The sequence below is a fragment of the Bos indicus genome, chromosome 15, assembly GCF_029378745.1.
Source record: "Bos indicus isolate NIAB-ARS_2022 breed Sahiwal x Tharparkar chromosome 15, NIAB-ARS_B.indTharparkar_mat_pri_1.0, whole genome shotgun sequence".
Lineage (NCBI taxonomy): Eukaryota > Metazoa > Chordata > Mammalia > Artiodactyla > Bovidae > Bos > Bos indicus.
The window spans coordinates 54,910,157-55,052,185 of record NC_091774.1 but is presented as its reverse complement, the minus strand read 5'-3'; the positions used below and the strand labels follow the sequence as shown (position 1 = coordinate 55,052,185).

Genomic DNA, 142,029 nt, shown 5'->3' with positions numbered 1-142,029 from the left:
CACAGCTGCCTTGGAAAGTTTGGTATCCTGAGGAATGTTGGTTGTGGGCCCCCAAATCCCAGCAATTCCACTGCTGAGTTATACAGCCAGAGTGCTGATCTTCATTTTTTTGTGCTCACATTCTCTCTACAGGAGTTTGAGGGATGCAGTTTTCCTTTCTCCATTCTAAGTTAAGCAGAACTTTTCATCCTAAGTATAGGTAGAACTTTTCATCCTAAGTATAAACAAATTCAGAAAGATTATAATTTCCAGTATCATCATAATGTCAACTCTTAAAAATAAAGCAGTTAGTCATTCTTTTAAATATATCCACAGGAATATAAATGCCACAGTGATTCGAACTCACAATTATCCATTTTAAAGATAGACAAGTTTTTCTTGAACAGATGCATTTACATATTGTTTCATTTTCTCCTTGATCTTATATATATTTCCATTCTGCACAACCCTGGAAAATCCAGAGTTCCCTGTGGAGTGGATCCACAACCTCATCCCCTTCCATTCTTCTTGCCCTGGTTGGCTGACTTAACTCGGCTCTGACTCAGATGAGTGATTTTCCAGGAAGATCCCAAACCAGCCAGGTGTTTTTCTAGTTCAGTGACCTGTTGAAACTTATAGTTCTTTTCCATTACCCCTGTTTGCTCATCAGGAAGGGTCTGAACCAGGATCTTAGCATGCAGGGGCTCAAGTGCTTCTAACCACAACACTCTTCAAAGACTGCTGCTTATGTAAACAACAAGGAATTTCACACACTAATAATTACATGTATCAAGAGCTTATAATGTACCAGGCACCATCCTAAGTACTTTATAGGCCATTATTGCCCAATAATCCTTACCATGCAGGCTAACCTATTTACCACACTATTAATTCATTTTACCAACAAAGCAAAGTGTCTTCTAATGCCGAAACCTTATCCCGCTAAATAAAATTACTTATTAATATACAGGAATTTAAAGAATTAGGCGATATCACTTTCCAGACATTACTGATAATTTTCCACCATTAAGAAGCCACAACTGGGGAAATTAAGAGAAGCTGAGGATGCCTCCATTTTAGTCACACTGAGACCTGTTGTGTGTGCTGTGCTTAGACAGTCTTTGTGACCCTATGGACTGTAGCCCGCCAGGCTCCTCTGTCCGTGGGGATTCTCCAGGCAAGAATACTGGAGTGGGTTGCCATGCCCTCCTCCAGGAGATCTTCCCAACCCAGGGATCGAACCCAGGTCTCCCGCATTGTGGGCAAATTCTTTACTGTCTGAGCCACCAGGGAAGCCCTAGACCTATTGAGAAGACAGTAACTACGGACCAGAATGGGCTTTCCTGGTGGCTCAGTCGGTATCTGCCTGCCAATGGGGTTCATGGGGTCACAAAGAATCGGACAAAACTGAGCAACTAAACAACAAGGGATCAGAATAGTTCTTAAATTACTTCTGTGAAAAGACTTTGATTAGCTAAAATCAAAACAGGATGGTAGGTGAGTGAAATAAATGTTTTGGGACCACAAAGTATTTCGGGATACCAAATCCGGCACAGTATATCGAAGGGATGGCGCTGAAGAGCAGAACAGCTTGGAAAGGAGCCGCTAGAGGGCGGCAGGGCACAGTGAGCCCGGCCGGTCACGGGAAACCCGGCGGCTGCCCAGAAGTGGACGCAGAGACGCTTAATCCCTCAGTCTTGTGCTACCATCTGCAGCCCCATGGACTGTAGCCCGCCAGGCTCCTCTGTCCATGGAATTTTCCAGGCAAGAATCCTGGAGCGAGTTGCCATTTCCTCTTCCAGGGGAATCTTCCGGACGCAGGGATAGAACCCGTGTCTCCTGTGGTCTCCTGCATTGCAGGCGGATCTTTAACCCTAAGGATTCTTTACATAGGAGAGTCCCAGATGTGGGGAAAATCCCAATGAAAAAGCCCAGTGGGCAGGCCGAGCACATTAACCAGCCAGCTGTCACCACCCTCACCACTGACCCCACAGCTTCTTCTGAAGGGGAAGGGAGGCAGGGGCCTAAAGGAAGGTTATGGACCAGCACTGTCCAATAGAAACCCAACATGCGAGTTTTCCAGTAGCCACTTTACACAAGAAAAAAAGGAACAAGTGACGTTAATTTTAACATTTTAAAATTTACCCTCATGTATCCAAAATGTTATCATTTCAACATATGATTAATATAAAAATTATAGATATCTTAATTAAAAAATTTTTGCTATACAGCAGAAACCAACACAGCACTGTAAAGCAATAATTAAAAAAATTTTTGTATTAAATTTTTGAAATTCGATGTGTATTTTCTATTTATTATAGCACTTCTCCTTTTGGACTAGCCACATTTCAAGGGTTCAATAGCCACTCATGACTACTGGTATTTAATTTCTCCCAGGTAAGTATCTCATGCAGGATGAGGGCCTTCTGAGTATTCCAGTAGTGTCTCAGGGTGAAGATCAAACCAAGGATCCCTCCTGGTCCAGTCTACAGCCTTGACCAACAGCCCCCTCCTCCTTCCCCGAAAGCATCTCCCATACAGGTTTCTGCCTGGTGCTCTTTCCTCTGTAAAGCCCGTTCCCCTAGCCCAGCCCCACTCCTTAGCCTGTGTTCCCAGAAGTGTTTGGGTCATATCTCTAGTCACCTGTCACGTGACATCACGAGTTATGCTGGAATCTAGTTCCTCATACCAGGGCGTCAGCCTCCTGCCTGGTGACAAGGCCCAGGCCCACGGTAGGGAGTTGGACAAGTTTGATTTCCGGCTCTGCTGCCTACTTAGCTGGTGCTGTGCTCGCGCTTAGTCACTCAGTCATGTCCAACTCTTTGCGACCCCATGGACTGTAGCCCACCACGCTCCTCTGCCCATGGGGATTCCCCAGGCAAGAATACTGGAGTGGCTTGCCATGCCCTCAGTACCCTAAACAAAAATCTTAAATTCGCTTACTTCAGAGGATTCATGAGTGCTTTTATCAAAAAGGGTTCCTGATATATAGTGGATGTTTTCTGAATGCTGGTTTCTTATCATCAAAGACAATGACTGTGCTATATGTTTCTCTGAATTAAAACACAAGTTAGTTTCCTTACAACCATAAAATGGCATAACAGTAAATTGATATTGAAGGCAACTTGGTTACAACCTGAAACTCATCAAATACACTGCCCTTTGACCTAGCAATTCCACTTTTAAGGAATTATATACCAGATTGGTGCGAAAGTAATTGTGGTTTCAGGTAGTGAATTTTAAATCATTACAACTAGGTTCAAGCACATCTCTATTAATCAAAATAAGAACCATTACAATCAACACATTTTTGACAATGAGAAATGTTTGTTTACTCCTATAGGTTAAAAACCCAAGCTTTGGGATTCAACAAACTCTTGGAAAGAATTTTCTGCTTCCTCCTGGTTGTGATAGCCTTTTCTCTGCAAAAGGTTGTCGAGATCCTCAAGTGCTAGTCAGTTGGCTAGAGGTCAGGTGAATATGCCAGATGAGGCAAAACTTTGTAGCCCAATTCGTTCAACTTTTGAGGCATTGATTGTGTAACGTACAGTCAGGTGTTGTCCTGGAGAAAAATTGGCCCCTTGCTATTGACCAGTGCGGCTCGAGGCATTGCAGCTTTCAGTGCATCTCATTGATTTGCTGAGCATACATCTCAGATGTAATGGTTTTGCTGGGATTCACAAAGCTATAGTGGATCAGACTGGCAGCAGACCACAAAACAGTGACCATGACTCTTTTTGGTGCAAGTTTGGCTTTGGGAAGCATTTTGGAGCTTCTTCTCAGTCCAACCACTGAGGTGGTCATGGCCGATTGTGGTATAAAATCCACTTTTTGTCACATATCACAACTCGATCAAGAAATGGTTCATCGCTGCTGCAAAGAATAAGATGCCTTTCAAAATGATGATTTTTTTGATTTGCAATCAGCTCATGAGGCACTCTAGGCTTCCCTAGTGGCTCAGTTGGTAAAGAATCCACCTGCAATGCAGGAGACCTGGGTTTGATCCCTGGGTCAGGAAAATCCCCTGGAGAAGGGAAAGACTACCTACTCCAGTATTCTGGGCTGGAGAATTCCATGGACTGTATGTATAGTCCATGGGGTTGCAAAGAGTCGGACACTACTGAGTGACTTTCTTCTTCATGAGGCACTCACTTATCAAGCTTTTTCACCTTTGCAATTTGCTTCAAATGCTGAACGACCATAGAATGGTTGATGTTGAGTTCTTTGGCAACTTCTTGTGTAGTTGTAAGAGAATCAGCTTCGATTATTGCTTTCAACTGGTCATTGTCAATTTCTGATGGCCAGCCACTGCACTTCTCATCTTCAAGGCTCTCAACTCCTTTGCAAAATTTCTTGAACCACCACTGCCCTGTAGGTTCGTTAGCAGTTACTGGGCCAAATGTGTTGCTGATGTTGTGAGTTGTAACTCAAATAAGAAAATAGCTCAAATTTGCTTTTTGTATAAAATCATTTCTGTAGTCCAAAATAAATGTAAAATAAACAGCAAATAATAAATCTTCAGCAAAAAAACAAAAAGCAAGAAATGCACATTAAAATGATGTATAACATAACCACATTTATTTAAGAATGTATTTCAATGTCAAACAGCAAATTTCAACAATGCAAAAACAGCAATTACATTTGTACCAACCTACAAATCCGGCAAATTAATTTCTCCAATATGTGAGAAATTATATATGCACAAGAAAGTCATTGTAGGAAAAGGTTGGGAGCTACCTAATTGTCAAACACTAGCAAGCTGTTTAAACAAACTGTAATATATCAGAGAGGATATAATGCAGTCATGAACAAGAATGACATGGCTCTACGTACAGCTGGAGGAACCACTTTCCAAAAAAAGAGAGAGAGAGAAGTGCAGAAGAATTTGGAAAATGTTCAGAGTGCAGAATGCAAAAACTAAAAGGAAAGGTTTATGTGTGAATGCTTATATGTGAAATGAATATCTCTGGGAGGAATTCCAGAAAATAAGCCTGCAGAGCTGGGCTTCAGACATGGGAAGGAGGCTGGCTTCTCAGACTACTCCTTTTTGAATGCTATATGATGTGCATGTATATCAACTAAAATTTTCACTAAAAATAAAAGCTAACACCTGAAGATATTCAGTCTTGGTGTTAATATTTCTCTAAAAATGATATACAAATGGCAAATAGATCAATGAAAAGATGTTCAACATCACTAATCATCAGGGAAATGCAAATCAAAACCACAATGAGATATCACCTCACACCTGTCAAAATGGCTATCACCAAAAAGACAATAAATAATGAGTGTTAGAGAGGATGTGGAAAAAGGGAACTTTTGTGCAAAGCTGGTGGGAATGTAAATTGGTACAGTCATTCTGGAAAACAGTATGGAGGTTCCTCAAATACTTAAAAATAGAACTACCATATGATTCAGCAATCCACTTTTGGGGATAAATCTGAAGGAGATGAAAACACTCTCTCAAAGAAATATCTGTAAGCCCATGTTCATTGCAGCCTTATTAACAACAGCTAAGACAAGGAAATAACCCAAGTGTCTATCGATGGATGAATAAAGAAGATATGCATATATGTATACGTATATTTCAGTCATAAAAAGAAGAAAAGTCTGCCATTTGTGACAAAATAAATGAACTTTGCATGCACTATGCTAAGTGAAATAAGCCAAACAGAGAAAGACCAATACTGTGTGATCTTACTTATGTGTGTGTGTTTAGTTGCTCAGTCATGTTGGACTCTTTGAGACCCCGTAGACTGTAGCCCACCAGGCTCCTCTGCCCATGGGGATTCTCCAGGCAAGAATACTGGAGTGAGTTGCCATGCCCTTCCCCAGGGGGATCTTACTTATATGTGAAATCTAAAAAACAAAAAGTCCAAACTCACAGAAAGGTGGTTGCCAGAAGCTAGGGGGATGGGGGAATCGAGGAGAGGTTGGTCAGAGGGTACAAACTTCTGGTCAGAAGATAAAAAAGTGCTGGGGATGTAATGTACAGCGTGATAACTATAGTTAACAATTCTATATCACATACTTGAAAGTTGCTGAGAGAGTAGGTCCTAGAAGTTCACACACACACACACAAGGTAACTATTCGACTGATCTTACTATGGTAATCATTTTGCAATATCAGTTGCAATACAGTTCCCACATCATCACCTTCCTTACACAGTGTCATATTTCAGCTGCATCTCAGTAAAACTGGAAAAAACCCTTAAAAAAGGGAAATGCAAATTAAAACAAGGCAATGATACTTTTCACCCATCTTCAGTTCAGTTCAGTTCAGTTGCTCAGTTGTGTCCGACTCTGCGACCCCATGAATCGCAGCCCGCCAGGCCTCCCTGTCCATCACTAACTCCCAGAGTTTACCCAAACTCATGTCCACTGAGTCAGTGATGTCATCCAGCCATCTCATCCTCTGTCATCCCCTTCTCCTCCTGCCCCCAATCCCTCCCATCATCAGAGTCTTTTCCAATGAGTCAAATCTTCGCATGAGGTGGCCGAAGTACTGGAGTTTCAGCTTTAGCATCAGTCCTTCCAATGAACACCCAGGACTCACCTCCTTTAGGATGGACTGGTTGGATCTCCTTGCAGTCCAAGGGACTCTCAAGAGTCTTCTCCACAACCACAGTTCAAAAGCATCAATTCTTCGGTGCTCAGCTTTCTTCACAGTCTAACTCTCACATCCATACATGACCACTGGAAAAACCATAGCCTTGACTAGATGGACCTTTGTTGGCAAAGTAATGTCTGAGCTTTTTAATATGCTATCTAGGTTGGTCAAAACTTTCCTTCCAAGGAGTAAGCGTCTTTTAATTTCATGGCTGCAATCACCATCTGCAGTGATTTTGGAGCCCCCCAAAATAAAGTCTGACACTGTTTCTACTGTTTCCCCTTTTATTTGCCATGGGACCAGATGTGATGGGACCAGATGCCATGATCTTCGTTTTCTGAATGTTGAGCTTTAAGCCAACTTTTTCACTCTCCTTTTTCACTTTCATCAAGAGGCTTTTTAGTTCCTCTTCACTTTCTGCCATAAGGGTGGTGTCATCTGCATATCTGAGGTTATTGATATTTCTGCCAGCAATCTTGATTCTGGAAGAATCTTGTGCTTCTTCCAGCCCCGCATTTCTCATGATGTACTCTGCATAGAAGTTAAATAAGCAGGGTGACAATATACAGCCTTGATGTACTCCTTTTCCTATTTGGAACCAGGCTTATTGGCAAGCATTTTCAAGTGTGGTCTCAAGTGCTGGCTCATACCAGTCCTGTCACACCTTGTTGGTGGCTGAGTAAAATGAAACAGCCAACTTTAAAACAACTTGGCCGTGTCTATTATTTGCCCTATAAGGGCACCATCCTATTATCCAGGGTCAGTTCAAAGCCAAAGGTGGAGCTGTGTCTCTACCTGAGCTCAACATCAGCCCCGTGTAGCAGTTACCTCTGCAGGGTGCTGGGGTCAGACTGCTGGTCAGAGGAGACTGGCCTCACTGTACTATGTCCAATTTCTTTTCAATCCAAAGAGAATGTATTCATGCCTTACTTGTATAATTACATAAAAGGTTTAAAAGTTTAAAATGTTTTGGGAATCTCCTGGTGGTCCAGTGGTTAGGACTCTGTGCTTTTACTGCTGAGGACACAGATTCAGTCCCTGGTTGGGGAATTAAGATTCTGCAAGCTGTGTGGCGCAGACAAAAAAAAAAAAGTTAAAAATATTTTACAGACATGGTTCTCAGGAAATGAGGGGGAAAAGAGAAAAGAAACAGAGGGGAAGAAACAGCTCTGTTGCCTAAGGTAAACCTCCTGAACATGTTAGACATTTTCCCTCAACTGTGTGTTTTTTTCTCCATAGTTCACCTCTGATCTATGTTGAGAAGTTACGCAATTTTGTATTCTATTTTCCCCATAACTTTGTAACTTGGCATTGGTTAACATCTGTGGCAAGACCGTGAGTCCCCCTCCACATCACTTAATGGTCTGAGGGAAGGAAGGCAAGGGGTATGGGTGGGGCTGGGGTGGGGAGTTCTGTGTGCTCTGGGACCCAGAGGCCAGTTTCTCAGCCTCAACACTGTTGACATTTTGGTCTGGATAATTTTTGGTTGTGGGGAGCTGTCCTGTGCACGATGCAATATGGAGCAGCACCCCACAACACCCCCACCCCTCTGCAGTTGTGACAACCCACAATGTCTCCTGGACATGGCCAAATGTCACCTGGGGGTCAGGCTGTTAGATTTAGCTAATAAAAATAGAGGACCACCAGTTAAGTTTGAATTTGCATTTCAAATAAACAACAAATATATTTTTTAATATAAGTGCGTCCTAGAGGACATAATGAACAGGGACACACTTACACTGAAAAATTATTGTCTATCAGAACCCAGATTTACCTGGGCAGCATGCATTTTATCTGGCAACCTAGGTGTGGGGTGAAGGGATGGTTCTCTGTTGAGCCCCTGCCATAGGGTGTCAGACATGAAGGAGCTTGCTCCATGGAGCTTAAAATCTCATCTCGGATCTCACCGCTGGATGCAGTGCTCATAGGTACCACTAAGGCTCCTCGGGTGCTAGCTGGGTCCTTCAGCTCCTGATTCTGCTTCTCCCTCCTCCTCTGACTCAAACGGTGCCCCCCACCCCCAAGAGTCACCACAGCCTATTCACTCTGCCCCCCAAAAAGCAGAAGTCACTGAGATCCAGAAAACAACACTGAACCTCCAGCAGGCAGGTGTCAAGGGCCTCTTGGGGTTCAAAACTGCTGAGGAGGCACAGCTGGGTCTGCGGTCACTTTGAGGGCAGATTCACAGGGCCTCCTCCACTCTGGGTTTGGATACTCTGGGGGTGGGCCCACTGGGCCTGGCAGGGGTCACTGAGAGAGGGTGCAGATTCAGAACCTGGAAGCAGTGGATAAGACTGTCCTGTTATTTGATGAAGTTCATTTATTGAGCGTTCACTTGTGCTGGGTAAGTGTCAGCCATCAGGCTGAACTGGTCTCTGCCCAGGTGGGACCAGGTGCAGATATGGATGGTGCAGGCAGGGGGTGTAGTCAGTGCAGTCAGGAGAGGGCACCCAGAGGACCAGCCTAACTGGTCTGGGAGGGTGTGGGGTGATCAGCGGGTGGTGAATCCAGGTCTGGACATAGGCAGAGTCCAAGATGCTGGAGACATTTGGGGTAGAAGTTTAAGAAGCAGAAGTCATGGGTCTGGGCTGGGGTGAGAAATGCAAGCAGAAGCCCTGGTGGGGTGTGGTGTGGCAAGAGTCGTAAGAGAGAGAGTAGGGTGAGGACAGAGCCTGGGAGTCTCCGTGTTTAGGGGCAGCAAGGGAGGCTTAGAAGAAATGGTCAGAGAGGTAGGTAGGAGTCGACATCATCTGGAGGGCCAGGGGTAAAGAGTGTTTCCAAGAAGGAGTGGTCAGTACCAAGCAACACAGTACCAAGCAACACAGCCGAGGGGGCCAGTGAGCTGGAGACAAAGATGGGGGGCATTGAGGACACTTGCCAGCACAGTCATGGGCATCATAGTTTATGACGAACGTTCACCAGCAGACAAGATCCACGGAGTCAGCATGAGAAAGGCGTCTTCCAGCTCGAGAGTCCCCCACAGACACAATCCCTCAGACTGAGAGCACCTGGAGTGGCAATGCTGGTTCACCCTCTGCCCCTGGATCACTCTGCTCAACCCAGCTGGGCTCCTTGCTGTTCCTTGAATGCCAGACAGGTTCAACCTCAGGGCCTTTGCATCTGCTGTTGCCTCTGCCTGGAACACTTTCTCAATACATCCTCATCTCCTTTAAGTTGTTACTCCAATGTTATCTTCTCTGTTAAGCCTTCCCTGACAATCAATTAAAACAGCCACAGCCCTTCCAGCATTATCTAGTCCCTTCCCTACTTAATTTTTCTCCATAACACATCTGTCGTCATCTCATAAAGCCTATATTGAATTTCTAAAATATTTTGGTTTGAATGGATAATATATTCATATGGTTCAAGATTCAGAGTTGTGTCCAGTCTTTTGCTATTACAAAATATCAGTGTGATGAATAAACTTGTGCCTGCATCATTTCATTGTATAGATGAAGCTCTAGGCTAAAGTCTCAAAAGTGGGATTGCTGGATCAAGGGTTAAATGCATTTACAGCTCACTTTTTTTTTTTTTGCTCTCATGTCTAGAATAAGCTCCATAACAGAGCAGATATTTTTAAACTTTTGTTCACTGCTATATCCTCAGTGCTTGAAATAAGGCTTGGCACCTAGTAAGTGCTCAATTAATACGTTCTGAGCAAATGAATGAACCCATTTTTGGAAGCCATTCTAGAGTATGCCTCTTCCCCACACTCAGGGTTGGAGATTCTTGGAGACCCTTGGATACAGCACATTGTTCCTGCCGGTCCCACACCCCCTCCAGAAAGGGAAAGTCTCTCCCTCAGCAAATACAGAGAGATGCTATACTAAGGTTGGTTGTTCTCTCCTCTGCTTCCTCTGCTTCACCCAGGAAAGCTTTTAAAAGAATATCTACTAAGTAGCATGCATCATTTCACCTCTAAATTCCCTTCCCTGACTACAGTTTTCTTTTCTTTTTCTTTTTTTTTTTTTTTGGCCCTGCAGGGTTTGTGTGATCTTAGTTCTCTGACCAGGGATCGAACCTGGCAGTGGAAACATGGCATCCTAACCACTGGACCTCCAGAGAATTTCCAGTTTTCTTTGCTAATAATATACACAATTAGTTTCCAATAATATACACAAACACTTGAAGAGTTATCAAGTGGCAGACAGTTGGCTAATTTTCAAAAGTGAAGTTCATTCATGGAGTGAGTATGTATTTTTAAAGATTGTTTATCTTTGGTTGCACTGGGTCTCTGTTTCTGCACTCGGGGCCTCCTCTAGCTGTGGCAGGTGGGAGCTACTCTCTAGTTGCAGTGCACAGGCTGCTCACTGAGGTGGCTTCTCTTGTCGTGGAGCACAGACTCCAGGTGCACAGGTTCAGTAGCTGCAGCACCCAGGGTTAGTAGCTCCGAGGCACATGGAATCTTCCTGGACCAGGGGTCAAACCCCTGTACCCTACACTGGCAAAGTGAAGTCTCTCAGTCATGTCCAACTCTTTGCGACTCCATGGATTGTAGCCTACCAGGCTCCTCTGTCCATGGGATTTTTCCAGGCAGTAGCACTGGAGTCGGGTGCCATTTCCCTCTCCAGGGGATTTTCCCGACCCAGGGATCGAATCCGGGTCTCCCACATTGTAGACAGACGCTTTACTGTCTCAGCCACCAGGAAAGTCCTCCTACATTGGCAGGCAGATTCCAATTCATGGTACCACCAGGGAAGTCCGTGAGTATGTCTTTGGTACCTGGCTCTGTGCTGGCCATAAGAATAGATGATGAGAACATGGTGAAAATTGTGGCTGCTGGCAGGTCTCATCATTCCTAGGGAGAGAGCAGTGACTCAGCAAGTCTCCTTGCAGGCAGGGACTCAGCTTCTGGCATGTTCAAGATAGCCACTTCCCGTGCCCGCCTCCCCCCAAACTAGCAGGTTAATATTTGAGCCCGCAGGCCTCTGTGGCAACGGTGAAGAGGTTGACTTGAAAAATTCCCTGATTTCCCTCATCTGTTAAAAAGACCACTTTTGTTAGTTGGTTTCACATTTCTAGGTGTGTCTGTTGATATTAGCCTAAGCTAACTTTAACTGCAGGAAACTTGGCCATTCTGATTCCCTTTGGGCCTGTGGGGAAGCTCCAGGTCCCACGAGGACTTCTCCTATTGGCTTCCAGTTTCCATAGGAATGGGGAGGAAGAAGGGGTTAAAATATGAAACCAGACTGACCTGGGTTCACACTCTGGCCTGACAACTTAGTAGCCGTGAGGGCTTGGGCACCTAAGTTCAAAGCGCCTCCATCTCATGTCCCAGCCCCGCCTATTCTTCCAGCCCCTTCTATGCCCAACCACCCCAATAAAGAGGAGGGAAGGGGTAAACTCCAGAACCCATGACCCAGGGTTGGGCCAGAGACAGAAGATTCCATAATGCGAATCTGTGTGCCCCAGGACAAGCCCCGCCTTCATCTTCATGGTCAAGTGGGCTGCTTGTAACAAAATCTGGGATCCAAGACAGCAGCTCCAAATACCTTTTGTCTTTGAACCTGAACTTTCTGGATTTTCTGAGGAGTTCACTTATAAATTAGAGCATTGTTTGGATATCTTTAATCACATCTGGCACTCGAGTATTCACAGTATGTGTAACCAGGGGCGTTCCTAATAAACTTTGGTAAACAGAAAAGTCCAGAAGATTTCGAGGCTAGACACCTGCCTCAGTGTTTATGCTGGAATTGGGGAGCTCAGATTTCTATATGGACAGGACCACCAAGCAAAGGTCCTTTACAGTCGAAAGAAATGTGAGATTCTTTTGACTTTAAAGAAACTGATGACTTGAGAGAGCTTGAAGTAGCCTGAACTTGAAGACTTCCCAGTGACTATTTCATGAGATAATAGTGATTAAAACAAGAAATTTGGCCTTAAAGCAGGAATAAAACAATCCCTGCACACTTGAGGTGGTTACTGGATCGTTAGAGAACCAAGTGTCACTTCAAGTCCCTGAATTATTGTCCTAAGTGGAGGGTCCCCTGGAGCCTGGGAGAGATTCAGGAGACACAGAAACTAGACGCAACAAGTAGTCTGGATGCTGATTCAAGCAAGGCAATTGTAAAAAAGAAAAGTTACAAGACATTAGGGCTTCCCGGGTGGCACTAGTGGTAAAGAACTCGCCTCTCCAACGCAGGAGCTGCAGGAGACACAGGTTCGATCCCTGGGTTGGGAAGGTCCCCTGGAGGAGGACATGGCAACCCACTCCAGTATTCTTTTTTGGAAAATCCCATGGAAAGAGGAGCCTGGTGGGCCTCAGGGTCCCAAAGAGTTGGATATGACTCAAGTGACTTAGCATGTACTTAGTATGAGACATTTAGGGAAGTTTGAAAACTGACTGAATATTTGAGATGAAGCAGATCTTGATCATTGTTGACACTGAGTGATGGGTACATGTTCCTTTTTGCTATTTTTTCCTTGCTTTTGCATGTGTTAGAATTATTCCATAATAAAGGTAAAATAAGGCCTCCAAGTAGACTATTTTGTATCTTAAGTTCAAATACTTCCCTTTCCTTATACATCATCAATTGCTTAAAATCATGCTACATTTTTGTTTCCTTCACATTTGAATCACAATTTTCTGGTACACTTTTATGTTTTTCCTGGAGTTTCTTGGCACCTTTCCTGTTCCTTTAGGAGAGAAGAGACATGTGCCTTCTTTATCATGTGACTCAGAGCTTGTAACTTCTTAATAGTACTATCTGTTGACAGGAATTCACTTCATTCTTGAAGACCTTTTGAAGACATTTTCCAAACCTTCTGTTTTCCTGTTCTAATTTTAAGCAAGTACTTCTAGGCAAACAGTTATCATTCTGGGATTTCTTTTCAGTGTGTGTCTGGATTAGTTTTGTTGTCTCTTGGATACTGAGTGTGTTAGGTCAGGCTCCCCAAAAGCAGAGCCTAAGACAAGAATTCTGGTGAAACTGAGACCATTCTCTCAGGTAACCACCATCTCCAGCATAGAGGAAGGGAAGAGAGCTAAGCAAGGAAGTATTCTTGGCTGGAGATGCTGGAGTTCATTCTCCCTTGAGACAAGGAGGCCTTTGTGTAGCAACTCACAGCAAAGGCAATGGGTGTACCAGGCCAGTAGAGGGGATTTGAGACGACCGTCCACCACTCCAGTGGTTCTCAATCTTGAGCATGGGCCAGAATCCCCCAGAAGGACTTGTTAAATACAGATCACTGGGACCTCCCCAGAATTTCTGATTCAATAGGTCAGGGGTGGGGTCCTGAGAATTTGCATATCTGACATACTGCCAGAAGCTGCTTCTGGAACTATACTTTGAGAATCAAAGCAGTAAATCATATCTTCCTTTTTCGTTTTTCTGAACTACAAACTCAAGTAACTTTTTTCAGCATGAATGCATAGGATGTGAAAGTCTATTTTGCCACTATTGTTGACTTAAATTTTTTTTTAAATTTAATTTGGTTGCACCGGGTCTTCACTGCTGTATGGGCTTTTCTCTAGTTGTAGGGAACAGGGGCTACTCTCTAGCTGGTGGTGCTCAGGCTTCTCATTGCGGTGGCTTCTCTTGTTGCGGAGCACAGGCTCTAGGGCATATGGGCTTCAGTAGTTGTGGTTCCTGGGCTCTGGAGCACGGGCTTAGTTTCTCCTCAGCATATGGGATCTTCCCAGACCAGGGATCAAACTTGTGTCTCCTGCTTTGGCAGGTGGATTCTTTACTACTGAGCCACCAAGGAAGCCCTCTCCGACTGTCTTTTAATTAAGCTAGTTCAAACACATTCCCCTCAGAACTTTACAGGTCATTTCATAGTTTCTAGCTTCAGAGAAGCCCAATGCCAGCTTGATCTCTACTGCCTTACATAAAACCTGCTTGTTTGTTTTTATATTTCAGAAGGTATTAGGCTTTCTGAAAACTTATGAGCCCAAAGCTGTGTGTGTTTTTTTCCCTTTGATTCTGTTCAGCATTCAAATTTTTTTTTTTGGCTGCACAGCATGACTTATAGAATCTTAGTTCCCTGACCAAGGATTGAAGACAGGCCCTGTCAGTGAAAGCACCTAACCAGAGTCTTAACCACTGGACTATCAGAGAATTCCCATCAACAGGCACTTTTAATCTAAAGGTGGTTTGGGTTTTTTTGTTTTTGTCACTTTGAGAATTTCCCTTCTATTATCTTTCTGATTGTTTTCTTGCTTCTGGCTTCTCTTTTCTCTGTTTTTCCCATTAGAAAAATATCAGGCTTCCTGAAATGATCTATGATTCGATTTTCCCCCCTTAGTTAAAAAAAATTCTTTTTTGTGTTTATATTCTTAGAGAACTCCATGGCTTTTGCTTCTAAGCATTTTTAAAATAAACTTTTTACTTTGGAGTAATTTTAGATTCATATAGAAGTCGCAAAGATAATACAGAGAGTTCCCATTACCCTTCACCCAGCTTCCTCTAAAATTAGCATCTTCCAGCAACTAAGACACAGCACAGTCAAATAAATAAATATTAAAAAATAAAATTAGCATCTTACATTACCATAGTATATCAAAATAAACATATTAACATTCATTCATTACTATTACCTAAACTTCAGGTTTTTTTAAAGAATATATCAAGATTAATTCATTTTCATTAACTGAAATAAAATGCAATTCCAGTTGCAAATCAAGTTTCTGACACCATAAATATGTCATTTGATTAATTTACATAGAAAGAAAACTCTCAAATGATCATTAAAAACAAGAACATTCCAAGATTTCCAGGTGGCAGGAAAGAAGCATCTTTTGCCTTTGATACCTTTGATAGTCTAAGATACTATGGGCTAAACAGTTGGAATAAACCTGAAAAAAAGATAAAATAATCCTTAGTAAAAACAAATAGAAATACAAAACCTATGGCCATGATATTATCTTCTGCTTTAATTTTTTTTCCTTCTGTTTTACTGAAATATAATTGACATGTAACATTATACAAGTTTAAGACATTCAGCATAAAGATTTAACTTACATATATCATGAAGACGTTCAGCATAATGATTTAACTTATATTGCCACAGTAAGTTTAGTGAACTTCTATCATCTCATACAGAGGCAAGATTAAAGAAGTAGAAAATAATTTTTTCCTTGTGATGAAAACTCTTAGGATTTGCTCTCTTAACAACTTTCATATGAAACATACAGCAGTGTTAACTATACATATTATGTTTTACATTATATCCCTAGTAATTATTTATAACTGGAAGTTTGGACCTTTTGATTACCTTCATCTAATTCTCCCTCCTCTAACCCTCCACCTCTGGTAACCACAAACCTGATCTCTTTTATTTATTTAATAATCTGTTTATAGCTGTGCTGTGTCTTCTTTGCTATATGCGGGCTTTCTCTAGTTGCGGAGAGCAGGGGCTACTCTCCAGTCGCGGTACACAGACTTAATCTTGTGGCTTCACTTGTTGTAGAGCATGGGCTGTAGGGCGCACAGGCTTCAGGAGTTGCTGCATGTGGGCTCAATAGTTGTGGTGCCCTGGCTTAACTGCCCAGACCAGACCAGGGATCGCACCTGTGTTCCTCGAATTGGCAGGTGGATTCTTAACCACTGTACCACGAGGGAAGTCTTGGTCTCTTTTTATATGTTTGTTTTTGAAGTACAACTGACCTACAACTCTATGTTAGTTCTTGTTATGCAACATAGTGATTCAGTATTTCTATACGTCTTGAAATGTTCAACATAATAAGTCTAGCTACTGTCTGTCGTCATACAAAGATATTACATAATTCTTGACTTATTTTGCAAGTAGAAGTTTGTGGCCCTTAATCTCCCTCACCTGTTTCTCTTCTTCTACCACTCTCCTCCCTTCTGGCAACAATCCATTTGTTCTCTGTAACTACAACTCTGTTTCTGTTTAGTTATGTTTGCTCATTTGCTTTGCTTTTTAGATTCCACATATAAGTGAAATCGTACAGTATTTGCCTTTGTCTGTCTGACTGATTTCACTTAGCATAATACCCTCCAGCTCCATTCATGTCATCCTCGATGGCAAGATTTCATTCATTTTTATGGCTGAGTTTCCATTCTATGTGTGTGACATCTTCTTTATCCATCATCTATCGATGGACACTTGGATTGCATCCATATCTTGGTTATTATAAATACAGAGGCAACGAACACAAGAGTGTGTATATTTTTTCAAATTAGTACTTCCATTTTATTTGGATAAACACCCAGGAGTGGAATTGCTGGATCAAATGGTAATTCTATTTTTAATTTGGGGGGGAATCGCCATACTGTTTTGCATAGCGGCTGCACCAATTTACATTCCCACCAACAGTGCACAGAGGAGTCTCTTTTCTCCACGTCCTCGAAAAATCTGTTATTTGTTGTCTTTCTGATAATGCCCATTCTGATAGGTGTGAGATGATATTTCATTGCAGTTTTGATTTGCATTTCCATGATTAGTGACAATCATCTTTTCATGTATTTGTTGGCCATCTGTATGTCTTCTTTGGAAAAACATCTGTTCAGATCCTCTGCTCATTTTCAGTTGGGTTGCTTGTTTTTTTGATGTTGAGTTCTAGGCGTTTGTGTATTTTGGATATTAACACCTTATCGAATATACCATTTGCAAATGTATTCTCCCATCTGGCAGTCTGTTCTTTTGTTTTGTTGATAGCTGCTTTCTCTGTGCAAAAGCCTTTTAGTTCATGTAGCTCCATTTATTTATTTTTGTTCCTGTTTCTCCAAATCTTTGTTAGATCTTACTAGAATTTCAACAGCTTTCCACTATTCTTTCTCTGTTCTAGGACTCAATCCAGCATACCTCTGTATTTAGTTATCCTGTCTCCTGAGTCTCCTCTGGGATACTTTCTCAGTCTTTCCTCGCTTTTCGTCTCCGTTTGTTTTGTTGTTGTGTTACTTTGAAAGTATTAAAGAGTATTTGTCAGATATTTTGTAGAATGTCCCTCAATTTGGATTTTTTTTTCTCATGATTAGACTGGAATGAGTTGCCCCTCTCACCACATGCAATCAGCTGGTGATGGTACCCATGATCACTTGATTAGTTTGTCAGATTTGTCCAGTGTGAACTTATTATTTTTTCCTTTTCCACGCTTTCTTCTTTGGCAGTGAGTCACTAAGTCCAGCACACATTCACAGGCAGAGAGCCAATTAAGCTCTGTCTGGAGGGGAGGGTCCACATACATTATTTGGAATTTTTCCTTAAGAAAGATTTGTCCCTTCTCTCCACTTATTTATTTATTTAATCACTTATTTAGATCAGCATGGGCTCTGTGTATTTATGTTATACTCTGGATTACACTTTAGTACTCCACTATTTTGTTGCTCAAATTATCCCAGCTCTGGCTATTGAGAGCTCTTTCAAGCTGGTTCCTATGTCCCTTTGACACACCCCATCCTATTTATTTAAGCACTTCCTTACTTTCCGGCACTAGTTTCTAGATTTCTAAATCATCTTTTTTATCTTGGCAATCATATATTTCATTTCCCAGAACTCTTTCCTGTTTTCTGATTCTTTTTACTAACAGCCTTTTCTTGTTTGATAGATCCAATATAATGTCAAATTGGAGTTTCTTTCTTTTGGCCATGACACAGAGCTTGTGGGATCTTAGTTCCCTGACCAGACTGAACCCAGGCCCTTGGCAGTGAAAATGCTGAATCTTAACCACCAGACTGCCAGAGAATTCCCTAGAATGTATTTCTAAACATAAGGTTGTAAATGCTGTTTATTGGATTTAAATGATCAGAATTACTCTCTAGGTAAAGCACAAAAGAGTTAATTATGGTTAAATATGGTTGTTTTAACTCTTGGGAATGTAATAGTACAGCTATAGTCAGAATCAGAAGCTGGGGGTTGAGGAGAGGTGGAGCAGAATACAGGGCCTAATTTCTTCATTTTACATAGTAGAAATCATAGGATATAGCTAAAGTAGATGAAAGTGGAAATAAAGACTCATTGAACTTAAAGCAGTAATGAACAGAATAAACTAGCATGATAATTAACACAACATGGAAGAAATTAGAAGATGAGCAGTAGTGTGAGTGAGCAAATGTCTTCATTTTTTTTTTTTTCATGAGGGGTCAATGAATATTAATCCAGTTGATAAATCAAGAAATAGAAGTATATGCACATTAATTAGATTTGATGAATTCGATGATGGTAAAGCCACCACATCTCAAATCAAAAAAAGCTTGCTGGTTTCATTTTTATTTTTTAGTTTTATTTTTTGGCCACACGGCCATGGCAATGAGAGCACAGAGTCCTAACCACTGGACCTGCCAGGGAATTCCCACTGGTTTCCTTTAAAGAGGGGGCCTACAGCTGGGTGGGATGGGGTGGAGTAAGACTAAGCTTTTCCTTAGTAACATTCTGTATTAAAGTATTAAAAATATATGTTGCTTTTATAAAACACTGCTTCATAAACATAATTTAAATGTATGTAAATGTTGAACACTGGTTCAAAAGCTGGGTCTCTGATGGAATGTGTAGGATGGGAAGGGAAATAATAGGTCTGGATGAGGCTTGTCCTGTGCAAACTATGGCTGCAGAACACAGCCCCGCTTGGGTAGACGTGTTCCCAGAGGCAGGGTCCCTCTCCTCTGCTCCTCTAGCAGGTTCGTCCATTCAACAGCTTACCTAGCACTTGCTGAGCTTCAGGCTCTGCTTTGGAGCTGGAGACATGAAGCCATATTTGTTCTTGAAATGTAAATCGATCCTTCCAGTAGACTGCTGACCCTAGAGGGGTACCCCCCACCATGGGAAGGGTACAGTCCATGTGACTTCCCTTTTCAGGATGAAGAAGGTTGAGGCAGGAATCCTGGGAGGTATGGTGACCAACTCTTCTTGTTTGCCCACCAGTATTCTGGACTATGAAGACCCCAAATGACCCCAATGCTGGGAGAGATTGAAGGCAGGAGGAGAAAGGGATGACAGAAAATGAGATGGTTGTATGGCATCACTGACTCAATGGACATGAGTTTGAGCAAGCTCCAGGAGATGGTGAAGGACAGGGAAGCCTGGTGTGCTGCAGTCCATGGGATTGTAAAGAGTTGGACACCACTGAGTGATTGAACAACAACAAAATCTTGGACTACAAACAAGGCAAAGTGCCAAAGTGATGCTTTTAAACTGTTGTGCTGGAGAAGACTCTTGAGAGTCCTTTGGAAAGCAAAGAGTTCAAATCAGTCAATCTTTTTTTTTTTTTTAATCAGTCAATCTTAAAGGAAATCAACACTGAATACTCTTTGAAAGGACTGATGCTGAAGCTGAAGGTCCAATACGTTGGCCATCTAATGTGAACAGTCGACTCATTGGAAAAGACTCCAATGCTGGGAAAGACTGAAGGAGGAAGGAGAAGAGGGAAACAGATGATGAGATGGTTGGATGGCATCACTGATTCATTGAAGATGAACTCGGGCAAACTCTGGGAGATGGTGAAGGACACAGAAGCCTGGTGTGCTGCAGTCAATGGGGTCGCATGAGTTGGACATTGCTTGGCGACTGAACAACAACACATCCTGGTTTTAATAGTGCTAAAGAACCCACCTGCCAATGCAGGAAACATAAGAGATGTGGGTTCAATCCCTGGGTCAGAAAGATCCCCTGAAGGAGGGCATGGCAACCCATTCCAGGGTTCCTGCCTGGAGAGTCCCATGGACAGAGGAGCCTGGAGGCCAACAGTCCACGGGGTCGCAAAGAATCACACATGACTGAAGCAACTTAGCATACACGCAGGCAAATCCTGGTTTTAAAATGGAAAGTCCTTTGTCTCAGGAAAACTCTCTGTCCTGGGTAAACCTAGGCATTTGGTCACCCTTTCTAAGGGGGTGATTTCTAGCTCCACCTGTCACTTCTTCTGAGTCTGTGTTCTACTGGAGGAGACCAAGGAGTCCAGGACTTGTGGGTGTCACCTCTAGAGCTGACAGCATGATCTGCTTCCTGAACTTTGGAGGGTCTGCAGTAGTAGGGTAGGCAGGGTGGAGCTCCAGGAGCTGGTGATTCTGATTTCTGGATGGCTAAGGTGAAGAAAGAAAATTCCATTCTCCAAGGAATGGAGCTAGGAGAGGTGGTATGGGGTAGATTAAAGTACAGTAGTTTCTTTGCCTCCAAAACTGCATGTCTGAAGGAGAATAGTTTGACCTTGGTAGGAGACCAGATTGTTACTCCCACTTCATTCCCTAAAATGCACTTATTTAATTATTTATTGGGCATCTACTATGTACTACATTCTGACTGTTGTTACATTACACTCATTAACTCTGCCCTATTTAGACTCTGAAGACAAATCAAGGGACCAAACAAATTCAGATACAAATATGAAGTTTACAATCCATAAGGGGATGTCTTTGACTGTGTGGATCACAATAAACTGTGGAAAATTCTGAAAGAGATGGGAATACCAGACCACCTGATCTGCCTTTTGAGAAATCTATATGCAGGTCAGGATGCAACAGCTAGAACTGGACATAGAACAACAGGCTGGTTCCAAATAGGAAAAGGAGTACGTCAAGGCTGTATACTGTCACCCTGCTTATTTAACTTATATGCAGAGTACATCATGAGAAACGCTGGACGGGAAGAAACACAAGCTGGAATCAAGATTTCTGGGAGAAATATCAATAACCTCAGATACACAGATGACACCACGCTTATGGCAGAAAGTGAAGAGGAACTCAAAAGCCTCTTGATGAAAGTTAAAGTGGAGAGTGAAAAAGTTGGCTTAAAGCTCAACATTCAGAAAACGAAGATCATGGCATCTGGTCCCATCACTTCATGGGAAATAGATGGGGAAACAGTGGAAACAGTGTCAGACTTTATTTTTTGGGGGCTCCAAAATCACTGCAGATGGTGACTGCAGTCACAAAATTAAAAGACACTTACTCCTTGGAAGGAAAGTTATGACCAACCTAGATAGCATATTGAAAAGCAGAGACATTACTTTGCCAACAAAGGTTCGTCTAGTCAAGGCTATGGTTTTTCCTGTGGTCATGTATGGATGTGAGAGTTGGACTGTGAAGAAAGCTGAGCGCCGAAGAATTGATGCTTTTGAACTGTGGTGTTGGAGAAGACTCTTGAGAGTCCCTTGGACTGCAAAGAGATCCAACCAGTCCATTCTGAAGGAGATCAGCCCTGGGATTTCTTTGGAAGGAATGATGCTAAATCTGAAACTCCAGTACTTTGGCCACCTCATGCGAAGAGTTGACTCATTGGAAAAGACTCTGATGATGGGAGGGATTGGGGGCAGGAGGAGAAGGGGATGACAGAGGATGAGATGGCTGGATGGCATCACTGACTCGATGGACGTGGGTTTGGGTGAACTCTGGGAGTTGGTGATGGACAGGGAGGCCTGGCATGCTGCGATTCATGGGGTCTAAAGGAGTCGGACACGACTAGCGACTGAACTGAACTGACTGAAGGGGATGTCGACAATTGATTTGTGGCCTTATTTCCCTTCCCTTAATTTATTTGTCTGTCCTTGTACCAGGACTGTTACATCTTCATGATTATAGCTTAATATTAGGTTTTGAAGTCATGGGTGTGGGTCTCCAACTTTGTCTCTTTTTTTTCCCAAGATGGATTTAGTTTTTTCCATATAAATTTCTCACATTAAGGCCTATTAAAAAAATAAAAGCTTATTGGGATTTTGATTTGGATTATATGGAATTATAGATTGATTTTTTGGGGGGACAGTAACACCCTAGTAATGTCTTCTAAGCCATCAATTTGGTATGTCTCTTCCTTTATTTCAGTTCAGTTCAGTTCAGTTCAGTTGTTCAGTGATGTCTGACTGAGAGTAAGTCCTAGAAGTTCACACACACACACAAGGTAACTATGCGACTGATCTTACTATGGTAATCATTTTGCAATATATACAGTTGCCACGTCATCACCTTCCTTACACAGTGTCATATTTCAGCTGCATCTCAGTATAACTGGGAAAAAATCCTTAAAAAAAGGAAATGCAAATTAAAACAAGGCAATGATACTTTTGATCCATCTTCAGTTCAGTTCAGTTCAGTTCAGTTGCTCAGTTGTGTCCTACTCTTTGCAACCCCATGAATCGCAGCACGCCAGGCCTCCCTGTCCATCATCAACTCCCGGAGTTTACCCAAACCCATGTCCATTGAGTCAGTGATGTCATCCAGTCATCTCATCCTCTGTCATCCCCTTCTCCTCCTGCCCCCAATCCCTCCCATCATCAGAGTCTTTTCCAATAAGTCAACTCTTCGCATGAGGTGGCCAAAGTACTGGAGTTTCAGCTTCAGCATCAGTCCTTCCAATGAACACCCAGGACTGATCTCCTTCAGAATGGACTGGTTGGATCTCCTTGCAGTCCAAGGGACTCTCAAGAGTCTTCTCCAACACCACAGTTCAAAAGCATCAATTCTTCAGCTCTAGACATTTCTTTGCCAACAAAGGTCCGTCTAGTCCAGGCTATGGTTTTTCCAGTGGTCATGTATGGATGTGAGAGTTGGACTGTGAAGAAAGCTGAGCACCGAAGAATATCTTCTAATTCTATTAGGTCTATACCATTTCTGCCTTTTATCGAGCCCATCTTTACATAAAATGTTCCCTTGGTATCTCTAATTTTCTTGAAGAGATCTCTATTCTTTCCCATTCTGTTGTTTTCCTCTATTTCTTTGTATGATCACTTAGAAAGGCTTTCTTATCTCTCCTTGCTATTCTTTGGAACTCTGCATTCCGATGCTTATATCGTTCCTTTTCTCCTTTGCTTTTCACTTCTCTTCTTTTCACAGCTATTTGTAAGGCCTCCCCAGACAGCCATTTTGCTTTTTTTTGCATTACTTTTTCTTGGGGATGGTCTTGATCCCTGTCTCCTATACAATGTCACGAACCTCCATCCATAGTTCATATAGGCACTCTGTCTATCATATCTAGTCCTTTAAATCTATTTCTTACTTCCACTGTATAATTATAAGGGATTTGATTTAGGTCATAGCTGAATGGTCTAGTGGTTTTCCCTACTTTCTTCAATTTAAGTCTGAATTTGGCAATAAGGAGTTCATGATCTGAGCCACAGTCAGTCTTGTTTTTGCTGACTGTATAGAGCTTCTCCATCTTTGGCTGCAAAGAATGTAATCAATCTGAGTTCGGTGTTGACCATCTGGTGATGTCCATGTGTAGAGTCTTCTCTTGTGTTGTTGGAAGAGGGTGTTTGCTATGACCAGTGCATTCTCTTCACAAAACTCTATTAGCCTTTGCCCTGCTTCATTCCATACTCCAAGGCCAAATTTGCCTGTTACTCCAGGTGTTTCCTGACTTCCTACTTCTGCATTCCAGTCCCCTATAATGAAAAGGGCATCTTTTTTGGGTGTTAGTTCTAAAAGGTCTTATAGGTCTTTATAGAACCATTCAACTTCAGCTTCTTCAGCGTTACTGGTTGGGGCACAGACTTGGATTACTGTGATATTGAATGGTTTGCCTTGGAAATGAACAGAGATCATTCTGTCGTTTTTGAGATTGCATCCAAGTACTGCATTTTGGCCTCTTTTGTTGACCATGATGGCTACTCCATTTCTTCTAAGGGATTCTTGCCCACAGTAGTAGATACAATGATCATCTGAGTTAAATTCACCCATTCCAGTCCATTTGAATTCGCTGATTCCCAGAATGTTGACTTTCACTCTTACCATCTCCTGTTTGACCACTTCCAATTTGCCTAGATTCATGGACCTAACATTCCAAGTTCCTATATAATATTGCTCTTTACAGCATCGGACCTTGCTTCTATCACCAGTCACATCCACAACTGGGTATTGTTTTTGCTTTGGCCCCATCCCTTCATTCTTTCTGGAGTTATTTCTCCACTGATCTCCAGGAGCATATTGGGCACCTACTGACCTGGGGAGTTCCTCTTTCAGAATCCTATCATTTTGCCTTTTTATACTGTTCATGGGGTTCTCAAGGCAAGAATACTGAAGTGGTTTGCCATTCCCTTCTCCAGTGGACCACATTCTGTCAGATTTCTGCACCATGACCCGCCCGTCTTGGGTTGCCCCATGGGCATGGCTTAGTTTCATTGAGTTAGACAAGGCTGTGGTCCTAGTGTGATTAGATTGACTAGTTTTCTGTGAGTATGGTTTCAGTGTGTCTGCCCTCTGATGCCCTCTTGCATCACCTACTGTCTTACCTGGGTTTCTCTTACCTTGGTCGTGGGGTATCTCTTCACGGCTGCTCCAGCAAAGCGCAGCCGCTGCTCCTTACCTTGGATGAGGGGTATCTTCTCAGGGCCGCCCCTTCTGACCTTGAACGTGGAGTAGCTCCTCTCGACCCTCCTGCGCCCGCACAGCCACCGCTCCTTGGACATTTGGGTGTGTGGTAGCTCGTCTCGGCCGCCGCCCCTGATTATTTAGATCTCTTTTAATTTCTCTAGACAATGTTTTATGCTTTTCAGTGAAAGGTAAAGATCTAGAATGTCTTTTGTTAAATTTATGCAGAAGGATTTTATGTTTTTCGATACTCTTGTAAACAGAATTCTTATTTTCATTTCCAGTTCTTTCTGGCTAGTATATAGAAACACAACTGATTTTTATATATTGACTTCATTTATTAATTCCAGTAGTTGTTTGTACATTCCTTAGTATTTTTATGCTAACAACCATATCATCTGCAAATATAGACAGCTCCACTTCCAATCTTTGTGGCTTTTATTTCTTTTTATTCCTATTGTGATAGATAGGCTGTCTTGTATCGAATTTAATAGAAGTGAGGACTGAAAGCCTTGCCTTATTCCTAATCTTACAGGGAAAACATTCAGTAAGTATTTCAACTTTAGTGTCATGTTAATTGTAAGCTCTTCAAAGTTTTTCTTTATTAAGTTGAGGAAGTTCCTTCTACTGTATTTCACAGTAAAGCAGATATTTTTTGCTACTCAGCTTCGAAACTCCTTACTCCTGTTTGGGGAATCCTCCCCTTTTTGGGTACTGGAGTAAGTGAAATCCTGCCTTGCAGTATGGAATCACAAATGCCAACTACACAGTTTCTCAGTGTCCTTATAGCAAGGGTAGGATCACATGACTTAGGGCAAGGGCACATGACTAGGCTCAGCCAATCAGATGCATGGGGGACTTTGACTCAAAGAAGCAGAGCCAGATAAGAATCCATTCTAGTGACAGAGGTGGCAGTGGCCATATTTTTTTTCTAAGGCAGCAAGAGGGCTAGATTTGGTTCTGGCAATAGTGGGGATATAAGTTGTGGAATCCATCATTCAGCAGTAGTAGCTACATGACTGTTTGGCCAATAAGCTCATTGTATAAGTAAGTCAATCAGAATTGGTTTCTATGATCATAAGTAGGAACCTTGAGGACTTGCATGGTGGTCTAGTGGTTGAAAATCTGCCTGCCAGTGCAGGAGACACAGGTCCTATCTCTGTTCCAGGAAGACTCCACATGCCAAGAGGGCAACTATGCTTGTGTACCGCAACTACTGAGCCAGCGCCCTACAGCCTATGCTCTGAAACAAGAGAAGCCACTGCACTGAGAAGCCCTAGCACCAGAACTAGAGAGCAGCCCCCCATTGCTGCCACTAGAGAAAGCCCGTGCACAGCAATGAAGACCCAGAGCAGCCAAAAATAAAATATTTTTAAGCTAAAAAAAAAAAGGAACTTTGAATTGTCCTCCGTCATAATCTCACCACAAAGCAATCTTGTTGGACAATCTGCAGCTCTTGTTAGACAAATGTAACAGCCCCTGCTGTTTTACTAGGGGAGCTGACCCATCTGTAAGCCTGCTTCCTCAGGATATGGCCCCCATCCTCCTTTGCAGCTCCTCCTCTCCCTTCTCTGTGTTTTGGCCGGAGATTCATCTGAATCCTTCCAGTGTCATGCCCTTTTCTTCCTCTCTCCTGGCTTTGCAGCTGTTGAGTGTTCTTTCCCTGGAATGCAGTTATCATTCCTCCCTAAATGGCTGACATTGCCTCCTAATTGATCTCCCCCTCCACATCGCCCTGGCCCATGTCCAATCCACATTTCATACAGCACCCAGAGCCATCTCCTCAAAACACATGTCTGAGCATGTCACTGCTCTGTTTAAAATGTTTCAAAGCTTCTTTATTGATCTTTGGATAAAGACCAAATTCCTTAACACAACCCTCCAGGATCAGCATGGTCTTGCTCCTGCCTACATCTCAGGCTTACTGGGAGACACTTAGGAGGTAGAAGTAGAGGATTAGCTTGACATGGATTGAGGGGGGGAAATAGAAATGTCAAAGATGACATGCAGATTTCTGCTTGGGGAAGAGGTAGGGAAGCTCCTTAGGTGAAAAGTTTATTCACCTTTAAGACCTCAAAGGTGGGTACCAGTCAGCCTCACAACCTTTGTTGGGGAGGGAGCTGAAAACTCATCCACCCACCCACCCGCCCACCGACGCACTCACACTTCAGTCTGACCTTCATCTACCTGACCAGCTAAGCAGAGGTTTTAGGTGTGACTGCAGCTCTTTTATTTGTTATGTCCTTGGCTTAGACGCTTTTCCTCCCAGAGCATTTGTTTTCTCATCTATAAACCAAGAATAGCTCTTTCCCCTCTTCTCTTCCCTTCCCTTCTCTCCCTCCTTCCATCTCTCCCTCCCTCTCTCCTTGATTAAAAAAAAAAAAATTATTGTGAGTAATAAATTTCAGGGATGTGACTGGCCCAAGTTGGGACATACCTGGAGATGACCACCTCAGTTACAGAATCTATCTACCCTTTAGAAAACTCACTCTGGTTTTCAAGCAGAGGATATATTACAAATAAACTGAAAGAGGAAGGAAGGGGGCCTCCAGTCTTCTCAAGCATCGGTGCCCTTGGAGAAATGTGTGGGGAGGTGGGCTGCATGGAGGGTGGAACAAGCAGACCCGCTTCAAATCTCAGCGCATTCCTGGACCATCCACTGTCCACAGTACATCCCTCAGCAGGAGCTGTTGACTCTACCTCCAAACATAGATGAATCCCTTTACTTCTCTTCATTTCTGCTGCGTCACCTTAGGCCAACCAGCAGTTCTCTCTGACCTGCTCCAATAATGGGATGCCCCGCCTCTGCTCCTGTCTGGCTCCAAAACATCTCCATCCAACAGCCAGTGACCTTTAAGAATGTAAATCAGGCACAGTTATTCATCTCCTAAGTCCTCCACTGGCTCCGCAGACTCCTCAGCCTCAGCAACAAGCCCTGCACAATCCCCACCACTCTTCCCTGTTCACAGAAACCCAGGTACCCTGTCCTTGCTCCCGTGCTTCAGGAAAGCCCAGCTTCTGTACTTGCTGCTCCCTCTGCTTGGGTGGCTCTTCTCCTGGCTCTCCCCATACGATACGCATTGCTGGGTCCTCATCTACAGATCTCCTTCCAGAGGTCCTCTCCTTGAGGAACCTTTTTCTTAGGACAGTTGCCTTCATCACTCTTTGTCTTATCACTTTTGCTTCCTTTATAACACCTATCACTGCCTGAAATTAGACTTTTTATATTTATAGAGGTCTCCTCCACATCACTACTTCTACATTTTTTATTAATTTTAATTCTACTAGGAATAACTATATTATCCAAAGGTCCTGACAAGTCAACTCTCCTCTCAGTAGGAACCCTCACTGAAATGAGTTGCATTTGTCTTACTGACCATGATTTGTAGGTTCCTAGAACCATGCATGGCACATTCAATAAACAGTTACTGAATCAAGAGTGAATCAAGGGCCAGATTCTGACTCTACCAATGTAAGTTTCACTTTAGGGAGGGCCAGGAGCGGAGGGCTTCCCAGGTGGTGCTAGTGGTAAAGGACTCACCTGAAAACGCAGGAGACAAGGGTTCAATCCCTGGTTCGGGAAGATCCCCTGGAGGAGGCCACAGCAGCCCACTCCAGTATTCTTGCTGGAAAATCCCATGGACAGAGGAGCCTGGTGGCTACAGTCCACAGGGTCGCAAAGAGGCGGACACGACTGAAGTGACTGAAGATGCACTCACACAGTGGGGAGGAGCAATCAGAGGCCAAGGTTCAGAGGAGGCAAAGGATTTGGGCAACATACTTAGTTTTTCCAAGTGTCAGTTTGCTCATATCATTTTTTTTAAAAAGGAAAAGAATGTCCATCTCATAGAATTGTGAGCATCAAGTAGTCCCAGGTACCCATACACCCCCCTCATGATGTTTATAGGTTAGTGGAGAGGGGGATGTACTTGAAACCCTGTAATGTTCAATGTCCCTAGAATGTTAGAGCCACGTTTTCCATACTGAGCTCAGAAGAGCTATGTGGGAGCAGGAGTTACCTGAAACCATCTGATACATCTTTCTGGACTGTTTTACTTGGAAGTAATTTAGAACATTATCTTTTTAAATGTATATACATATTTATTTATTTTTGGCTGTGCTTAGTCTTTATTGCTGGGCATGGGCTGTCTCTAGTTGCAGAGAGTAGTGGCTACTCTCTAGTTGTGGTGCACGGGCTTCCCATTGCAATGGCTTCCCTTGTTGCGGAGCATGGGCTCTAGGTGCACAGGCTTCAGAAGTTGTGGTGCAAGGGCTTAGTTACCCTGTGGCAAGTGGGATCATCCCAAACCAGGCAGCAAATCGGTGTCCCCTGCATTGCAAGGTGGATTCTTAAACACTGGCCCACCAGAGAAGCCCCATATAACATTATGTTTTATAGTTAACTAAACACAAAGACTTATTGAGTCAAATGCAGAATTCGGCTGAATTTTAAAATCCAGGTGCCTTAGGCATCATCATTAGGAGAGGCCCTGGAAATCATTTGGTAGGGTTGAACCAATGTTTTCTAGGTGGGGAAATGGATGCAGAGAATGGGCGGACCTGGACCGTCCAAAATGGTTCAAGTCCTCTCTGGCTCACTCGATGAGCCTCCTGTCATCATGCTGGACTCTGGCATGCTTCTCTCAAGTCCCCAACCTCAACAGAAACAGCAGGTGGCTTCCTCTCCTTCCCTTGTGGGAGTGAGGGCGAAGCCCAGAGGCCAAGGCCAGGAGGGAGGTTCTGGGCCTTAATCCAACTCTCCCAATTCCTAACATTGCCCAGACCCTGGACCACGCTGTCTGCCCATCAACAGGGCCCCTCCACAACCATCCGCCCATCTGAACACAATTATAGTGATTGTACTGGGATATCCTTTCCCAATTATGTATAAGCAGCATAGGTAACTGCTTCTGAGCATAATTACAGGAGATGTTTACAGACCCACAATCACATCAGAGTAAATGATAGCTTCCTTTCCTCCCATTAATATACCAATATTAGGGCTCTATCAAGGCCAATTAGCCAAATCCCAGCAGTGAGGGGGTGGGAAAGACCTCACACGCTCCCACCGCCTGCAAAGGGGGAATGGATCTCAGACAAAGCAGGGTCCCAGGCAGGATTTTGCAGAACACCAGAGAAGCCTGCAAAAGGACATGCTTACATTCACTGGATACCTACTGTGCATCAGGCACTCAGGGTAGTCTAGCGAACATCTAGGGACGGTTCTGCAAGCTGGTGTTAATATCCCACTTCACATGTTTGTAGACTGGCTCTGAGAGGGCTGGGGTCCAGGGTCACCCACAACAGACCATGAAGCTAGGTAGGGACTCTTCCCTTATGCAACTCAGCCAGGTCAGACTCCCAGGCCACAGCCGGCCAGCTTTAGGCCCCCTTCCTTATCTCCTCTTTTCACCACGCTTCCTCTTCCGGGGCAGTCACCACAGCCACCTCGGGTCCCCCTCCCACCCCCATCAGTTCCCCACCGCTGACACTGCCTGCTCCAGCCCCCTCCGCCCCTTCTTCCTGTCCCTGTGGTGTGGTAGGGTGTTCTCACTCCAGAAGGGCGGGGAGGTGTGGTGCGGGTAGGGTGGGGCGTAGGGCGAACGCCACCGCAGGCACCCTGTTTCCCACCGACCCCCCACCCTACCCGGCGAGCCGCCCGGAGCTCCGCCCTGGGGTTGCAGGCGCACCTTCGGCGTCCACGCCCCCGCACACGCAAAGGCTGCCCCCCACCCGCCCCCGGCGTGCGCAGGGAAGCGCGCCTGTACACACGCACACTGCACAAAGACGAGCACCCCACTCCAGCCAGGCAAACGCACCTCACTCGGCAGCGCACACAGCGGTGCACACGCACCCGCACCCTCGCGTTCACACACGCGCACGTATACCCGTCCAGCGTGCGCCCTCACGTACACACACACACACACGCGGGGCAGCACCCGTGTGGACCTTGAATGCCGACCTCCGGGCCCTGACGCGCCTGAGCCCTGCCCAGCGGCTGGCTGGGCGGCGCGCACACACGCGCACACCGGCCCCGCGGGCCCTCCCCGCTCGGGTGCTGGGCTCCCCGGCTCCCCGGCTCCCCGCCCCGGCCGCGGCGGGTGCTGTGCGGCGCGGCGGGACCGGGCGGGGGCGGCGGCCCGGAGCGCGGAGGAGGCGGAGCAGGAGCCGGGAACCGGCTGGCCCGCGCCCCTCCTGTCGGCCGGGGATTTTCCAGCCTGGGCGCTGACGCCGCGGACCTCCCCGCGGCCGCCTCGGACCATGGGCGACAAAGGGACGCGGTGAGTGCGGGCGGCGGCCGGTCTGGCGGGCGTGGGGGCGAGCCGGGCGAGGGCGGGGGTCCTAGTCCGTGTCCCGGCTGTGCGTGCGCAGCCACCCCGCCACCTCTGGCTCCGCGGCTCTCGGCTCTGCTCCACCCGAGGTCTCCCGTGTGGTCGCCGGCAGGGCTGGGGGCGCGGGGACCTGGCCGCGGAGACACACGCACACGCATTCATTCGCTGACACCCAGCACCGGCTACCCGGGCTCAGGGACGCAGGGGGCAGGCTGACACACAATGGCACACGCTCATGTGGATACACAGGCACACTCATCTATGAGCGCTCTGTTTTGGCACACACTGACATTCATTGCCACATGTCAGCACATCCAGTGACACTGTCACACACTCGCTGGTACACACTCATCAATACGTTCTTGCTGACACGTTCTTGTGTGTGGGGGGACACACAGGTCACACTCCAACACATACCAGTACTAACACACCTTCATGCTCATGTACACATGTTGACCTATCCTGATACATACACTTACACAAATGCTAACACTCTCACTGAGACACCCAACAGGAACACTTATGTTGGCATGTCTGTCACCAACAAAGTGTTCAAAAGACCACACTAGTGCTGACCCCCACAGACACACATCAGACTAATGCCCAGACAGACACCCCGGATCGCATGCCAACAGCCCATTGGGCCTCTGACACACTCCAGTCCCCACAAGTGAAGTGGAAACGCACACACCACACCGGGTGGGAGGCCCCCTGGAGCCTGGGAAAAATGCTTCCCTTCCAGGGCTTCCTTTCCCTCTGACCTCCCCAAGGGCTGCAGATCTCCTCCAGCAAGGGGGTGGGGAGAGGGGGCTGGGGTCTCCCTAGGAGCCTGCCCTGACGCAGAAAGGGAGAGGTCTGCCTCTGAAATGGGAAAGTGGGACAGAAAAGGGAGGGGGCTGGGGCCCAGGACAAGCCCCTGTCAGGCAGGCATCTTTGGCACCCTCGATCTGCCCTTTCGCTCCACCAGTTCCCTTCAGTTCAGATAGAAGCTTCTCCCGTATCTCCTCTTACGCTTTCGGCATGAGCCCTCTTATTCATTCTTTTCCTCCTTTACCCTCTTCTGTCTTTGTTCCTCACTTCTCCCCAGTCTCTTCTTCGTCTATGCCCTGCCTTACTCTCTCCTGACTTCCAATAACTATTTACAGAACACCTGGTGTGTGTGAGGCATAATGTGGGGCCAAAGGTGTGCAAGACCCACTCCTTCCCCACGGAGCTCGTAGACCAGAGAGGAAAGGCCCCCGTGGCCATCATGTTTCGGGACCACTGACAAAGCAGTGTAACACTCACTGCCATCTGACACTCACTCTCAACAACCTGAGAAAAGTCGTGCAGAGATTAGCTCCATTTTCCAGAAGAAGAAACCGGGGCTCAGAGATAACTTGTGCTCTGAAGGTTTAAAAACTGCCTCCTGCTGGCTCTGCGAGGAGGTTAACTTTGCTCTTCCTGTTTTCCCGAGGGGGAACCAGAGCTTAGAGAGGTTACCCTGACTTGCTTAAGGTCAAGAGGGGCCAGAGGCTGGAGTCTGCTTGATCCGTTTCTCTGGAGCTCACTGTTGGGCACTGTCAGGCCCCTCATGGACCCTGGTTTGAGGTCTGGGGGGGATGAATGGCTCTGTGGGTGGAGGCCCAGCTGGTGGTGGAGGCTGCAGAAGATGCCGAGGCATCTGCATTCACCTTGATGGCTAGCTCCCGTTGCAATCGGCTGACCCGGGACCCAGGTCTGTGTCCTCAGAGGAGCATGTGTGAGTCTCTTCCACCATGTCCAGGTACCCCAGTGACAGGATCTTCCTGATCATGGAGGTGGGACTTTTCTCCCTGCAGGGAGCCAGAAGCCCTTCCCCCTCCCCGTCGTCCCTCTTGTGCTGCTTCGCCATCAGGGTGACTCAGCCCCTCCTGGGCCTTGGTTAGCCTCACTGTGACTGGGGGGAAGTGTCGTTGCTCTCCTGCTGGCATAGGTTGTCAGCAGGATGGGCACCTGTTGGAGACCCTATCTCTGGAGCTAGGTATTTTCCATGACTTCCCTGCTGTGTCTCTAAGTCACTGGGAGCTTGAGGACCTTAGCTTTCCCACCTGTAAATCATAGCTATCCATACCTAACATTTTCAGGACCCTCCCTGTGTTTTCTGAATACACCTGGCAGGGGAGGAAGTGCTGCTGGAAGCCTGGTGCCTAGACCTGGCTGTAGTCCATGGGATGGTGGCCCCATTCTCTCTCCCGGGCTCCTCTGTAATCCCAGGAGGCCTCCCTCTCCCTTCCAGACAGATTTCCTGAGTAATTTGGAAGCGAAAGACACAATCAATAATAGGCCATGCCTTGCCTTTTCTGTAAAGCATGGGATTCTACTTTATCTCTGACTTAGACGAGGAGATGGCAAATGTCTAATACCCTAAGGATCAGGAGTCGTGCGGCCATCCTGCATCTGGATTTGCCACCCCCATATGAAAGTGACAACGGGAATGAGTCAGAAACAGTCACTGGGCCTGAGGAAGTTCCAGGGTCAGGGGGGAAAGAGGGTAGGAGAGAATATCTGGATAAGATAAATTACAGGTAGTGTGATGACTCTTCTAACAAGGGCTCACGGAGCGATCAGACAGCCATTCTGCAAATGTTGACTGAGTGCTGGGGCTGGTGGTTCAGGGATGAATGGCTCTACTCGGTTTCCAAAAGACTGAGAGCAGAGCGAGGGATTATCCTGCAGGGTGACATGTGCTGAGGCCAAAGGAGGAGTCCCCAACACAGTTTTGGCAGGGGGCATGGTGAGGGATGCTTTCCTGAGAAGGAGATGGCATTGGAGCAAGAAGGTGGGGCTGGGGACGTCATTCCTGACGTGGGGTGAGGAATGTGACAAGGTTTAGAGACATGAGGCAACACGTGCCGCCTACGGGTTGGGCTGGGGTGACGAGAGTGAGCACAGGCTGGTTATCAACAGCCTGGGATGTCAAGCTAAGGAGAGGTTTTCTCCTGAAGTCCCCAGTGACTCAGAGAGGAGTGTGGGGAGGGCGGGGATGGGAGCAGATTTGTGTTGCAGAAGGATGCCTTTGGCAGTGGCAAGGTGCCTTTGGCCACCTGATGTGAAGAACTGACTTATTGGAAAAGACCCTGATTCTGGGAAAGATTGAAGGGAGGAGAAGGGATGACAGAGGGCGAGATGGTTGGATGGCATCACTGACTCAATGGACATGAGTTTGAGCAAGCCCTGGGAGTTGGTGATGGACAGGGAAGCCTGGTGTGCTGTAGTCCATGGGGTCGCAGAGTCAGACACGACTGAACGACTGAACTGAACTGAAAGTGGGGCAGGCCTGGATGCAGGGAGCCCAGTGCGGAGGCTGAGGAGGAGCCTGGGAGAAAGTGAGATTTGAATTAAGGCTGTGGCAAGAATGGAACTGAGACAGATGAACAAGGAGGTAGAGTCTATTAGCCCTACTCATCCGGTGCCAGACATGTGCCAGATTTACATGCATGATCTCATGGTCCTCCCTCTGATTCTATTAGTGCGAGGACTGTTTCCATTTTCTACACCAGGAAACAGACTAGGAGAGATTAAGTAATTTGTGCACTGCCATTCATTCAATGAGCTTTTGAACCCAGGCCTATCTGCCGTGCTGCTCTATGCTTTCACCCAGAAGGAGGGGATTGTCTGACTCACAGGTGACCTCCCCTACCTTGCTGGCAGCCCCATTCTCAAGTCGAGCATCCCTTCTGTTTCTTCCTATTCCTACCAACTCAACTGACAATGTAAAGGATCAAAGTTAGACAATAAGAAGGACTTCCCGAGAGACAATGGAATGGAGCGACATTTCCTTTTCTACAGATGTTTATGAACTCTTCTTTTTTGGCAAGGAAGGAGGGTGGGTGTGATGGGGACACGTAATCACCAGCTCTCTGTGAAACTTGGCTGTGGTCTCGGTGGTTAAGCTCTGTGTGACCCATCTTGGCTGGAACATGGGGGAAGTCCTGTGGCTTTGGCCAGGGTCACTTATGGGACTGCCGGGAGTGGAAGCATTGAGCCTGACCCATCGTCTCTGATCCCTGGCTCTAGGCTGGCCTCTGGGCTTCAGACCTCTCCACAGCTGTGTTCCTTCTGAGCTTGGGCCTCCTTCCCCAGGGTTGAAGCCTCCCATTGGCATGCGTTCAGGGGTCCTGAGTTGTGGGTGTGCCATACACTGGGGATTCAGCAATGGAAGAATAACAGGCCAGGAGTCAGCACACCCTGAGTGGCCTCTGGCCTCTGCCAGGCCATCCTCCGCAGTGACCATGCTGGCCATCTAATGAGACCTGCAATGGGTGGCAGCTTGACGGGGAGCCAGGCTGGAAGTTGAGGAAGATATCGGGGGTCTTCTGCGTAGATGGGTCCAGATCTCAGGGTAGGGATGGACATGGGAGGCAAGCATTATGAGAGTCTTCAGTTTAGAGATGGTATTTGACTTGGCGATTATGGATGACATGGCACAGGGAGAAGGATATAGAGTTTGAAGAGATGGTGGCTGGGGGCATTTGAGGCTTTGGAGAGCACGTGTGCATAAGGGTGGAGGGAGGAGAAGGGAAAGAACAGGGGAGGCGGTGTCCTGGGAGCCACAGGGCAGGGAAGGACCAGCAGAGGATGGAACTGGGAAAGACCCCTGGCATTTAGGCAGAAGGCAGTGGCTGGTACCTTGTTGAGAGGGGTTTTGATGGAGCCATGAGGGCAGAGCTGGGCCACAATGGGCAGAGGAGAGTAGGGAAGGACCTTGTTTTTCTCTGCCTGGAGCTGGTAGGGAGCCTCTTGGAAGAAGGGTGTGAGGCCCTGGGCCAGGGGCACTGGGGGCTCTGGGTGTGGGGACCTGGGGGGTGAGGCTCAGCTGAGGACTGGGAGGGATGCTGCAGAGGTGTGAGATGGTCACAGCGAGGAATGTCTGTGCTGGCTCCTGAGAGAGGGGCCGCGCTGAGTTGGGCAAAGGGTCTTGAGAAAGACTTCCTGGGAGAAGGTGCCCCCTGAACTGGGTCCTGGGGCATGTGGAAGGCTTAGGTATTCTGGACAAAAGGAAGCGCCTAGGTCCACGTGAGGAGTGAGGCAGCGGCCATGGCGAGTGGGCTCTGGGTGCTGAAGTGAGTAGGTTTCAAGGCACTTTCTACTCAGGTTTTCATACCTCACATGTCTTTGTTACCCAGTTGGTGAGCTCCTTGTGATTTGGGGCTATTTCTGTTTCCTGTTGGCTCATCCATTGTCCAGCTCTGGATCTGGTTCATAGGAGATGCCTGGCAGGGATGTGTTGGCTGGACTGAATTACTTCCTCCCTTCTTGCCTCTACTGTCAGCCCAGGGGCTCCCTAGGTCTTTCCCATTAGGGAATGCTGAAGATGGAAGCCGTATTTCCCAGATGAGACCTGGTGCTGGGGGATCGCCTCCATCAGATTGAGAAGTCCTGAAGGAGAAGAGTACCACTCCTATCAGAATGGGCTTCCTGCAAGTGAAGCCTGGTTCTCCCACATTGGACAGGCTTCTGCAGGTGGGAGCCCTGACTCCAACATCAGGCAGTGGACTTCTGGGGGTGGGACATGTCTTCAGGATGAGCCCTGCTGGGGTTAGAACAGGGACCCTGATGGGTCCTGAGCATCGTCCGTCCCTCCTATGTGCAGGATGGGTCCTACCCTGGGGGTGGCTTGAGTACTAGTAGGGGGATACAGAACAGAGGGGGTGGGACAAGACAGGGCGGCTGCTTTAGAGAGGGGAACAAAGGACACTGTTGTCCCAGCCCCCTCCCCCCTCCCTCCCAAGGGGCCCTGGCAGGGCCATCTCTCTGGAGACGCACCCCCCCTTCCTGGGCCTGGCCCCGTCTTTAGTCCCACTTAAGAGGAACTGCTTGTTCCTTCCCAAGAGACCCAGTGCCAGATGAGGCCCCCGGGAGGCCCGGCCCCAGGGATCAGACCAGACAGGTCCTGGATTTCTGTGTGATTGAATTCACCACAGCCCGGGAGTCGCTTTTCCTCTGCCTGGGGCTGGGTCTGGCCTGGCTGAGACCATAGCCAGTGGGTCCTCATGTAACTGGAGAGGGATCTGGAGCGGGGGTGGGGGTGGGGGTGTTGGGATCCGTGTCAGGGCAGCAGGAGGCAGGACTCCTTACTCAAGGTCTGAGTGCTTCGGTGGCCATGCTGGCTCCAGCCTTTCTCCAGGTGCGCTCAGAGGCCCAGAAGGTGAATGAATGTGGCCCCACACGAGGCAGGTGCTCCCTTCATCCTGGCCCTGAGCCTCTGGCCCCCAACTGGTCATCCTCGTTGTTTTGCAGCCTCACCCCCTTCCCTCCCAGCCGTTGTAATCAGTGGGCGTGGATGATTTTTGGCAGAGGACCACAGAAGGGGTGGGGAGTGGACTGCTAGGCTGTGCTGTCCCAGGAGGCTCAGGGATTCGCTCTAATGCTTTCTCAGTGCTGTGTGACCTTGGGCACAACATTCACCCTCTCTGAAACTTGGTGTCCCTATGGAAGTCAGATCAGCCAGAGGACGTGAAGCTCTTCTCCTGGAGTCAGTGTTTCCTGTGTGCTGGTAGTGGGTTTGGGGGTGACCTTCCTTCTGGAGGGCAGAAATGAGGGACTGGGCGGTTCAGGCCTCTGCCACACAGCAGTAGGACTGAGATCACTGGGGAGCTGGGCCTAGATGGCTGTGGGTTGCGTTCTTCCCTGTGGGACCAGGTTGTTGCCTCAGCAGCCTCCCACCGCTCAAAGCACCTGCAGGAACTGGCAGGCAGGCAGGTCCTAGGACACTTCATTTTCTCTGCCCAGGCCATGCCCTCCTCAGGTGCCTACAGCCTCCTCTGTGATCTGATTAGCATATATTAAAGGCTGATTAGCATAGTGGTTAGGCTCTAGGAAGAACTAGATTTCCTGGTTTCAAATGCCAGCTTGCCACTTCCCAGCCTGGCAACCTCTGGTGACTATTTAACCCCTTCTCTGCGGAAACTCCCTCAGTTGTAAAATGGGGTAGCAGTGGTGTTTGCCTTATAGGTTGTCTTAAGGATTAAATGAGTTAAAATAGGTACAGCTAGGAGATAAGCCCCTGGCACAAGTGCAGTGTTGCATGAGGTTGGTTCACAATGCCCTTCCTGTCCTTCAAAGCCTGGATCACTCATGGATCACTCATGGCCTCCTCCTTTAGGAAGCCCTCACTGATCTCCAAGTGCCTTGTGACTCTTTTTTTTTAACTGTATATTCATTCTCTCTTTCTTTTGGCACTCATGCCTCTGTGTCTTTGTAGGTCCTGGTTATTTGCACACTCATGATGCCCTTTGTGTGAGACCAAGGGCACTTGGCCCGAGTCTGTTGTCCCTTTGCACCTGTGTAGACCTGGAGCTCCGTAAATATTTGTTCAGTGAAGGAGGCTAATGTAGGTGTTCCACTGAGAAAAGATACATTTGGGGAGGGCATTGTGGTGGGTGAGGACAGAAAGACACCATTGCTGATTCTGAAATGTCTAATGATGGCCCAGAGTCACAGGCATTCGATTGTTCTCTGTAATCCAAAGGACGGAAGGCACAGGATGACGGCTTTACCTTTGCTAGGAGAATGTGTGTTCAGGCAACCTGGTGAGGGGGTCGGTGGCTCATTCCAACCTCTGTGCCTTTGTTCCTGCTGCTCCCACCATCAAGAATGTTATCCTTTCTTCTCTCTGCTTGTCCAAATTCTACTTCCTCAACACGTGCCCAGCCATCACTTCCTGGCCTGTTGGAGAGGGTGGGCTCTGTTCACCACACCCATCCTCAGACATTGATGGAGCCTCTCCTGGGTCTGGGTAGTCATCACCCTTTAGGAATCTGGCTATAGTATGTCCAGTGTGGTTTGACCTGACATGAGGAGGGGACCATGGCTTCCGATGACCCGGCGGTGGTCAAGGAGCTCTTTATGCACCTGGAGAGCCCTCCTTTGGCCTGCTGGCAGAGCACAGTTCTCCCCCACGGCTTCCCACTGGGCAAGTACTCAGAACCCACCTAATTACTGAGGACAGAGTTCTGGGCACCGGATCCAGCAGGCTGCGGTCATAATCAGCTAATTAAACCACCCGAACACTGCTTCTCAGTCCAGCAGACAGGAGAAAGAGGGGTGGTGAAGAGTCGTGGGAAGGAGAGGGATGCTCCACTCCGGGAGAGTTCAAACACCAGGCCTGCTGAGCCGAGCTGGGAAAGGAAGCAGGAAGTGGGGAGAGAGGGTGGGGGGCAGGCAGGGAGAGGGACAGCCAGATGAGAGAGGGTGCTATCTGGGGGCCACACTCGAATGAGATGAATCAGAGCAGCCATCTGGTCTGGGAGGCAGGGATCCCACTTGGTCACTGTCGCTGTGACATCGTGGACAAACTGCTTTTCCTCTTTGGACCTCAGTTTCTCTGTGTGTCAAGCAGCGAAAGGGTTGGCCTGGAAGGTCCCTGGAACCCTTTGATTCGGTTCAACAGCTTGCAGGGGAGGAGGCGTCAACAGCAGACTGTGTTTCTGCCCAGTAGCCTGGTCTCTTGCAGCCCTGTCTTCTGAAAGGGGCGGGTGCTGCTTGGGACTAACCCAGCCTGAGACTGAGTCTCTGTAGGTTAATCACGAGGGAAGGGCGTAGATGGCATTGGGCAAGTCCTCGGCCTCTGTCGTGCCTTTGTCCCTGCTCTGTCCTCCTGACGTCCTGTGGCTCCCAAATTAGTGTCCTCAGCGAGTGACCGTTTAAGGTTGTGCAGTATCCTTTCCAACAGTCTAGAAATTTCCTAAGAAGCACCCTACAAGTGTAGGAATGGGCTTCCCTGAAGGTAAAGCCACAGGTTTGGAGTATGGATCTCAGAATCACAGAGACTTGGCTTTGTTGTCTAGCAGTATTGCTCCCTGACCTTTGGTGAGGGTCTTAAACTCTCTGGGTGTCAGTTTTCTCATTTATGAAATAAGGATAATATCCTCTATTGCAAGTAGTTGCTATGGGCAGAGAGGGTAGGGATTTGATAAAAGTCATTGTGACTCTTAACACTGGCAGTGGACTCAAGCTTTTCTTTCTGCCTCCTGTCTCCTGCATCCCCTCCCCCTTCCTGTCCTGCCCAGGACTGTGTGCTCTGCTGGGTGTGCGGGGGTGGGGGGCTGTGCTGGGCAGGAGGAGAAGGTCAGATGATGGCTGGAAAGGGAAGTGAGATTGCCCAAGGGAGGGGAGGGTGGAGCAGTTGGTGCTGGGGCAGACGGGGCCCCCCTCCCTTTTGGCCCTTCACTTATGGTGGGTTCTCTACGGGGAAGTGGGGAGAGCTTGGGGGGTCAGGAAGCTGGGGGCAGGGGAGGGCGTCACGGAGGGTCCCAGGCTTCTCTCCTTTATCCCCACCCCCAGGGGCTGGGTGTAGAGCCAAGGCCCTGATTTTCTGCCAGAGAAGCCAGCAGACCTCTGTTTCACACACTCAGACAACAGCCCTTCCTGGTTCTCAACCCCTAGCGGGAGGTGTCTGCTTGAAGCCGGGGCACTTGGAAGGCAGTGCCTGCCTCGGAGGTCTGTGAGGTCTGGAGGAGAGGCAGCAAAGGAGGGGACCAAAGCCACCTCGGCCTCCCCACGTCCCTCCCCGCGCCCCTCCCCGCAGTGCTGGGCTGTGACAAGCCAGGGCCTCTGACTCCAAGGAAGCTGGTTACATAACTCAGCCGGACTCCCTGCTTCCTTCTTCCATTCTCCCCAGAGAGGTCTTGGGAGGTGCTGTTTTGCCGCTTTGCTTTGATTCCCAGGCCCAAGAGGTCATTGAGACCGTGCCCCTGCCGAGGGCAGTGATAGGCGCTGCCCACACCATCTCAGGAGGAGAGCTGCGTGCGCTGCCCTGCTGCAGGCACCGGCTCAGCTCTGCACGCTGCCCCCCTTCCCATGCTCCTAGGGGCAGAGCTGCAAAGGGGAGAAGCCTCATTAGAGGAAACAGGCTGTGTCCTGAGATAATTTGCCTGCAAAGTGGCCCGGAGGGAAGCTGACCTCTCTGCAGCTAGAGGAACAGATAATCAGCATTTTCCAGTTTGTTCAACTCAGTTCCACAAACATTTCCCCAGCACTTGCCGGGTGCCAGGCCCAGACCTCCACTCAAGGCATGTTCCCGAAGCCATCTGCCCATCCACCCTGTCCCTGGCCCCGTCGTGGCGTGTCTCTCCCAGTGGGCAGCTGTCTTAAGAGGCGGCTCTGCTCCCATCTTCCTGCTAAGACCATGCCCTTTCTCGCAGACTGGGGCCTGGCTGTCCTGGGTTCTGGGGTGTCAGGGGCCTCATGACAGGAAGCATGGGGATTCCTCTGGGCTAAGCTTTTTTACGGTTGGTTTATGCCCTTGGTTTATGTTCCCAGTCAGCGCCCCCCTCCCCCAACCCTGCCTGTGGACAGATACCTCTGTCCTCACCTGCCTCACCACAGGCCCCGGGCTGGGCCTTGAGGTATGAGGAGGAAACAGACAAGTCTCCACCCTCTTATCACTGGGGAAGAGGGAAGAGATCACACCAGAATGCTGTCAGAAGTGGGGTGATGGGAATTCGTTTATACCAGGCGCAGAGCAAGCCCATTCATTTATAACCCGGGCAGAGCAAGCCCGGTGGATAAGGGTTAAAGGCAGCTGCGCAGAAACGGGGAGGTCATGGCAGCAAGCTTAGGAAGGTGAGTTTGACTTGAACCAGAAGTGACGCTTGTCTTGGCGGTGCCTGTGACTGATGTTCTCAGTGGGGACTGACTTCCTTCATCAGATACTTGGGCATCCACTATGCGCCAGGCACCCGAGTCAGACACTCTCTTCCTCTGGTGTCAGTAAGGGGTGTGGTGGGACTGCTAGAGGACACAAAATCTAGGGTGAAAAGTGAAAGTTCTGCCACATGACATCAGAGTGAGTGTTCGGGCCTGAGGAGAAGAAATGGGGCAGGTGTAAGAGGAGACACCAGGCTCAGCAAGCCCTCCATGGAAACCAGGGGTTGCCTGGGTCTCCCCTGGTGGTGGGCGGGGGTTGGGGGGCAAAGGCTTCACTCCAGCTGAGAAGACCCTGCAGAGGTCTGATGACTGTTCCCAGAGGAGTGATGAACGTGAAAGAGCAGAGAAATCATGTCTTATGAGAAACAGCTCTACCCTTGGGGGTCATAGAGTGGGGGTGGGGCACATGCCTGCAGCTCTAAGGGCTGTATCTGGGAACACGGAGGCCAAGTCCTGGCGGTAGAGAGAGGAAGCTCTTGGGGTTCTCACCTTCCCTCCATATCAGTAGTTTTGTGTCCGTGTGCTGAGTTTTTCTGCCTCTGGGCATAAAGTTTCCATCCTTTCTGTATCTATGCTAATGAAAGCACCCAGCACATTAGGAGGTTGATTTTATTATGGGTCTCTATAGCTCCAGGGCAGTGGAAGAAACCTGGAAGCATTTTTAAACTCGGTAAGGAGAACTTTCTTTTTTTGAAACAGATTTTAATGTCCTAAAAATGACAGAGATGATCACACGGCATAATGGAATGGTTAATATGCACATTTTCATTTCTTATATTATTTAGAGTGTTCACTTTGGCAGCAGCGACTCCCTATGCATACCTGAAACATCTCAGCCATCTCTGACGCTCACAACTTTGCAGAGTCAACTTTGCCAAGAAAATTAATAATAAATAAAGCTTTTTAGTAGAACTTTCGAACAAAGAGCCATAACCCAGTCCTAAACTGAGCCCTGGCACAGATGAGTTTTCATCGGATTGTAGAGGTGGGGTGGTGGTGGGGAAGGTTCTGAACTCCACGGAGAAGAGAAACCCTCTCCTAACCGTCAGGGCACTCAGCCTGATGGTGATGGATAGATACATGGTTCCATCACCAAAGTGCTTTTCTTCTCCCCATTCCACAGCCACCAGCTCAGTCCAACCCCCACATCTGGCATGGACTATTGCAGTGGTCTTCTGCTTAGTCTAAACCCCTCAAACCCTCCTCTCATTCTGAAATTCGCATCTGACCCTGTCCTTCCCCAGCTTAAAAACCAGTCAGAGACTTCCATGGTGGTTCAGTGGTTAAGATTTCCATGCTCCCAATGCAGGGGGTGCAGGTTTGATTCCCAGTCAGGGAAGATCCTGCATGCTGCGTGGCATGCCCAAAGAAAACACTGACCTGTTTCCTCTGTTTCCTGTGAGAAGGTTGTATTCTTCCAGTGGCACTGGAGGCCTTTTCCTCTCAGGCTCCTATCCCGATTCTCCCCACCACACAGCTAACATTCTGGCTACACTGACTTTTTTGGATCTTCCCCCACAGCCTTTGTACTTTCTACACATATGTGTCTGTTCAAGCCAGTCTCTTTGTTTGGAATGCATTCCTCTTCTGCCTGGTGAAATCTCCCTTGTATTTTAAGGTTGAACCTGAGCTCAGTGCAGTTCGGCTAAATACAATGCAGTTGAGCTGCATTGAGTACCTGCTGTGTGCTTGGACATGACACCTTCCCTTGGCTCTGTGTTCACTGCCCAGGCAGAGTCAGTGCGCTGCTCCATGCTCCCTTGGAGCCTGATAGGTTTCCAAGACGGAGCGTTGTGCTGTACTTGGCTACTGTCATGTCAGTTTCCAGTGCTAGAGGGCAGGCGTGTGTCTGGTACCTAGTGGACCTCCAGTTCCTGATGTGGGTGAGGCCAACCTGGGTAAGGTCTGGGTTTGCAGAAGTGCATTGAAACGGAGTACAAGCAGCACTCACACACACACACCCACACTCACACGCACACACCCACACCTGTTATACTCAAATAAATGGGGGCCAGAATTGGGTATTGGGTAAGGAGTGAGTCAAGGAAAATTCTCAGGAGGAAGTGAACCCTGGGCTGCTGACCTGAAGGAGAAGCACTCTTTCTTCTTCTCACTTCCCTCCTGAGCCTGACTGAAAGCAAACAGCTGAAACTGTCGAAAGGGAAATGCATACATTTTCTAATAGGGGTTGGGATCTCCTAGCCTAGAGATAGGAGAAGGCAATGGCACCCCACTCCAGTACTCTTGCCTGGAAATCCATGGATGGAGGAGCCTGGTAGGCTGCAGTCCATGGGGTCGCTAAGAGTTGGACATGACTGAGCGACTTCACTTTCACTTTTTACTTTCATGCACTGGAGAAGGAAATGGCAAGCCACTCCAGTATTCTTGCCTGGAGAATCCCAGGGACGGCGGGGCCTGGTGGGCTGCCATCTATGAGGTCGCACAGAGTCTGACGTGACTGAAGCGACTTAGGAGCAGCAGCAGCCTAGAGATGATTAAATAGGTGTATACCTCCTCCTCCCTTCCTTCCATATACATTTTCTGAACCTCGAGGAGATGCCAAGCACTGGGGCTACAAAAATTGATTAAATAAAACATGTCTTTGTATTTTTCTGTCTTAATGTTCACGTTGGAGCCTGTCCTTCCCTTTATCTGTCTTGTTGGAGTCCAAGTCTTGGCATGTCACTTATAGCTCTGGGACTTGAGGACTGGTCACATCATTTTTCTAAACCCTAGTTTTCCTATGCATGCGTGCATGCAAAGTTGCCTTAGTTGTGTCTGACTCTTTGCAACCGCACGGACTGTAGCCTTCTAGGCTCCTCTGTCCATGGGATTCTCCAGACAAGAATACTGGAGTGGGTTGCCATGCTGTTCTCCAGGGGATCTTGCTGACCCAGGGATCAAACCTGTGTCTCCTGAGTCTCCTGCCCTGCAGGCATATTCTTTGCTGCTGAGCCAGAAGGGAAGCCCTTCCTATGCACACCATGGAGGTGATAACACATCCGGTAAGGTTGCACTTTGTAATGTGTATGAGGGGCTACACAAGTGCCTTTGACAGTGGTCTGTCTTGGAGTGAGCACTGCTCTCAGACCGCAGGCTTCTTGAGCACGGGGAGCGTGTCCAGTGTGTCCTCCCTGCCCAGCACAGGGCCAGGCACACAGTACATTAGAGTGATCAACTATCCCAGTTTCCCTGGTCTGTCTCAGTCCCACATCTAGGGAAAACTCTCAGTCCTGGGTGAATGGAGACCATTAGTTGGTCACCCTATACCATGGTCTCCATAAGGGTTTGTAGAATAGATATACGGATGAATAAATCATGAGGGACAGAGTCAGGACTTGGAGAGCAAAAGCCTGCATTAAGTGGCTGGCTTGTGGCATGAGAAGTGGTCTTGTGAAGGGTCTAGAAGGCCCAGCAGGTAGAAGGTGGGAGGCGGCCACCGGGCCCTTTACTGCTCTGCAGGGAACACAGAGGCCCTGAGTCTATAAGGCTGTTGCTTTCAAGTAGGTTTCAGGCTTCCAAGGCCCATGTGCTCTTCGTCAGACTCATCCAGGGAGAAGGCAGTCATTGAGGTCCACTTTCACTTGGTGGGTCTGTCACGAGCGCCTAGTCTCTCCTTTGCCTTTGAAGCTAGAGGCCTTGGCTCCTCCGCCTGCCATGTTTGGCCAGTCTGCCCACTGCCTTCTGAAATGTCCACTGCAGATGAAGCGGAGGCCTGGGCCCAGAGGTGGGAGAGCAGGGCTGCAGCCCCATTCGCCAGCTCAGGCCCAGAGAGAGTGGGGCCTCCGTTTCCCCACCTGTTCCTTGGGGAGGCAGCCCCTCCTGCCGGGGCGTTTGAGGGGCATTGCTTGTGGAAGTCTCTGTGGTGTGTCTAACACTATGTGCATGTGCTGGGCTGTGCTTAGATGCTTCAGTCGTGTCCGACTCGTCTCGACCCTATGGACTATAGCCGCCAGGCTCCTCTGTCCATGCAGTTCTCCAGGCAAGGATACTGGAGTGGGTTGCCATGCCCTCCTCCACGGAACCTTCCTGACCCAGGGATCAAACTCGTGTCCCTTGTGTCTCCTGCATTGGCAGGTGGGTTCTTAACCACCTGGGGAGCCCAGTGTGTGCATAACTAGTGTTGTTGGTTGTCCACATCTATAAATGGGGACGATAAAACTTGCTCTGTATAACTCGCAGGACTGCTGTGTGGGCCCAGTGGGATGTAGGAGGTGGGAACACTTGTCAGCCATGTCATAGCCTTTAAATATTTGGGGAGGAGGGGGTCTCAGAAGAGCTGCTCCTGCCAGCCCCGGGGTTCCAGCTGCAGGTGGAGGCAGGCCCTTCCCACCAGGCGTAGAGGGACCCTCTGGGGTGTGCCTTGGTACTGCTGTCCGTGTGACCACACAAACCCCGTGCCAGGCCCTGTGCTCGGGTGGCTCTGCTTCTTCTGAAACCATGGCAAGAGAGAGAAGGCTAGACAGATGTGGCAGGGTTTAGTAGCAGCAGGACGCGGGACAAGAAGAAGGAATGTTCCGGAGCCTCGTCTGTCTGTTGGGCTGGAGGCAGGGCCTTTGTGAAGGCGGGTTGTGCTCAGATCGCCTCTGGGCCCTTCCTCCAGCCCAGAGGCGGATTCACCGTGAGGCTGGTGCCGCTTCAACTTCAGGCCTTCACGCTCCAGGGCCGTTTCCAAGGCCCAGCAATGTGTCCACGGGCTCAGAGGGCTTGAGAAATGTGCACAAGGAAGAAGATATTTTTGTTTTTTATAAGAGAGCTTCCAAACTACATGAGCTTCAGTCCCTTTCAAGCCTGGATCTGCCCCTGCTCTGGCCACGAGTCCTTTGTGCCAGGAGGTTGGCGTCATGTCGCTGCACGTCCTCAGGGAGTTCTCATCCCACTGTGGACTTGGTCATCACTTAGAGCCCTCTCTGCTGAGGCAGGACCTGAAAGACATCTGGGAGAGCCAGTTCTGGGCCAGGCCAAGCTGGAGAAGGAGAAGGGGGCAGCAGAGGATGAGATGGTTAGATAGCATCACCGACTCAATGGACATGAATTTGAGCAAACTCTGGGAGACAGTGGAGGACAGAGGAGCCTGGTGTGCTGCCATCCACCCAGGCTTTGCGGAGAGTCGGACATGACTTAGCGCCTGAACAACAACAACAACAAGCTCATAGCTCTTGCTTGCTGTGTCAGTAACAGACTGGAAAGGTCTCTCTGCCCTCAACCTTACTCATCTGTGAAATGGGCATAGCTCCTACCAGAAAAGGCTGCGGAAAGGTTGTCATGGGAGCTCAGTAAATGTTGGCAGAAGCTGGATGGACATGATGCAGGGAGCCCACCCCTTCTGTTGGGATAGCGTTGCTAGCTGTCAGATTCACCTGCACTGTACGATGCGGGGCAGGGGGTGCTGGTCAGATGAGCTAAGAGCGGGGAAAGGGTTCATAATCTATGAACTACAGCTCTCTTTGTCTCTTTGTGTGGGAGGTGCAGGGTGGAAGTCTGGACTGTCCTTTCCCACAGGTGGAGGGGTGGTGGTTGGTGGTGGTGAGGAGCCTAGCTGAGTTTGTGCCTGAGCAAAGCTGCCTGTGTGGGCCAACCTGACCTTTCTTGCTCAGAAAGGAAGGTAAGCCGGCAGGGTGCGTTGCTTCCCCCTGCAGATTTAGGGAAAGCTGGCTGAGTGGTGGTTGCATCCTGTCCCTTCCGACTTCCAACATCAGTGCCCCTTTCAGGGAGTGGGGGAGGGAGGAGCTCAGGCGGGAGCTATGAGGTAAGAACATGGGTTTTGGTGTCAGGTCAGGTTTCAGATCCCACCCTTACTGCGTGTTATGTCTGTGACCTTGAGACAGTTATATATAATTTTTATGAACCTCAGTTTTTCTCATCTTCAAAATAGGGTTGATAAGGGAATTTCCTCACAGTCTGCTGGTTGGGGCTTGGCACTTGCATCCCTGGTCAGGGGAACTAAGATCCTGTAAGAGGCAAGCCATGATGCTTCCCCCTCCCTCTGCCCAAATGGAGGTGATAATATCCTCCCCAACACCCCAGGGTTGCTGTAAGGCCTAAAGGAGATAATATAGGCTAAGCACAGTGCCTGGCACACAGTAGGTGCTCAGTATATGCCGATTGTCCCTCTCTTCTGCCCCGTGAACCTCATCATCCTGTCTCGCACTCCATCCTTTACCCTTTGGAGAGTGCCCTCAGTTGGGCTGCGAACTCCCTGGGGGCATCTGTTGTGTTTAGTTCATCCACCTTTATGCTCCAGCCCTGGCACAGCACCTTCAACGCACTTTGAATTGGTTGGCGAGAAGCTGCGCTGGCCCCAAGAAAAGAGGACTAAGTTTTAACCCTAACTCAGTGCACACCCACTGTGCGCTCCTGCCGAGGCCTACTGTGTGGAATCTGCTCTGCAGAGCTTGAGCGGCTGCTTGTAACTTGCTGGAATCCTCTGCGCTGGCCGCTTTGTTTTCTTTTCTTCCAAGCACTTAGCACTCATGTAATCAAATCAGTCTTTGGTCAGCCTTTAAGATCCATCTCTCTCCACTGGAATGCAAGGGCCACAGGAGCTGTGTCCCCAGGTCCCATGCCTGGCACAGGGGACACGCATACGCTTTTGTTGGCTGTCCTTTTCTTTCCCTTCTCTGAGCTCAGGCTTGGTATCCCTCCCAGCCCAACCCCTTTCCAGCTGGGGCAAGTCTTCCTGCTTCTTTCAGATTCAATTTCCTCATCTCTAATATGGGCATAATGGTGGTCCCAGATAATCAAGTGATCAGCTGGGCCTGGAGCAAGGTAAGGACTCCATCACATCAGCTCCTATTTTTAAAATGATCTCCAAGGGTCCTCGCATTTCTGACCTTCAGTGACCTTACCGCCTCTGGCTGGGAGGTGACTGGGGAGAACATTCCATTCCTCGCAGACCCTCTGCACTGGTCTCACAATGGATTTGGAACTCTGTGCAAACTGTTTATGTTTCCCCAGCAGAGTTTATTACCCAACTGGGCCTTCTGCAATTAATTACGAGCCGAGCAAATAACTTGTCCCTGGGAGGCTGGGCTTGGCATAAACATTTACATCCAGCCAGGGGCCAGCCCAGGGGCTAGGCTCCTTCTTCAGACTCAGGAGCACAGAACAGTTAGAGGATTAGGGTTGGGACGGCTGGGATGGGGTGGGGAATGGGGCCAAAGAGAAACAGCTTTCCTTCAACAACTTTTCCTGGGCCCCCATCTTAGCCTTTCAGGTGCTGGGCCTCTGCCTTCTCTTTTAATCTTCCTCAGTACCCCACAAGTAGAGTCCCTGTTTGCAGATGAAGAAATATGGAAGAAATTGAGGCTCATGTAAATTAAGGGATTTGACCAAGGACACACAGCGTGCAGGAGGGGCAGGATCTGAGGGTTCCCACAGCAGCTGTGAAGAGCAATAGACTAGAGACGAGAGGACAAACAGTGGGAACTCACTAAGAGAATGAACATTCATCTGATCGTTGGTCATTCATTCATCGTGTATGTGTCGGCCCCTGTCGCACGTGAAGGGCGCGTGAGGAGGCGGTGGTGACTCTTAGTGACTGGGCTGAGACTGTTGGTCCCCAGTGAATGCTGGAAACTCCCTCAGGATGTCCATTAACAGACCAGCTTTGGCTGAAGGAGGTTTCTTGGAGGGCTAGGAAGGGGGCGGCCTCTCTGAGTCTCTAGTGGTCATAACCGCCTCATCTTATGCCAAGAGATGGCTCCAATGTAAGTAGGCTCTAAGGTCAGCCTCCTTATGCCAACCTGGAATGTGGAATCCCAGAACCTTGGCCCCCTGCCTTTGGGCTGAGAAACCTCAGAAAAGGTTTATCTCCAGGAATAGCAGGGTCCCTCTTTTATGTCTGAGAGGGAAATGGCTGATTGGCAGGGGAAACCTTCCTTGCTCTCCTGATCCCCCGGCCCTGCCCCACGGAGGGACTGTGAGTACTGTGTTTTCTAAAGGCCCCTCTTCCAGCCCAGCAGTTCCTGCTCCCCTCCACAGCCCCACCATGCAGCTCTCTGGAGCCTTCCGCTGGGGGCCGTCTTCTGTCTTTGCAGAGAGGAGAGCTGAGACCAGGGAGGAAAAGGTACCCGTTCTGGATATGGTGTCCCTGGATCCTGGAACTCCTTGGCTTCAGGTCACGATGGAGACTGGGGCCCAGGCTGAGCCATCCACTGCGTGTTGCCCGATCCTGGCCCAGAGCCTGGCGTGTGGTAACTGATGCCCAGGAAACATGTGACCTGGGGGAGAAGTGACCGGCTGATGGGACACGTAGGAAGGACACTGTGGTCTGGGAGGCAGGGGGCTTCAGTCCACGGCACTGTCTCTCCCAGGAATGGACCTTCTGGGAACCGAGGTGAGATGATAGTCCTCACCCTCAGGGCTGTGGTGAGGATCAAAAGGCAGCAAGTGACTATTCACAGTGGACAAAAAGTGGAAACCAGTGGCCCTAACGTTCATCAGTGTATGCGTGGGTAAACAAATTGAGGTCTGTTTATAGCATGGAGCATCATTCAGTCAAGAAAAGGAATGAAGTACTGATGCATGCTGCAACATGAACCTTAGAAACACTGTGTCACGTGAAAGAAGCCAGACACAAAGGTCACATACCGTGTGATTTCATTTATATGAAATGTCCAGAATGGATTCGTCCATAGACCCAGAAAGCCGGGGCTGGTTGCTGGGGCCTGGGAGGAGGGGCGGCTGGGAGAAGAAACCACTTGGGAGTGATGAGTTTTAGTGTGGAGGGATGGAAATGTTTTGGATCTGGAGTAGAGGTGGTAGTTCTGCACAGCGTTGTGACTGCAGTAAATACTGCTAATTGTTGACTTCAAGCTGGTAAATTTTGTTATGTGAATTTCACCTCAATAAATTATTGTTTTAATTGCTAATAATAAAAGCAGCATTGTGAGGAGGAGGCCCTGGAGATGAGATACGGGTGTTCGGGGGTGAGGCTGCTGGAGAAAGGATGGGTAGAGGGAGGGGCTGTGACAGGGAAAAGGTGTCCAGTGGGTGGCACTTTGGGAGCCTGATTAGGACCAAGGGTTCCAGAATAAGAATGGTTGGGGGCTAAGATGTGTCCTTGGGCTGGTTATTCAACCCCTCTTTGTTTCAGTCTCCCCTATCTGGAAAATGGGAATCATTAAGTTTTTATTATGGCAATCTAAATCTTTTATGATCAGTCCTGAATATTCATTGGAAGGACTGATGCTGAAGCTGAAGCTCCAATACTTTGGCCACTTGATGAGAGGAACTGACTCATTGGAAAAGACCCTGATGCTGGGAAAGATTGAAGGCAGGAGGAGAAGGGGACGACAGAGGATGAGATGGTTGGATGGCATCACTGACTTGATGGACATGAGTTTGAGCAAACTTTGGGAGTTGGTGATGGACAGGGAATCCTGGTGTGCTGCAGTCCATGGGATCGCAAAGAGTTGGACACGACTGAGCCACTGAACTGAACTGAAATCTTTTATGATGGAAAGCTTAACAGTTTTCTTGAGGATTAAACTAGTTAATATTTGTGAAATGCTTAGAATAGTGCTTGGCACAAAGTAAGATCTGCATAAGTGTTAGCTACATTTATTATGGCTCATTCACATTTTTATTTATTTGTTCATTTACTGAGCACCCCTGCTGAGCCAGGCCCCCGGGCTGCATTCTGGGGACACAGCTGTGAACGTGACTCAGGGTCAGCTCTGAGGAGCTCCCTCACGTCCAGCCGTGCCTGCAGCTTCAGCTGTTAATGAAAATTGTTTATCACTTCCCGCTTCTCTGGAGCTGCCTGAGCAGGCACTGTCTCCCCTGGGATCAGACAGGTCTCCTCCTGAAAACTCCCCCTGGGTTTGGGGGCTCACGCCTTGGACTTGGAGGGAGGGCTTTCCGGGGCCTCAGTTTCTCTACCTGTCAAGGAGGAGGGCAAGCTGGCCGTGCCCTGGGGTTCCTCTCAGCCTCTTGTGGCCTCCAGACCTCTGAGTCACATAGTTCACCAGCCTGTGTTTGGGATGGGTCTAAGGTGTCACATCTGCTGAGATTTAATTTATAAAAAGTAGACAGTCTTTTTTTGGGCTGGCATCTGGGGCAGTAGGGGTTGGCAGGGAGTGGGGGGACAGGTGGTCCTTCCTGAGCTCTAGCCTTCACGGACTGGGCTCCAGCCCGCTTTTGGGTATGACCAGCCCCCATCAGTATTCCCCACCCCCCAGTAATCACTCAGGCAGAGTCTGACCACAGCTCTCCTAGACTCAAACTGTCTGATTCTTGCTGCCACCCTGTGGGCACCTCTTCTGTTGCCATCCATAGTCTATGGCACCTCCAGTCTATGGCACAGTCTTGGTACCTCCTTCCACCCCTTCCACTGACCTCTGCACGGTCATATGCCTTACCCCCTCACTGGGACAACCAACACACACACACACACACACACACACACACACAGAGTCACCTGGCCACTTGCACTCCCATTCACCCCCAGCAAAGTCTTGCTGAGTGCTTGTTCCCCTTTCTCATCCTCCAACACCTGGATCCACACCCGCCCATCCTCGCTCTCCAGCCACCTGCCCTCCGCCCCCCATCCCAGCTTGGTCTCCACCGTTGGTTTCCCTTCCCAGATGCTTGTCACTGAGGTTGTCTCAGGGCAGAAGGGCAGAAAAGTCCTTCCAGGAAGGAGCTTGCTGTCTCAGTTTCCTTTTAAAAACAAAGCTATGTCTTGAGTAACATGAATTGGGCCTTCCAGAACTGCCCCCCTGGTGGTGGAAGGTGGTACCAAGCAGGCAGCTGAACAAGGAGAGGAGGGGAGGGGCAGAGTCAGGCCAAGCCAGGCTCTCTGGGTCTTGGAAAGCCCTGATGTATTCGTATTCCCCTTATTTCTCAAAGACACAGGCATCTCATTCTCATAGAAACGGTTCCCGGCCCTGGAGAGCTCGGCACACTGTGATCAGGGAGGGTTTCTTTGCCAGAACATTCATTTTATTCAGCCCTTCGCTCATTCATCCGTCTTTGCTCTGTGCCAGGCCCTGTGCTGAACCCTGGGGACAGAGTGGGGTGGGACCTGGTTCCTGCCCGAGGGCCGATGAGAGAGTCTGCTTTGTACTCACCGGGATGCCTTGCCTCTGATATGTGCCATTCATTCATTCCCTCATTCAGCAAATGCTGGCTGAGTGCCTGCCACGTCCCTGGCACTGTTCTAACACTGGGACACCAGCATGACCAAAGCAGGTGACAATCCTTACCCTCACCAGCCTCACCAGGCTGTCATCCTAGAGACGGGAATGACCAGAGTTTTGAGGGGTCATTTAAAAGAGCTGACATTTATCGTTCGGTAATTATTTTAAAAACACAAAATGCTTCACATTTGGACAAGAAGATAGCAATCATCCATAATCTCGTGACTTAGAACTTTACGAAACAGTTTTTTTTTGGTCTTTGCGATCCTTGCTATTATGTGTATATGTGTCCTCGTGTGCATGCACGTACCTGTGTTCAGACACAGTTGCGCTTAAGCTGTGTATGACATTTGGATTACTGCTTTTTTCCTTCAGCGTTTCCCGTGTCATTAATTTATCCTAATATCCGTGTTTGCTAATGACACATAAGAGTTCCTCATGTGACTGCTCAGCAGTTTATTGAACCATCCCCTTATTTGGTATTTACGTTATTTCCGGTTTTTTGCTATGTAAATAATGTCGGAATGATTAGCTTTAAAGTCATCCGACCGCTTCTGGAGGGCAGAATGCTGGAGGCTGCAGAGGTCCCAGGCTCACGCCACCACCTCCTCCCTTCCTGCCCATAAGCGCCACCTTCTTCCCTCTGGGGGAAAGGAGTTTCCCTCTAGGTAACTCTCAACATGAGGTGTTCCATTTATCTTTAGCTACATAACCAATCACCCGATAACTTAGTAGCTCAAGCAACAACATTCATCTCTTTATCTCCCGGTTTCCATGGGTCACGAACATGGGGGGAGTTCAGCTGGCCAGTTCCAGCTCAGGGCCTCTCCTGTGGTTGCAGCTGGCGTGGGGCTGTGGCCGCTGGGTGCTTCCAGCGAGACCTGGTGATCTGGCGTCTGGCCTTGTCCTACTCTTTCTCTTTCATGGCTGCCTTTCTAATCTAGGCCACCTTCATTTTTCACCTGGATGAATAATATCAACTAAGCGCACCACACTCTCCATGAGCCAGGTATTGTCCTATATTGTCCTAAGCTCTTTACACACATGAAATCGCTTGTGTCATCCTCACAACAGGGACCTTCTTGGTGTTCCAGTGGTTAAGACGCCTCTTTCCAAGGCAGGGAACTCCAGTTCAATCCCTGGTTATGGAACTAAGATCTTATGTACTGCATGGCCAAAAGGTATATTAAAAATACTTAATCCTCACAACAACCCAAGGAAGCAGATGCTGTTGTGATCTCTCTTCTAGCAAATAAATGGCAGATCCGGGACCTGAACCTGGGGCAGCCTCCTTATTAATTCCACCCCTTTGCTAGTCTCCCTGTGTGTGTTAGGGCCTCTCTGCCCTCCAGTCTCCAGCCAGTGGCCGAAGCAAGCTCATTAAAGTACAGCTGCCTCGTGTCTGTTCCTCACTGAAACCCTGCCGCCGTCTGATCACTGTGACAGTGAAATCCACCTCCTGACCAGGCCACCTGGTGACTGGACCCTGCTGCCCTGCCCCTGCTGGCCTCACCTACCGGTCTCCCTCAGCGCCTTCCTCCCCCAGAGCCTTCCCACTGAAGGTTCTGTTTCATTTTGGTTCAGTGCAGCATCCCACCCTGGCCCCCTCCAGAATTACATCACTGCTTCTTTTTCAGCTCCTAACTCACCTGTCACTTGCTGGGGAAGCCTTGACTTTCTCAGGCTGATGGGTCATGCATTCTACACTGGTGGAGCCCTGCCCCTGACAGCATGTAGCCCGAGAGTCACTGTGTACTATTGGCTCCATTTTGCTGTCTTTCTTGCAGGGCTGTTGTGTTGCACACGTACAGGGGATGCCGTAGGCACTATGGTCTGTGCCATACACCCTCCCAGAGTTGGGCAACACAAGGCCCCGCTGCCTTTCCCACCAAAGGGAAAATTCATACAGGCGGGGGCCGTTGCGTGGATCTGCCCTAATCACTGTGGCCAGTAGCATCTGACACACAACAGGCATCTGATGAATATTTGTGGATTACGATTATTAATAATGAGAGCTGACATGTATTAGGGCTTCCCTGGTGGCTCAGTGGTAAAGAATTCACCTGTAGTGTAGGAGATGTGGGTTGGTTCAATCCCTGGGTGGGGAAGATCCCCTGGAGAAGGAAATGGCAACCCATTCCAGTATTCTTGTCTGGGAAATCCCAGGGACAGAGGAGCCTGGTGGGCTACAGTCCATGGGATTGCAAAAGAGTCAGACACGAATGAGCAACTTAACAACAACAACAAAATATATATTACTGGGCAGCAGGCACTAAGCACACTTATTCCTCAGAACAATCCTATGGGATAAGCCCTATTGTTGTTCCCTCTTCTTAGAAGAGGAAATAGGCTGAGGGAGGGGGGAGTTGTTTGACTGATGTCCTCTAGTGAGTGAAGGTTTCAACTGAGGCGGATTAGTTCACTGTGGTAAAAAAGTGAATGAGGGACTGCCCTGGTGGCCCAGTGGTTAAGACCCCTTCTTCCAATGCAGGGGGCTCTGGTTTAATCACTCGTTAGGAACCGGAGACTCCACGTGCTGTTCAGTGTGGCCAAAAAAAAAAAAAAAACAAAAACAAAAATTAAAAAAACAGGAATGAAAGAAAACCCCTGCATTCCAGCAGCTTAGAGTCAGTCAGATGAGGGGAAACCCAGACGAAGGTCATCTCAATGCTGGTGAGGATGTGTGGGGAGGTGGGGCTTTCCTCCAGCAGAGAGAGAGGAAGGAGAGGAGGGCCCCCAGACAGAAGGTGGATCTGCTCTGGGGCCACTGTCCCCCTTGGGCGCCAGGGCGCCTCCTCTTCTGTCTGCAGCCTCTGTCTCCCAGGCTCTGGACCACGGGTGGAGGCCCGAGGAAGGAGGGTGCCAGCAGGGGTGGGGTGGGCGTGAGGTTCTCTCCCAAGTGCTGAAGCCATACCAGAGGCCTCAGTTCTCACCTACTTGGAGGTCTATCCTTCCCAGGGAGGAAGGGGTGGGGGACAGGAGCCCCAATGGTACAGGTGAGGGAGTGGAGAGACCTGGAAACATCAGGGGATTGATTTGTCCAAGGCCCAGAGCCCGGGTCCCTGGAAACCCCTCAGCTCTTGGCACTGAGCGTGTGTGTGTGTGTGTGTGTGTGTACGCGCGCGTCGTGGGGCTGTGTGTTAGAGATGATGCCTCCCTCTTCCTCCGTCCTGACTCCCATCCCAGCCGTGTGTCCTATTAGAGGAAAAGACCTCCCTTAGGTTCTGTGGACTGGCCTCAGGTGCTTGCCAGGTCCTGGTTGTCTGGGAGTCCAGAGCCGCCCCGCGGCCTGGGACTTTTCCCTCCTTTGAATTAATTCCCTGGGTTTCCCACCAGGCTGTGGGCTTTCTAAGGACTGGGCCTGGACTCCCCCATCAGATCAGTTTCGCAGCACAGTACTTTCTGAGTTTGTGTTCTGTCTGCGGTTAGAGCCCAGCCCAGCCCAGGGGTGGGGCCCAGGGGCTTTGGGAAAAGTTGGTACCTGAGCGGGCCTTGAAGGAGCAACAGGAGTGACCAGGTCGAGTCCCCATCCCCTTCCTCCCTGAGCCTCGGCTCCTGCGGCACAGAGCTGGGTGGGCTCTGGTGATGGAGGGGGCTTCCCCTGCCCCTACCCCATGCCTGGCAGGGCTACTGAACTTCCAGAGGCTCCAGCCCCTGGGCGCCTTCCCAGCCACCCGCCCCTCTGAGGCCACAGCTTCGTTTCTTGTCTCCTTCCCCACAGGTCTCAGTCTGCTGGGGATTCTGTTTTGGTTGGAAAGAGGAGGCGGAGGTGTTTGCATGTCTGGCTCTTTCCTCCTTTCTTATTCCTCCTCCCTTCCTCCCTCCTGCCTCTCAAGATGTTTCCTCTGCCAGCCTGGCTCCACTCCAGCCTCTCCCCTCCCTGGGCAGGCCGCAGCCATCCCTCTCCTGCCTGGGGCTTCTGTGGGCTGTGGCTTTCCAGAGTGTGCCCTTAATACCTTCCGCCCCCAGAGGAGGGGTCCACAGGGCAAGGACATCAGAGGAGGGCACCCTTGCCTCCTCCTCCATCCACTGTTGAAAGCCCACACCTCCTGGTGGAGGCGGCAGAGGGGCCCACTCAGGGCTGCCTCCTGTTTGGGGTTCATCCCTTCCCCCTCTGGGCCTTGATTTCCTGGGGAACCCACAGCCAGCACAGACCCTTGGCACAGAGGTACATGGCATGTCTTATGTTCATTTGGTAGTAGTTTTGTGGGCTTTGCCAAGGGCATTGGGGAGCTGCTCCCCACAACTTGGCAGGGGCCTGGAGTGTAGAGTTTGTACTACTTCTCATATCCTCACCTTTTCAAATCTCTGGCTAAGCTAACGTCACTCCCTGGAGAACCCTCTCTGCTCACCCACCCCCTGCCCTGTCTGCCCTCCTTGCAGAGGCTCATGGGGTAAAGCAGACCTGTACCCTGACCTGATGGAGCTTGGTCTGGCCTTTGCCTCGCCAGCACGTTGCACTGTGCCTGCAGCAGGGCAGATGCTCAGTAAATATTTATAGAATGAATGGTTGGAGAGCAGCTAGGGAAGCAGAAGGTGGCATAATGGTGCTTAGGGAGGACTTCTCAGAGGAGGCAGAGCTGACCTGGGGTTTTGAAGGATGGATAGGAGTTGGACACACAGGCAGGGCATTCCAGGAAGAAGGAACACAGCCTGTGCAAATCCTAGGACAGGTGGTGTGTGATCTAGGGCTTAGAGTGTGAGTAAGTGACCAGAGAGGAGGCTGCGGATAAGGGCCTGGATATGGGAGGAACCTCCAGTCTGGGAGTGGGCACCCTGACCTGCTGAAATGCTATCAGAAGTTGGCCCCTTCAGCTGGGTCCCAGGTCTGTGCTTTAGGCCTGGCCTTGAAGGGCACCATGTGTGGAGGGCCCTGGGGGGTTGTCAGGGCTTGTCAGAGTTATTCGCGGATTGGGACTGTATGAATCTAACCCAAGGCTACTGGCTCTGCTCCCCTGGGCCGAGTTGGTCATGAAATTAGAACCCATCAGGGCCAGCTGATTGAAGCAGGCTTTGTGACAACATGTAAGCTAGAACTAAGTTTAGTCATGGTGTCCGTAACTTCCTGGCTATGACCCTGGGCAAATTGTTGATTTCTTTATGCTGCGGTTTCCTCTACAATAAAGATAATAGATGCTACCTCTCAAGATTGTTACAACAATTAACAAAGTAACCTGTGGAAAGCTTTCCTTTTTTCCTCCTTGCTTCTCCCTGTCCTCCCCATCCTTCTCTCCTTCTTAGCAGAGCCGGGCTTTTAGACTGAGGCCTGAGAATGATTTGAAGGATACTGGACACCCTCAGCCCTGATAACTCACCTGAAACCTCTCCTTCCTGGAGGCCCTGGATTCAAAACGCCCCAGTTACGTATGCATTCCTTAGGGTAGTGGTTTTGCGCTCAGGCCACAGCACCAGCTTTGGCAACATCACTTCTAGAAAGGCAGTGGTTAGAAATGCAGATTCCCAGGCCCACCTCTCACCTACTGAATGGGAATGCTGGTGGGGGAGCTCAGCAAGCTGGTTTTCAACAAGCTTCCCAGGTGATTCTGATGTATGTTCGAGTGGGAGAACCACTGTCTGATGCCCAAGGGCCTTTCAGTGGGAGGAGCCTGGCTTTGGGCCTGGAGTCAGAGCACATGGGTGCCCGAGGGGCCAGCTTCAGGGGCGTGTAACCTGTGCCTTCACTCAGGGGCCTGAACTCAGGAGGACCTCTGATTGGTTTAATGCTCTTCTGTCTCTGTCTTGAAATCTGAACAAGGGGCCCTGCGTTTTCATTTTGCACTTGGACCACAGATTATTAAACTGGTCCCAGCATGTTCCAGTTTAGCTGGGTGTCCTCGGGGAAGTCACTTCCTCCTTGAGCCTCACTGTCCTCGTCTGTACAGGGGAGTGATAATCTCCATTGCCTAGAGTGATGGTGAGGATTAAATGTGACGCGTGGGTTCAGCTGTTGGCATGAGGCCTGGCCCAGGCCAGTATGGGGTAGCTTCCAGAGGCCACGTGGCCCACACCTCTGGAGATGCCATACACTGTCTTTGGCTTAATGGGGCTTCCGGTCTGGAGCAGGGACACAGACAGCAAGAGATGAACACTGTGAGAGTGCTCTGGGGGTGCTAAGTGGGGGGATCTGCCCTAGTTGGGGGTCCCTGAAGGCTTTCCGTGCGCATGTGTGCTAAGTCGCTTCAGCTGTGTCTGACTCTTTGGACCCCATGCACTGTGGCCCACCAGGGTCCTCCGTCCGTGGGATTCTCTAATCAAGAATGCTGGAGTGGGTTGCCATGCCCTCCTCCAGGGGATCTTCCTGATCCAGGGATCAAACCCATGTCTCTTATGTCTCCTGCATTGGCAGGCGGGTTCTTTACCACTAACATTACCTGGGAAGCTGAGGAAGTGTTAGATGAGCAAAAATCTGAGCTGGATTGGATGTGAACTTGGTGTGGGGCTGGACAGTGTTGTGGTATTTTCACAGTTTTTAACCACAGGTCTCTGGGGAAGCTGAGGTGAGATGAGAGGGCTGGAGGGAGGGCATGGGCCACAGAGGCCGCAGGTGGAGCAGGAGGCTGCTGTGGGGCCGCATCTCCCAGTCTGGGTCCCTTCCCTTCACAAAGGCCCTAGAACAGCAATAATTTGCAGTACAAACGGACCCTTGCCCAGAGGCCTCCTGGAGCAGAGTAGGAACGTGGCTCTGCCGGCTGGTGCCACAGGCCAAGTTCTTCTCCCTTTGGAAACCTCTGCTTCCTCTTCAGTAGATGGGCCTCCTAATCCCCTCTGGGTGGGCTGTGGTGATGGTCTAGGGAGATGAGCACACACAAGCCCCACCACAGCACCACTGGCAGGAAGTGCTCGGTACAGAGTTGATTCCTGTTTCCCTCTGCTGGTGTGCAAGTGGGATCCCTGGTTTTGGTGTTTGTTTTGTTTTTTAATCTTTCGACGCAGCTGCATGGCATGTAGGATGCTAGTTCCTTGACCAGGAATTGAATGCATGCCCCCTGCATTGGCAATGTGGAGTCCCAACTACTGGACCACACGGGAGCCCAGGTTTTTAATTAGGAGCCCCTGTAGCCTAAGCTAGCTCACTTGGGCGAGTCCTTTCTTAAACTGTAAGACAGATGAGGCTGACAAGCCCTCTTCTGGAGATGATCAAGGACTGACCACCACTGGGGGCCCAGAAGCAGTGGCTTTGGAGACAGCTGAGTGCCCACCTCTCCAGTGCTCTCCCAGGTTAAATTAAACCCCCCAGCTGTGTCACAGAGAGGGAGTGAGCTCCCCTATGGGCACCCTGAGTTCAGGTCCCGCTCTCTCAGTAGTGAACACAACTTTCATTTATCGCCGTCTTCACGGCACCAGGCGCGTCCCGTGCATTCAGGGAGAAAGGCACTGCCATTCCCGTTTCAGAAGGGAGGACCAGAACGACTCCCTCCTTGGCCAGGGTCACCCAGCTAGTGAGTGGCAGACCCCAAAGCTTTGCCTCCTACTCCCGTAGTGACACACTGTGAAACTGGGGTCAAGTCCAGACTTTTCTGTGCCCTGAAGGACAGGACCCGCCATTCTTAGAGGCCCCTTCAGCTGCAGTGGCCTATGGTCTGTGTCTCTGGGAGGGCCTGTCCCCAGGGGGGACATCTGCCACACACTTCAGGCTACTATTTTTTACTGTGTAGAATAATACCGACTTACCCATGCCCTCTAAGCTCCAGCCTCCCAGGCCTGTCATCCTGACCCCTGGCCCTGCTCTCTCTCTCTTACCCACACGGAGGAGCAGGAATGGCCAGGACCCGTGGTTTCTCCACCACAAGGGGCCTGGAGCAGAGGGGGCAGGGGTGCCGAGCCCTGTGGGAAGGGGAAAAGGTCTGATGGCTCCGGAGAACTGACCGACAGTGTGACTGCAAAATACGGGGTGCGAGGGAGTGTGGTGGAGTAAGGGTTGGAGGGCTGAGCAGGGGCCAGATTGTGAAGGGCTTGTGGGGAGCAGTTAAGGGGTTTGAGGCGGAGAAAGGACTTGATCAAGTCTGTGTCTGGCATGACTGAGAAAAATGCCAATGATAGTTAACACAATGTCAGGCACGCAGCATTCAAAGCCACTCATCACGGTTTGATGCTTTTTGTTATATGGGACGTTATGAATACCCAGATTCTACTCTTAGCCGCTGTGAGAACTTGGGCCAGTCACGAAACCCTAGGACCTCCTTTTTCACACCAGTAATGTAGGAAGAAGGATATGGAACCTTCTCCCAAGGATTTTATCAAGATCAAAGAGAGATAATAGGGAGATTTCATCTCATCTCTGTTAATGCTGAAGACACTCAGCTCCCCAAGCCCAGCTTTATAGCCAGGGCCCTTCCTCTGTGTCACATGCCTGCCTGCTTCCCAGTTTGGGGCAGGGTAGGACTCAGCCACTGGCCCCAGAAGCCCCCAGTCACAATGCAGCCCCTTTCAGGCAGGGCTTTACCTTCCCCAGATCCCTACTCTGTCCTTGGTCTTCACCCTACAAGCGACAGACCTCCGCCTCCTCCTCAGACTCTCCCCTAGCTTTGGTGCCCTGGCCAGGGGGCTCCCAGCCTTAAGAGCTCATGGAGATGCCCAGTAAGCCAGTGTGGTATGGAGGGGAGCATGCAGAACCTGAGAACATTATGTGCCTTCTCTGAGCCTCAGTTTCCTCATCTGCAAAATGGGAATGGGGTTACCTATTTTGTTAGTCTTCTTTTGCTCCTGTAACAAATTACCATAAATTTAGTGGCCTAATACAACATACATTTATCCTCTTATAGTTCTGGATGTCAGAGTCCTATCACAGATTGGCAGGGCTGCATTCTTTCTGGAGGTTCCAGGGGAGCATCCATTCTTTTGCCTTTTCTAGCTTCTGGAAGCTGCCTGCATTTCTTGGCTTCTGGCCCCATCCTCCATCTTAAAGCCATTAGCACAGCATCTTCCAGTTTCTCTCATTGCTTCGATCATCCTCACCTTGCCTTTTCTCCCTCTGACCCTCCTGCCTCCTGCTTACAAGGACCTTTGTGATTACACTGGGTCCACCCAGATAAAGCAGGGTTATCTCCCCATCTCCAGATCCTTAACTAACATCATGTCTGCAGTTTCTTTTACCATGTAAGGTAACAGCTTCGCAGCGCCAGGGATTGAGATGTGAGCATCTCAGGGGGCCGTGATTCAGCCTGTCACACATTCCTTGCAGGGTAGCTATGAGGATTAAATGAGACGAGAACTGTGAAAGGATCAAACGGTACCAGGGACATGGCAGTCAGTCCCTAGACACATTTTCTTCAGTCCTCTCTCTGGGCCTCTGAGTCCCTAGCTGAAAAAAGAGGCCAATTGTAACAGTTGGATCCCGCCTTCTCTCGAGCGTGTTTTATGGTCAGGCAGACTGCACCCTTAGCCCGGGATGCATAGGAAGCAGCAGAATTGAGGATGCCCCCCGGACAGCTCTCGGAAAAGCCTCCCTTCTCCCCTCCCTCTCGGAGGCAGGCCTCCTTTCAGTTCCTGGCCCGCTGAGCATTTCCCATCATTCCCAGGGATGGCTGATGGGAAAGGCTGAGCTCACTGCTCCCTGGGGAGGGCGATGGGTGGAGGGAGGGGAGGGAGAGGCTGGCGGCAGCTGCTTGGAGAGAAGGGCAGAGGAGATCTACAGAGGGAGAGGTGAGGTTGTCAGCGCTCAGGGGGAGTGGGAGAGGGTGAGGCCGGGCCTCCTGGCTGAGCCTCGGAGAACTGTCAGCCTTTCCGCAGCCTCCTCCGTGCTGCTCCGTGTGTGTGTGCCAGCTGCCCCTTCTGAGAGGCCCTGGGGTCCGGGGGAGTGTGTATGTATGCTGGCGATGGGAGGGGGTGTCACAGGCCAGCGGGAACTACAAGTGAGAGAGGAATACCTTCCCCTTCCTGAGAAGAGGGCTATTTCAGCCAGCATACATCCCCGCCCCTTCCCTCTGCCCAGAAATTGGTCACCTTCATCTGCCTTCACTGCACTTCTCTTTTCTTATTTGCATGTGTGTGTGTGTGTGTGTGTCGGGGGGTAATAACACCATTCGGGGATTTGAGAGACTCAAGTGAGATAGTGATTTTGAAATGTACACTCTGCTATATAAGGACGTGTGATTCCGTGCATACGCACATCACTTTGACGTTCTCTCTTCTGCACCTTGACAACCTGGCAAATTCTTAATCATCCTTTAAGTCCTGGCTCAGGTGTCACCTGCTCTTTGTAACTCTCTCAGCAGCCCCCTGTCCACCTGGGAAGAACAAAGCTGCTCTCTCCCCCGAGTTACCCTCTCTTTAACCCTCTGTGGGTGCCTTATGCAAGGATGGTTGTTCACAGTGGGCCTCCCCCACTGTTTGCGGGCAGTGCGTTCACCACCGGCCCCTCCAGTTCTCAAGGCCACAGTGGCTGTGGTAGAGCAGAGGCAGGATGGTGAAGGCGCTGGGGAGCTGATCTCCTGGAGTCTGGCCTTGGCAAAGTCCCCATGTGGCAGTCCAGTCCTTAGAATCGAGCAGATTCCCATGAGGGCCTCAGTCAGATTCAGGGACTCTGCTCAAAGCAGGTGGCCATTCATCTGTGTATAAGAGCCCTTCACTTTCTGTGATGTACATACTCATGCCTGCTGCCCAGGACCTCCTATACGTAATCAGGATACCAAAGGGCCATGTTGGCCATGACATTTCTGGAAGAGAGTGAAATCTGAGCCAAGGGAGGGGGAGAGGCTATTTAGGCCCTAGGGAGTGTATTCCATAAGCTCACCTACCACACTCTGGGCTTCCCTCATAGGTCAGTTGGTAAAGAGTCCACCTGCAATGCAGGAGACCCCAGTTCGATTCCTGGGTGGGGAAGATCTGCTGGAGAAGGAGTAGGCTACCCACTCCAGCATTCTTGGGCTTCCCTTGTGGCCCAGCTGGTAAAGAATCTGCTTGCAATGTGGGAGACCTGGGTTTGATCCCTGAGTTGGGAAGATCCCATGGAGAAGGGGAAGACTACCCATTCCAGTATTCTGGCCTGGAGAATTCCGTGGACTGTATAGTCCATGGGCTCACAAAGAGTTGGACACTACTGAGCAACTTTCACTCACCACTCCAGGATCCCCAGCAGGCTCATATCCCAGTGCCTCAGGCCCATCAGATACATAGAGAGGACCGGATAAATGTTGGGAGATGCGGCATGGTGGTTAAAGGTGCCTCCACCTCCTCTCTGTCTTCCTCCATCTCTCCAGAGCCCTGGGCAGTCTTGTTCATCCTGGAACTTCTGGTGCCTCTCAGTGCCCTAGTCCTACCATGTAGTGAACTTGGATTATGTTCCAGGCATAGGCAGACATCAGCTCATTCATTCCCCTCCACACCCTGGAGGTGGTCTTACCTAGGTGAGGATAGGTGAGGTGAGGAGCCGTGAAGTGCCAGGGTAGAGATCTGGACCCTGTTCCCAATTACTCTCCCATTTTCTTCAATATTTGTGTGGTCTTCCTGGGGTTTGAGGAAAGATGACTAGAGTCTCCAGGTTAGGGAAGGTGGAGCTGGTACTGAGTTGTCGCTCCAGACAGGTTGGTGGCTAAGGCCTAGCACTGATCTTCCCAGCAGGTTTCTTGTACCCCACCCTTACCCCCAAAGACATGTGAGGAGCAGGTGGAAGGGGGCTTACCAAGGGGAGAGGCTCAGAGGTGCCCCAGAATGCCCCTCCCTGCTCGCTGTCTCACCGAGGGCAGCTGCTCTTGGCTGGCCTCACTGTGCTCACCTCGTCTGCAAGCCTGTGTGTTCTTGGAAGTCATGGAAATGCATTTCTTAAAAATGCTCAGCAATACCAGGCTTTGGTCTCTGCCCAGCACTCTGGCCTCCCAGAAACTCTTCATACCCATCACCTCCTCTCTGCTGCCCGGACCCATACGAGGTAACGTGACCCTCACTGAGAGCCAGTGATCCAGCTGAACCCTGTCCATCAGGGACCCGTCCAGGGCCTCCCAGCGAGTCTGTTTCTTGTGGGGGATAGTGATGATGGTAAGTATCATCACCACTGACAGAGCTCTAACTGTGTGCCAGGGCCTCGCTGAACACTCTAGATGGCTGAAGCACAGGCTGATGAGGCAGCAGGCCTGCCTCACCCCAGCCCACAGCTCCTTTATGTTGCCCCTTGTTTGTGCACAGTCCCTGCCCTGGAGCAGCTCCCATCCTGGGCGGCAAACTCCCACTGGATCACGCCCACACAGGAGGTGTACGAGCTAGTGCCCTCAGCCTGGAGGCTTGGTAAAGCCCCCCTAGAAGGAATAATGCTTTTTCCCTACTTGAGTTGTCCTCAAGATTAAACAGGAGGAATAGATCAAATACTTAGCATATGACAAATAAATACATGATAAATCTTAAAATATTGATATTGTGGTTTTGGGGGTTTGTTTTCTCAAGTTTAATAAAACTACTCAGTTAAAAGTTTCAAAAGAAGGTTAACTTCTTCATGATTTTGAGTTGACAGGTGCACATTTTACATCTGTAATACAGCTATTTCAGAGAACCTCTTACATAGGAACTATACCTCAGGATGACCAATAATGAAAGTATTTGGTTTGGAGCACAATTAGGATAAATTGTACCTTTCAACAGTATCTAATTCTTTTAAAACCCAGAAGTGTTGTTACTATATTTTTACTTCCTCATATATCAAGTAGATGGTTTGAACTGCTTATATTTCTTATTTCTGCTCTGTGACTTTGAGAAAGTAATTTAATTTCTCTGTGTTTCATCATATATAAAGTGGGGAATGAGAGTATCTACCTTACAGGGTGCTTGTGAGGATTAAATGAGTTAAATATAGTATTTAGAATAGTACCTGACCAGGTGGGTCAGTGGTAAAAAAAAAGCTGCCTGTAATGCAGGAGACGGGTTTGATCCCTGGTTGGGTAAGACCCCCTGGGGAGGGAAATGGCAATCCACTCCAGTATTGCCTGGGAAATCATGGGATTGCAGAAGTTACTTAGTTGCTAAGTTGGCCACGACTTAGCAACTAAATAACAATAACAATAGGTTATATTGAAAATAATTATTACTATTTCTTTATAAGAAAATATACCCAGATACAGTTACTGAATCCAGTCAGGTTACTTTTCAGCCAATACTCTTCAGCTAACATTCACTAAGTACTGGCTGGTCCTGGGCTTGTCTGGGTCTTGATCTTGGGGCTCAGCTGCTCCTGGCTCTGCCCAGGGACTTGGGCTGCCTGCTCGGTTTCCGCCTCTTGCTCCTAGCCCCCAGGGCTCTGGGTGAGGCTGAGCTCATAAAAAGTGTCGGCAAAGCACTTTGTGGATCGATGCTAACTAATAGCAGCTCCCTGGAGCTGGCACGTGTAGGGAAGATGATCACAGAGGCAGCTTGCGCTAGGCTCAGGGGCGGCCCCTGGGGAAGGGCAGTGATATCCTCAAGGCGGGGCCCGGCCCTGCCATCCCTCCTCCCTGTCGCCTCCTGCCACTTAGCCAGCAGTGGGTGCCGACAGAGTTTGGAGATGGATGGGGAGTATTAGTGGCCACATAGAGAAAAGATTTGCCCGTTTCGTGGCAGAGTCAGGAGCATAGATCCATCCAGCCCACACATCTGGTCACTTCCACCTGGATCTGGGGGCATGGCCTGTCTTGGGCAAGCTCTTGTCAAGGCTCTCCCAGTCGACTCCATCACCATCTCTCAAGAAGTCAACATTCCTGACTGAAACAGACAGATGCTGGCCTTTGCCCAGACACACGGCTGTCTTAAGGATGGCAGAATGGTTTCCTTTCAGTCATGGGCAGGAATGGGAAGTTGGCATGGGGTCTTGTGCAAGAGAAGATGTGGGCGAGACTTCCCCCAGTTCTGCCCTAGGGGGACATCCTCCTCTGTGTCTCAGACTGAAGTGAAGTCTGTTTTGGAAACTGCTGAGGAGGCAGCAGACAGGGCGTTCTCTGCCCTCTGGGGTTCATAGTCAGATGGAGGAGGCATGGTCTTATTCAGGAGAGGCACCAGTCTGATGGAGGGCAGGGGGGTGGTGAGCGGGGAGGTGAATGTGGCTTCTGTTTCCTGGGTCTTCTTATCTTACAGAAGGGACATAGCCCTCTTGCCTTCTGGCAGCCCCTTGTCTGAGGGTGGAAGCATTAACTTCTTCTGCAGGGACCTCCTGTCTGATGGAGGAGTCGTGGCCACTTTCTTCCCCTGGGGAATTCTTATCTGATAGAGGAGATTCGACCTCTGTCCTCAGGAAGGCCTCTTGTCTCTCTGATGGGAGAGGCTCATCTTGTTCTCTCACTCAAGAAGCCCCATTTGACAGCTTCTGCCTTTGCTCCCTGTCTTCCTGGCCTGATTCATGGGGAGCCCTGGCATGAATGGGGAGGGGAGGACTCCCCCCTCCCATGGGGAGTCTACAGGCAATAGCCACAGAGACAGCTGGGCAGAATACTGGGCTAGGCTGCCATGGGGCAGGGAAGAAGGGGGTGCTTTAGAGGGGCTCCCCTAGCAAGTAAAGGTGACACGGAAGAGGCTTCCTATGTGGCAGTCTGATGGAAGGGGGTGGCTGGCTGTGATGAGTAGTCACTGAGGGTAAAGGGGGAGCCTCCTCCAGGCTGGAAAGCAAAACTCGAGGGTCACTCGGGAGCCCCTGTGCCTGCAGGCTAAACTGCTATGGTGGGAAGGGCCTGGGAGACCCTCACCTTCTGCCTGTCTGTGGGCAGGCCGAGTGCTCTGAGCCCAGAGACATCCGCCCTCCAAGACCCGAGAAGCCCAGAGAAGAGGAAACAGGACGCGTATCAGGAACGCCTTTTCCTTTTCTTTGTAACTAACCCACTCACTCGGGGCTTGGGAGAGCCAATCCTGGATCCTGCCGGCTTGCTCTGGCCTGCTGCTGCTGCCTGCAGCCCCCCGCGCTGGGTTTTCCACGGCCTCCCTCCTCCCCACACCGCCCCCCACCTGCCTCGGCTTCTGCTCCTGGGCTGGTCCCTTAATTCCACCGAGACTCAGGGCTCTCATCTGTAAAATGGGGTAAGACTTCCTATCTGCCTCCTGAGGAAGTTTGTTTTGTCCTCTCTTTATAGGATTTACATAGTGCATTCCTTTATCTCTGGGATTCACCTTGAGCACTTCCTGTGTGCTGACCTCTGGGGTGGGCGGAGACAGTGTAGGCGAGGAACAGGTGTGGGCAGACAGGAAGTCTGTTTGGGACTTGTGTGAGGAGTCTGGGGACATCGGAGTACACATGTCCCAAGGCTAGTGGCTTTGGGGTCAGAGAGGTTCTGGCTGGAGACGGAGGTTTGGCTTACCAGCATCCGGTGGCAGCTAAAGTGGCCGGGTGGGTAGAGTCACCAAGGGAACTGCTTGTCATGGGTCCTGGGAGAGGGCGGAGGTCAGGCCCTGGAGGCTACAGCAGAGAGCTGGGCACAGGGCAGGGATGGGCCATCACTCAGCCAGGGCTCCAGTGGCCAAGAGAAACGGGCGTGGGATGGGGTCACTGCGTGGTGTTCATGGCGGGTGTCAAGACCTTTGCTTTGGCAGGCTGGGTGTGGGGGTCTGTGGGAAAGACGGGCCTTCGGATGAGGAGGCGGTAATTACTGCAGAGGTGCTAGACATCAAAGAAGGTGGTCAGTCAGATTGGCATCCTCTTTTCTTTTTGGCCTCACGGTGAGGTATGCGGGATCTTTGTTTCCTGACCAGGGATTGAACCCATGCCCTCTACAGTGGAAGTGTGGAGTCTTTACCGCTGGATTGCCATGAAAGTTCCAGCTTGGCCTTCTCTCATTCTCATGATTCAGTTACTCCTCTGCTGGCTAGAGGGCTGCCATGGGAGCACTTGTGTATTTGTGTGGTGTGTATGTGGTTTATGTTGCGAGAGTTGTAGATGATGTGTATGTGGGGCGGGTGATGCTTGTGTGCATGTGGAGTGTGCTTAGTATTGGTGTGTGTGGTGTGTATAAGTGTGTGGGATATGTATGTGGTATGAGGTGTGAAGCATACATGGGGTGTGGTGCAGGTGTGCATGGCGTGTGTACATAACGTGGTGTGTTTTACATAGGTGTGTTGTCTGTAGATGTGTGTGGGGTATGTGTGTCTTTGGGTGTGTGGTGGGTATAGTGTGCATGGTGTGTGTGTGTGTGTGTGTGAGGTGTGTAGAGTTTGTCCATATGGCCACATTCAGATCCTTGTTCCGCAGTGCATATGGGAGGCTGGTGCTGAGTCATCTGCTTGGGCTGAAAGCTCAGAAGCATCCACCAGACTTGTGGATTTCCCTTCTCTACTCAGGTCGCCCCCAGCGGTGCACTGGTAACAACTGGCCGTCCAGAAAAAGGGGGTGAGGTGGGGATATAGCGTTTGCCAGTTCCTATGTTTGTCAATTCTCCCACCAAGGACATCACCCTACTAATGTGATGTCATTGAACATGGAGTTGGGAAGAGATGCACAGTGGGACTCCATCTTTATAGTAAAATTCAGTAAAATAATAGATAGTAAGTGATAAGTTTTGAGTATGTCTTCCCTTTGATTTTTAAATATTTTTCATATTTATTTGTTATTTTTGGCTGCACTGGGTCTTTGTTGCTGGGCAAGTGCTTTCTCTAGTTACGGCGAGCAGGGGCTCCTCTTTGTTGTGGTGGCTTCTCTCGTTGCCAAGTACAGGCTCTAGGCTCCTGGGCTTCGGTAGTTGCAGCTCCTGGGCCCTAGAGCACAGGCTCAGAAGCTGTGGCACCTGGGCTTAGTTGCCCCGTGGCATGTGGGATCTTCCCAGACCAGGGATGGAACCCGTGTCCCCTGCATTGGCAGGCGGATTCTTAACCGCTGGACCACCAGGGAAGCCTCCCCCTCTCTGTTTTTAATATAGTTTATTTAATTGTCATCTTGGTTCAGGCTGTCTCACCATCAGCACAGTTAACATTTGGCCTTGAGGTTCTTTGTTGGGGGCAGGGAGGGGGCTGGGCTTCATTGCACGCACAGCATCCCTAACCTCCACCCGCTAGACACCAGTAGCAGCCCTCCCCCAAGTCGTGACCATCCAGATGTCTCCAGACACAGCCATATGTCCCCTGGGGGGAGCAAATTTAACCCAGTGGACAGTTATATAAACCCCAGTAGACAGCCATTGGCAATGTTTAACAACTAGATCACAGAATTCCTACAAGTGTGACAGTTGGCTCTGAATGAGCCTGTACCAGCCAGTTTCAGCACATCATGACCACTGTGTCTGGCTAAATAGAAGGCCTAGGTTTTTCTCTCCACAGTTCTTTCTCTGGAAAGAGCCGCTACCCTAAGCTGTAGCTGCCAGTCTGGACAGAGGGCTCTCTGACTGCGGAGGGCTCTCAGCCCCTGACTGGTACCCAGAGTGGTTGATGAAGCGTTGGAGACCTACCACTGTGCTGAACTGTTCTGATGTTCTATGAAATGTGAGAATGGTGAGGAAAGTAATACTTCTGAATTAATATTTAGTTTTAATATAATATGCTCTTCCCCAAAAGTTTATATGTTCAAATTGGAAAAACAAACAAACAACTCTGTCCCCCCAAAAGCATCAAGCAAATAAAATTTTAGATAAAGTCTTCTCACAGGGAAAATCATGGCTGCTGCATGTCTGGGGCCGCCCTGCATGTAAGGTGCTCCTGTTAAGGTTGCACACACCCGTGTCTCATTCTGGTGGCCGGGCTGTCCACCTCTAATTTGCCTCTTGGCTCAGGTACTGCTTTTACCCATCTTCAAGCTCAGCGGTCGGCTTTTGTTTATTTGTTTATTCATTCATTCAAAATATTTACTCAGCACCAATTATATACCAAGGAAGATGATGGAGAAAGGGGTTCCTGCTCTCCAGAGTTTGTCAGTATTTCAGCTCCATGCCGTCCACTGGGGAGCGGAGATGTGCAGGCTCGTGTGGGTGCTGAGGGGACACGGACAGAGTGGAGGAGGGGAAGAGAGACGTGTGTGTGTGTGTGTGTGTGTGTGTGTGTGTGTGTGTGTGTGAGTGTGTGTAGGATGGCGGTTGTGTGCCTGGAGCCGAGCTGGGCACACCATACACTGAATCATCCCACTCGCCTGCTGTGCTTCTAACAGAGGGTTTTGTTTCTTGGTGGAGGATCTCTCTGTCTCTCCCCCTGCTCCAGAGTGTAGGTGCTCTGGAGACAGGACACAGGGGCCCGTATCTCCTGGAGGTAAGAACAGTGTCAGGCTCAGAGATTGGAGAAACAAAAGGAATCAAAAAGCAAGGAGGGGAGTAGCCAAGATGGGTGGCAAGAGGGAAGGAGGAAGGGGTCAGGGCAAGGCCACTTTAAGCTGAAGCAGTCAGGGAAGGCTTCTTGGATGAGGTGGTATTTGGGAGGAAGGATGGGAGGGACTGCAGTGGGGGAACCGGTGGAAAGGCTGTTGCAGAGAGAGGGAATAGCAGGGTGTGTCCCTGGAGATTTCCGGAACGTGAGGGTCTAAACTAGAAAAAGAATATCATAAACTGCTGTTTTCTATCCAAGACAGGGAGGGAGACAGCCAACTAAAAAATCTTCTCTCTCTCCAATGGAGGTAACATAACCATCCTGTCCCACCTAAGGGACATCTGGGCAAGAACTCTCCACTGGGCTCTGGAGGGAAGGCAGAGTGATAATAACAATAGTCATCACCGTACCAATGACGTCTGCTTCCCTTTATCATTCCCTACTAGGTCCCAAGGCTTTGTATACGCCTTCACCTGTGGGGTAGACATCAACCCCATTTTCCAGACAACTGAAAGCATGCTTCAGAGAGGAAGCGAAAGTCAAGGTCACGCAGGACCCAGGCGGGGTCTGCTTGCTTCAGCGTCCGCACTGTTTCCTCTGCCAGCACCCTTCCCTTCCTGCCTCTCGACCCCTGAGAAGGCTGGACAGCATTCAAGTGTGGTCTGTGGGCTCTCTGGGATTCAGCTGTTGGCCTGCTTGGTGAAATTTTTATTAGCCTTTGATTTTCGGACCTCTGGTTTTATGGGTTACTAGAAAATGGGCCAGGCTTCTTTAAGAAACTCCCCCTCTACCTCCGTGGCCAGCTGGTGGCTTTTCTCCTCCCTCCCTCTGCAGCTCCTGAAAGTATTCACAAATATGGATCATGGCTAGAAAAGTGGACACATGAATGTGGGCAGGAGGCTGGAGCTATAGCAATAGCTATGTGCCTCGGAGCCTGTGAGCAGTCTGAAGTCCTGGAGCTCGACTTGGCCAGACCCCCATCCACTGCCCCTCACCCCTCGGGCCTGTACCCAGAGAAGCAGCAGCCTGGGGCTCTCCTCCTGGTCTGCGACTCTGGGCACACCAGTCTCTCTGGGCCTTAGTTTCCTGGCCCAGGTGCAAGATTCTTCTCTCCCTTGGGCTTCAGTGTCTCCATCTGGGAAATAAAGCGGGCTGCACGCTCCCCAAATCTGTGAAACGGGTGACCTTTCCTATCTTCCTGCCTCCTGCCCCTCTCCTGGGCTGTCCTGAGAAGCAGGTGCGCTAATGGTGGGTAAACAGGAAGGCAGTGTTCCGACACAGGGAGGGCTGTTCAGTCCTGGAAGAGCAGAGCAGCCTGTACACAAATAACCCCACTACCAGGGAGAGTGTGATAAGGGCCCTAGAAACCTCTTTGCTGCCACAGCCACCTGCTCCTCACACCTCCTTGCTCCCTGATGGCTGTTCTCACACCCAGGAAAGTGGGTCAGAATGTAGGGCAGGTGTACCTGAGGGCGAACGCTGACCATGACTGCCATCAGTGGTAGGGATGGGGAAAGGGGTGGGGTTATGGCATCTCTGCATCCAAGAGACAGCCCCAGCCATTCTCTTCCCCACTAAGTGTCTATGGCTCTTATTGGTTTCTGGATATGGTCTGAGTTCCTTAGTCTGGCATTTGAGACCCTGCACACCTTGCCCAGAGCCCGGGGATAGGAGATGCTCTGTGACTAGCAGGGTGGTGAGTGGACCCTTCTCAGGCCCGTACTCCTCCCTGGTACTCTTCCTAGGCACTAGGGACATACTTCAGATTGCCCACTATCTCCCAAACACTGAGTGGATTCAGTTGCCCTCCCCAGGCCTCCACGAGCAGTGCCGTCACCTCTTCCATACCTGTGTGTGTTCTTGAAGATCCCCCTCATTGATATACTGCCTTCCTTGAAGCCTTTCCTGGTCCCCCAGACAGAACCACACAATCCCATCTATAGCGTAGTATTGTGAGTGGTGAAAAGTGTCATCTCTGGAGTGAGACTGCCTGGGTTTCAGTATCTAGCTGTGCCCCTTACTAGCTCTGTGACCTTGGGTAAATGACTTAGACTCTCTGTGTCTCAATTTCCTCATCTGAGAAATTGGAACTATAATCATACCTTCTTAAATGTTGTCGGAAAAACAAGTGAGTTCATGTTTAAGACACACTTAGAGCAGTGACTGGCACCTGGTTTCTCTCCTGGAAGAGATTTCTGTTGTTGATGGAGATTAATACCTGAAGTTTTCCCCACATTCACTGTATTCGTAGCATGAATTTTCGGATGCTCACAAAGGCTTGAATTGTTGCCAGTGCTCTCTCAATTCACTGGCAGTGAATCCGCATTCGTGGATAATCTCCTTCGGATGAGTTTTCTGATGTTGTGTAAGACATGTTTGGCTAAGTGATTTCCCATAGGTGGCCCATTCATAGGGTTTCTCTCCCGTATGAGTTTTCTGGTACTGGCTTTGAGACTTGAAGTTATTTAGGGTTTCTGCATCTCAGGTTTCTCCTTTGAAAAATGGGAATGTTAAGATGGAATAATATCTTAATATGCTGAAGTTCTTAGCAAAGCACCTGGCTTACAGTGAAAGCTTAATGCATGGTGGCCGTTGTGGTTGATGGGTTTGTCTCACTTGGCTATACCACAGTTTTTTGTCAGCAGTGACCATGAATTATTCATCTTAGTGCCTGCAGAGCCTGGCAGTGGTAGGAGTGTGTGAATGTTTACTGGATAAGTGAATGATAAATGGAAGAGTCATTGGTCAGAGCTGAGCAGAGGCCCATTTGGATGTATCAGTTATCTTCCTGGCTCACCCTGATGCTGGCTGAGACCCTGCCCTTATGAAGTATTTTCTAAACCCAGTGCCTATTGATCCTGACAGCCAAAGAGAAGCATCGATAGGAGAAATCTATGGAGTCCTCTCACCCAGGGCAAAGGATCCTTACCACCACCTTTTGAAACTTCATTCATCCTCATTCTTGACTAATTCTCTCTTAGGGCATTCATTCAAGAACATTCCACCTGTATTTATTTACTGAGCACCTCCTTGGCCCAGGCATCATGCTGTGTCCCCAGGGATCCAGTGTCATAAATAAGGCCTCCACTCTCATATAAGTTTTGTAAGGGAAGCGCAGGGCGAGTAAACAGATTTTACAGTGTGTAAATGCTGTGATGGGGACGCACCGGGTGTGGGAGTCAGGGTACATCTAATCCTGACTTAGGGGAAGTCAGAGAAGGAGAACACTGAGGAGAAGGCATGGTGCACAGTTGTAACAGCCGACACAGCGGGTCTGGGGAAGGGTCCGAGGAATCACAGAGACATGGACTCGGGATTGTAAAGTTGCAATATCAGAGATTCTAACATCCATTCAGAATGGATGGATGGATAGGATCCGTATTTTCTCTACTTCACTTACAATATTTTTTCATTAAGACATGAGGCGTATCTTGTTAGGGAAGCCTTGTATCTTTATGAAGTAATTGGTGCTCATTGTACAACATGGAAAAATAAGGGATATAAAGGAGTGAGTGGGTGGACAGATGGAGTATTCTTTAACCCCTGTTAACATTTGGGCACATTTCCTTTCCTTATATTCATTTATTGAGTTTGTTTTTAAAACTGAGATATAGCTTACATACCATAGTATTTGCAGTTTTAGGGGTTTTTAGTATTTTCACAAGGTTGTATAACCATCACCACTAATTCCAGAGTTTTCAGCACCCCAAAAAGAAATTCCTACCCATTGGCAATCACTTCCCATCCCACCTCCCACCAGCCTCTGGCAACCACCAAACTGCTTTCTGTCTCTGTGTAGTTGCCCATTCTGGACATTTCAAATAAATGGGATCAGATAATGTATGGCTTTTTGTGTCTGGCTTCTTTCACTTAAAATATAATGTTGATCCTTTCAAGGTTCATCCATGTTGTAGCATGAATCAGTGCTTCATCCCTTTTTATGGTTGAATAATATTCCATTGAATATATATGCCACAGATAAAAAACATATTCATCAGTTGGTGGCATATGATGGTTATGCATAATGCCACTATGAACATTTTTGTGTGTGTGGACATCATTTTCAGTTCTCTTGGGTCTCTACCTAGGGATGGAATTGCTGGGTCATAGGTTAGCTCAGTGTTGTTGAGAGGAACTGCCAGACTGTTTGCCACAGTGACTGCACCACCAGCAATGTGTGAGGGCTCCTGTTTCTCCACATCCTTGATAACACAGGTTTATTGTCCTTTTTTTTTTATTATAGGTCTCCTACTGGGTGTGAAATATCTCACTGTGGCTTTTTTGTTTGTTTGTTTGGCCACGCTTCATAGCTTGTGGGATCTGAGTTCCCTGACCAGGGATCGAACTGGGGTCCTTGACAGTGGAAACACAGAATCCTAACCACTGGACCACCAGGGAATCCCCTTGTTGTGGCTTCAATTTGCATTTCCCCAGTGACTAATCATCTTTTTATGTGCTTACTGGCCACTTGTATACCTTCTTTGAAGAAATGACTATTCAAATTCATTGCTTGATTTTGATCAAGTTATTTGCCTGTTTGTTGTTGAATCATAATACGATCTTTATATATCCTGGATACTAGACTCTTACTAGATACATGATTGGAAAATATTTGCTCCATTCTGTGGATTGTTTTTTTACTTTCTTGACAGTGAGCTTTGAAACTCCAAAATTTTTAATTTTGATAAAGTTCAATTTATCTACTTTTTTTAGTTGCCTGTGCTTTTGATGTCATGTCTAGGAAACCATTGCCTTATCCAAGGTCATGTAGATTTATACATATGTTTTCTTCTAAGAGTTTTATAGTTTTTCCCTTTTCTCTCTTTCTTTCTTTTGCTGGGCCTTGCATCATGTGAGATCTTAGTTCCCCAAGCAGGGACGGAACTGGTGTGAGGTTGAGGGGTTTATTTTTTTGCATATGGATATCCAGTTGTCCAAGAATCATTTATTGAAAAGACTATTTTATCTCCTTGTCTTCTCTTTGTTCCCATGTTAAAAATCAATTGGCTGTAAATATATGGGCTTAATTCTGGACTCTCAATTTTGTTCCATTGATTTCTATGTCTGTCTTTATGCCAAGATCACACAGTCTTGGTTACTGTATCTTTGCAGTAAATTTTGAATTTGGAAGTCTGAGTCTTCCAACTTTGTTTTTTTTTTTTCCCAAGATTGTCTTGGGACTTCCCTGGTGGTTCAGTAGTTAGGATTCTGCTCTTCCACTGCAGGGGACACGGGTTGGATCCTTGGTCAGGGAACTAAGATCCACAATACCTCAAGGTATCGCCAAAACAAAACAGACGAAAAAAGAGGGCAAAGTGAGACAGAGACACTCAAGCAAATAATTACAATAAAAATTATATTTAAAAGATTTGTCTTCACTATTATATTTCCATATACATTTTAGGATCAGCCTGTCAATTAATGCAAAAAAATCCAGCTGGAATTTTTATAGGTGTTGCATTGAATTCATAGATAAGTTTGAGGAGTGTTGCCATCTTAACAACCTCCAGTCTTCTTTCTTTTGGATATTTATTGAGTATAAATTTGAGCTCATGCCAAACATACTGTTTTGATTCCTGATTTCTGCTTACTATTCTATCATAAGCATTTCCCTGTGTTACGAAAGATGCAAGCATAATTTAAGTGCTATGCAATATTCCATTGTTTGGCTGTACTGTACAAAATGACAAACTCTTGAATGTTGGGTAATCTATCCAGGAAGGTGCTTTGTTCTGGGTCCCTTATGATGCAGGCTTCTCCCTACAGGCACAAATGAATATTTGGGAGGGCTGGTAGCTCACAGAAAAGCAGCAGAATCAGAAAATAGCATCTAACAGGCTGCACAGACACTGATACAGCATGTTTGTTTTAGGCATGCTCTCTGCAACAGTGGGTTTTAAACATTAAAAAATTTTCACCACGATATTCATTTTACATTGTAACTCAGTTCACCTGAAATAGAAATTTTACTAAATGATACTTAAATTTTTAAAAAATTAGTCAGGAGAAGCTGGTCTGCTGTAGTTACAAATAACCCCCAAATCTTAGTGGCTCAAGAGGTTTCTCTCATGCTACCTGTCTGTCATTTAGCAGGAGAGCCCTGGAATTGAGTCTCTGAAGGCTTCCCATCCAGATCATTGCTGGTTTCAATGACAGAGGAAAGAGGACATGATAGGCAGAAGAACCGCCCCCCCACCCCCCACCGGCCCCCACCAACAATGTTTACACCATAATCCTTGGAAACTTTGAATATGTCATATTATGTGGCAAAAGGGGAATTACAGGTGCAGATGGAACTGAGTTTCCTAAAATCAGTGGATCTTAAAGTAGAGAGCTGCATGTATTCATGCAGTGGGTCTCTAAATGTGGAAGAGGGAGGCAGAAGAGGAGGTCAGAGTGATACAATGTGATAAGAACCTAACCTGGTGTTGCTGGCTTTGAAGATGGAGGTAGAGGCCTTGAGACATGGAATGTGGGTGGAAAGGGCAAGAAAACACATTTATTCCTAGAGCTTCTGGAAAGGAACGCAGCCCTGCCAACACCTTGATTTTAACCTGTGCGTGCATGCTCAGTTGCTCAGTCATGGAGGAATACTGGAGGGGGTTTCCATTTCCTCCTCCAGGGGATCTTCCCCACCCAGGAATCAAATCACCATCTCCTGCATTTCCTGCATTGGCAGGCAGATTTTTTTTTTTTAACCCCTGAGCTACCTGGGAAGCCCCATGATTTTAACCTAGTGAACTTCTGAACTTAAAACTGTAAGATACTAAGTTTATGCTGTTGTAAGCCACTAAATTTGTGATCATTTATTGTAGCTTCCATAGAAAATGAATATAAACAGCGTGGGGTCATCATGCACCAGCCCTTAAATACTTCTGCCTGGAAGTGACATATGGCATTTCTGTTCCTATTTCGTTGGCCAGAGCAAGCTGTATGGGCATATCTAACTTCACAAGACTGGAGAAATTTGGTCCACACATATGCCCAGCCTTAGAGGGGATAGAATATTGGTAAATAGAATAATATCTACTACTTGCCACCTGCCATTCAACAACAACAACAGCAAAAGTGCTAGTGGCAATTCTATAAGTTGATTTCATTGTCAACTAATGGATTGTGACCCCTGCTTTGAAACACATTGCTCTGACCATGCCTGATGAGCCACATGACACACCCTTCACCTAGCTGATTGGCCCAGGCATGGGACACGTGACCAAAACTGACCAATCAAATTCCTCTCCTGGGAATTTGGAATTGGGCCATTCAGCCAGTTAACAGTGGGAAGCAGAGCAGAGGCAAAGTAGAAACAGGGTCAGAGTGAGAGCCACATGGAAGCCAAAATAATGGAGGGGCAGAAAAGCCCTGAGTAAGCAGAGAGAGTTGGTCCACAGAGACAATGGAGCAGCCGCAAGGAGAGCAGCGCAGGCAGGAGAACATGCGTCTCCAGGGGGAAAGGTGGAGAGAGAGAGCCGCCGCCTGAGAGGTTGATGGCTTCCCTGTTCCTGGCTCCAGCCCCCGTGCGTCCTGCCTGCATATCCTTCCCGTGAGATTTTTGCTTACTTCTTTACTGTCTCCTTTTCTTGAGCTCTGCTTGGTGGGTTTCTATTCCTTGTCTCCAGGGAGTCTTACTCAGCTAGAACGCCGCTGGCATTTCTTGTATGAGACCCAGCTTTGGCTCTGAGGATCAGGCTTGCGGAGCACAGATGGGACTTGGGGATGAACCAAACCCAGGCATCCCACAGTCTGCAAGTTTGCCTTTGACTTGAGTCTTGCATGTTTGTGTTTGCTCTTCAAAGTGGACAGACAGAAGCCATCTGTGAGGTGCTGCACAGGTGGGGGTCCTGGTGAACTGGAAGCACCCCTACACAGGCCTTTTTTTCTGACAGTGTTGAGGGTCAGGAAGCCAGTGGAGTTGTTTCAGGGACGGTTTGGCTGTGGGACAGAGTGGAAAGGACACAGGCTTTGGAGACAAGCAGCCATCATTCACCTCTTTGAGCCTCGGTTTTTTCATCTCTGAAATGGGATTGTGGAAGGATCCACAGCAGTGTTCTGGGGAGAATACTCAGAGACATGACCATGACAAGGGTGTACAAGCCTAGAGGGCACGGGCAGCTGCTGCTTTTGTTGTCTGAGGAAACCATCAGCATCCAGCTCCCAGAGGATGTGGCCTGGGACTGAGTTAGCAGTAGGACGTCCCCCAGTGCTGGGCGGGCCGGGCTTCCTGCCCCAGGTCACCTTCACTCTCCTCCTCGCCCCTTACTCACTCTTTCATTACTTCCCCCTCCTCCTGTCAATTCCCTTCTTTTCTGTTATTCTTGATGCTGATAAAAACATCTGCTTTAGGAAAGCAGCAGGGTTGAACATAAAATTACCTATCTCCTTGTATACTGTCAGAAGGCAGACAGGCAGAACTGGGTCTGAATCCTGACTTATTAGCCCCTGCTTGCTGTGTGCTTCTGGGAGAATTCCTACATCTCTCTGAACCTTAAGTTTATTATCCATAAAATAAGAATTATAATGCTCATTTCACAGTGCTGTAATGAGAAGTATTAATTGGGCACTCAACTAATACTAGTTCCTTCTTCTTTTAAATGTTAATTCTTACTTTCTTCTTACCCGCCTTCCTTCCCTCTTTCCCTATCACTCCTCCTAGCTGCCCCCTGCCCCCCAGTCTCTTGTGACCAGGGTGCCCCTAGTCCCTCTCAGGGCTCACTGGGATGGCTTCTCCTGACTCAGTTCTTTGTGGCCTCAGGCGTTTGTGGCCTCTCCTTTCCCTCTGACCCAGGGCTCCCAAGGGATGGACTGAGGCTTCTAGAAGCAGCAGGGATTCGGTGGTATGTCACTTCCCTGGTCTCCTCTTCAGGTCCAGCCTTAATTTGGGAGCTGTTGGTTCAAATCGTGTCATCTGTATTTTTTTTTCTCACTTTAGTAATTATTATGCCTCAGCTGACTGTGGCATCTTCACACTCCAAACAATGATAAATATTTATGAGGAGGAGAAAACCCAGAACTCCTAGGGGAGGTGGGGGAGGGATATGCTAGGCTTCTATTTGCAAGCCAAGCTAAGGCCCATCAGTGGTCCCTTGGGCCCCGGAAGTAAGGGGTGGGAGTGATGGGGGCGGTGGGGGCGTGCTATGGAGGCAGCACAGAGCCACAACCTCACTCTCCTTCTGGGAGGACTTGCTGTCGCTGTTGCACTGTGGGCCTCACCCCGCCTTGGCCTGGAGGCCTGCTAGACCTCCTGCCCCTCTTAGTGGCTGCTCTGTCGCTCTGTGGCTGCTCTGTCGCTCTGTGTCTGCTCTGTCGCTCTGTGACTATCTCTCCTTCTCTTGTTGGTTTGTTTTATGATCTCTCATTCCGTCTTTTACTGTCACACCTCCAGGGCCAGCATCCCTTTCCTCTCCCTCCTTCCCTCCCTGCCCTCCTCTAATACCCTCTGTCTCTGGGTCTCTGTCTCTACCTTTATTGTCTCCCTGCTCAACATTCCTCAGAGCCGTTCTGGGGCTGGATGATGGGGGACAGGTGAAGGACCCCCAGGCCAGGCTCAGGGAGAGACCAGGAGGAGCTGCAGGGGACCACCTCTGCCTGACTCCGAGTCCTGTGCTCTGCTGTGCCATCCCAGGCACACCCGCTCCCTTCCTGGCCTCATGCTTCAGTTGATTCCTTCCCTAATTCATTCATTCATATTCTCAACTAATATTTACTGGCTGCTGGCTTTCTGCCATTCATGAACACAGGTGTATCGAATACCTACCAGGTGTGCCATTCTAGGGGCTTGGGACGCAACAGAGGACAAGAGACAAAGATCCCTGCCCTCGTGGAGCTAATAGACAGGGGTATATGTAACCTCAGAGTCAGCTGAGCAGTGGGTTAGGGAGCGCTGAGTGCTGGGAGAAGGGCAAGTACAGTGAGAGCACTGGGACTGCTGGATAGGCGCAGGGTGAAGCTTCATCACATAAGGTGCGGGGCTGGGCCAGCGGGTGCAGGCGGATCTATGGGGGGAGAGCGTCCCAGGGAAAAGGGACTGACTGCTGAGGCAAGGAGTGCCTTGGTGTTGGAGGAAAGGCAAGCAGGCTTGTGGCTGGAGGGGACTGGAGGGGAGTGGGAGAGGTGGTGCTGAGAGGTAAAGGAGGCGGGCAGACACGCAAGGCTGTGCCTCTACGTGAGCTGGGGTGGTCTGACCTGCCTTGGAAGACTCCTTCTACCTGCTGGGTGAGGAATAGACCAGGGGGGCTGTTGAGGGCGCCCAGGGGAGCTATGAAGACAAGCACGGTGTCTCAGAGTGGTGGAGATGGGGAAACCCGATGGTGCTGGGCACTGTTCCGGCTCTCAGCGCTTGTATGGAGCCTGCAAGTCACTCCAGGCCCCGTGTTCTGGTCCTGCCGAGAAATGCCCTGCAGGCACCTTCCCCCAGGGCGAAATATGCTAACCTGACCTTCCCACTCTTTCTCTCCCCAGGGTGTTCAAGAAGGCGAGCCCCAATGGAAAGGTGAGTCTGTGGCAGCCCCACCCCCGCTCCTCTCTGTCCCCAAACTCTCCTCCTCTCTTGGGCATCTTTACTGCCGTGAAAGACTGGCACATCCTGTCTGAGGGGGAGACACAGCCCTGTCCTCCCTCGACTACAGTGACAGGGAGCCTCTCAGCAAACTGTCTCAGGGGGGCAGTATAACTCCCCTGGACTTTAGGGCGCTCCTGCCCTGGTATGGGGAGACACAGCCTATCCCAGAGAGGCTGCCTTGCCTTGTGAGTGCAATAATTAGAGCCAGTGCCAAGGGCCTCAGGGGAGCCAAGTCCTCTGGCGTGAGCGGCCCCTGGAGCCTATATTGAGTCCTGTTATCTGGGGCAGCTCCCACCTCACTCTCTTTCTTAACACAGCCCCAGGCCAGATCCTACTTTCCTCGCAGGTCAGCAAATAGGTATGGCTGACATCATTCCATGTCAGGTCTAGGCTGAGCCTGTTGGGGCTGGAGTAGGGTGTACTGAGATAAAAATAAGGCACAGCTAGTGCCCCTCACAGCCAGATGGGGAAGGCAGACATAGAAAAACTGATCAATATAAAGTGCAAGTGTGTTGTAGAGGAGTGCATGGGGGCTGCAGATGCAGCCTGGGTGGTCAGGGATGGTTTCCCTGAGGAGAGATGCACTCCCGGGCAAGGTAGGGAAGAAAAAGAGCATTCGAGGCATGAACATAAATCACAGGGCATCTGGGTGCCAAGCGGGGAGCAGAGGGAGCAGGAGCTGAGGTGGGGGTGTGGCAGAGCTGGGTCCTGGAGTCTTGGAGTTGGGCTTAGAAGCTTGGACTCCTGGCCTGGGCTGGCAGATGACATCATTGTGTGTGCCCACATCCCCCTTCTACACCCACAGCAGACATCACTAATCACTGGCCACACTTTCCTGTTGAGGTGATACTCCATCTTGGGTTCTTTTCAACCCAGGGCCCCAGGCAGCCCCTACCAATCAATCAGAGTTGACATTTGGAATGAAATTCGTTTGTCATCTTGCTTCTGGACGCTGAGGAACCATCAGAGTGTTTTCAGACCAGACTTCTATGGTTAGATTTGCATTTTAGGATGACCAGTCTGGCTAAGGTGGGGAGAAAGGTCCCAGGTGTGGGAGGCTCCAGGCAGTAGATAATCAAGGAGCTGGTGCATAATCCTGTCCAGTGTGGCTGTGAAGACAGAGAAATCTGATGGAGGGTCAATCGTCAGCATTTAGGGATTGTGGAGGAGTAGAGAACATCTGGAATGACACTCTGGATTCTAGCTCTGGGGTTCTCCCCTGAAGGTTGGCAACCAGCAGGGCACAGGCCCACAGCCTTGGAGAACAAGTCCTTGTTTGAGTGGATCCCTGCAGACTGCACACAGGCGGGGTGCTATGAAGGGCTCAGAGTTCAGTGTTCAGAGCCCCCTCACCTCTCGGTGCCACTGGCCCTGCTCGGGGTCCTCCCTCCTCTCAGAGATGCGCCCAGCCCTCCCACTCAGCAAGCACCTTTGCTGCTGCCACTCCACCGTCAGCGGTGCTTGGTGTGAAGGTCCCTGCAGGCCTCAGTGTCCTCATCTGCAAAATGGGAACAAGAACTTCTTTGCAGGGTTTGGGATAAACAGGTGCTTTAAAATTTATACAAGGCCTTGTTATTCCTAGTATTAGGACTGGAGATCAGGTCCACGCCCAGTTAGGATTTCGATGATGAGGGTTAGGGTTGGGTCCAGGGAGTTTTGGCAGCTTCCAGGTCTCCTCCGGGGCGGGGGACCCACAGCTGCTAACGCCTTCTGTGCCTCTCTTCCCCAGCTCACCGTCTATCTGGGAAAGCGGGACTTTGTGGACCACATTGACCTCGTGGAGCCCGTGGGTGAGTCCCTGGAGGCCGGGGCGGCGCGGGGGGGGGGGGCGGCGGGGGAGGCAGGGCTGGCCTGACCCCTCCCAGAGAAGGGCAGGTTGAAGTGGCCCAGGAATAGCCTGCAGGTCTCCAGAGGAGCCTGGTGCCAAGAATAGGATGTGTGTGGCTTTTGGCTCTAGTCAGCAAAGGCTAACCAAGCAGCTGCTTTCCTCTTCAGCTGAGGGGCCTGTGAGAGGACGCTGTGGGAAGGACAGATGTAAGAAGTGGGGCAAGAATCCTGATGATAAGGACAATGAGGAAGTTGATGACAGCAGCTGCCACTTAGCATGAGGCTTAACTGTGTACCCAACACTGGGGGAACTACTATTATTACCATCCCAAGCACGGAGAGGTTAAGTGACTTCCTCCAGGTCACAGAGCTAGTAGATTGCGGAGCCTGGATTCAAACCTGGGCAGTCCGGCTCCACAGATGCTTTGTTCTGCTCCCTTCTGGTGGCAAAGGGTGGGGAGGTGGAAAGAAAGCCTGCTGCTGCTGCTAAGTCGCTTCAGTCCATGTCTGACTCTGTGCGACCCCATAGACGGCATCTCACCAGGCTCCCCCATCCCTGGGATTCTCCAGGCAAGAACACTGGAGTGGGTTGCCATTTCCTTCTCCAACACATGAAAATGAAAAGTGAAACTGAACTCGCTCAGTCGTGTCCGACTCTTAGCGACCCCATGGACTTCAGCCTACCGGGCTCCTCCATCCATGGGATTTTCCAGGCAAGAGTACTGGAGTGGGGTGCCATTACCTTCTCTGAAAGAAAGCCTAGGGGCTTGTGAAATGGAGGCTGTCTTCACTGACATGGGGTTCTTACCAGGAGGCTGGGCTGTGGCTGCAGGCACCTTCCAAGGACTTTTTCCACTTCAGGGCTTCTCTCAACCTCAGCACTCTTGAGGTTTTGGATTGGATCGTTTGCTGGCAGGGCCATCCCACGTGTTGAAGGATGCTTGGCAGCATTCCTGGCCTCTACCCATTAGACACTGGGAGTCCCCCCATCCCAGTATGGCAATCAGAAATGTTTTTAGACATTGCCAGATATCCTTTTGGGGGGAAAAATCACCTCCAGTTAGGATTCTAAGAACTGTAGCTCTCTTTAAAGAACCTCAATCTCGTTGTCTCTTCCTACAATTTGTTTGAGGGAGGGAGGCCCGGGATTAACCCTAATTTACAGATGTGGACAGTGAGACCCAGAGAGGTTAAATGATTGAAGAGGGACATGAACAAACCCAGGTGAGACCAAAGAAGGTGACAGGTTGGGAGGTTGGACCCTGGAAACTGCAGGAGGCTAAGTCCAGATGAAGAAAGTGGGATGTGTTGCTTGGGGGAAACATTCACAGAGAAAGTGGCCTGGGAGCTGTCCTGGGGCCAAGAAGGCAGGACAGAGGTGTGGTTCCAGAGCCCAGGTGGGAGCAGATGGAGCAGAGAGCCAGGTGTCAGCTCGCTGGGAGGAAGGTCTTTGTGGCCTTGGGGCGGGAGGCCTGGCAGGTCCCTGGGGTCGCTATGCAGGCTGTGGGCTGCAGAGTCCGGCTCTGCGCAGCCCTTCCCTTCCTGGCCTGGAGCCAGATAGCCCTACTTTTCCTCCCAGCCTGTCGGGTGTTCTCTGAAGCTCACCAGCGTCTCTGCCATTTCCATCTCCCCTATGAACTTGGAGGCAGGGAGCAAACATCCCCGTGTTCACCTGTGGCCTGCTCACCTGTGGCCAAGGCAGAGTTTCCTATGGGCTGTCTGAGGCCAGGGCTGTTCACACCTATTAGCCTTTAAGAATAGCAACGGGGTCACGGGCGCTGGGCATCATGGGATCTGGGGAGAAGGGCAGGAGGGATCTGGCTCCCCTTGCACATATAGGCACCCTGAGAACCATTCAGCCAGTGTTCACAGAGCACCTACTTCATGCTAGGCCCTGTGCTAGACCCTGTAGATCCCAGCAAGTCCTGGGGCATCATACCAAGTTGATCAAATGACCCGCAGTGAGAAAAACTTCTTCCCTTACATCATTGAGCAGAGAGAGCATCCTTTGTCTTCAACTGGACTCTGTATTCCCAAGGCCAGGCCTTGGGACATTCTCCACGGTCACATGTGCCAGGCACCGGGTAATACTTTAAATGTGTTAATTCATTTAGTCCTCACAGGAGCCCTATTAGGTGGGTACTACAGGTCTGCAAATCCCAAATCCAGAAGCCCTGAGAGCACCAAATTGTTCATGAGTTTGACACAGAAATCATTTAGTGGCAGCCTGGCCTGAACTGATGGGAGGTGACTGATGCCTTACTTAACCTCTTGGTGAAAATAGTTTCCCTGTAGAGGTTTTAATGGGCTCGACAAGGGATGCTGCCCCAGAGCTGGCAGAAGGCATTAGAGAAGATATGGAAGAGGGACCACATGGCCTTTCTATAATTCAAAACTTCTGAATTCCACAGTATACCTGATACTGGGGTTTTGAACCCATCTTATTATTCTAACAGATGAAGAAAGAGAAGTTAAATAACCTGCCTATAGTCGTGAGCTGGGTTTGGCAGGCCAGCCTGGGTCAATGGGTGGAGGGGGCATGGTGGTAACATTCACTGGCTGCTGGCCTTCCCATTTCTCTCATGATGCTTTTGTTTTGTTTATAACAATTTTATTTATTTTTGGCTGTGCTGGGTCTTCGTTGCTATTTGGCCTTTTCTTTAGCTGCAGGGAGCTTGGGCCACTCTCCAGTTGCGATGCTCGGACTTCTCATTGTGGTGGTTTTCTTGTTGCAGAGCACGGGCTCTGGGGCGCTTGGGCTTTAGTATGTCCAGTGTGAGGGCTCAGTAGCTGTGGCACACAGGCTTAGTAGCTCTGCAGCATTTGGGATCTTCCCGGATTAGGGATCTAACCTGTGCTCCTGCATTGGCAGGCGGATTCTTCGCCACTGTGCCCCCAGGGAAGCCCTCATGATGCTTGTGATCGGACAAATGGTTGGGTTTGAATTTAACATGGTGTTTGGGGCTCAGACTTCCCTGGTGGCTCAGATGGCAAAGCATCTGCCTATAGTACGGGAGACCTGGGTTCAGTCCCTGGTTCGAGAAGATACCCCGGAGAAGGAAATGGCAACGCACTCCAGTATTCTTGCCTGGAGAATCCCATGGATGGAGGAACCTGGAGGGCTACAGTTCATGGGGTCACAAAGAGTCAGACATGACTGAGCGACTTCACTTCACTTTTTGGGGCTCAGAAGTTTGAGGTCATGTCTGCTCATTCCCTGTCCTTCCTCCAGATGGAGTGGTTCTTGTGGATCCGGAGTATCTCAAGGAGAGGAGAGGTGAGCTGTGGCCCCTGCCCCCAGCCTGACCTCCAGGCTGGGGCCTTTCTGACTCTCTGGCAGAACACTGGAAATAAGAGAGGCAACAAGCCCATCCCTGCCCCTCCCCACTGGTTCTTCCTGTGACGGCTCCAATCAGCATCAGAGCAGGTGCTCCAGCCCCCTGGGGCAGCCCCCCCTGTACCCACTTTGGGAGACCCTTTTCATGTCTGAGCCCTTTACATCAACCCATCGTGACTGTTGCAAGGATGGAGGATGCAAACGGAGCAGGAGTTAGGGTCTTACTGTACAGAAGAGAAGACTTATTCCTGACGCAGTCAAGGGATTGTCTAAGGCCAGCAGGAAGACGGGAGGTGGGGGTTGGGTGGAACAAGACACTGGGCTTTCCAGACACCACCTAGCACTGGTTTCCCCACCCTCTAATCTTCCCAATCTGCTTCTTCCTGGCCCCCATCGACCCTGTCGGGCCCTCTGCACATGCCCTGGACTGCAGTGCGGGTGGACCATCCAGCGGTCAGCCCTCGCCTCCTCCCCGGGCCAGGCACCTGACACCCTTGTCCCAAGGGCAGCACCGCCCTCCCTGCAGGAGCTCTGGGACAGACGTGTGCCTCCTAGAGACTGGCAGGGGAGCCGGTTCCTGGGCTGCAGCTGGCACTCTGGGTGGGGGGCATGTTTGCTACCCTTCCTGGCCCCTCCTCAGCACCCCCTTGCTCCCACAGTCTATGTGACGCTGACCTGCGCCTTCCGCTACGGCCGGGAGGACCTGGATGTCCTGGGCCTGACCTTTCGCAAGGACCTGTTTGTGGCCAACGTGCAGTCTTTCCCGCCGGCCCCTGAGGACAAGAAGCCCCTGACGCGGCTGCAGGAGCGCCTCATCAAGAAGCTGGGCGAGCATGCCTACCCTTTCACCTTTGAGGTCAGGGCCAGCCCCCGGGGCCCCATTCCAGAAGCATCACTTCTAGCAAGCCCTCTGGGCAGGCACACAGGGGCAGCTGGGGCAGCAGCTCCAGGCCACGCAATTTCCCCAGTGTACACTGGGGCCAGGGCACTGGCACTTACGCTGCCTGGTAAGTGTCTCTTCTCTGGCCACTGCCAGAGGTGTCACCCTTACCCCTGCACTACTACCCGGACCCTCCCAAGTCCAGGTCATCGTGGGAGAAGGAGGGGTCGAGGGGGTGCTGCAGAGAAAGAAGGAGTCCTTTCTGGCCCCCGGGTCACTGCAAGGCTGTCTCCTCCTTCATACTGGCTGCCCACTAACCCTGCTTCAACCCAACTCCCAAACAAGAATGGCAAGTACTGGATTTCCCTGCTCAGCTGCCTTTCCACTCCAGGATTCTGTATTTTCAGTTTCTCAGACTCTGATTCTGTGATTCAGTGAAATCCCCTGACTGTGAGAGTCAGAGAAGGAGAGAGGATAAGGAGCCATCCTCTCTGTTATAGACGTATTATGGCTGCTGTAACTAACCATTGCAAACCTAGTAATAATTAAACCTGCCAATTAGAATACAAATGTGTTATTTTACAGTTCTGAAGGTCGGAAGTCAAGAACAGCTCTCATGGGCTAAAATCAAGTGTCAGCAGGGCTGCATTCTCTCTGGAGCTCTGGGAGAGAAACTGCTTCCTTGCCTTTTCCTGCTGCTAGAAACTGCTCACATTCTTTGGCCCCTGGCCCAGCCCTTTTCCATCTTCAAAGCCAGCAATGGCCGGTCCAATCTTTCTCGAATCCCATCACTGTGATGCTGACTTTTCTGCTCCCTGCTTTCACTGTTAAAGACGCTGTGATTATGGTGGGTCGACCTGGCTAATCCAGGGTGATCTCCCCGTCTCAGGATGCTTCACCGAATTACACTGTAAGACCCTTTTGCCCTTGTAGGTAACATTATCACAGGTTTTGGAGATTAGAATGTGAACATCTTCAGGGGCCATTATTCTACCTACCGCAGTGCACATCATAGAAAGACCTTTTCAGCTCTTGTTCTGTGGGGGCTGTGATGCCCTGAAATCCTTGGCTTTATTGCAGGGGCCTCTAGTGTAACATGAAGCATAGCTTAGCATGTTCTGATGACGTAAACATGGTCTGTCCTGTGAATTGCCTAGTCTGATGGAAGGGATGTGGTCAGTCCTTAGGGGCACTGGTCTGATGAATGTGTGTGGGGATGGGAGACCTGGAGAGGTCAGTGGTGAATATGACAGGTCTCTCTGTCCTCTTAACAGATCCCTCCGAACCTCCCATGCTCTGTGACTTTGCAGCCGGGACCTGAAGATACAGGGAAGGTGGGTCACCCCTCAGGGAGCATCCCTCTGGGTTCAGGACACTGTGTCCTCAGGTCCCCAGCTCTCTGTCTGGAGGGTGCTGGAATTCTCCCTGTAGAAGCCTCCTTGTGTGTAAGCTAGGCTGATCCCACCTCAGATAAGCAGTCTTTTCAGACAGGGCGGCACATATGGCATCACCCTCACCCCCTACACTCAGTTATGTGCCCAGAGCCTCTCCCAAGTCACTCTCGCTGGCCTTGGTGTTGGCTGAAGAATGTTCTCTGGCAAACTGTCCGGCCTCACAAACCCTGTGTGGAGGTGGAGTCATCACTGTCTCACAGATGGGGAAACTGAGGCTTGGACGTAGGTGACCCCACAAGTGTTCCAGGCCTCAGAGCTTGGAGCCTGTTTCCTCATCTGTGAAATGGATGTGATGGGATGTACCTCATCATTTGGTCCAGAGGGTAGGGCGAGATGTTGAAGGGGTGCCCAGTGCAGGGTCTGTGTGGTTGGGGTGGGGGTGGGGGTGTGGGTGGTCCTAAATAGGACTGCTGAAAGGCTTGTTGTTATTTCTGGGCAACTGCCTTGTTGGGGACCGTGCCCCCCAGACAGCCAGGACTCTGGAGCGGAGCTGGTCACGGAGCAGCTCTGTGGGAGGGTCAGATGAGGGAGGCAGCTCCGCACAGGCTGAGTGCAGGGCTCCCAGTCAGACGAGGGGGTCAGGCCTGGGGAACTGATATTCGCATCCAGCGGCCTCATTAAATGAGAGGGTGGGTAGGCCGTGCTCAACGGAGCTGGCCCTCTCCATTGAGGTCAGTGACCCTTCCCTGCAGGCCTGCGGTGTGGACTACGAAGTGAAAGCCTTCTGTGCGGAGAACCTGGAGGAGAAGATCCACAAGCGGTGAGGAGGGCGCAGCTTCTACCCGTCTGGGTGCGGGCTGCCTGCTGGCAGAGGGAGGGAGACAGGACAGGCACGGTTCAGTCGGAGGAAGACAGAAGTAACAATGCCTGGAAGTGGGAGAGGAGGGGCCTTGCATTCCAGCCTTGGAAACTCCAAGGGCACTGGGGAAGGCTGGCAGGTGGGGAGGGCTTCCTGGGGGAGGTGGCTCTATTACCCTGACTCAGGCCTCAGCACTTTTTCCTTTGCATCACTGTACCCACTTCCCTTATCGCCCTGCCTCTAATCTCTTCCTCTCCAGACTGCATGTCCTTTAATTTTGTTTTGGAAAAAAATCTGAAATTCAGATTGTTTTAAACAGTGAGCAAGATGTTTCCCGGCCAGCTTGGACCCCCATTTCCCAGTTCTCCTGGGAGGTCATCAGCAGGAGGTTGTGGGGGTGGGGTAGGGGGTGTCAGTAGAGGCTTCTGAACAGGGAAGGGAAGTGGAGAAAGTGAACCCACCCAAGGCAGACAGAGGAGGTCTGCCATGTCTCAGAGAGGGGAAGCATTTTCCTGGAGAGAGACAGCCCTGGGCAGACAGACAGCCCAGGCCAGCAGCCAGAACTAGCTGGCCCTGATTTATGGGGTGAGCTGCCCAACCCTGCTCTCATACCTGCCCCTCCTGGGGTCGGGCTTTGCTTTGCCTCCTGGCAAGGCTGGCCAGGGTCCCCAACTCTGCGTCCTGCTGCAGGCTTCCAGAGGACGCAGCATCCTCTTAGGGAGTGGGCTGAGTTTGCCACCTGGTGGTCATATGATGCATTGCATATCTCCAACTCCAGTTGGGCAACTTACAGCATGTAGGGAGATGAGACCTTTGTCCCTTGCTTCTCTGTTCCCCGTTTCTTCTTAAGATTTTCGACCAGGAGAAAGGAAGGGCGGTGTAGGTTTTGGTAAGTAGCCTACCTAGAGCAAGGAAGGGGAGGCAACGTTGAGAGCCAGCACTCTCAACCTATTACCAATTTGACATTTTAAGTCCACACCAGAATTTACTAATAATGATAGAGCAACTCACACTTACCAGCTTATTAGGTACCAGACACAGTTCAAAGTGATGGACATGTACAAACTAATTTAATCCTCACAACAACCCTAAGAAGTCGGTCCTGCTATCATCGCCATTTTACAGATGAGGAGACTGAGGCATAGAGGTTAATTTACTCAAAGTCATATAATTCATATGGGGAGAATTAGGGCTTATAAAAAAATGATTTCTTTTTTATGTAGATCATCTCTAAAGACTTTATTGAATTGTTACAATATTGCCTGTGTTTTATGTTTTGGTTTTTTGGCCGTGAGACATGTAGGATCTTAGCTCCCCGGCTAGGCATCAAACCTACACCTCCTGCATTGGAAGGCAAAGTCTTAACTACTAGACTACCAGGGAAGTCCAAGAGCAAGGACTTCAACCTTGGTTATCCAGCTGTAGGAAATGGAGGTGGCTTATTTGAGAAGTGGGAATGCTGGGACTCCACCTGACTGCGTCCCCATCCCCTCACCAAACCTTGTTGGCCCTGTTTCCTCCCTGCGCCCATCATGTTCATTGAGCCCCACCTTGTCTCTGAGTGTCCATCCTCTTGCTGAGTCTTTATTCTCTGTACTGGCCTCTCTCCCGCTAACGGAATCTGCACCCCCGTCACTGAATTCCATCGCCTCTCCACACCTTCGTATCTTCCTGGGGCCCTTGTCCCCTGTGTATATTTTTATTTAATAGCTATTTAGTAGGTATTTGGGAGAAGGCAATGGCACCCCACTCCAGTACTGTTGCCCGGAAAATCCCATGGATAGAGGAGCCTGGTAGGCTGCAGTCCATGGGGTCGCTAAGAGTCAGACACAACTGAGAGACTTCACTTTCACTTTCCACTTTCATGCATTGGAGAAGGAAATGGCAACCCCACTCCAGTGTTCTTGCCTGGAGAATCCCAGGGACGGCGGAGCCTGGTGGGCTGCAGTCCATGGGGTCGCACAGAGTCAGACACGACTGAAGCGACTTAGCAGCAGTAGCAGTAGGTATTTGTTATATCGCAGCCAGCACTGTCTTAGATACTGAGAATACAGCAGTGAACAATTTAGACAAAAACTTCTGTCCTTAAAGCAGGAGTCCCCACCCTTTTTGGAGCCAGGAACTGGTTTCTGGCCGAACAGGTTTCTGAACCGGAAGACAGTTTTTCCGTGGACCAAGGTCGGTGAGTGGGTGGGGGATGGTTTGAGGATGATTCAAGTGCGTTGCATTTATTGTGCACTATTTTCCCATTACTATTACATAAGCTCCTCCTTTGATCATCAGGCATTAGATACCGGAGGCTGGGAACCCCTGCCTTAAAGGGCTCATACCATTAGCGACATAAGGGATGCAGAAAGTGGAACATGGTCTCTTTCTCAGCATCCTGGTGGTGGTGGTGTAGTTGCTAAGTCATGTCCGAGTCTTTGTGACCCCATAGACTGTAGCCTGCCAGGCTCCTCTGTCCATGGAATTTTCCAAGCAAGAATACTGGAATCTTCCAGGTAAGAATACATGGAATCTTCCAGGCAAGATCCTTCTCCAGGGGATCTTCCTGACCCAGGAATCAAACCCAGGTCTCCTGCATTGCAGGTGGATTCTGTACCAACTGAGCCACCAGGGAAGCCTCCTGCTGGCTACCAAAACATGGATCCACATACAGTACTGTCGTGGGGTGGCTTGGCCTCTGACTGGTGGGAGTTCAGACCAGGAAAAGAGCAGAGTGGGTGGATCTAGGAAGTTTCCTGGAAGAACAGGTGTTTGGCTGAGCCTTGCAGAAGGAAGCAAATGAAGGCAGAAGCTGGAAGAGAGTGTTATAGGTTGGGACCTAGGGTACGCAAAGCTTCAGAAATAGGACTAGAGGGACCATCAAGCATGACAGTGAGGACCTAGAGGAGGCTGGGGACTCCCAGGATGGAGGAGGTTGGAGTGGGACCAGATGGTAACAGGGCCCTATGCCAACCTTTGCAGTTTGGACTGGAGTCCAAGGAGATGGGAACCATGGCAGTCTCTTGAGCAAGAGAAGGATGTGAGGGTCACAAGGGAAGGGGATAGAGGCAAGGGACTCTGGTCATCATTTGCTCTGCCCATGTCCCCTAGGAATTCTGTGCGCCTGGTCATCCGGAAGGTTCAGTATGCCCCAGAGAGGCCTGGCCCCCAGCCCACGGCCGAGACCACCAGGCAGTTCCTCATGTCAGACAAGCCCTTGCATCTGGAGGCCTCCCTGGACAAGGAGGTAGGAGGTTGGGGCTTGGCATGGGTGGGGCTGCCCTCCCAGGGCTGGAGCCTTAGATCCCAGCTCTCTCACAGCCTCTGGGGTTCCTCGGGTGGGAGCTTCTGGCTCCCACCCGAGGACCACAGGGCTCAGGGAAGCTGAGACCTCCTTGGGAGATTTGGAGAAGCCTCTGGGGACTGAAGGGGTGACGGGATGGGCATGAGCCTGAAGGATGCGGTTGACTTCAGAAGTCAGTGTGCCTTCTGAAGAATCCTGGGTTCTGGCCGTCCCCCTGCATCCCCATCCCTCTTTGAAATGTGAGCACCCCCTCTCCCTCTCAGGGGCACAGTGAAGGCAAGTGCTTAGGCCAAGATATAAATCGAGGCTCTTCAGTGAGGTTTCAGAGCCAGTTCCCTCACAGAGTGGGTCAGCCCCTCCCCACCTCTCTCCTGCTTCTTCCAGATCCTCCCAGGTCTAAATTCCAGGCAGCCTGAGCTGGCAGGGACTTGATGTATCACTTACTCCAGCCCCTCCAATGGACAGTGGGGGAAACCAAGGCTTAGATAACCTGTCCAAGGCCTTACCGCTCTCATCTTTATTATTGTTAGTATTACTGTTATCATTACTTTTGGTGACCAACCCAGGACTGGAGCCCAGGATTGTACTGTGCTTAGTCACTCAGTCATGTCCAACTCTTTGCGACCCCATGGACTGTAGCCCACCAGGCTCCTCTGTCCATGGGGATCCTCCAGGCAAGAATACTGGAGTGGGTTTCCATGCCCTCTTTCAGGGGATCTTCCCAACCCAGGTCTCCTGCATTGCAGATGGATTCTTTACCATCTGAGCCACCAGGGAAGCCCAGAGCCTAGGATTATTACCTTCTAATTCAATTATCTTTCAAGGTCCACAGAGGAACTTAAGTCTAACATGCCTGGTGGCTTAGCATCAGTGGGAAGTGACTGATGAGCTTGGGGCCAATGTCAGAGTGGCCAAGACCTGGGGAACCCCAGGAGATGTGTGTGGGGCCTCATTTCCCTCCCCTTCATCTAAAGCTTTGGAATCTTACCCTCCTCCCTGGCTACTTCTTCCACCTCCCAGATCTACTACCACGGAGAACCCATCAGTGTCAACGTCCATGTCACCAACAACACCAACAAGACGGTGAAGAAGATCAAGATCTCGGGTACCCAGGCAGAGGGCCAGTCCAGGGGATGGGCAAGGGGACTCCTCCCAGGGGTTGGGGGCAGCCGAAGGCTCTCCCTTTGTTAACAGCCCTGTAAATAACTACTAGCCTGAAGGGAAGACTAAGGCCTGCTCTAAGCCGAAGGATAAGGCTTTTGAGGCTGGTAACAGGCTGCTTACTGGCCAGGTAATGAGTTTACTGTTGAAGCCCTTCTTCTAAGTTCCCTTGACAGAGCTGTCCTTGAGGGGGAGATTTTTGGTAATGGAAGGAAATGGGCCTGTTCAGGCTGCCCTTTGGGTGGAGGATGGGGTCCATCTCCTGCAGAAACTCCTGGTGGCCTCTGGCTGTTACCTGGGGCTGAACATCCCAACTCAGAGAGCCTGGGAGCCCTGGACTCACCCACCTCGTTTCCCTCTTTCTCTGCAGTGCGCCAGTATGCAGACATCTGTCTGTTCAACACAGCCCAGTACAAGTGCCCTGTGGCCATGGAAGAGGCTGAGTAAGTGAGCACAAGCCCAGCCTTGGATGGGTGGAATCAGCTGGGGAAAGGAGAAGCCCTGGGTCCAGTTATAGGCCCAGTAGCTCTGCTCCACCTGGCAGAGGGTCTGGCCTCAGACTTGCTGCTCAGCATAGATGGCCCTGAATAGCTTTTTGAAAAACCACCCAGCCGCTTGGTTTAGCTACAAGGAAATACATGCTCCAGTCAGGGAAAAGACCCACCAAAACTAGAATGACAAAATAAGAGCTAGTGAATCTGCGAGGAGCGGGGCTATGGAAGCCTAGACTGCCTGGAGCCTTCTGCATTGGGGTTGCCGCTGCCCCCAGTGTGCAGAGAAGGAAGTGGGGGCAGAGAGATGTGACTGCTCAACCTCACAGGGCTGGCCACTGGCAGAGCTGGGGCTCCAAGGCTTGCTGCACCGCAGCTCTCTTATTGTTGAAAAGGGGTTAGGGGGTGGAGCAAAAGTAGGTAAAAACTGAACAATCCAAACACCTTACACACGATGGATAGAGATGAGATACAGCAAGTAAGGTCTTCATTGTAGAACTTAGGAGGTGAGTGATCATTGCACAATTCTTTCAGTTTTCCTATATGTTTGAAATTTTTTCACAGTAATACGTTAGGGGAAAAACAGGCCACACTCTCTCCACTAAAAAACATTATCCTAGTCATACAGCACAGGGCAAACAGTACAATGAATTTTTTAAAACTTGAAGCTGCCTAGAAACCACGAATTAAGTTGTTGGGTCACCCCAGAGTCACTGCTGTTTGCATGTGGAGCATAGACGTCCCTTTTGGGTGGCAGTGGTCTCCCTGCAGAGCTGGGCCTAAAGGTGGGCCCTTCACAGGAGAGGGAGGCTAGAGCAGGGCTCTGTGTCCTGGGTGGGCTGGGGGTGAGGCTGGGGTTGGCTCTGGGGGCATCTCCACACTAGTCTCCCTTCTTTCCAGTGACACAGTGGCACCCAGCTCTACGTTCTGCAAGGTCTACACGCTGACCCCCTTCCTGGCCAACAATCGAGAGAAGCGGGGCCTCGCCCTGGACGGGAAGCTCAAACACGAGGACACGAACCTGGCCTCCAGCACCCTGTGAGGACCCACCCTCCCTGGTCCCAGGCTCCCCACTGTGTGTTAGTCGCTCAGTCGTGTCTGACTCTTTGTGACCCCATGGACTGCAGCCTGCCAGGCTCCTCTGTCTGTGGGATTCTCCAGGCAAGAACACTGGAATGGGTTGTCGTGCCCTCCTCCAGGGGATCTTCCCCACCCAGGGATCGAAGCTGGGTCTTCTGCATTGGAGGCAGATTCTTTACCATCCTCCCCCAGATGGATCCACACCCACCTTGGTCCCAGCAGGGCCAGCACAGGCTCAGGCTACCCTCTCCCCGACCATTGTCAAGGGCCCGTCCTCATGAGCTTGAACTGCCAGGGAAGCTGTCACCTGATCCCACCCCTCTCCAGGGGTGCCCAGAGAACACGATGGACCACTCCACCAGGCTCCCTTAGTCAGTGCCTTGCCCAGGGGAGGGTGACATGGAGAGGCTTTGTGCAGGAGGCAGCAGCTCCTGACCTGGTTGTGTCTTCAGCTGGATAGAGTGCATCCCTGAGGCAGAGCAAGGCTGGAAAGAAGGATGGAAAGAAGGAAGGAAGGGTGGGAGGGGCTTCTGGAAGGGTCCTGGGAGGAGAGGATGAATGAGGACGGGGTCTGGGAGTCCAGAGAGATGAGGGTGGTGAGCTGGGCTCAACCACATGTGGAGGTGTCTTGGAAGGAAGGGATCCCAGGTATCTTACCCCAAGGTCACCACTGCCTCTCTGAGGCTACCCTGCTCTAATGGAAACCGGGGGGTATGAGGACCCCTCTTGCCCTACCTGCTGAGGTCTGGCCCTTCCTGGGGCCTGACCCACCTCTGCAGCACCTCCCTTCCCCTGCCCACTGCCCCCTCCTCTCTGCCAGCAGCAAGAGAAAGGGAAGCCACCCAGCAGGAAGAGCCCACCCCTTACCTCCTTGCTGGGACTTGGGCTCTGGGCGGGAAGGAGCTGGTTCCCAGGGCAGCACAGTCAGACCTGGGGCCCAGTGCCCTGAGCTCTTGCTCCCAAGGAAAGACCTCGTCTTTCTCACACACTGGGCTCCGCCTGCACCTGGTGGCTGAGTGGTCAGGAGGGGACCTACGGTGCTGCCCTGGCGCAGCCCATCCTGCCGTGTCTCACAAGACCCATGAACTGGCTTCCCTATGTCGCCTTGCAGGTTGAGGGAAGGAGCCAACCGGGAGATCCTGGGCATCATTGTTTCCTACAAAGTGAAAGTGAAGCTGGTGGTGTCTCGTGGCGGGTGAGTGCTCCAGCCCAGCCCAGCCCAGCCCCCAGAGGGTGGGCAGGAAGGTCCCTGACGGCCACACCCAGTGCCCCATTCTGCCTACTTGCTGGATCTTGTCTTGTTCCTCTTCCTTCTCCTTCACCCTTTTCCCTCTCCTGTTTCAGAGGCTTTCAGCCCCTCTCTTTTCCTCCCCTCTTTCTCCCCTCCCCCTTTTCTTCTTCCTTTTCTTTTACCTCCTCCTCCTCTTCCCTGTCCCTGGTCTGGGCACATGGGAGGTGGCGGGAACTTCCTAAGAGTCTGTGCTGTGGGGTTTCCAAGGGGTGCTGTGCCCCTCATCACATCTCAGGGCACAGCACCCACCATACCCCCACTTAGGCCCAGGCTGATCTGCTGGGGAAGTGGCTCAAGGAGCTCAGAATCCCAGAGCTGGATTGAGGGTGCTCTGACTGTCCCACTTTACAGATGGGGAAACAGAGGCCAAAACAGTTCCCCACACATTTCCCGAAATCTCCTTCTCTAATCTCAGGTCACAGGCTGGGTGCTGGGGTAACAACAGTAAACCAAACATATTCCCTGATCCAGAGCAGAGTCGGGTGGAAGCCCAGAAAGAACTCACACTTTTCCCGATATACTAAGCCAACAGGTTGTTATAAATCTAGAATTAGGATTTCTAATTTGTCAGAGGGATTTTTTTTTAATTCATAAATTTCTTTGAAAAGATTGGAAAGCTAATAGCATTAGACATCAAGTCTCCTTTATTTTTAGAATAATGCCTCCTGTGGTGGTGGTGTATAATACTGGCCATGTATTATAGGACATCTCAGAATCACAGATCTCAAATCCTGTGTCCTCTGACCCTTGCAAGACCCTGTGGGTCTTGTGCCTCAGGCTCCTTCTTGAGGCATCCTCAGGGCATCCTGAAGTACTTCCTTCTGCCATTGGATAGCCCCAGCTTCCCCAGTGCTGGCAGCACAGGGCTGAACTTGTGTGTCTCCTTTATAGAAGAGGATCCTGGGGCTGCCCTCGCAGGGAGTTTGGCTGAACCGGGCCTGGTTTCAGTCCCCCTGGCAGGGCTCATACCACTTCCGTATATCCCTGATGAGCGGTTACACCTGGGGTGGGAGGAGTGTGTCCCCGGGTCTAACCTACCCCTAAGTGTGGTGAATGAACGTGCTTTCTGTTTTCTTCCTCTCTGAACTCTCTCCTGACCACTTCTTCCGCCTCCTCTGACCCACCCAGCCTGTTGGGAGATCTTGCATCCAGGTAAAGCCCCTCCCTTCAACCTAATCAACCCACCTTCCTGAAGGGCCCAGAGACCATTGTCCTGACCGTCCAGAGCCACGGGCCCTGGGTAGGAAGGACTCTTAGCACTCAGGTTTTTGATTGCCAGGCTCAGGCATGTGCGGGGACTAGGACTGTCTCCGGAGGGGCTGGGAAGGTGCGGTTTCTCCTTTCAAAACTTGCCCTGCTCTTCCATCCCACCCAAGTGACAAGGACCTTTGCAGACAGCAACGTGGGCTTCAGTGATCTGGGGACTGGCCCCCAATCAGTCTGTTTTACAGGATGTTTTGGATAAACTTAGGCTTTGTGGCTTTCAAACCCTTCTAGGTGAATGAGAACTAACTGCTGGCTGAGTGTTACTAAGAAGTCCTGAGGAGCTCTGCTTCTGTAGACAGACTTCTTGGAACCAGCTGGATCCACGTGCATTTTCCACAAATTCATGTGCCCCAAACCCAGTGGTTTTGCTTCCTCCTGTCCCAGGAAGCTAATATTGCTCATCCCAAGAAACCTTAGTCCGTTAGGAGAAGTGAAATTAATTCAAGTTGATTCAATCTAATTCAGTAAGGAGTTCTTGAACCCAGGCTTGAGCCCAGCCTTGTGAGGGAGACTGAGGTCCCAGAGAGGAACCAGACACATTCCCTGTCCATGATTGCTTGTCACCTGGTGGAAGGAAGGTTAAGGTCCACATTCTTCCATCCATATTCCGGATGGCGGTCTCAGTCTTCCACCAGCTTCCATTCTGATAGCTCACTTTCCCAAGTGAACTGAAGAAGCTGTCCTCTTTGGAAGCAAAAAAAAAAAAAAAAAGCAAAAAACAAAACCAAAGTCAAACAAAAAAGCCACATTGTTTCAATAGCTTTATGAAACCTCCATGTCCCTGTTGAGGGGAAGTCATGATTCTGGCAAGCACAAGCCTCACAGTTTAACCAAGCCTTTTTACCTACATTACCTCCTGGAAGTGGTTCTAGAAGGTGAGTAGAGTTAGCGCTGTTTTCTAGGTGAGCTCAGTGAGACTTAAAGATGTAAACTGCTCGTCAGTGAATAGAGGGGTCAGGGGAGCATCCCTTCCTGGTTGCATAGTTGGTTCCCCTGACCACTTCATCCCCTGCCCCATCCTTCCCTCAACCCGGCCCTGGCAGCAAAGTCAGGAAGGTGATGTGCCTGGAGGGGCTCAAGGTTGACAGGGATTTGTAGGGTGACACTCCCCTGCAGAGTAGAGGAGCTTTCCAGCCTGCTTTTGTCCAGAGTGGAGAGAGAGGGTGGGTGGAATCACCTTCTCAATTCCGAGTTGTTATCACACAGGGTTAAGGGTGTGAATTAGGGAGTCAGAATCCTCAGCCTGTCACTTTCTTTTAATAGCTGTAGAGCCTTGGACAAGATACGTTTTCTCCTTGGTCTCAGTTTCCCAATCTGTACATTGGGTATAATAGTAGGGTTGTTGTAAATATTAAAAAGAGTGATTCTAGAGTACTGCTTGGTGTAGAGTCAGCACCCTGTCAGTGTGTGTTCTTGTTATTATTCTGTCAATCAGGGCCAAGGGCAGAGAAGCCCGGTCAGAAGCTCTAGCCAGTAGCACCACCTCACCCATCCTTCCACCCCCATAGGGCTTCAAGGCTCTGAGCACAATGTAGACAGCTCTGTAGACAACTGAGACCAGGGTCCCATCCAGCTTGAATTTGATTAAACTGACCTCAGCAGTGCATCATCTAGATTGCAGGGGACTCGGGCCACCTGGGAGCTTTCATAGAAGCCCCCTGGAGATGTTGAGAGAGAGGAGAGTGAGGGTGGGAGGAGTTTCAGTCAGGAAGTTGGGAAGGGCAGTGGCAGAGGAGGCTGGGATGTGACCGTTGGAGGTCCACAGGATCTTGGGGCCCCTCTGGAGCCACCCGGTAAGCAAGATGCATGCTCACTGCCCTGTGCCACCTCCTAGCTCATGGAAATTCAAGGAGCCTTCTCAGGAAAGGGGAAGTTTCCATTATCCCAGATAGCCTGATGCTCAGAGAGTGGTGGGACTGGGGCTTGGGGCCAGATTTCCTGCCTCTTGGTCCAGAGCTACCTCCTCTGATCACAGAACCTTTCCCAGTTCTCAGACTGATGGGGCATTGAGTCTGGCCTTGAGTCTGGGATTGGGCTCAAGGCTCAACCTGTCTGGGTCTCTTTCAGTGATGTGGCCGTGGAACTGCCTTTCACCCTAATGCACCCCAAGCCCAAAGAGGAACCCCCACACCGGGAAGGTAAGCAGAATCTGTGGGTTCCTGGGATAGGGTTTCCCTGTCACCCCACCTTGCACTGAGTTAGCCTTCAGTCCAGGGTCACCCCTCTTCCCCAGTTCACAGGATCTTTTTTAGGCCCACACTCCTATTTGCATCTGACTCCCCAGTAGACAGAAAGGTCTGGCTCTGTTCTCTGTGGGCTGGGGGTGGTGAGGGTGGTGGGAAGGGCCATGCCAGGAGCCCTTGTCTCGAATCCAGGCACAGTTGAAGGGTCTGCATGGATAGGATGATATCTGGGCACACCATCCCAGTGATATTTCCAAGTGATACCAGATTGGTCATATTTCATTAAACCTAAGACTGTTTCAGTCAAAAGAGACATTGTAGCACGTACTACAAAGAAAGAAAAATGTCCCCATAATTAAACTATGAAATGCTAATGACTGTAAAACATACCGCAAGTTCAGAGATGTGAACATGTGAAAAAATAGTTATATTAGAGTTAGTGAGTGAGGCATGCAACAAATGAATCTAAGTTGTGTTGGAGACATGCCAAAAAGAGCAGGGTCCAGAGATTTGTCTGTTCCCCTGGTGCTGCTCCCTGGCCCTCCTTGGCTCTGCCTGGACCCTCCTCCCTTCATTTAAGCTGATTTGAGGTGTTTCTGAGACCAGGGACCAGCCCTGGCTTCCTCACTCCCCCTTTCTCCTTTCCCTCCCCTACCTTAGCTTAGTTGTCCCGGGGTGAGGACCTGTGCCCACCTGCCCCCTCACCCACTCGCCAGTAACCCGTGGGCGGTCATCTGCCCTGTGTTTAGTTCCAGAGCACGAGACGCCGGTAGATACCAATCTCATAGAACTTGACACCAAGTAAGCAGAACCCTGCCTGCAGACATGGGCGGGGCGGGCCTTGGGCGGTGGGCGGGGCTACCTGGTTATTTGCACTTATGCTAATTAACCCCGAGGAGCAGTGGTCTAACCCGTCTGCTGAGAGCCGCCTCTGCTCGCCTCTTCAGCAACCCGCTTGCCTGCATGTGACTTGAAGGACCCTCGGTGCCTGTTCCTCTTCCTCCTGCCTTGGTGGGGTCTGTCTTCCTCCCTCGTCCTTGCACGTCCGTCAGTCCGTCAGTCCGTTCGTCCATCCACAGCACCTGGTCGGCTGTCACAGGGCTGGTTTGTGGCCCTGGGCTGGGACCCTCCTGCTTGGCTGGTGTCCAGCCAGTGGAATCAGGCTGTGGGGTGGGGAAGGTTCTGGGGATCTTGTTGTTTCTGACTCACGAGGACCAGTATGGATGGCCCTGTGGTCAAAGGCTGTCACCTCACAGGACAGTGGCCAGAGGGGAGGACCTGGGCAGACATGAACCACCTCCAGGGCTGAGCAGCTTTCTCGCTCCAGCTCCAAATCTATGCTTCCTTTGTCCTCCAGGAGATGTGTCGGGTCTTAAGTCACCCCATGGAGGATACCCTGTGCAGTTGGCTGAATTCTGTGGGGCTGGGGCCTGGAGAGTGGGCCCACGTAGACATATTTTATTAGTAGAAGGGAGCTCACTGTTCTTAGAGGCAGCCCTTAGCCCTGGAACCCCTCTCAGGCACCCTCTTTCTCCACTCACATTTTTTCTGCTCCCCACCCCTATTGGGCTTTGCCTAGCCCCCACCCCAGCCCCCACAGGCCCTGTATATCCAAGATCCCTCAGGGTAGAATGTGAGCTGTCATTTCCCTGGAGAAAGGGCCTTTGGGGTTTTCTCAGAAAACAGGAATGCTTCCTGAGGGTAGTTCTTCGGGTGGGGGTGGATGGGGTTTCCTGGGCCCGTTCTTGGGGGACTCAGAATATGCTGTGAGACCGCTGTCGGCCTGGCCTCTTTGTGGAATAAGTTCCTCCTCTGGCCCTAACCCTGCCTCACTCCCCGCCCCCACCCACAATTTGATGTGTGCCTGAACCCCAGCTTCTCAAGCTGGGTCGATTTCCAGCCCTTAGCAAACTCATGCCTCCCTCTGGTATTTCTGCAACTGGCTGGTCCCACTGTCGTTGATGGGCATCCAGATGTGCTGGCCTGGCAGGCCTTTCTATCCAAGACCAGTCCTGGAGGACAGCCTCTGGGTCCCGCTGGGCTGTGCAGGCCCTCTGACCCCTCTGGATAAGCTTCCTCTCCCTGCCCTGCAAACATGCCTGTTTTCCTTGTCTTTCCCACCAGCGATGACGACATTGTGTTTGAGGACTTTGCCCGCCAGAGACTAAAAGGCATGAAGGATGACAAGGAGGAAGAGGAGGATGGTACCGGCTCTCCGCGGCTCAACGACAGATAGACTGGGGCTGCCCTCCCTCCGGGCAGCTCCAGGTCCACTCTCATGCACTAGGATGCTTGTTCGTCTTCTTCCTGTCCTGGCTCCCCCTCCCCTTTGTTCTTCCAGTTTCTACCAGGGGGCCCCAGCGGTCTTCCAGGTCACGGTGGCGAACCCCTGGCCTCAGGATTGGCCCCCATCACCATGCCAACAGGGCCACAGGCAGCACCCTCACCCTCTCACTGCATCACTTCTCCATTCCCCCTCTTTTCCTATTGACCCCCAGACAGGCCAGCACAGCTCTGGCCTTCGGATTTGACTCGGGATGGGGAGCAGAAAGGGGAAGATGGGGCACAAGGGCTTGGCGAGGTGGGGATGGGGGCTCAAGACGCGTGAGAGGATGTGGCCACTGTCCCAGGTGATGAATACAGTTCTGGCAGCTAAAACATGACCGCTTTGAAGGCCACCCTCCTCTGGCTGGGAGGGGACAGACCCATGGATAGATTGTCCACACAGATTTGCTCGAAGTTCAGACCTACCAAACAGCTGTCTTCTTCTTCCCTCGTCCCTGCCCCCTGTTCCTCTGTGGCTGACAGTGACCTTGGTGAAGGTTTGTAGACCCCAGGAATGGAGCAAAGCAGTTGGGCTGACTTTCTTACCAGCAGTTACCTAGTCTAAGGCAAGTCATGTGAAGTAGCCCAAGTCTATTTCAGTGCCATCAGGATGTAATATCCTAGCTGCCTTGTATCTTGTGTATGTGTCATCCACAGATACGCGCAGAGTGTGACAGAGAGAAGGGAGGGGCCTTCGGAAAACACCACGGTCTTGAGGAGGTGTTCTGAAGGGTGACTCTGAGATGGGGGTGGGGTGGGAAGGTGAGAGTCTGCCCGGCCCCCTTCCTTAAGAGGGATCAGCGATCTGGTGGGAAGCAAGGCTGAAGGGCCAGAACGACTGAGGCCACCAATGTCTTCCTGCCCTTGCAGATCTCCAGGGCTGGACTTGAAGAGAGCCCCTGAGACCACTGTGTCCACAGTCAAAGGGGATCCTTCCATAGAAGGTGGCAAGGTCCACTGAGTTGTCCTTACCTAAAAGGAAGGGGGACTCCTTTGTTTCCTTGGGGAGCTGATGACCACCCCCCCAACACACACACACACACACAGTGGTTCCTGGTTTCATGGGTGTGCAGTACCCATGTGCTGCTGTTGCTGTGATTAGGACATGGGCATACTTCCAGGGCAACAGGGCAGGCAGACAAGGAGGCAGAAAGTGTTAAAAGTTATCTGTTTCTCTGACCTTTGATGCTCATTGCTGTGTGACTTTGGGCAAGTTCCTTTCCATCTCTGGGCCTCAAGTACTTCACCTAGAAAACCAAGGGGTTCGACCAGGTGATCACAAAGGGCCCTCCCAGCTCTGCCTCCAAGAATTTGTGAACATCAGAGTTTCTGGTCTGGTGGGTGGAGCCAGAACCACTGATTCTGGTCTGTCTGCCACCAACTATGATTCACTGAACCCCAGAGCTGGCAGGGCAATAGAGGGCACCTAGCACACCACCCTACACCCACTCCAGGCCTCAGAAGGGCCCTTCTAAGGTCCCTGGGCTGGGCCAGGGTGGGGGTTGCCTGATGGCAAGCTGTGGCTGTAGTTAGCATGAGCTGCTTGGCCCTAGGGATCAAGTATTACAGAAGGTATTTGTATTTGTTTGTATTTGCTGAGGCGTGGCAGGGGGAGGGGAAGAGAGCTTGTGAGAGGCCCTGCACTACTTCACACCCTCTTTGGATATCCTGAAGTTTGCCTCATACCCAAGCAGATGTATTGATTAGCAGGGCAAGGGGATCTCTTCCTCCTTTCTGTCCGTGTCCCATACTTGTGAAAAGGGAGATGGCCAAGTTTTATTATACAAGTTGGATCTCAGCTCTTCAGTTCAGCCCCTCCTGGGATGGACTTTGCAACCATTTTCCATGGTGAAATTACCCAGTTCATATGCCTGGCACTGCACCCCAGCTCTTCCCTGCTGAATCTCACTCCAGGGACCCCCACTCCAGGTCAGAAACAAGTCAGCTTGGGATAGTCGTACTCCCCCAGTCAATTCTAGGGTCCCAGCTGCATCCAGTCCCTCCTAGAGCTTGCTGGACAGTTTGTACCTCACTGGGCAGCTGGAGAGTTAATGAATTGTTGGAACAAGGTATGGCCAGCATACGCTCTTCAGGGTTGTCTTCTGGAACCTTTGGGGCTGGTACAAGACCCTTTAGGATTTGTGGTGATCCCTTACCTACAAATAGACCTCTCTCCATGTCACTAATGCAGTCACACAAAAGCTTTGTCAGGCTGGTTTCTTAATTTCCTTCCACCTCAAAATCACACTGACCATTTTGGGTTTATCACAGTGCTGAACTGAAATTTTCCAGCTGCAAAAAGCATCATGGGCCTATTTAACCTTTTATTTCTTCTTTGGGCCCAGGACTACAGATGAGCAGTAGTCAAGTTCATTTGGCTTAACCGTGCTTGGTTGATAACTTCTCCACTTGGTGCTAAGCGCTGGAGACACAGAGCTGGGTCAGTCCCAGCCCCTGTCCTCACAAAGTGATCAAGGGAGAGTTATAGGGGAAGTAATGAGGGGCCATTGCATTCAGGGCTCCATGGTTGCTGCTAGCCCGTACAGTGCCTTGATGTGAGTTAGAAACAGTGCCTCTTCCAGGTGGATTCAACCCACTTAGGAATGCACAGCTTCCCAAGTGGTCACAGGCTGGAGTTCAGCCCCACATGTCCCTGGGCTGAGTGCCCTCCTGCATAGCCATGCATGGCAGCACAGTGAACACTCAGGCTTCTTCCTGAGAAAGGCCCAGATTATCTTTCCAAGCCTCTGGTTGGCTCCAGACCCCACCCCGTCCTGCAGCCCCTTCTCTGCAGGGCCCCTCTCCATCTGGAGTCAGCCTGTCCCGGTGAACCCCTGGAGTGACACTGGGGTGGGGAGCCCCACTCGGCTCCAGGCACCAGCCCACAGTCCTGCTCTCTCTGTCCACACATTTGTGGCCTGTGCTGACCACATCTCTCCACACTGAGATTTTGCAGTGGGTGGCATGTAGATAGCAGTCTGGGCAGGAAGGAAGAGCATGGCCCGGGTGAAAGTTTACAGGCAGAGAGCCAGCTGGACTTCCTCACCTTCCCAACCAAGAGAGGAGTACAGTCCTTGTGAAGATAAGGACTGAGATCTGGCTGGACTCCACCAGCCTCCTCGGTCTCAGAGCCCAGACCAGCAAGGTGAGCTCACTTGGGTCTTGGTTCAGCTGGGGGAATTACTGACAAGCTGGTCCCACATGGTGCAGTGAAGAGTACCCTGGCCCAGAAGTCCACGATGCCTCTCCCCACTGGCTGTTGCCCCGCAGCCGAGGAGCCTTGAATATCCCATTCAACCCCCTGGGCTTGGTTTCTGTAACTGAAAATGGGACAGTCATTTCTTTCCCACGCAACTCAAGGGACTTGTAAGGCCCAAAGGAGATGAAAATCAGCTCTGTAATTTGCAAATGGCTGCTCAGGCCACGGCCCTGCCACTGTGCGGGAGCAGCCCAGGGTCACACAAGAAGTGTGCTGCCAGTTGAGCCCTGCCACCCACCTCCTCCATCTCTTGCTCCAGTCTCACTTAGGCAGAGGTCAACCAGAATGAGAGGAGGCCAGTTTGGCTTTGATGATCCAGCTGAGAAGGAAATTCAGACACTGTTCAGGAATGCCTCCCCCACCGAGGCCGTGATCCCAGCAACCAAAACAGAGACATGTGGATGGTGTCAGTGATTGGGGAGCTGGGTGCATCTTGGTGTCAGAGGCCAGGAAGGCTTGGATCTGATCCCAGGTTAGGAAGAGCCTCCAGCCCCCAGACCTAGCGGGGCCGAACCCCCCACTACCCTGCTGAAGAACCCCAAGGGTGAGGTGGAATAGAAATTGCCTGCCCCTTCAAAGTGTCAGGCCCCCTCCAGGATCAACCAGAGCTGCCAACTGTCACTTCTTGGTGACACATGGGAGGGATTTGGGCTCAAGGAAAGCCCAGGCCTCTTTACTGTGAGATCAGAGTCCCCACTGACTCATCCCTGGTGGTGTCAGCAGCCCACAGAGGCAGCTTCCCTCCTGCCAGCGACTGGGGACTGAGCATCCTCCACCCATCCTGGAGGAAGGCATTAGGCTCCAGTCTTGAACTCTCCTAGGGTCCCTTGGACATAGGCCTGTAATCGTTCTGATGTTTTTAAAGTCAACATGGACCAAAACAGACTCTCCCCACCCTCACACGTAAGCCTGCCTTGGGCCTGGCAATTTGTTCTCCTGGCCCAGGCAGCTCCGCCACTTTTGTCCTCCTTCCAGGACTGAAATGGCCTAACTGGAGCAGGATCCCCACCTCTACCACTCCCCTGCAGGCTCCCTGCACAGTGGCTCCAGGGAGAGGCCCATTGAAGGGGGAACATTCTCCCCCTCCACCACCCGTCACTCTCTTCCAACTCTTCACCCCAAAAGGGAAGTCAAAGCACAGGTCCCCGGGACCCACGATCCATAGACTCTGAAACACTTGTTTTCTAACCAAGTGCTGTGGAACCCCTGTATTCCACAGAGCTTTGTCAGGGGCTGCTAAGGTGGGACGATGGGGTGGAGGCAAAGGCTATGTCTCCAGCCCTCCCCACCCCATCATTCCTACTTCCACCGGAACAACTCTTCTTTTATCTGTCTTGCCTATCAAGGTTTCACCTTCAAACTTCTCTTGAAAAAGGACTTCAAACCACCATTCTGAGGTTTGATCCTAGACCAGCAAGCACAGGTTCTATTCTTGCTTTTCATGTTGGAATGGCCCTAGCATTCCAATAAAAAGTATCTTCATATTGGAACTTGCATCACAGACCCAGGCCCAAACATTTGCTTATTCACACACACACACATACAAGTAAACACGCAAACATTTGATGGTTTTGTAGCTCACCCCCACTGAAGCTCTGGCCTGGGTTTGACTTGGGCGGGGACCTGGTGCTGTGAGGATGGGTCTTGTCCCTGATATTGGCCCAGGCAGTATGGGGGACCGTGAATGAAGCAAAGAGGCCCAGCCCCACCCCAGGACTTGTGTCTGTGCCCCAGTGTGACACCTGACTTTCCTGACCTGGGGCCATGAGATGACAAAGGAACAGTGTGATAGGAAGAGAAAATAGAGTTGGGTTCCTCTTTAATATACAGCCAGATGGAGAAAAGTCCAGATTTCAAAAAAGAAATGTTGAGGGAGACTTTATGACCAAAGTCCCTCCTATGAAGGCAGAGTTCCTCCAGATGCCCTTTAAGCAGCAAATCTCCCTGAAGCAATTCTAATAGGATTCTGTTCCCACATTTGCAATCAACTGAGTGTGTGGGCTACAGGCGAATCCCTGAAGAGAGGCTGGTCCCTCCACCTGCCATCCCCTGAATTCTTTTCTTACTTGCCTGCCATTCTGTCCAGGTCCCTCACCAGGGCTGACTAAGAGGTGGGCACTTTGGGGAGACCTGGACCAGCCCTTGGCACAGAATCCTGCCTGGCCCCCACCCAGGGAATCCCAGGTGAAAATGTGAGACTTAGGACACGGCAAGCCACGTGGCGTGGGAGATAAAGTGCCAAGTGCTATTCTGTGTTCAGTTCAAGTGTGCCCTTGAGGTCCTGACGTCAGTTCCCCCTTGTGTAAGGTGGAGACAGTGTCAGGCTTTGCCCGCCTCAAAGGGATTACTGCAAGGGTCGTGGGAGAGGTGGGTATGAAGGGGGACTCACAAACTCAGGATGCATCATGGCCTGCTCTGCAGATCCAAGAGCACTTGGGATCCGTGTAGAATGACCATCTTCCTGGCGCATCTCTGCTCAGTGTTGGGGTCTAGCCACAGTTGCTGGGGGAGGGGGCTGCCTCTTCCTTCCCAGTGGGAGCCGGTGCTCAGCCGGGGCATGGGGAGTGACAAGTGATTGAGACTGGTCTCCAGGTCTGTGGTCCTTCTGTAAATGATTCTTTCGTGATACCCTTATTCCTGGGCCACCTTCCAGGTTCATCTGTTGTACCTGTGGCATTCCGTATTATGTCAGATAAGTTATTACAGTTTATCAACTCTTAACAGGACAAATGAACAAAAGAACCATAAGTAGGAGACCATTAAAGGTCTTTTGTAACAGATGCCGACTGTGCTTTTATTTCTGTCTCATAAGCCCATGGCAGGACATAGACCAGAAAATGCTGTCCGGCTGCCCTGGACTGGCTGGGTCAGGTGTTAGCTCCAACTCCAACCGGGCTCCTCATCGCTTCTCCTCCCCTCACTGCCACGTAGCAGCCTTAGGGCCTGGGGGAGCTGCCAAACCTCTGACCCGTCTCAGACACCGCTGGGTCCCATGACTCCTGCTTTGCTCCTAGGATAAAGCCATCCCATCTTCTCTTTGGCATTGCTGGCCTCTTCAGCTGGACTCCTGCCCCAGTCCCAGCCTGGTTCTCATTGAGGTCTCTTCTCTTGCTCCGCTGGATCTCCCCAAGGTCACTTGGGTTTTGTATGTCTTACCCACTGCCTGTTTCAAAAGAACTCATGGAGGAGTGGTGATATGGGTGAGGAAGATTCAGAGTCCTAAATGACAGGATACTGTATTCATATGAAAGGAAGGTGGTGCTGGATTACAAGATAAGTCTTCTAGGAAATTGGTCATATATGTGAAGCAAATTTTTTTTTACACTCCTATAAAATAACGTGCAGCTTAGATCAGTGCATTGCCTTCCTGGTTGGCCAGAAGCTGGTCTATTTCCTCTGACTCTCTCTTCCAGCTAGAGAAGGGTGGTGGAAAGACACTGACATGTGAGTCAGGAGACAGGAGCTAGAGCTTTGATTCTGCCCTCCCTCATGGACTGTGTCAGTCCAAGTCCAGATAAACAAAGCCTATGCCAGTATTTACAAAGAAACTGGTTATAAAAATGTTGCAAGAGTTGCAAAGGGCAACCCAGGTGTCACAGGAAATGACTACCACCTGTAGGGTGGAAGGACAGGGAGAGGAGGTGGTGGTACTGAGCCAAGGACCAGGGAAGCCCAGTAGGGATGTGGAGGGAGAGGGTATCTGGTGAATCCAGACCATAAAAGAAAGACCTCTGTTCCTGGGGTGCTTCCAAAGCAGAGGGAGTGGGAGAAATACTCTGGTTTCTTCTCTCCTGCACTCCTATTGGCAGACTCTTAATTAGAAGCTAATATTCACAGAATTGGGGGAATGTAGCCTGCAATGGTCAATGTCTTGCAATATAGAACAAGGGAAAATCAGGCGATTAGACCTGAGACCAAATAGACAAATGACCAGCTCTTTAATCCTCTCATTGAAAAAATGGAAATAACCCTATTGGCCTGGATACCACCATTTAGGAGCCCTGACACCTGAACAGGAACCTAAACAGGGGAGAGGTGTTCACTATTGTCTCTTTAGTTTTGAGCTTTTCTCCTGCTGTCTCTGTCTTCGTGGCATTTTGAGACTTCATTTCTCTTAGCTTTTTAAAAATTTCAGCATAGTTGTTTCAAATTCTGATCGAGACAAAGTCCACTAGAACCTATCTCTCCTACTGATTACTTAAAAACTCTGGACAAAAATACAAAACACAGCTACCTAATGACTCTGAAAATCAAACAAAAGCAGGCAGGTGGTCCAGGGGAGCACAACTTTGGAAAAGGAATCTGCATGGTTTAAATTTCCCTTTTATGGATTTGTGTGGAAATTAGAACCACCACCAACAGGTGAGACACAACTTTGGGTCTGAAACTAAATTAATTGATTTCTTCTTAACAACAAAAAAACTCAACATTAACCCAGAGTCTACACCATATAACATTCACAGAATCCAGGATACAATCTGAAATTACTCAACGTACGAAGAACCAGAAAAAGAGGATGAATGATCAATGGGGACGTGCTGTGCTCAGTAGCTCAGTCGTGTTTGACTCTTTGCAACCCCCTGGACTGTAGCCCACCAGACTCATCTGTCCATGGAATTTTCCAGGCAAGAATACTCCCAATAGGTTGCTATTTCCTCTTCCAGGGGGTCTTCCCAACCCAGGGATCGAACCCACATCTCTTGAGTCTCCTGCATTGGCAGGCAAATTCTTTACCACTGCACTGCCTGGGAAGCCCTCAATGAGGATGCATGCTCAATATACAAAAATCAATTGTACTTCTGTATAGTAACATTAAACAGCTGGATCTTGAAATTTAAAAGACGATGCCAAATAAAAAGATAACACCACCTACAATGGCACCAAAATGGAAATACTTAGGTGTAAGTGTAGCAAAATATGTGCATGATCTCTATGTACATCTGTAAAGCAGCAAATACTGATGAAAGAAAGAAGACCTAAACAGATAGAGGCATGTACTATGTTCATGGATTAGAAAACTCAATATTGTTACGGTATCAATTCTTTCCAAACTGACTATAGATTCAGTGCAATCCAAGATCTCTGCAGGATCTTTTTTACGGATGTAGACAAGGTAATCCTAAAATTCATATGGAAAAATAAAGGAACTAGACTAGCCAGGCAATTTTTAAAAGGAAGAACAATTGGAGTTGTTTACTCCCTGATCTCAAGACTTACTGTGAAGCTACAGTAATTAAGACAGGGTGGTTCTGGTGAAAAAATAGACACATCAATGAAAGGAACTCCAGAAATAGGCCAGCACATATCAACTGAGTTTCCAAAAAGGTGCAAAGGCTATCTAATTGTTCTTTCCCATAAATAGAGCTGGTGAGGCTGTGAAGGAACTGGAACAGTGCTGGTAAGGATAGAGAATGGTACAGATGCTTTGGAGAATAATTTGGCAGTTATAATCTTATAAGTCTGCATGCGTGCTAAGTTGCTTCAGTTGTGTCGAACTCTGCGACCTAATGGACTGTCGCCCACCAGGCTCCTCTTTCTATGGGATTCTCCAGGCAAGAATACTGGAGTAGATTGCCATTTACTCCTCCAGGGGATCCTCCCAACCCAGGAATTGAACCTGTGACTTTTAGGTCTTCTGCATTAGCAGGCAGGTTCTTTACCACTATTAAAGATACTTAGTATAAGATTTAGAAGTTCCACTCCAAAAATAATAAAAAGTTCTGTCCCCACAAAAACCTGTATGTGAACATAAATAATGGGTGTACACATAGCTTAAAACATCCCAAATGCTCAAGCTAGTGTGAATGGATAAACTATTGTATAGTCATACAATGGAATACTACTCAGCAATGAAAATGAACAAATGAGTAATACATACAATAAGGATGAGTCTCAAAAGCATCATGCTCATGAAAGAAGCTAGACTAAAAAGGACAAATGTATATGCATCTATTTATATGACATTCTGGAAAGGCAAAACTATGGGGATGGAAAACAGACCACTAGTAGCCAGAGGCTGGAGTTGATCTGAAGGGTTGGCTACATAGGAGCAGCAGGAGGTACTTTGGGGGGTGATGGGACTGTTTCATATCTTGATTGTCAAAATCAACTGTATGCCAGAAAAGAGTGTATTTTTACTCTATGCAAATATGTATCTCAATAAAAAGCCAAAAAAAGTAAAAAACTAAACAATTTATAGCTCACAAATTATAAACAATATTTATAGGGCTTGTACCATTCACTGGGGCTAACGCTGGACCTTGAAGACAGAAAGATAAGATAATCCTTTACTTCAAGGAGCTCACAAATTCACAAGAATATAAGGCATGATGACAAAGATTTGGACTTGATGTTGAGGGATATTGGGGATGGAGGCTGACACGCATTCATGTCATGCCATGGAGCACTAAGGAGGGGTGGGTAGGGTAGGAATTAAGGCAAGCTTCCTAGAGAAGGAATTCCTTCAACTGACTTTTGAAGGATGAGAAGCAGTTAAGTGAGGAGAAGATACAGGCATTCCAAATAGAAGAGGTGGCACATGGGAAGCCTCAGGGGTGAGGCAAACTGAGACCTTCAGGGAATTGTAAGGACTTCGATGTGGCTAGAATGAAGGGAACCAGAAGAGCTAACGGGAGATGGGACCAAACCATAGCCACGGAGAGGAAGATTACAGATAATTAGCCCAAAGGGCTTGTTGTTATTTTTATCCAGAAGGTAGGTAGTGGGACAGGTTTTAAGCAGGACAGTGTGATGGATCAGATTCATGCATTTTTAGGATCACTTTGGCTGTATTTCAGAGGATGGACCAGAGGGGAAGGCCAGAGGCAGAGGGATCAGGCAGGAAGCTGGGAAAAGGATCTGGCTTAGAGACGCAGAGGCTGCAACCAGGTAGGGAAGAACTGTTTGGCAAGGTATTTAGGGGTAGAATGGCCAGAACTGGCTTCCCACTCAATATTTAATATTCAGTCTCAGCACCTTTGCACTCAGTTTCTCCTGCCTGGATTCATCTTTCCCAGGCTCTTTGCAGAGCTCCTTCCTTCCCATTCTTCAGGGTAAGACACCTTCTCAGAGAAGCCTGCCTGACTACCCCATTCAAAGGACACCCTTGCCCATCACTCTTCCATCACTCTATTTTCCTCCTAAAAAGTATCTTGTTTATGTACTTGTTTATGGTCCAAGCACATGGGCTCTGAGTTCTTAGCCTACCTTGACCGCTATCAGCACTGTGACCTTTAGCAAATTCTCCTTCAGTTGCCATAGTTTCTTCCTTTGTAAAGTAGGAATAATAATAATTGCTTCATAGGGACTTCCCTGGTGGTCTAGTGGTTAAGAAGCAGTCTGCCAATGCAGGAGACATAGTTCAGTCCCTGGTCTGGAGGATTCCATACTGTAGGACGACTAAGCCCGTGTGCCACAACCACTGAAGCCTGAGTGCATAGAGCCTGTGCTCTGCAACAAGAGAGGCCACCGCGATGAGAAGCCCACACACCGGAACAAAGAGCAGCCCCTCTCCCCACAGCTAGAGAAAGCTGGCACAGCCAAAAATAAACAAATAAATAATACCTACTTCATAGAATTGTCATCAGGCTAAAATGGGCTAATATATGTCAAGTGCCTAGAAAAACTCCTAGCTTCTGTCGAACATAGTGCTTGGCACATAGCAGGCACTTTATAAAATACTTGCTGAACAGGTTTTACTAAATGAAAGAAGGCACATTCCCATGTCCACCAGCAGATGGCACATGTATGGAAAACACTTTTTAAAACTGGTTCTGCTCTTACACAAATCGGCCAATAGATGTCACTGTTGCTCCCTGGGTCAAGGAACCAAGCCAGAGCCAGAGGCAGATGTTGCCCAGATAGGACGCTGGACAGGAATCCCAAACGGAGGACCAGAAAGCGATAATCGTATTAAAAAGTCAAAGTCTAGAAACTAAAGCTAAATTATGTTTTACATATATATTCTAAAGCCGCGTTTTCTGTTTTCTCACTTTATTGACTAGTAACAAGGAGCTGGCCACACAGGCACCTTCTGTAACTGCAGCCCCAGTTCAGTGAGGTGAGAGGTTGTGGGAGTTAGAGGGTGTGGACATCTGACACGCAGCAGAGGGAGGCCACGAGCCCCATGTAATGGCTTTTCCCCCGTGCTTCGGATTTCTGTGGGGCAGAGGCAGTGCTCACGTATCTCAGAGCACCAGGGTCAGGCACCCAAAAGGGAACTGAGCCCAGCCCCTGGGGCAGGGGCATCTAGTCTGCTGCAGACAATGGGCCAGAAAGCAAATCAGCCCACACGGAGCTCTGGAGGTCTGGCGACAGGAGGAAGACAGGTCAGGAAAGCAGAGGGGACTCTTGAAACGTCCTGCTGCTCTCTGTTGGGGGTAAGGATTCCAGGCAGAGGGTACTGTGTGAGCAAAGGTGTGGGGGGCCTGGAATAGCTGGATTCTTGTACCAAAAATCTGAGTAGCCTGGTATGGCTGGAGAATGGCATTCAAGAAGTCGTCTAGCATGGCTGGAGGACAGGGTCAAGGACAGGGAGTGAATCTGGTGCTGGCAGACTAGCAGTCTAACATTTTTTCTTTACCCCTCCAGGTCTTAGTCACTGGAGTCCAGGGCCAGCAGCCTGGTACTGTCCTAACTTGTTCTTGTCCCAGCGTAATTATTAATAGACGTCCCTTGTGCTTGCCAAGATTCCTAGTTTGGACAGTCACCTTAAGTTAGGACTTAACCCCCCTTGCCTCCACTATCCCAGTGACCCCATCTTTACTAAGCACAGGATGTGGACCATCTCAGCAGGTGCTAGCAGAGATGAGAGGCTCAGAAAGGATGATTTTCAAGCAGGGGGACCTCGGAGACTGGGGCTCCTGAGCAAACCCCTTTCTCCTCTCAGAGATGGGAAGAGATGTCCCTTCTTTTGAGAGGGACCCCTCAGGAGGGTTTCTGCTGGTAGGGGGCTGGAGGGGGTTTCTGAGGCCTGCAGAAAGCTGCTGATAGAAGTTAAAGAGAGCTCCCCACCCCTTCTTTGTTGGCTTTTTATCTCCAGGTCACCACAGACCTGGTTGCAGGAGGCAATTACCACAGAGGCACAGATACAGAGTCCAGAGTTTGGGAAGCCCTGCCAGGTACTCAGATCCAGAGCAGGGCAAGGGAAAACCCCAGGGGGCATCCGGAGCTGTGGATCTGCTCTGCTCCTGACACCTGGTGTGACCTGGATGGGCTCCTGCACTCACTGGGCCTCAACTTTCCCATCAGTACACAGAAGGGTTAGCTGAGGTGGTCTCCAGAGGAGTGGCCACCCCTGGGCAAGTCACCATGAAGCAGTGCTGAAGGAAGAGGGTAGAGGCGGCGAGAGAGGGGTGAGGGAGCCAAGAAGGGGACTCTGAAGGCAGCCAAGTGCATTACCACAGGAATAATAACTGCCCCGGTCACCTCTCCCAGCCCGGGAAAGGCCATGCCCATAAATTAGGGCCATGAGTCTGCCAGGCAGACTTAATGAAGAAGGAGATGGACCTCAGTGAGAGCAGACAGTGCCTCTGGAGGTCACAAGTCCAGCCCCAGTCTGGACAGAAGGAACCTGGAGCCAGGGAAGGGCAGGGGGTGTCCATGGTCAGGGGTGGAGCAAACCAAGTAGGTAAAAGCCAGCTCTTAGGTGTTCACTGCTGAATCCACAGCACCCAAGCACAAAGTGGGGCCTAACCTGTGTTTCTGACTGACCAGGGAACCAGACGACATGGCAAGTCATGCTGAGCTCAGACTGAACCCCAGCCCTCTGGACTCCAGCTGGGCCCTCGCTGGTTCTCATCCCAGAACTGAGGGGCCTGGGTAGGAATGGGGTCGCAGAAGTAAATGCCTTCTCAAGGAGATGGTGATTGTGGCTCTCCTCTGTTTTTGAGAGGAAATTTCAGGTTTTACAGGGTCACTGAACCCCAGGAAGTCTGACGGGTTTCTTGCCTCAGAGCCGCCTCTTGTCTGTCACATTTCTGACAGTCACACATCTTTTTTCTCCCTTTCTACCTGCTCTCTATCCTACCTGCTCTTAAAAAAAAAAAAAAAAAATCACTTGTTTGGCTGTGCTGAGTTTTAGTTGCAGAACTAGTGGGATCTAGTTCCCTGACCAGGGATGGAATCCCAGTCCCCTGCATTGGGAGCATGGAATCTTAGGCACTGGACCACCAGGCAAGTCTTTACCCTACCTGCTCTTTAAGGGCACATCCTGGATGGAGCTTACCCCTGGCACTTGGCCCCTGTAGTACCCTGCCTACCTAAAACTTCCAGCAGCATTGACAGCACCTGATTAGAGGGGGAGGCTGGCCATTTGGTGGGTCTTTGGTGCTGCTGAGAGGGTCTGCAGTGAGGGGGTGCATCAGGGTGTCAGGGGAGAACCAGCCAGACCCCTCCATCTCACCTGTTCCTGCAAGGCCTCTTTGCAGTTCCTTCCCTTACCCTCATGCCCCTCTGGCCTCCTGTGGACACAGCTTAGCTGATTCCTCTGTCTCCTGTGCTCAGCATGAGGCTTGCCACAAAAAGGATGGGCACAAAAAGAAGGAAGGAACAAGCGAGAGAAGCATGCAGTTCTCCTGGCCCACATATCATATCTCCCTGCTTCCCTGAGTTCTCCTCTGAGGGTGGAAGTCCCTCTAGTGCAGTGGAGAGTAAGGGGAATGCAGAACCATCTTACCCACAAACATCTTCCTATCTATCCCAGCCATAAACGTTTTTTTTTTTTTGAATTCTCAGACTAATAGATCTTCCTGCCTCCACGCCTTTGCATAAGCTGATTCTTTTGATCTGTCTCTGTTCAGCAAACTCCTATTCATCCTTCAAAACCCTGTTCAAATGTGACTTTAAGAAATTTCCTTAGGCTGGGTACAAGGGCCTCTACTCTGAGCATGCAGTTTCCTGTGACTTCATTTCTCTAGAATTTGATTGAATATAATTTCTCCCCTGGGTCATTAGCTTTTCTAGGACTGGCAAAGTTGTATTCAGTAGAGAGTTAGCAAATGGCTGGATCTGCAGAAGAGGATGGGTCCCCTGGGGATCTGCTGATCATCCCATAAAGCCCAAGGCCAGTGCAAGACTGCAAGAAGGGAAGCAGCTCAGAGATAACATTTAATGGGAATCAGTGAATGATACTAAGGTTAAATGTCAACTGGCATAACTTAGGTACTCAATTTGTTGATTTTTGACAACTATTGATTTGATATTTAGCTTAGCATCAGCTCTCATCTAAAACCCTCCAAGATTTTTGCTGACAGTGAGCCACAGCTAGTAGCATGTTTTATATGCCAGGACTTACTGCAGTCTTAGGTTACAGTGCCAGAGGACATGTCTTTGGAACTGAGGGTGGGGGTGACCTGTTAGAGACATAGTTCTCTAACCTTGTTAGAAACCCATTACTGTTTTGTCCTGCGGGACTGGCAGAGTATTCTTTGAAGGCCACTGACAGATGGAAATGCTTCAAAAGAATTTAACCCTTTCTCATGAGGAATGACTGACAGGAGGGATAGGAAATTTGCTGGGAGAATATAAGGAGACTCGAGACTCTTTTCACTCGGTGAAAAGCCAGCTGGGGGGAGAAGTGTTCCTGACCTCGCGGCAAAGCTGGAACCGTCAAGGAGTCCCAGGCTGCTTTCTCTGGCCCTAAAAGTGGAAGGGAGGGATTGGGCTCTTCACAGAGAGAGGCTGCTCCTTCTGACACAGTTTACCAGGTTTCCCACATCACCTTGGAGGTCCCTTTCAATGTTTAGAAGACACATTCTAGAACTTCAAGATTCTAAAATGCCAGAATTCTAGACATTCGCCATCCAGTTCCAGGGTTCTGAGACCCTGAATGTAAAATAATCCAGCCTGGGGACCTTGAGGAGGAGACAGCCTCTTGTCCTAACCCCACTGGCCTAGAACCCACCTATCTTCTTGTCCACATATCTCAAGGAGCTATTCTACACACACACACACACACACACACACACACACACACACACTGCTAGGCTGCCTCCCCTCAGCCTCTCATATATTCAAGGTGCTGGTCTTAGCCCTGTAGCCAGGAGAGCATGGCATGACACAGGACATAAGGGGGGATCAGGTAATTCAACAGAGGTGCTGTGCTTAGTCGTTCAGTCGTGTCCGACTCTTTGAGACCCCAAGGACTGTAGCCTGCCACGCTCCGCTGGCAAGAATATTGGAATGGGTTGCCATGCCCTCCTCCAAGGGATATTCCCAAGCCAGGGATCGAACCCAGGTCTCTCGCATTGCAGGCTGATTCTTTACTGTCTGAGCCACCAGGGAAGCCCAATTCAACAGAGGAGATGATGCCAAAGCAGCAGATCACGCATCCTCCTCTTTCCTGCCTGAATTAACTGCTTCTGATTCTCTGTAGCTGGACTTCCTCCCTCGACAGACTCATCCGATGCTAGTTAATTTGTCAGTCTAACGACATCACCCCCATGATCCCCCATTCCACCGAGTGTTGAGGAGTCAAAGGGTAGGAGAATGAAGAGGAAGCATAGGGTTCCACCCTGGCTGTGGATAACTCTACCTCAGGATGAAAAGCAAAACTGGTTTGGCGAGCCATGCCATCCCAATGGGAAGTCCCTCCATATGTTTAGCCCCAATCCTATGATGTGCGGTCAGAGCCCATTCCCCCCCGCCCCCCGCGCCCCCCAGTCTGAGAAAAGATATCAAAAGTCACTGCTTCATCTCGAAGGTCCAAAATGCTCTAAGTGTCCCTTCCCACCCCCTTCAGTGACCAAGGTCAGCAAGAATGACATGGCACCACTTCCAAGAGCAGAGTATATGAGATTATTGCAGACTTTATAGAAAACTGCCCAAAGGAGATCCAGATTTCTAGGTGGGGGGGAGGCCTCAAGCCAATATGTTGGAGGAGGGTGACTTCCTGTGTGCAGAGGCAGCACAGGCCAGCCATTCTGCTTGACCTAGGGGTGGGAGTCAGGGAGAGGCGGCCCCCTCCCACTCACCAATTGTGCTTTGGGATCATGCAGAAGGCAGGGCGCTGAGGCTCTGACCCTGGACAGGAGGGCTTGTGCCTGAGACAGGAGGAGAGGCCCCCTTCCTCTTCCAGAAGTCATATGGGGCAGGGGGTGGGCAAGGATAGCAAGGTGGCAGCAAGGAAACTTCAGGGGAGAAGAGTCACATGGGAAAGAGGATGTGGCCAACAGCTCCCAGTCCTTCAGAGCCTCCTCTTCCACCCCTCTCTGTGGGCACAAAGGTCAGCTGACCCTGGTTCTAAGGCAGCCCATCTACTTTGCACCCCCAGGACTCTCTCCTCCAGGATCTCTCATGAGGATCTGCCAGCATGGTTGCAGGGGGCGGTGCTTGGCACCTGCCTGTTTTGCAGGGCTAGAGAGCTCATCCTAAGAGGAAAGGGGGGTGGGCATCTCCCAGGGATGGAGTCCTCACTGGACCTGACCCAGTGAGCGGCAGGTGTGGGTACTGAGTGCAAGCGATGGGTTTAGAGAGAACTGAGAGCCCAGAACTTGGGTAGAGGGATGAACCTCAGATCGGGTAAAGAGCTGAGAGGCTCAAATTGGGAATAAAGACTGAGTATTGGGGTATGAGAACCCAAAGTGGGAAACACTGAGGATCGGCTCCACACTAAGGGTTTAACGAGGTGTCCCTGTCCCTGTGATGGGAGAGTTAGGAGCTGAGTGCCAAGCCTGGGCCAAGGAGGGGCTTGAGCTAGAGCTGGGGTGGTGGGTGGCATGAAATACATCTTCAGATTGGGGGAGGCTGCCCAGCCCTCAGAGCCCCCAGATGTAGGTCTGTATGCAGGATGAGCTGGTAAAAGAAAAAAGGCTCAAAGTCCACAAAAACCTTCTGAAGGGGGTGCTCTGATTCTGAGACTAGAATGGGATGTGAGGGCCCCTGAGCACTAGAAGGGAGCTGAGGGCTGCAAGCTGGAGTGTAGTTTAGGGGGGTGTTTCTTGCTGAGAGGTCTGGGTTCAAAGCACAGGGTGGTGGAAGCAGTCTCAGGGGCTTGGGATAGAAGGAGAGGGTCTCCGAGTGAGTCCTGAAAGGGGGAAGGGGCTTCGGGTGGTTCAGGAGGGCTTTCAGAGCCTGGGATGAGTGGATGGGTGGGGAGCAGGTTCTGGAATCAGAAGAGGGTGTCTCTGGGTCTTCGATGGTGACAGCTCTCAGAAGCTGGGGAGAAGGGGTACAGCTCCAGGCCTCTGGGTGGGGGAGATGCCATAATCCAAAGGTCTCAGGGCAGGGGAAGGTCTCAAAGCCTCAAGCTCGCGGGTGTCCCATACCCACGGTCTTGGGCGAGGTGGCCTCAGTAAGGTCATCAGCTGGCAGGGGTTAGTCCCCAAGTCAGAACAGGAGAAGCTCAGAGGCCCGAACCCGGGGAAGTGGCGCGAGAGCCGGCGGGGGCGGCCGGGGCGGGCGCGCGGCGCGGGTCGGCGTCCTGCTCGTAGCGGTAGTGGTAGCCCTCCATCTGGTCCCGGCACGCCTCGCGCAAGTTGCGCATCCAGCGCTGGATGCCGCGGCGGTTTAGGTAGAGCACCATAAGGAAGATGAGGCCGATGAGCGCCAGAACAAGCCCGAAGAAGACGTAGGAGGCTTCCAGCTCGGGGCCGGCGAGTTCCACTTCATCCCCGCGACTGTCGGCATCGCTGTCGGCGCAGCGCAGCTGCGCCTCTTCCAGGTCCAGGAAAGGCCGGTTGTGCAGCGCCCGCGGGGCGGCGCAGCGCAGGCGCCGCGCGTCGGGTACGCGCTCCGTGGAGTTGCGCAGCCAGGCCAGCAGGGGGCGCGCGGCGCAGCCGCAGCGCAGGGGGTTGTCCGCGAGCAGCAAGCGCGGCGCGGGGAGGCCGCCATCGCGTTCGAGCACCCGCAGCTCGTCGGGGTCCAGGCCGGCCAGCGCGTTGAGGTGCACATCCAGCTGCTCCAGGCGAGGCCGGCGCAGAGCGGCGGGCGGCAGGCGGCTAAGCGCGTTGCCCGCCAAGCCCAGGAGGCGCAGCTCGTCGAGCGGAGCGAGCGCAGCGTCCAGCGCGGCCAGCAGTGCGGGGCCGCCCCGCGCCAGCGCGTGGTTGAGCTGCAGCGAGCGCAGCGCGGGCAGTCCGCGGAAGGCGCCGCCGCCCAGGGTGCGCAGCGGGTTGTGGCTCAGGTCGAGCGCCGTAAGGCTGGGTAGCCCGTCGAAGGCGCCGTCTTCCACCACCTCGATGTTGTTGTGCGTGAGGCGCAGCGCAGTCAGGTGCGGAAGGCGCACACCGCCCTCCGCCGCCTCCTCCCCGTCCGCGTCCCCGCCGGCGAAGGCGGCCGCGCGCAGCACCGTCAGGTTGGCGCCCACGATGGTGAGGTTGCGCGCGTCGGGCGGCACGTCCCGCGGCGGCTGCCGGAGCTCGGCGCCGGACGCGCAGCGCAACATCAGCTTGGGGCCGCCGAAGCAGTAGCACTGGAAGGGACAGGGCGCGGCGGGTCGGCTCAGCGCCGCCGCCACGAGCAGCAGCCCCGGCAGCAGCGGGCCCCTGTGCTCCGGCTGTCCCGCGCGCGGGGCCATCGCAGCTGCCCCCACATCCAGCGCCCGGGTCGCGGCGCTCACCAGTGAGTTCGGAGCGCCTTGGGGGCGGGGAGGGGGGCGGGTGAGGCAAGTCCTTGACCCGGAGCGCCCGGCGGTCGTCGTCCTTCCGTCCGCTGGCTCTGGAGTCCGAGGAACCTTCACTTTCCTGGTTGGGGCGAGAGGGGACAGGCAGGGAGCGGAGCCCCCCGCCCCCGGTGCCCTCTTCGCCCTGCGCACCGGCCTCCGACTTCCGCGGCCGTTCTGGGCTCAGAGCCGAGTGGGCAGGGTTTGCCTCCCCCCTCCCCGCCTCCCAGCCGCCTCCTCCGCCCCCAGCGGTGTCTCCGCGCCCTCCTTGCGGAGAGGCGGGGTGGGAGGCTCCCGAGAACCAGGGCTTTGGGCTGCTGCTCTTGTTCTCCCCCCTTTCGGCTCCCGGACTGCTGTGAAGTTTGACTCTCCGAGGTTCTGACTTAGTTCCCTCTCATCTCCCCCACCCTCCGCGTTAAGCAGGTTCCTTCCTCTTACCTCTCAGGCACGTGTGGGGCGGGGCCGGGCTGGGGAGAGCTGGCAGGTGGGTCAGCATCTCCAAGGGAGAATTTAGGGGCAGGATTTTAGAGTTCCTCCTCCACGTGCAGGCAGGGATGAGGGGTCAGCTGGGAAAGTTCCTCGTTTTTCAGCTGCTTCCTAATTCCTGTGATCAAGGAGAGGGCTGTGCTAGGAGAGGAAAATCCCCAGCCTCAGCCCCCTCTTCTGCCACCCCAGTTACATCTGGTCTGGCTCTGTCAGCATCCCTGAACGTTCCGGGAGATCTCCATCTTTTCCACCCCACCCCATCTACCCGAGGAAGTCAAGACAACCCCCTCTTCCTTCCATCCCTCCTCCCCCCAAGTCACTGGCTGCTCCGCCAGGATTTCTTCCCTTTGGCTTTCTCCACCAGGCTGGACTCCTCCCCCAAGCACTCTCCTAGGCCCTGGGACCCGGTGGGTGTGGTGATTCAGCTCTTTGCTGCCCCCCTCCTTGCCCCAGCGCCTTGGACCCCTGCTTGCTTGTCCTGGGTCTCAGGACCTTAGGGTTGTTGGATGACATCAGCTGCCCCTCCTCCTCTCCAGGGTACCCCACCTGTAAATGGTGAATGGGTAGGAGGGTTTGGGGCTCCAGAGGTGGTGAGACCAGAAGCAGATTTTGCACTGTTGGAGTAGGGGGTCTCAGAAGGGACCAAGGCTGAGCTGTTTATATAGGTTTGTTTTGTTCTGGATTTCCGCCCCCCCCCCCCCCGCCCCCTCCCCCTCCCTCTCCAAGAACTGGGAAGCTCCAGGCCTAATTTAAAGAGACAGGCTCCTGAGAAGGGAGCTCTCCTGGCCTTGGCATGAATTATTCAGGCTGTAGAAGTTGACACTTGATCCTCAGGCCCTTCTGGTATGAGCAGAGCTGGTTGGGATAAAGGCTCCCCCCAACCTAAGAAGCAGTCTCTTTCTCCTGAAATTAGGGATTGCTGGGTTGACTCCTTCCCTGAAAGTATATTTAACTGATCAATCAACAGATCAGTACCACCTAAGGAGAGGCCTGAGTCTCAGACAGGGGTCAATGTTGAAGTCCAGGGTTATTGATGCTGGGGGTGGGAGGAAGACCTCTCCTTTTCCTTCCCACTCTCTCCCCTGTCCCTACTGTCACTCCCAAGGTTTGGCAGATGAGAATAGTAACTTGCACATGCATATTGGACATGTCTTTTCAGAAGTGGGGTTGTATACTCACATGTATGTGTAGAAGCACACATAACATGTAGCAGGCCTAGGTGTGTCTGCATGTGAGCACATACACACACTCATGCTTACTTGTGTGTGCCTACACATGCACAGGAAGGCTTGCATAAGCTTGTGCACAGTTGCAGGCAGGCTCAGATGTGCTTCTTACACGTACTTGCAGGAGCATTCATACATGTGCACATGTGAACATAGATTTGAGTGCATTCTGGTATGTGTCCATTGATTCATAAGCATGTACATACTTGAACATCCATACTTCCGGGCCCATGCAGGTGCCTGGATGTGTTTTCAGAGGGACAAGCTAACAGACTTATGCAAGCACATGCATCCAGAGGTCAGCCAACACACTCTGAGCCCATTCCTGCCCTCCACCACACCCTTGGTCCATGGAGTTAACAGGGTGTGGTGTCTTTTCTTATATGGCACAAGAGCTCAGGCATGCCATAGATGCTGGGCCCTCAGCTGTTGCATTCACCCCAGCCGTGGCCCATGTCAGCTCCAAGCCCCAGCTCTGACATCTTCCCCAGTGGGAGACACTGGCTCTTCCTCATTGTTGTGTTTCTGGTACACGCACTAGTTCAAGAGACTATGCAGTAAATGTTTATAAATGAATGAGTGAATGAAAAGGTCTTTGGTTTCCTGTCCTGCTGCGTACAGCCCCTTCAGCCTCCAGCCACTAAGACATCACAGGCCAGCTGTCAAGGCCAGCTCTCCCTTCTCAGGCCCCATGGTGGCTGGTTTCTGATTGGCTGATGGCCCTCCAGGGGAAGCCCTGAGGGGGAGCCAGCAGCTTTGGTGGTGGGGGTGGGGATGTGTGTGCATTTACTGGACACCTCAGTTGGGGAAAGGAGGCCCAGAGAGAACCTAGGACCATCAAAGGACAGAGAACAAGACAATGACTGTGTTTTATAAATGGGGTGGTGAGGCCAGAGGCCAGGGACTTGTCAAAAAACTTATGGTCCTTGGGGCTTTGCCTGGAAACCTGACCCCAGCACCTGGCCTAGGGCTCTGTCCAAGGTAGTAGGTGTGTCTGAGTGGCCAGCACCACAGGAAAATCTCTTCTTGACCCCAGGGATCTGAGGCCAAGAACAGATGGCAGGTAGGGTCTGTGTATGTAGGTCCATGACCTTGGACCTCTCTCCACCTCTGGGCTGTGAGCTTCTATTTCTGCAGAGTAGGTGGGCTTCTGAATTTGTCATTTCTGGTCCTTTTTAGAGCTATTGTGATAATGTGAAGGGAAAATGTTTTGAAACAAGAAAAGCCATATCATTAGGGTCTAGGCACCTAGCACCCACATGACTCTGGATGAGGCATTGCCCTTTACTGGGACTAATTAGTTCCCATGCTGTTTGGCTCTGTTCCATCTTCCTTCATTCCCCAACACCTCAAATAATCATGGTAGATAATAGAAGGAATGAGTCTCCACTTGCCATCTCTCTCTATGCCTCTACCCTGCCTTCTCCCCTGCCTCCCCTCTTTCTGCAGGTGTTCCTTATCTCTGTCCAGTTTCCTTTGGAACCAAGTCTGTGAGCCATCTGGGGGGGTCTCTGTTCTCTGGAGGAACAGCCTTCTGCGTCTTGGGAGTATCAGTGTTCGGTATGTAGTGGGTGTTCAATAAACGCATTCGGTAAATGCGTCTTGAGGCTGTGTGTTTATTCCCTGAGGCATCCAGTGGATTGCTCACTGTTTAACTCTCATGGGGTGCTCTCTCCCCTTGATTCTTTTCCTCCAGTTTAGCCCACTGTCCCTCAAGGCTCAACTTGAGTTCTGTCTCCTCCAAGAAGCCTTCCTGGCTTCCTTCTCTCTCCTTTGAATTTCACTGAGTGATCAGAGGGCTAGAGCTGTCCTGAGCCCCCTGACTGCCAGCAGCTGGAGCTCATGACAAGTCTAATTTCTTGTGTTGTCAGCACACAGCTTAGAGCTCAGCATGGAAAAGGCACCAGGGAACATTTACTAAGTGAAATAACGATTTAAAAATCTCTGGCTCAATCCACCCCTGTGAAGCAGGCTAGGTGAGGATCCTTCACCTCTGCTTTACACCAGGAGACAGCTGCCCGGAAAGGTTAAGTGTTTTTCTCAAGGTTGCACAGCTAACTGGAACCCAAGCCTGACAGGAGCTCAGGTTCCCTGCTCATCTTCTCTGCTGCAGCCCTTCCCACCCTAGGTTCTCTCTCTAGGGAACGTGACTGGGTCAGATCCCAGGGGAGCCTGTGGGCAAAGAGCTGAGGCCCTCAGGGTTTCCTTAGGACTCAGCAGACAAATCACCCCAGCCCCACCCAGGCAGAATGATCGTGTCTGCCATCCGCCAGGTTGTGAATCACCCATGTCAGCCTCGAGGGACCTGAATTCTTGAATTTGTCACCCCGCTAGGTCCCAGAGCCCCCTCTCAGGCTTCCAAGGAGCTGTCCCTCTGCTAAGTCCCAGTTCCCACATCCTCTTCTCCCTGCAAAGGCCCTACCCTCTGTACGCTCCACTAAGCCTTTATAGGGAAACTGGAGAGGTGTTCCCTGAGGTCACCCAGCAGGTAGCTCTTACCCATTCATTTTGTCCAGCTCCATTTTGTCCCTTAGGGGTGACTCGGTGTTACTGGACCCTGTGGGCAAGTCTGTCTTTCCAGCTCCCTTTCCCTGTTTGCAAAGGTGTATGTGTGTGTGCAGGGGATGGTCTTGGAGGGCTTTTAAGTACTGTGCCCATGGCCTTTTAGGGACGAGGGTCCTGGAGCTGCCCAAGTTGGTGCCCCCATCTTTTCAATATGTGACCTTGAAGCTGGCCCCACCCTTAATTATAAAGTGTGCTAGGATGGCCTGCGGCTCCTCCTGAGTTCCATGCTGTAGTAGCCTGCAATCCAGGCTCCCTCTTTCCTGGTTGCCCTCGTGCTGCCTGCCTTTCCCTCTGCTCCCCCTTCCTCCGAGGCAAGGCCTCCAAGGCCTTCCTTCCGGCAGGCCTGACATGATGAAGCTCAGTCATTAGGTAGTGGGGGAGGCCCCAGGTTCTCTCTCCTGTAGCTCTGGCACTGCTGGGGAGGGGAAAACTCCACTGCAGGCTTTACTGTTCCCATTTCTCACTCTCCCCTCCCTGCCCCATTGCCACGAGACACAAGAAAATCCATAGACCCAAGATCCATTTTCTCCATTGAGTCAGCAGAGGCTACACTCTGCTTCTGAGGGACTGGCAACTGGCTTTTAAATAACTCTCAGATATTTAATACCCTCCTCCTCCACTCTGTGGCCAGGGCCTCTGGGGAAAGCCTAGAATAAAATTGGATGAATCCTCTGAAAGTCATAAGTGCTCTTGCCTGCACCTCAACCCACCCTCCCCCACCCAGGCTTCCAGGCCATGGAGGAAAACCTGATTCCTTACCGCCTTTGCACAGTGCTTTAGAGTTTCTAAGTGGTGCCCCCAACTTGGTTTGTTGTCACAAGTTTAGAACTGGAAACTGAAGTTTAGAAAAGGGGACTGACCCCAAGACTTTAGGTCTTGGTCTGCTGCTGGCTGGCTGTGTGGCTTTGAGCAGGTCCCTGTCCCTCTCTGAGCTTCTATTTCCTCACCTGTGCTTCACGGTGGTTCAATCTGTGGGTTGCCACTGGTCCCTCTAGCCTTTATGTTTCATGAATTGGTGCCCTGGTCTAGGTCTCCTCTCATGGAGCTACTTTTTGCCTCCATACTCTCCTTGGGGAAGGTTAAAGGCCAGAGCAGACTGAGGCTCAAGGCCAGGCAGGGTCTGGCCCTAGGATTCCAGTGTAAGTCAGAGACAGGAGTGGGTGGGGGGAAGGGAAAAGAGCAGAGTTGGATTCTTTTGTCCCTTCCACCCCACCCCCCTTCCTTTCTTCTGCAGGTGGAGGCTGGGACAGACCAAGGGCAATAATATTTAAATTTTGGCTTCTTTAAGACTAAGGTTCTCAGCAGCTGTAGATATAATTTAAGAAGGCGGGAGCAGAACCCTCTTCCTAAGTTGTGTCAGGATCAAGGTCCTGATAATGAAAGTTAGCGGGCCCAGTTCTCCTGGCTTCACCACTGTTCTGTGTCATTTGGAGGACAAGGATTGATATCTGCATTGGTTATATGAGAACACTGGAAGATTAAGAGCTGTGCTTGGGGTCACCTCATGATGAGGTGACCCTAATGATGGAAGAGGGCATATAGTCTAGGGTTTCTGATTCCCAGCTCATCCCAGCCTGCTCTAGCAGGAAACTGGGGGCCAAGGGATGGGAATGGAAGAGGCAAGTGGGTTCCCACTTAGTCTGGGAGTGACCTTGCTTTGTTTTACTTCCCTTGCATCCTCTTGGGTCCTCATGATCCTCCTGAGCTGTACCAAGCTTTCTGTGTGTGTGTGTGTGTGTGTGTGTGTGTGAGTTGCTCAGTCATGTCTGACTCTTTGCAACCCCATCGACTGTAGCTTGCCAGGCTCCTCTGTCCATGGAATTCTCCAGGCCAGAATACTGGAATGGGTAGCCTTTCCCTTCTCTAGGGGATCTTCCCAACCCAGGGATCAAAGCTGGGGATCTTCCCAGCCCAGGGATCAAAGCTAGGTCTCCTCTGGTCTTTGCAGAGGAGATTCTTTACATTACAGGCAGATTCTTTACTGTCTGAGCCACAGGGAAGCCCTACCAAAGCTTCTGCTTCTAAAATTACATAATTTTAGAATCAAAACACTGAATTTTAAGAACCACGGATGCTGGCAGCCATAGAACCATGGTCTGTTTCAATCAGAACATAAGACTCTTATGCTGCTGGTAGTATGAATGGTGGTGAAGCACTTAGAGCCTGTGGTAGGTTGTTATATTAATATTCCTCAATGAAACCTGTCCTTCTGTATCCATACTTTTATGCTGTCCCTTCACTGAGTTTGGCTTGGCCATGTGAATTTCTTTGGCTATTGAGACATCAGAAAATGTGATGCAAGCAGAGGATTAAAAAGTGCTTGTCCCTGGGGCCTCCCCTCTTCTTGCTCCGCTGAAATCTCCAGGCATAGAAACCCCAGTAAGCCTCTTAGGGGAAGAGACCAGCAATGAGCCATTCTGCTGAAGCCCTCTAAACCAACCAGCTCCCAGATGATGTTCCAGCTGATGCCAGCTGCCTGCATGACCCTAGATAAGACCAAGAGAACTACCCAGCTGACCTGAGCCCAAATTGCTGACTCACAGAATTGTGAACAGATAAAGTGGTTTCTGTTTTAAGCTTTTAAGTTTTGGGGGTAGTTTGTTACAGCAGTAGATAACTGATTTAGAGCCTTAGCATTAGATTTGTAGAACTTTAGTCACCGATTCCACGTACCCCTACAATCACAATATTGGAGATTATTTGATGCAGTACCTGAAGAATAGAAGGATCCTGAGAACTCATTTAACTCTTGCTTAGTGCTGCCCTCTAATTCACAGAGCAACTGACCCACTCACTCTCCTCCAACCTGGAGCTCCCTGCTCAAGGGTCCCTGATTCTTCAGTATCTGTCCATCACGTCACAGAGTCTTCTTGTTCCACTCCTCAGTTGGTTTCTCAGTTCTTAATTCTTTAGAGAACCTTCCCATACTGATCTGCTTGCTCTGGTCTTAGGAACTAAATGTGGACATGGTGGAAATTTGTCGTAATATTTATCCCAATTCCTGGCACAGTGCCTGGTATAGAGTGAGGGTGAATGAACGTACCTTGAGGAAAAACAACCATCACGACCACCACAAAGCTTTTCTCATCTTTTCTTGCCCTGTCCCCGCCTCACTGAGTTCTGTGATCTGTCCATGGTGCTGAATGCCTATCCTTGCTTCTATCTGCCTCAGAATGGCTACTTCCCAAGGGAAGAAATCTCTCCCATGTCCTGGAATTCACTCAGTCTCCCTCCCTGTTTCCCTATCTCTCTTTGCACCACCCCTCATGTCCTGTCTTCCTCACCCTGCCCCATCCTTCATATACAGATCATTGGCCTGAACTATTTAATGCAAACTAATATGATGTGATGTATACTGATTAGGATTAGATTTAGCTGTAGGCATCAGAATGCACAAAATAACAACCTCTTAAATGATATGGAAATAGGAGGGTTTTTTTCCTTTCATAAAAGGAAGTCTAGATGTAGCAGTTAAGAGTCTGAACGGCTTCTCCATGGTTATGAGAAATCAGTACTTCTTCCAGCCTCCCACTCTGCTTTCCCTCGAGTGTGGTCCTCATTCTTGTGGTACAAAATGGCTCCTAGGGCACCAGCCATCACATCCGGTAGCAGATGGAGGCAAAAGATAAATAAAGGTGCCCTTTCCTTTTATGGTTACTTCTCATAGTTTCATCCAACACATTCACTGGCATGGTCACATCTAACTAGCTTCAAGGGGCTTGGGAATTTTAATCTTAACTGGGTCGGGGGGGAGGAGGCAATTTTCCCAGCAAAAAGCTGTGGTCCTTATTGCTGAGGAAGAAGGAGAAATAGTTATTGAAAAGTAACTAGAAATCTCTGACATTAGTGATGAAATAGCGCTGCTGATGGTGACAGTGGCTATGGCATACTAGTTATGTTGATGGTAACAGCAATGGTTGTGGTGGTGGTGGTGGAGGTGATGATAAAGCTGGTGACCAATATAAGCTCATGTCCAGGAGCACAGCCTGGACCAGGAGAATACCCAAAGGATAGACCCAGTGACTACAAGGTGTCTGGAGCTCGGGGCCGGCTCCAAGCCACAGGAGAGTGATTTCTGGCACCCCTGCTGCTTTGCAGTTCATCAGCCATGGGCCTCTCACCTTCCTGAGTCCAGAAGAGCATGAATCAGATCCCTCCCACACCCCACTTAGGCTGGAAATAACCCTGGAATGAAAATTTAAGGCCTTAGGGAGGTGAAGCAGGAAGGGTGATATTGGGCTTCCATTTATTAGACAATAAACATTGATGGAACTTGTTTCACTCAAGGAAATCGTTGCTGTGAAATATACAGAGACACACATAGACACATAGCCTCCAACATAAGACAAACGGTTACAAAGATAGACATGCAGAGAGAATTACAGATATACAGAAACAGGCCCATTATCATGGAGACCCATAGGCCCAGATGCACTTAGTCTAACAAAGGTATCAGGATAGCCCCTCTCCCCAAAGAGATGCAGGCCATCCAGCCATCTTATTCCATAATACAAGTTACAAGTCCCCTCTGGGTCCTGAAGGCTGAAGTCCTGAAGATACCAAGGACCCAGAAGTGACATTGAAGAGGGGGCTCAGAGATCAGTAGCCAATCAGAAAAGGAAGCAGTCTGACCTTTGATACGCCTCCCACCTGGGGAGGGATTGTACCAGTGCACCATGGCCTGCCCCAGGCCAGCCCAGGTTCTGTGGCTGAAGGTGACCAGGTAGGGTAGGAATTGGGTAGGAGGGGGTGTGTCCTCCAGGATATCTCCCCCCAGGGGCCCAAGGACACACCTGGAGGCCATTAGCAGAGGAGCCGTCAGGCAGCAGGCTCCAGCTCCAGGTGAGGAGGCGTGATGTGAACATGTGGCAGCCTCCTGCCAGCTGGAGCTGGATCCTGGAGGACACCTTGGCCTGGGTGGTTCCAGCATCACTCCCCCGGCACCCACGTGGAATGTGGAGGTAACTGCAGCACAGGCCTTGGTGCTCAAGATTGTGGGTGAGCCCACCTCCAGTTTACCTCCTGAACCAGATTTCCTGACTTTCACGGTGATATTCTTCTTCTCAGAAGGCATCCTGATGACTTCACTGCCCCCTCCCCCATCACCCCACCGAATCTTTCTTTCTCTGCTTCTGCTCAGAGCTCCTATGTGACATCGCCCTGACCTGCCTACCCTTTCCATTGATCTGTGCTTCTTGGTAAGTGACAGCCCTGCCTAGTTCCAGCCGCTGCCACCCTCCCCCTCTACCCTGCTGGAGCGGCTTTACTTCACTGTAGTTTCAGTTCTTTCTTCATGATGGAAGATGTTAGTGCTGGAACTCCCAGCTCATGGAACAGCCCCCAGAGAGCCCTGCTCTTTGCAGACAGACCATCTATTGCCACACTGGCCTAGGCTTGGTGGTTTCCTGCCATCCCAGAGCCTCTGCTACTTTCCCAGGTGCATGTTGACCATTTACCATGATGACTTAGTGCTGGCTTCCCCCAGTGGGTCATATTCTAGGTCCCTAGATTTTCCCAACTATATCCCAAAATGGTAGAGAAAGCATTCAACCTTACATGTGGTAGGGGTAGATTTCCTTAACCCTAATAAGAGCCTGATTTCCCCGGGCATCTCTCTGAGTTCATCACTTTATGGAAGGCTGCAGATGGGTAGCAAGACCTTGAAGCCTCGCCAGAACATTGATTATTGGCTGCCCCACATGTTCCTGGACTTAGGACAGGAACCTCCGAGCAGGTGATAGGCAGCAGCCCACACAGTCAAGAATCAGTTTCCTACTGAGGCAGTCCCGCACTCAGCAGCTCTGCGACAGACATCTCTCCCTCCTCAGTGCAGGGCCTGACTGTGGTGGCGGCTGCAGCTTGGCTCTGCCAGTGTGTCCCCTGCCCTGCCCTGGGGAAGGAAAAGAGAAGCCAGTTGGAAGTTCAGAAAAAGAAAGGCTAAAAAGGACCCCACAATTGGCCCTGATTAGCCACTGAGAGAGAGAAAAAAAGGAGGTCAGAGGGCTGAGTCTACTTCTGAAAGAAAGCGCCTGGCAGGCAGAGCCGTGCCTGATTTGTGCTCTGCACCTCCCAGCACAGGGCTGTGCATGGGCCCATCTGACCCTGAACTCTTCGCCCCCATCCTGGCTGGGGAAGGGCACCACATCCATCCACAGCAGTCATGGCCCTCTCCTCTGGAAGAGGCAGCTGGCTCTAGGGGAGGGAGGAGGGAGGGAAGGAGGGAGGGAAGGCCGGCTAACTGCACTGAGTTCAGCGCTTTACATACATTGTTGTATTTAATTCTCACAGTGGCCCTGAAATGGAGGTACTTTGGCCCCAATTTTTAAGTAAAGAAGTGGACACTCAGGTTAAGTAGTTGACCCAAGACCACACAGCTTAAAAGGGGCCAAGTAGGGAGTCCAGTTCAGGCTGTGGGCTCTGCAACCTGTGCTCGGGTGCTATGAAATGAGCCCTGGGAGGGCAGAGCCCTGGTCTACGTCACCTCTGTGCCCCCGGCACCCAGCCTGGGGAGGGGCAGGTGCATGGCAAGTGCTGAGAAGAGCTGTTGAACTCAACAGGCAGGACAGGCTGAACCAGGGAAGGACTTAGAGAGGAGGACAGATGGAGGGACGGTGGAGGCTCCGCCAAGACAGGCAGATCACCCCCATGCCTGGGAACACTGTGCAGGGGACCCTCGGGGTGGGGGCTTCCCTTGGGCTGAGGACGGTGCTGGACTGAACAGAGCCTGTCCCCAGCCAAGGGGGGAGATGAGGCAGAGGTACATTTCTTCTCCCCATTTTGCTGCTCCTCCTTCCCCCAACCCACCCCAGATGGTTAAGCTGAAGCAGAGACAAAATGAGGAGCCTTTAGCTCTTGCTGGAGCTGAGCCACCCTTGCTTAGCCGGGGCGGATCACCAGCAGGCCAGCTGGGCCAAGGCCAGGCCGTGCTCCACAGTGGCAGGGGGAGCACTGGGGAGAGGGGGAGCACTGGGCGTCAGGACAGGACCCCTGTGGGTGCAGAACCCCTCCAAGCAGGCTGCTTCTTCCAGGAGGTGCCAGAATGCCCCTCGCTTAGGAGAGAGCCAGTAGGGTGGGGAAGGGGAGGGCTTCCTTTGGCCCTGTCTTATGAGCACCCTGGTAGCAACTGGAGAATAGGAGAGATCTATTTTGGGTCAGGCTGACTTCAAAGCCTGGTTCAGTCTTCACAACCACCACTCTGAAATGTAGTGGTTCTCGAGTCGGCTGTTAAAGTTGAGGAAACAGGCACAGAGGAAGCAAGTAAGTTGCCTAAGGTCGCAGAGTAGGAGGAGGGCTGGGATTCCACCCCAGGCTCTTTGGCTCCAGGCCTGCTCTTAATCATCATGATCTCCTGAGAAGAGCAGTGAGAAGCTTGCCTGTCTGCCCCCACCAGCAATTATGGGGCCCTCAGTATTGTGAAAAATGTCAGTGGAGTGTGTCTGATTAGCCTCATCAGTGCCCAGCATGGGACACGTGTGTTTTTAAGATGGATCACCATTATCCTTGGCTGAAGAATTGCATGGGGTTTTCTAATTACAAATTATTCCTGCTGGATTTCATTATTCTCCCTCTTGTACTGGCTTTTTATGTTCTCAGTAATCTTACAAAACTTTGAAAATCATAATCGGCCCAGCTTATTCGCTAGGTCTTAAAATATTCAGCTCAGCTTTTATGAAGGCACAGTGTTGTTATATTTTTAACAAGTGAATGTTTGACTCAGTATTATAAGAAGACAGCGATTATTTGAATTTTACCATTCCACATTTATCATGAGTCAGAAGAGCAGGACAGAAATTTACCTGGCTATAGAAAACCTTCATCCAGAAAGCAAATTTCCTGTGGTTGAGGGAGGTTTTAATTTAAGTGTTTTGAGCTGTTTTCAGCCACTAGTCAACTGTTGTAAGCAAGTAGCCTGGGTTAATTTGCTCATTTCTAAGTGCAGCTTTCCACTGAGGACTAAAAATTCTTCAGATTTCACAACACTAACAGAGAGAGCAGAAACAGAATGCTTTATATCATTAGAAAATGAAGAAGAAGAAAATGCAGTGGTCATCAAGACCCAGCATAGACTTACTTTCAGGCTAATCTCCCATCTCCTCCTTTGGGAGAACGTGAGGTCAGTGGGTCTATCAGAGTCTTGAAAAAACCTTGATTTCAAAAAGGCATTTGACCACATGATATCACTTACGTGTGGAATCTAAAATTTGACACAAATGAACCTATCTGTGAAGCAAAAACAGAGAACAGGCTGGTGGTTCTGGGGTTGGTGGTTCCAAGAGGGAGGGGTTTGGGGGAGGGATGGAGTGCAAGGTTGGGGTTAGCAGATGTAAGCTTTTATACAGAGAGCTGATAAACAACAAGGTCCCATTGCATAGCACAGAGAACTATATTCAGTACCCTGATAAACCATATGGAAAAGAGTATATAAAAAAAGAATATATATGTTTAACTGAATCACTGTGCAGTATGTACTGCAGAAATTAACACAGCACTGTAAGTCAACTATAATCATGGGGAAAAAAAACACAAAAAAAACCCAAAAGGCATTTGGAACATCTCCCAAGGTATTTTTATAGCAAGATGAGGGGCAGGATCAAATAGTGACTGACACTCCAGGGGAATCCCTAGCTGCCTAGCTACCTGGTGGAGGAGAATTGATTAGCAGATCAATGGCAGCCTGGAGGGCAGACTAGAGCCCTGCTCAGGCTCCATCCCCCAGGTTGACTCGTGGGTCTGATGTATTTTTGAAGGACTTGGATGAGGCCAAATAAAATGTGTATCTAGTCTATAGGTGGGAGTGTGACAATGTCAGATGGCCAGACTAGGTTTCAAAATGATCTGAATTGACTTGGCCTATAGATGACAACCGTAGGTTCAAGTTCATCCAGGTAAATGCCAAGTCCCCATCAGGGAGAATGTTGGGCAAGGGAGAGGGGAAGGAATTATTGAACACACGTCCATGTGTGTGCATGCTAAGTTGCTTTAATTGTGTCCAACTCTTTGTGACACCATAAACTGTAGCCCACCAGGCTCCTCTGTCCATGGGATTCTCCACTATCTACCATAACCTTTGCATACGATCACTCACTTAATTATGAAACTCCTAAGAGGGGGATGTTGCTCTCATTTTGAGGGTAAGCAACTGAGGCCCTGAGAAGCTAAGCACTTGCTCTTGGTTAAAAACAGGTGGAGCTGATGTCAAAACTAAGGCTGCTCAGACTCCACCTTCTCACTTAACAGCACTTGATGTGAAAAGACAAAAGTCCACATTTATGAGATGTTAGTCCCAAATTCTAGAGCTGAGGCTTTTCTGAGACTCTCTTTTATTTCTTTTTTAAAATTTATTTATTTTTTAGTTGAAGGATAATTGCTTTACAGAATTTTGTTGTTTTCTGTCAAACATCAACACGAATCAGCTTTCGGTGTACATATATACCCTCTCTCTTGAACCTCCATCCCATTTCCTCCCCATCCCACCCCTCTAGGTTGATACAGAGCCCCTGTTTGAGTTTCCTAAGTCATACGGCAAATTCCCATTGGCTATCTATTTTACACATGGTAATGTAAGTTTCCGTGTTACTCTCTCCATACATCTCACCCTCCCCTCCCCTCTCCCCATGACCATAAGTCTGTTCTCTTTTTCTGTTTCTCCATTGCTAGCCTTCAAATAAATTCATCAGTACTGCCTTGCTAGATTCTGTATATATGCATTAGATTACTATATCTTGCTGTTTCTGATTTACTTCACTCTGTATAATAGGCTCTAGGTTCATCCACCCCATTAGAACTGATTCAAATGCATTCCTTTACATGGCTGAGTAATATTCCTTTGTGTATGTGTACCACAACTTCTTTACCCATTCATCTGTCGATGGACATCTGGGATGCTTCCACGTTCTAGCAATTGTAAATAGTACTTCAGTGAACACTGGGGCACTGTGAATTTTTCAGTTTTGGTTTCCTCAGGGGATATGCCTAGGAGTGGGATTGCTGGGTCATATGGTGGTTTTATTCCTAGCTTTTTAAGGAATCTCCATGCCATCTTCCATAGTGTCTGTATCAATTTACACTCCCACCAACAGTGCAAGAGGATTCCCTTTTCTCCACACCCTCTCCAGCATGTACTGTTTGTAGGCTTTTTGATGATGGCCACTCTGACCGGTGTGAAGTGATATCTCATTGTGGTTTTGATTTGCATTTCTCTAATAATGAGCGATGTTGAGCATGCTTTCATGTGTTTGTTAGCCATCTGTATGTCTTCTTTGGAGAAATCTCTATTCAGGTGAGATTATCTTTTGAGATCACCCTGAAGCCAGACTCAGGGTTCAGAGATGTAATACCCAGCACCCGAGCAAGCTGATCAGAGAAACCAACACAATCACAGGCAGATTGGCAGTTCTGGGCATACTGAGTGCTGTGGGAGCCTGGGGAAGACAGCCTTCCTGCCTCAGGGAGTCCTGGAAAACTGTACAGAGAAGGCAGTACCTGGCCTGAGGCCTGAGGATGGCTGGCTGACTTGGGAGCCCAGGGAGCCCAGGGTTGCAAGCCCAGGCAGAGGGTACCAACCTGGGCACTTCATTTCTGCCCCTCTGAGCTCACTGTAAGGCCCAGAAAGTGTCTGGGCTGAGGGGATGGTGAGATTTGCCCACCCTCCACTCCCAGCCCCCAGCCCAGAAATGGAGGGGAAAAGCAGGATAAGAGTGGGAGTTCTGGAAGGCACCTGGGAGCCAGAGTCGGGGCTGTGCCTCTGGGAAAGCTGGGAGGTTCTGAGACCTTGGGTAGCAAATCTGCCAGTTACTTTGTGACCATTGGCTGTGTCCTTAAGCTACTCCTTCAAGTGAGAAGGGCCAGAGACTAGCGTTCAGCGACGGTGAACATGCAAAGAACAGACATCCATGGAGTCAATTGGCAAAGGAAAGGATGGCAGACCACGTCTTTGTGCCCAAGGGGAAGGCAGTGTGAATGACATGTACGAAGGTCTCTGAGGTGGGGGCCCCAGGCTGCGGGTGGGGCAGAGACAAGAGATCGAGAGATGGAGGAGAGGGTTGCTGAGATACAGTTGGCGAGGTCTGCAAAGGCCAGGCCTTGTGGGCCTTGCAGGCCTTGTCCAAGATGTTAACCTTTCTCCCAAAGGCAAGGAGAAGCCACGAATGCTTTTAAGCAGAAAGGTGACAATTGTATATGCTGTTCGGAAAGACCACTGTTGCTGCAGGACAAGGGGGGCAAGTGTGAGAAAACAACTGAAGATATTCTTGGGGGCGTGCAGGTGGAAGATGCCAGTGCTTGGGCTGGGTGGTGGCGTGGGGGTGGGAGTAGCGATGGGTTTGTCACTTGGTGCCTGGTGACAGACTGGATATGGGGCTGGGGGAAGGATGGCTCTGGGGTGTCCAGCTTGTGGATGATGTGACTGTGCACTGAGAGAGGGAAGGCCAGGTGCGGGGTGGGCAGAGAGGGTGAACTTGGCCTTGATCCTGATGTGTTAGAGATGCCTAGACATCCAAGTGGAGATGCTGAACGGGCAGTTGGATATTTAAGTCTGGCATTCGGGAGCCGTGTCAAGGCTGGACCTGCAAGGCTGGGAGTTGTTGGCATTTAGGTGGTAATTGAAGCTGCTTGGTTATTCAAGGCCCCCTGGGATCCATTGCCTGCCCTGGGAAGCAGTTCCTGACCCCCACCTTGCTGGCTCTGGGCCACCTCTGCGTTCCCACAGCTTCCCCATCACTGTGTGTGCTCAACATCTGTCTCCTTCCTTAGATGGAGAGCTCCTTGAGGGCAGGGACCATGTTCATCCCTGCATCCCTAGGGCCCAGCCCGGGTCCTGGCACAGAGGAGATGCTGGTGGCAGTTTGATAACTGAGTGTGGACAATTTCCCAGCGGATTGGGCTGCTGTAGGAGGGAAGGCGCGTCCCACCCCAGAAGGCACGTTGAGAGTACTCTACAGCCACTGGGGAGTAGAAGAGATTCCTGTATCCAGCAGGTGTTGTTTGGGGACCCTCTCAGCCCTGGATTCTAGATTGCCAGAAACTAAGTCACAAGTCATACTCCCTAAGGAGGAGGAAGTGTCATTTCCTCTTATCCGTCTGTCCAGAGGTGGGACTGGGACTCTCTGGGGCTTCCTCCTCTGCAGAAGAGGTTTCTGGAGGCTGTGCTGACCTAAGCAGATGCTTTCCTCCCCCAGAGCCTCTCAGCTCTGGAGTGGCCACCCGAGCGGAGTGAGCAGTGAGCGTAGATGCCTTGCTGGAGTTTAGCAGAAGCTGCTGAGGCAGCTTTGGCTGAGGCTTCTCAGGCTGGCTCCCCGCCCTGCCCAGCCTCGGCGACCTCTGCCTTGGCCTGGGCCCTTCTCCCTTCCCCAGCCACCTCTACTCTACCCTACTGCATCCCTTACTGTGGCAGCTTGGCCACTTCAGGAGCCAAGTGGGCCTCTACCTGGAGATTCTGGGGGCTCAGCAAGAAGAGGGTGTACAAGGAAGGAGAAGAAGAGGAAGTGGATTTGTGAAGAAACTGAGAAGGGGGAAGAGGAGGGGTCCAGGAAGGGGCAGTGAGATAAGAATGTCCCCACTGAGATGGAGGACCTGTCAGATGATCTAGCTCCCTCTGTTTGCCCAGGGGAGCAGGAAGGGGGAAGTAGAAGTGGGGGGAAGTGGTGTGTGTGACTTACCGGAGGATGCCGGGGACGATACACAGGGCACAAGAAACCCCTGTGTGCTTGGGGAGGTGGGGGACGGGAGGGAGCAGAGGGCCCAGGAGGCTATGACTGGGACTGTCCTCCCTGGAGGAGGGGGTAAGGAGGTAGTGGGGTCCTGGGGCAGAAACTTTAGGGATCAACGTTGGCTGAGGCTGATTTCTTCCTGTATGAATCAACTCCTACTCTCTCCTGTCTTGTCTCCCCATTCCACTCCCCATTAGTGGAAAAACACTGCCTCTTCCATCTGATTGGGACATTCCTCCTGCATTGCAGGTGGATTCTTTACCCACTGAGCCACCTGGGAAGCCCTGATTGGGACATTCCTAAGGCAGGGAATAGTCTAGAGTCTCCCTGAGGTTGGAAGACTGACTCTCCCACCAGACAGGGGCCAGACAGGATCAAACCTCACTTGGCATTGGGGCAGTGCAGAGAGGAGAGGGGATAGGGGACCTGCAACTCAGACCAGGAGATGCAGATGGCATCTTTGACGGATCTAAACTTCCCATGACTGAGCATCCCCACCCCATTCATAGGAGGGAAGGTGAACCCTGAAGCCTGGGAAATGAGAGAAAAAACCAGCGGAGAGGAAGAGCCCAGCCCCCTGAGCTAAATCCTCAGAGTTTAGTAGAGCCTGATAACATGCACATTGTAACAAGAGGTGGGAATGCTGGGTTATTCCCATGATGGCTCAGAGTGTTCAGCCTGAGATAACTGGTGACCGTGATGCATGCCAGCTATGCCAGCTCTGCTGCAAACACTGCAAGGGATTGCCAGCCTGCTCCAGAAAACTCAGAACCAACTTGGCTTCCAACCACTATAGGACATGACTATGGGAACTTGAAGAGTTTCCCTGGTGGCTCAGATAAAGAATCTGTCTACAATGCAGGAGACCCAGGTTTGATCCCTGGGTGGGGAAGATCCCCTGGAGAAGGAAATGGCAACCCACACCAATATTCTTGCCTGGGAAATTCCATGGACAGAGGAGCCTGGTGGACTACAGTCCTTGGGGTCACAAAAAGTTGGACACGACTGAGTGACTAACACACACACATGGGAACTGGAAAGGATTAAGACAGGGTTGTACTGTCTCTTAGCTAATACCGTTTTTACGCTGGGTTTTAAAATAAAACTTATTTTACTGTTTGTTTCAGAGTGTGCTCACTATAAAAAATTTGAAAAACAGAAATTGAAAGAAAAATAAGCAGACCCATATCCCACTATCCAGAGACTTTTTGGACAAATTTCCTTCCAGTCTTTTTTTCTATGCATAGTTTCTCCATGATTGTGTTAATACTGGTAGAATCTTTTAAACTATTGTCATTTTATTTTGTCTTATAATTATTAGAGTAATTATACTCTTTTTTTTTTAAAAAGAAAGTACAGAAAAACATAAAAAAGCAGGGAAAAATTATTCATAATTTTATTAGCCCATCAATCATTGTGTGAAGACATTGTAGTTACAATTTGGGAGACAGCATAATGTATTTAAAACAACAAAACCATCCACTTGTATTGGAATCCTGGTTCCATCACTTACCAGTTGAATGAATGTTAGTTTACTTCCCAAATCTCAATTTCCTCAGCTATAAAATGGGATCAACCAATATCCAGTTTAAAAGAGAGTTTGCTTTGCAGATTTGCTTATGTAGAACTCCTGGAATACATCCAGCATTTAGTGACTCCTCAATAAAGGTGTAGTGAGCATTTGTCACATTTTCTCCTGCCTAATGAGAGTTGGACTGTGAAGAAAGCTGAGTGCCGAAGAACTGATGCTTTTGAACTGTGGTGTTGGAGAAGACTCTTGAGAGTCCCTTGGACTGCAAGAGATCCAACCAGTCCATTCTGAAGGAGATCAGCCCTGGGATTTCTTTGGGAGGAATGATGCTAAAGCTGAAATTCCAGTACTGTGGCCACCTCATGCGAAGAGTTGACTCATTGGAAAAGACTCTGGTGCTGGGAGGGATTGGGGGCAGGAGGAGAAGGGGACGACAGAGGATGAGATGGCTGGATGGCATTACTGACTCAATGGACGTGAGTCTGAGTGAACTCCGGAAATTGATGATGGACGGGGAGGCCTGGCGTGCTGCAATTCATGGGGTCGCAAAGAGTCAGACATGACTGAGCAACTGAACTGAACTGAAGACCAATCCATTGCTTTGTATTATATTTTGAGTGAATCTCCCACTAGGTGAGTCCTTATGGAAACTAAGACCCAATCTTCAATTTCAAAGTCAAAAGGAGCCAGATTCTCTCCCGCTGCCACCTCCTGCCAGTTTGACCAGTTGTACCTGTCTCAGAGCTTTGGTGAGACAATTAGTGAGGCTGGAAAGAAGATTCGTTAGCATTCTTTAGTGCTTACATCATGTAGCAGTGCCATGTCCAGGTCGCAGTATGGTGGAGATGTTCAAAGGGCAGGCTGGTGGAAGTGCTAGGGCCAGTTGTTCCTGTGGTATTATATAACCCTGGCTATGAGTCCAGCTGCATCCTCATTTGGTTCTCCAGCTTTCTCAACCATTCTTAGCTGCCCAGTGGAACTGCTAATCTTTTTTTTTTTTTTTTTTTTCTGTTTTGCTTAGTTTCAGTATGTTTCTTTTGTTTGCAATCACTAAGGTTACTTCCTAAATCTTTTAAAAGTAGACTAAATTTCAGGCCCTAGCTTCAATTCCCAGCCAACATTTTAAATGCAGACAAGTCCTGGATGTGCTGGAATGTTGTGCTTAATGCTGGTCATTTGGACAAAGAACAGGATGACCCTAGGTCTGCGCCTCATTGTTCAACCTAGAGCCTGCTTGAAGAGAAGAGGTACTGAGAGCTGGTGAAGGAAAGACTGAAGGAAGGGAGAGAATAGGGAAGGGAGGGATTTCTACCAGCCACTTCCTACAGACCGCTTGTGTGTGGGCCACTTGAATTCCTAAGGTTCCATGGGCCACCACCCAATGAATCTTGTAATTGAGGCGCTTGAAACTGTTGCAGCTCCTGACCTTACATCCTCCTGTTTCCCATAGGATGGCATGACCCAAGATAACAACCCTTAGTGTCTCCTGAAACCCTTCGAGTCTAACTCTTATACCGTTTCTTGATTCATGCCTTGCCTCCCTCCCTAGGACACCAGCTCAGCTGGTCACTCTCCCCTATCTTATCTGAACTTGTTCATGGGGACCTTGTTTGCCACAGGACTG

General features: G+C 50.2%; 2 protein-coding genes across 7 annotated transcripts; one reads left to right on the top strand and one right to left on the bottom strand.

Annotated features, from left to right (window-relative positions):
• The first annotated feature begins 30,385 nt into the window (after positions 1-30,385).
• ARRB1 (arrestin beta 1) lies at positions 30,386-109,075 on the top strand. Of its 6 annotated transcripts, XM_070803914.1 has the most exons (17): positions 30,386-31,067; positions 81,554-81,584; positions 83,383-83,443; positions 86,713-86,757; positions 87,477-87,673; positions 88,972-89,031; positions 89,844-89,911; positions 93,047-93,182; positions 94,260-94,344; positions 94,771-94,843; positions 95,792-95,929; positions 97,083-97,166; positions 98,391-98,414; positions 100,596-100,666; positions 101,461-101,512; positions 101,659-101,727; positions 102,836-102,916. In XM_070803914.1, the coding sequence occupies exons 1-16, from the start codon at positions 31,048-31,050 to the stop codon at positions 101,678-101,680; spliced, it is 1,167 nt and encodes a 388-aa protein (XP_070660015.1). In that variant the 5' UTR covers positions 30,386-31,047; the 3' UTR covers positions 101,681-101,727; positions 102,836-102,916. The 6 variants fall into 6 exon arrangements, with proteins under 6 accessions (XP_070660015.1, XP_019830763.1, XP_070660013.1 ...); XM_019975204.2 differs by lacking the exon at positions 101,659-101,727 and having other exon boundaries at positions 102,836-109,075; XM_019975201.2 differs by lacking the exons at positions 30,386-31,067; positions 101,659-101,727 and adding an exon at positions 62,484-62,575 and having other exon boundaries at positions 102,836-109,075.
• A 9,992-nt stretch (positions 109,076-119,067) lies between these two features.
• Positions 119,068-122,636, bottom strand: TPBGL (trophoblast glycoprotein like). The gene has a single exon (XM_070803910.1). It carries the CDS (start codon positions 121,804-121,806, stop codon positions 120,637-120,639), a length of 1,170 nt encoding a protein of 389 aa, XP_070660011.1. The 5' UTR covers positions 121,807-122,636; the 3' UTR covers positions 119,068-120,636.
• Positions 122,637-142,029: the final 19,393 nt, after the last annotated feature.

Coding starts and splice junctions, on each gene's coding strand:
- ARRB1 (XM_019975201.2), top strand. CDS start 62,499: ATGGGTGGAGGGAGGGGAGGGAGAGGCTGGCGGCAGCTGCTTGGAGAG. Junction 93,183..94,259: donor AGGCCTCCCTGGACAAGGAG/GTAGGAGGTTGG, acceptor TCCACCTCCCAG/ATCTACTACCACGGAGAACC. Junction 101,513..102,835: donor CTCATAGAACTTGACACCAA/GTAAGCAGAACC, acceptor CTTTCCCACCAG/CGATGACGACATTGTGTTTG.
- TPBGL (XM_070803910.1), bottom strand. CDS start 121,806: ATGGCCCCGCGCGCGGGACAGCCGGAGCACAGGGGCCCGCTGCTGCCG.